Source organism: Cheilinus undulatus, linkage group 3 (genome assembly GCF_018320785.1).
Source record: "Cheilinus undulatus linkage group 3, ASM1832078v1, whole genome shotgun sequence".
NCBI classification, from domain to species: Eukaryota; Metazoa; Chordata; class Actinopteri; order Labriformes; family Labridae; genus Cheilinus; species Cheilinus undulatus.
The window spans coordinates 54,945,112-55,069,155 of NC_054867.1; the positions used below are offsets into that span (position 1 = coordinate 54,945,112).

Below are 124,044 nucleotides of genomic sequence, written 5' to 3' on the forward strand. Positions count from 1 at the left end.
GACGTAGTAAACGAGTGAACTAACCTGACCTCAGCAGGCAGCCATGTGGATAAACTAAACTCCAATGATGAATGCTCCATCAGTCCCACCCACTTTTCCAAAGATTGCCAGCTATGACTGAATATTTGGCTCCCAACATCCCCAGCTTCACTAGCGTTCCATCCTCCGCCTTTGATGATGTCACCCATTCAAGCTTAAAGAACATTCCATCATCTTTGAAGTAAGTGTATACACATTCCCTCCATGCCTTGGAAGATGATGTCATCAAAGCTTATAAAACATTCCCGTCTTGCCCTTAAAAGAGGATATCTTCCATGAAAGTAAATGAAAAAGTCCCATCCTCTGCCTTTGAAAGAAATCAATCTTTAAAGCTTGTAAAACATTCCATCATCTGCCTTTGAAAGATCATGCCATCCATTAAAGCTTATAAAACATTCCACCCTTGCCTTTGACAGTTATCAATTTAAGTAAAAATATTCTGTCCTCTGCCTTAGTTAAGCCATTCTTTAAAGTGTTAAAAACATTGCCTCCTTGTGTTTGAAAGATGGCATCATAAAAGGTTCTAAGAATATCTTCCCTAAGTGTCTACAAAATGTACTATCCTTGCCTATGAGGATATCCATAAATGTCTTTCAAATGTTCCATCCTTGCCTTTGAAGAATGTCATCGTTAAGTGTCTATAAAACATTCCCCCTTGCCTTAAATGATCATGCCATCCATTAAAGCTTATAAAACATTCCCCCCTTGCCTTGATAAAGTCAGACATCACTGCTGCTTCATACTATACACCCCTGCCCCCCACGTGGTCTGGTTCAGGTTTTTGGACACTTTAAAGTGAAATGTTTGTGACAGAGGAGCAGTGAGAAAATGTTCTGATGTGAAAGAAGTGGCTGAAGTCCTTGAGTGCTCTCCTCTTCTTCATCCTGGACTCTCTTTTATGAACCATGATGCTCTCTGGTAATAATCACTCTCTTTTAAACCTGTCACAGTGATGACGCAGAGCTCTTTAGGTGACTCTTCTTTCATCTACAAACCTCGTGGTGTGTTTTTAACCCTCGTCGTCATGTCTGTGAGGATCTTTATTAAACTTTGATATTCTCCCTGAAAGCTTTTACACCCCCACGCTCAACCTTGTTCATTTTTCATCCTTAAAGCAGATCTTTATAGTCTATTGATTTATCTCCTCAGATATAAAGTCACATAAACCAAGCTCCTCTTACTCAGGATTCATAAAACACTGATGCTTAATCTAAGAGTGTGTGATGAAGAGGAGGGGGTGGTCGCTGTGCTGACCCCTCCAGACTAGAAATTATTAATGTTTAAAAGCCCCCTCCAATAAGCAGGTAAAATCCATTAGTAACCTGATCCAGGAAAGACGCCTCTGAGGACCAGCCCAGGGTGATTACATCTTCATCGTATTAAACACTCAGCTTCATCAGGACAGGAATGAACATTCATCTTTGGGTGTTTAAGTGAAATATTCATCCCTGCCCTGTGGTTGCTGTTACTATGTTAGACAAAACCTCTGTCTCCAGACTCCTTCCCATTAAAACACCTAAAAAAAACTCAGATTTGAATTTAAGTGGTAGAGTCAAGACAAAGATACAAATAGAAATGCAGCGATCATTCTGGAAAGGGGACCCCAGCAAACCAGTTTGAGAGCCATTATCCACAAATGGAGAAAACTGTAACAGTGGTGAACCTTCTGAGGAGTGGCCGGACGAACAAATGACTCCAAGAGAACATGGACCACTCATCCAGGAGTTCCCACAAGAACCCAGAACAACATCTAAACATCTTAAAAGGCAAGGGTGCAACTTTTCTAAGACTGGTTGAGACCTTCTTAAAGGCAAGGATGGAATGTTTGAAAGCTTTGGTTACATCAACATGACAATCAAAATCTGGGTGGAACTGTTTTTTTCCCTCCATTTTTGCCAAAAAGTAGGGCATCGCTGTCAACTTTTGGAAATGTGGATGGAATTTGCACCGCAGCTCTAGCGCCATCTTTTCTTTAGAAGATGATGTCATCCTTAAGTGTCTATAAACATTCCATCCTTGCTTTTGAAGATGAAATCATCCTTAAATGTCTATGGAATGTACCATTCTTGCCTTTGAAGATGATGTTGTCATTTAGTTTCTATAAAACATTCCATCCTTGCTGTTTAAGGTTATGTTATCCTTAAGTGTATAGTGTTTGATCCTTGCCTCTGAAGTTTATGTAATCCTTAAGTGTCTATAAAATATTCTGTCCTTTGAAGATGACATCATCCTTTAGTGTCTACACAGCGTTCCATTCCTGCTTTTGAAAATGATGTTATTTAGTTTCTATAAAACATTCCATCCTTGCCGATTATGATGATGCTATCCTTAATTATCTTTACAGTGTTCCATCCTTGCCTTTAACCAATATGTCAACCTTGAGTGTCCAAAACATATTCCATCCTTGCCTTTGAAGATATCCATAAATGTCTTTCAGAAGCTCCTTCCTTGGCTTTGAAGAATGTCATCCTTAAGCATCTATAAAACTTTCCATCCTTGCCTATGAAGAATGTCATCCTTAAGCATCTATAAAACATTCCATCCTTGCCTATGAAGAATGTCATCCTTAAATGTCTATAATCCATTCCATCCTTGCCTTTGAAGAACAGCATCCTTAAGCATCTATAAAACATTCCATCCTTGCCTTTGAAGAACAGCATCCTTAAGCATCTATAAAACTTTCCATCCTTGCCTATGAAGAATGTCATCCTTAAGTGTCTATAAAACATTCCATCCTTGCCTTTGAAGAATGTCATCCTTAAGCATCTATAAAACATTCCATCCTTGCCTATGAAGAATGTCATCCTTAAGTGTCTATAAAACATTCCATCCTTGCCTATGAAGAATGTCATCCTTAAGCATCTATAAAACATTCCATCCTTGCCTATGAAGAATGTCATCCTTAAGTGTCTATAAAACATTCCATCCTTGCCTTTGAAGAATGTCATCCTTGAGCATCTATAAAACATTCCATCCATGCCTATGAAGAATGTCATCCTTAAGCATCTATAAAACATTCCATCCTTGCCTATGAAGAATGTCATCCTTAAGCATCTATAAAACATTCCATCCTTGCCTATGAAGAATTTCATCCTTAAGTGTCTATAAAATGTTCCATCCCTGCCTTTGAAGATTGTTCACTATAGTGTGAACGGGGTGATTTCAGACACGGTCTTGGTTTGTGAACATGAGTTCAGCGTTGTTACGACCCGGCTCATGGGGAAAAAGGGAAGTAACAAAACCAGATGGAATTGGTTAAACCAAAAGTTAATTAATTACAAAAGAGGTCAAATTGTTTTACAAAATGTGGAAAACAAGAGGTTACTGAAAGGACCGGTGGATGCTGATCCTACCTGTAAAAGAATATAAAGAGGGACTAAAACTAAGGTTTAGCAGCTAGCTGACTAGTTTGTGAAAATCAGTAAAAATAAACCTAACTGCCTACTCTATAACATCAAAAAGGAACAGCACCCCTAATTCCTAGTGAGATTAAACAATAAAAGCAACCTAATGTGTGTGTGTGTGAATTAAATTAAACTAAAATTCTGGCCCAATCTTAAGTGAACGAGTGCCTCATAAACAATAACAAGTTCATATCAAGAACAATTTACAAAGACAACCAGTTGCTGTCAACAAAACAAACACTAAGTTCTAGTTAGAACAATTCAAAGTTAACCTCAAGGGCTCTCTGAATGAGAGGCACAGGGGCAAGCTGATTATGAACCAAGCTGCCACGGACTGGTGTTTCAGGGAGCTTTGGTAGGTGCAGGTCCCCTCTGATTGGCTGATTGCTTCAGCTCAGCTGCACCCCAATCAAGCTTCACAGCTGGCAGCACAGGTGGATGACATTACCTGAAGATCACAGCACACTCACACAAACACACACACACACAGAACACAGAGGTTAATCTCACACATAGGAGAGGGGAACAAGCGTGTCCTTTACAAGCATGTTTACGACCAAATGACGGAGATAAGCTGTTAAAGAGGTACCACTAGCCTCTTAGCTCAGTCTTCTTCCAGACCAGTGGTTCTAAACCTTGGGGTCAGGACCCCCTTGAGGGGCGTGAGACACTGAGAGGGGGTCTCCAGATGCCCTAAAAAAACCTAATAATTTTTACTAGATTACACTGTTGCCACTTTAAGCCAATTCTGTCAAAAGTTTTACTCCTTTTCATCCTTTTTTCCAACCAATATTAACAATTTTTTAACATTTAACACCTATTTTTGTCTGTTTTAAACTCTTTCCACTTATTTTCTGCCTGTTCTGTTCTGTTAGGCTTAATGTTGCCTCTGTTGGCCCATTATTGCTACTATTAACCCCTTTTAACCACTTTTTACACCCAGTTTTCCCATTTTAACCACATTTCCCCATTTGATATGCCCATTTTTGCTGCTTTAACCTATTCCTGCAAGTATCTGCCCATTTATATTTCCCAGTTAACCCATTTCTGCCAATTTTGGACAATTTTTGGCTTTTTGACCATTTTTATCTAATTTTTGCCACTTCTAAACCATTTCTACTACTTTTAAAATCCAACTTCATCACCTTTTCCACCATTTTTTGCTATTATTAACCCATTGTAGCATTTTTTAAATCATTTTAATTCTTTTTTTAACAAAGGGGATTTACATTTTTTAGAAAGCTAATTACTACACGAATGATTAAAGAAGATTGTTTCTTTAATAGAGTGGTTATTTTTTCAGGTTAAATATAAAAAATGGATTTCACAGCTTAACTTTACAGTGGACGATGGTTTTGCTGTCCTCCATGGGCCCCTCCTGTTTATTCCCCCTTATGGGGAACATGCATGGCTGTTCAACCACCTTCAGGTAAAGTGGGGTCCCCGGTCTCTGGCACCTTTATTTCCGGGGTGGCGGGCTGAAATGGATGAGAACCTCTGCTCTAGACTCTTGTCTGCTTTCAGTTCCTTACTCTGATATGTCGACAGTCTCTCCCTCGTGTTGATTGGCCTAATATTCAGCAAAAATGGAGGGAAAGACACACTCTGTCCTCTGCCCTTAAAGAGGATGATGAAGGTGTGGTTTTAGCATTGTTGCTCTTTTTAAAGTTTATCCTGTTATGGTGACAACTGTGACAGAGAGAGAGAGGGGAGCCTGGAGGGAGGATGGAGGGGAGATGGGTGAGTCGAAGCTTTCAGACTTGACATTGTAGAGCAGAAGGGTGTGGTGGGGGGGGGGGGTGATGGCACAGTCCAATATATCAGTTTCCTCCTCCCCTTACATTCAGACTTCATTAAGAATTAAAGCTGCTGCCAAAGAGCATAAAAATACATCCTGCTCATTCTGTTCTGAATAAAGAGGGAGGAAAAGCAGGGGAGACATAAGAACAAAACTTTGATACAAAAAAAACCCTAACTTTGTTTTTTTAGGATTATTTGTTGAGCTTCTTTGTCTTTACTCATATTTTACAGTATTTTAGCAGTAAAGACGTGGTTTTGGTGAGATTTAAATTCTAAAATTCCAAGTATTTATGGAAGGGGATGAGGGACACTTCTTTTGGTCATGTTTGAGATCCAAGGACATTTTTCCAGTTCTGAGGAGAAAAGTCGGAACTCCAAGATTAATTCAGAATTCCAACTTGTTTTCAGGACTGGGGAAAAACGTTGGATCTCAAATAACAAAACAAAATAACAAAAACCAGTGGCGCTTAACCTCTGAAATTAAGTTTATGATAAGGGTTAAAGAATTGTTTTATGTTTTGTTCATCAAAACTGTTCTTTCCTTTCATCTAAAGTAAGAAGATCAAAGTCAGAATAATACGAATAAAGTCAGAATTATGAGATCAAAGTCAGAATAATGAGATCAAAGTCAGAATTCTGAGATCAAAGTCAGAGTTCTGAGATCAAAGTCATTCTAAGTTTAAAGTCAGAATTCTGTGGTTAAAGTCATTTTAGAATCAAAGTCAGAATTATACGATCAAAGTCAGAATTATACAGTCAAAGTCAGAATTATACAGTCAAAGTCAGAATTATACAATCAAAGTCAGAATTATACAGTCAAAGTCAGAATTATACAATCAAAGTCAGAATTATAAGGTCAAAGTCAGAATTATAAGGTCGAAGTCAGAACTGTAAGATCAATGTCAGAATTTTGAGATCAATGTCAGAATAACATGATCAAAGTCAGAATTCTGAGATTGTGGTCATTCTAAGTTTAAAGTCAGAATTCTGTAGTTAAGGTCATTTTACAATCAAAGTCAGAATTATACGATCAAAGTCAGAATTATATGATCAAAGTCAGAATTTTAAGTTTAAAGAAAGAATTAAAAGATCATCGTCAGACTTCAAGTTAAAAGAATTTTAAGCTCAGAATCAGAATTGTATGATCTAAGTCTGATTTCTGAGCTCAAAGTTATTCTAAGTTTAAAGGCAGAATTCTGAGATCAGAGTCATTTTAGAATCAAAGTCAGAATTATGAGATCAAAGTCAAAATTCTCAGAAAACGTCCATTTAAGATCAATCAAAATTCTGAGATTAGAGTCAGGATTGAATAATCAAAGTCAGAATTATCAGACCAAAGTCAGAATATTGAGCTCAAAGTCAGAATTATAATATCAAAGTCAGAATTATAAGATCAAAGTCAGAATTATGAGATTGAAGTCAGAATTATAAGATCAAAATTATAAGTTCAGTCAGTGAAAAAATCAGTGACCAAAATTGTCTTCTGTAATCAAATGCTCCATTAAAGTTAAAAGTATGACTAAAGATTTGTGGAGTTTTTTTTAAATCGATATCTCAGCATCAGTAAACAATCACTTTAATCAGATAATGTTCATTTCTCCTCTGCTTGGATCCAAAGGCTCTGACTCACCATCCTGCAGGCTTGGATATTACTGCCACCCAGTGGACAAAGGTTGTTATTACAACATAATCTTTAGACACTTGATGACTTTTTTCATCAGATACTTTATTAAACAGTCTAAACCCATTATCAGTAAAAGACAACATGATATTACCCATTTTCTTCCACAGTACTCTCTCATCTGGCCATTTATCTGAAGCAATGATCTTTTTTTAGAGATCCAGATCATCTAGTACTAGTCTTTAAATGTGGATTAGATAAGGACAAAGAATGGAGGAGAGGAAGCTGGCAGTCAAACAGGAGCTAGCTACAGTGGCTCACATTAAAGAGCCGTTTAGCAGAACAGACTCGTTCATCATTACTCCGTCTGTCACCCTGCAAGGTTTATTTTGACAGTACATCACAGTTTACATTACAGCATGTTTGAGACTAAATGAGGAATTTTATACGTTAGTGTAGAGATTGTACTCTCGAATGTGGAAGTGTTCTGAAGATCTCATTATTCTGGATTACAAAGATAGTTTTCTAAACAGATTATAGATTAGACGCCCCCTTTTAGAGGGTAAAGACGACCTTCTTCTCCTGTGTGTGCAGGTAACCCATTTATATTTCCTGTAAAACCAAACCTCTCGATACCTGACACCGCAGTTCCTGCCTCTCCTCCTCTCCAGACATCACCTGGGTGGGGGGCAGGGAGCTTAAAAGACAGAGGGACACCTGAGACTCCTCACTGTGCTCCGTCACCTCAAACTTCACTGTCCTCTAATCGACTCTGCCGTCTGTTCTCTGCCTCATCCACCTCCTCGTCTCCACCTGTCCACCTCTTCGTCTTCATCCGTCCACCTCCTCGTCTTCACCATGAGTCTGAGCCGTTCAAAGAGAATCAGCTCCAGTAACTCGGTCCGGAGCAGCGGCGGATCCAGGAGGCTGAGTGGCTTTGGTCCGGTTCAGGGGGGTTTCAGCGGGATCTCTCTGAGCAGCAGCTCTCTGTATGCAGGTACTAACGGCCATCACCATGGGCTGGCCGCCCCGCTGGCGTCCCTGTCCGTCAACAAGAGCCTGCTGGCCCCCCTCAACCTGGAGATAGACCCCAACCTGTCCATGAGCCGGGCCCACGAGAAGGAGCAGATCAAGAGCCTCAACAACCGCTTCGCCAGCTTCATCGACAAGGTAAACCACCTTCAGGTGATCTCAAAGATTAACACGAAACTACTCTGATAAATGTCTGAGTGTACAGTTAACGCTTTACTTTGGCATCCAGTGAGTCGGCCATTAATGTGTCATTAATGTTTGTTGATCTGATGAATATATTCGTCCACTATTCTCTCCTGTTTTAGCTCCGTGTTTGGTCTCCTCCACCTCCTGTCTCACTAGCTCCTAAATGCTCCACCTTATTCTAAAAAGCAGCATCTAAAGCTGCTGTAGAGAAGAGCTTAGCCTCCTGTTGCTCACACTCATATAACCGGGAAAATATTTGTGCGTTTGTTTAACACAGCTGAGTATCTAAGCACAAACTCCATCATGGTGCTGGTAGCTGCAGAATCTGAATGAACGCCCTGTCAGCTCTTTAAAATGATTCTTTTTCTTTTAATGCTTTTTAATGCTGAGGTAACTATTATGATGCAGATTTTAAAAAAGAGCTTTAATCAGGGTTTTCTGTTTCACAGCAGGCACATATCTTTAATAGTTCTATTTCCAGTACTAGATCAATAAGGTCAAAGGTCAAAGGTTTGTAGGATAAGCCATCACATAGACTCATCTTCTTAGTGATTAAACTTGCATTTTCAAATCCGCCTCACCTCCAGTCTATTTGCAGATTGCATTAGTTTAGCAAGCTACCATGTTGTAAGCAAGATTCATGGGCGTGGGGGGGGGGGCTGATTAGTAGGGAGGGGCCCTTGAGAAGCTTGCAATTTAAAAAAAAATGTTTTTTTCTTAGTAGTTAGTGTCATTAAGGAATATAAATAAAATGAAATAAAAACAATAAAATTCTTTAATTAAAAGAAATCAAAAACAAGTTTCAAATTTTTTTACAACTCAACTTTATTTGTATAGCACATTTCATACAGGTGTGAACTCAATGTGCTTTACAGAGATTACAAACAGAAAAGCTATCAACTATTCAAGCAAATTGGGCAACACCCCGTAGACGGTACGTGGTGTGGTATGTTTTGTGTTGGTCTGGACATCCTACATACAGTCCTCAACAAATGTATCAGACCACCTGTCATATCTGTCTCAGAGACCATCCAGCATCATGAAGTGCTTTAATGCAGACTCTTTCATTTTCAGTCAGCTCTCCACGTTTTACCATTTTGAACAGGAATGAGGGATTTCAAACTGAATTCACCCAAATGTGAGCCGGCTCACTGGGCTTCTCTGAGATGTCAGAAATGAATCAAGCATAACATTCAACCACTAAAACTCATTTTTCTGTTCAGGAATGACAGTAAATAACTATAATTTGACATATTAATCAAGAAATAATAACCTGCTTTACTATTTTTTACGTTTTTTTGTAAATCAGTAAATTTAAAAATTCATGGATAACAATAATAATTCTATTTTAGCATTAAGAATATCATTTGGGTTAAAGAGCTTCTACATATTGGTGTATTAACCATTGCAGAAACATAAAAATGATTTTGGTAATTACCAATGCTGTTAATTTAGGGCAGCTGTGGCATAAAGCTTACTTTGGTGGTGGTCTAATAAATTTAAGCACTGTACCACACATCATATATTGCCGGAAAACACAGATTCTCAGCTCTCTGTCCGTGCCCCCACGGTTTCCGGTGGTACTGCTCCGTTTGGCTCGTATCCGTAAGCTTTATGGAAACGTGCAGAAATACGGACGAAATGAATGCAGAGCACAGACAGAAGGCTCCGTCCGTATCTGGATTCGTATTTAACGTTGAGCTTAAATGGGCCTTTATGGTAATAATACTCCGGACATATAAAACACAGCGCCGGGTCAGTGGGTAAAGGGTTAATTAATCTTGTTAGTTTTCTTAGACATTGAATCAGAAATAATCAGACCAAGCTCCCATTCAAAAAAAACCTTCAAGGTCTTCATAGTAGAGATGGATTAGAGCTGCACCTCTGGGCTCTGGTTCCTCAGACTGCATGAATTAAAGGTTCAGTGGATGGTCTGCTCTGTCCATACTTCCACATATTCTCATTCTGCAAAGTTGTTTTAGCTCAACTTCCTTTGAAAGGATGCTGAAGTAACTTTTATATAGGGGGCATTGAGTGAACCAGAGGGCCGAATGTGGCCCCCGGGCCGCCAGTTGCCCACCCGATGGTCAGGTCTCTGTTTTTATCAAATGTTTAGGCAAACTCACACCAGATCAACTGTTCCACCTACACATAACACGGGAATCAACCTGGTCAACACCCCGTAGATGGTATGTGGTGTGGTATGTTTTGTGTTTGTCTGGACATCCTACATATATGTACTAACTTTTATGCGTCTAGCTCAAACTCTGTTGTTGTAGACATGAAGGATGTTTGTGACAGACATGCACAAGAATACATGCTTTTACAGCTGGATCCAAGTATCTGCGAATTTTGTTGAGTTTTCAGGCTTGTTGATTCCTCTAAATTAGTGAGTAATTTGTCAGAACAATGATAAAAGAAGAGGAATTCCTTCAGTTTTACTCTGGTCCTCTCTCCTAGGTCTGAGCTCAGGCCCTCACCATGGACAAACCCTTAAAGGGTAGTGAAGTATTAGAGAAGTACATGTTTACATGTGGAAGTGAATCTGATTGGTAGCGTGTTGATATTCCGGTTCTCTCATTTCCCACAGGAACAGAGAACAGCTCTGTGATAATGTCCGACATCGATACGGTACTTAGGGAACATCTCTGCTTTCTCACGGCGTCCGTAACACGCCATCACAAAAGAAGCTTTGTTTCCAGAGTCACTTCAGGGAACAGAGACACATTCAGGTCTGGACGTCCAAATGTTCAGGAACACACCAAAGAACACCAGCTAGGAGAGAAGATCATGGGGAACCTTCTAGAAAATTCAGATCCTCAGTTCCTCTGGCTGCAGACTGGTGATTGGTTATCTTTCTTATTTCAGAGACACAGTGCTGGGCCACATTCTGAAAGGGTCACAAAAGCATGGTTTCACAGTGAAAGAAGGCGGAGCTAGACTGGCCTGAATGTCAAAGGAAAGGATGGGACGTTTGATAGGCTTTAAGGATTAGCATCATCTTCATAGGCAAGGGTGGAATGTTTTATAGGCTTTAAATGATGATCATCATCGTCAACAGCAAGGATAGAATGTTTTATATGCTTTAAAGGTTGGCATCATCTTCATAGGCAAGGGTGGAATATTTTATATGCTTTAAATGATGATCATCATCGTCAACAGCAAGGATAGAATGTTTTATATGCTTTAAAGGTTGGCATCATCTTCATAGGCAAGGGTGGAATGTTTTATAGGCTTTAAATGATGATCATCATCATCAACAGCAAGGATGGAATGTTTTATAGGCTTTAAAAGTTGGCATCATCTGCATAGGCAAGGGTGGAATGTTTTATAGGCTTTAAATGACGATAATCATCGTCAACAGCAAGGATAGAATGTTTTATAGGCTTTAAAGTTTGGGATCATCTTCAAAGGCAATGATGGAATGTTTTATAGGCTTTAAAGGTTGGGATCATCTTTATAGGCAAGGGTGGAATGTTTTATAGGCTTTAAAGGTTGGCATCATCTTCATAGGCAAGATTGGAATGTTTTATAGGCTTTAAATGATGATGATCATCGTCAACAGCAAGGATAGAATGTTTTATAGGCTTTAAAAGATGATCATCATCTTCATAGGCAAGGGTGGAATGTTTTATAGGCTTTTAATGATGATCATCATCGTCAACAGCAAGGATAAAATGTTTTATAGGCTTTAAAGGTTGGCATCATCTGCATAGGAAAGGGTGGAATGTTTAATAGGCTTTAAATGATCATCATCATCGTCAACAGCAAGGATAGAATGTTTTATAGGCTTTAAAGGTTGGGATCATCTTCAAAGGCAATGATGGAATGTTTCATCTGATTAATATAATGAGTTCATCTTCAAAGGCAATGATGGAATGTTTCATCTGATTAATATAATGAGTTCATCTTCAAAGGCAATGATGGAATGTTTTATCTGATTAATATAATGAGTTCATCTTCAAAGGCAATGATGGAATGTTTTATCTGATTAATATAATGAGTTCATCTTCAAAGGCAAGGATGGACTCTTTATAGGCTTTGAAGATTGGTATCATCTTTAAAGGCAAGGGTGGGATGTTTTAAAAGCTTTAGTCCAAGGATGGACTGTTTATAAGCTTTGAATTATACATTTGATTATATGATGATATCATCTTCAAAGGCAAGAGTGGAGTGTATTATAAGCTTTATATAATGGCATTATTTTCATGGGGGAGGGTGGAATGTTTATGGGCTTTAAAGATTGACACCATCTTCAAAGGCAAGGATTGACTGTTCATAGTCTTTAAATATTGCCATCATCTGTAAAGGGCAAGGATAGAATGTTTTATATGCTTTAAAGGTTGGGATCATCTTCATAGGCAAGGGTGGGATGTTTTAAAAGCTTTAGTCCAAGGGTGGAATGTTTATAGGCTTTAAAGACTAGCATCATCTAAGGCAGAGGATGGAATGTTGACTTGATCTTCATGCTAGCATGCTGAGATTCTTAATTAGCCTCTTTAGTAGCGTACATGGTAGTGTTGTGTTCACTGGTGTCCTATCATCCATGCAAGCCTAACTTGTGGACGTGCATCCCATCCTGCCGTCTCTCCCCTCCTACAGCCCACTAGGACGCTCTAATAATGGCTTCCATTGTCATTGTGAAAGCTAGAGGGGAAATATTGAACCCTGCCATAACACCTTCCTCTGGTCTTTGCCAGCCTGTTGTGAGATTTGTGCACGACGACACATCCTAACACCTCTGAAGTCTGTTTTTACTAAATGTACCACTACCTCTGCACGTTAAAGAAATCAAACACACTCCAGATAAGACCATGGATCCAGATGCGTTTGCCAGATCTAAAAGTAGGACATGTAAATCCCTATTCTCTACCTTCAGCTGATTGAATCTGATGTCAAATCATGCTTGTGTGTTTTATGCAACCTTTAAAACCTGGGATCCCTGCTTTTCATACTGTTATGTCTATTGATCTATTCATTTCTAAATAATTGGATAACCTCTTCCCCTCCACACTCAGGAGTGGGATAGTATGAAACTGGCTCAGATCAGAGGACTCCTTCTCCTTAGGAATCGGGATTCCCACTGCTCTACACAGGCTTTTGGAATAGACTGTTTCTCCTAAACTACTCTTAATGACAAACCTTTACTAATACTTGTTTGGAGCATTTTAGCACTGAGGCCTCCTCATTTCATCCATGGGTGAGCAAACAGGAAAACTGCTCAGAGATAGAGCTCTCTGATGAATGACTGGACCCCTCACTACTCCATGAAACCTGACCACAAAGCTCTGAAACTTTAAAGAGCATCTCCCCTCATGCAGAGAAGTAATCAGCCAGATGCATCCAGGACACAGCGTTAGGTCTGTTTTAGAATGATGACCCAGTTCCATCTATACCAGGGGTCAATATCACCAGATTACAGAGAAACCAGATCCTGTTTGTTGGTGCTTTTTCTGCAGGAATAATCCCTGAAGAGTTCACTAAAGGACGGAGATGTAAAACCTTAAAAAGAGACAAAAAGTCAACAAATCATCTGGGATTTAAACCCCCATTTAAACCTGCATTCTTTTCTTTTGGAGTCGGATATTTTAGCTCTTTGTCCCACTTTGCTCCGCTGAGTTTGGTTGTAACCTGATAAGGCGGGTCAGACACAGCGTGGTCCAGTCTCTCAGGTAGATTATTCTGTTTGAACAGAAGACAGGCTTTGTGTTCAGAGGTGGAGGGATGAAAGGTAGAGGATAGATTCACCCGCTGCAGGCCGGTAACACGAGAGGAGTACATCTAGCCCAGAGTAGACTTTCACATCCAGCTGATTATCTGCAGGAATGACAAGGTTACAGTAACCTCCTATCATCCATGCACGGACATCCTTATACGTCCATGCATGAATATTTTTATACGTCCATGCATGGACATTTTTATATGTCCATGCATGGACATTTTTATACATCCATACACTGGCCTCCATATACAGTCATGGACTTAAGTATTGGCACCCCTGGAATTTTTCCAGAAAATACACCATTTCTCCCAGAAATTGTTGCAATCACAAATGCTTTTGGTATACTCATGTTTATATCCTTTATGTGCATTGGAACAACACAAAAAACCTGAAAAAAGCCAAAATTGACATAATTTTACACAAAACTCAAAAAATTATTGGCACCCTCAACTTAATATCTGGTTTCACACCCTCAGAAAAAAATAACTGAAACCAATCTCTGCCTATAACCATCAACAAGCTTCTTACTCCTCTCAGCTGGAATTTTGGACCACTCTTCTTTTGCAAACTGCTCCAGGTCTCTCAGATTTGAAGGGTGCTTCTTCAACAGCAGTTTTGAGATCTCTCCATAGGTGTTCAATGGGATTTAGATCTGGACTCATTGCTGGCCACTTCAGAACTCTCCAGCTTTGTCTCCAACCATTTCTTGGTGCTTTTTGAGGTATGTTTGGGGTCATTGTCCTGCTGGAACATCCATGACCTCTGACCCAGACCCAGCTTTCTGACACTAGGCCCTACATTGTGGCCCAAAACTCCAGACTCCAGTCTGGCTTTTTTATGTCTCTTTGTCAGCAGTGGGGTTCTCCTCAGTCTCCTGCCATAGCGCTTCATCTCATTCAGATGACCACGTATGGTCCCAGCTGACACTTTTGCACCTTGAGTCTGCAGGACAGCCTGAATTTGTGTGGAAGTTGACTGAGGATGTTTATCCACCATTCCAACTATCCTGTGTTGCATTCTTTTGTCAGTTTTTCTCTTCTGTCCACGTCCAGGGAGATTAGCCACAGCTCCATGGTTATAAACTTCTTGATTATATTACACACAGTGGACAAAGGATTTCAGGATCTCTGGAGATGGTCTTTAACCTTGAGATTGTTCATATTTTCCACAATTTTGCTTCTTAAGTCCTCAGACAATTCTGGGCTCTTCTTTCTCTCCTCCATGCTTGGTGTGACACACACAGACACACAACACAAATGCTGAGTCAACTTTTAGACATTCTAACTGGCTTCAGGTGTGATTTCTAGATTGCCAGCACCTGTTACTGCCACAGGTGAGTTTAAATGAGCATCACAGGCTGGAAATAAAATGATTTACCCACAGTTTTAAAAGGGGGACAAAAATTTTGTCCGGCCTATTTTTTGAGTTTTGTGTAAAATTATGTCAGTTTTGTCTTTTTTCTTCCGATTTTTTGTGTTGTTCCAGTGCACATAAAGGAAATAAACACATGTATACCAAAAACATTTGTAATTGCAACAATTTCTGGGAGAAATGGTGTATTTTCTGGAAAAAATCAAGGGGTGCCAATACTTTCGTCCATGACTGTACATAAAATAAAGCAAAATCAAATAAAGAGACTTGCACGCACTTGTGCAACCGCAAACATTTGATCATGCACCAGACCTGACACCATCAAGAATCTGCCTTCATTCATCATTTATTGAAGCTGATGCTTAATGGTTTACTGTGGTACACAATGATGCAGGCAAGGCTGGATTTCATAACCTCGACCATCCCTCTGTCCTTCTCCATGACCGACCACTGAACCTGTCACTGTCCAGCCAGTAGGTCTAACTTTGTAAATATCTCTCTGTATGCCATTTTTTTTTACATCTTCTTCTTCTTCATCCTGTTTTTTCTGCAGGTGCGTTATCTTGAGCAGCAGAATAAGATGCTTGAGACCAAGTACGAGCTGCTGCAGGGTCAGGGCGTGGGCCGCTCCAACGTGGAGCCACTGTTTGAAGCCTACATGGCAGGCCTGCGGCGTCAGATGGACCTGGTCAACAACGACAAGATTAAACTGGACGGAGAGCTGAGGAACATGCAGGGGCTGGTGGAGGACTACAAACACAAGTGAGTACATGACTCACCATGATTTATAGAAAGAATGACGGGAACAATGGTAGCTGGAACCATCGTGATAGGAGGACGATGAATTTTGATTTGAATTTCTTCAGAATTTAATATCCATGCATGTAGATCACAATGGCAACAGAAATAGAAGCTGCAAACAACAGTGGTCAATTTTTTATTACCAAAAATAACAAAATGGAAGAAAAAAGTTGTGCTGTTCAAGATCAGCAACATTTCCTTATGCATGCTGTCTTACTTCCTCAAAAACTTTGGATATGTTTCCTCCTAAACGTCAACTAAAATGCACACATACACTATATTGCCAAAAGTATTGACTCACCCATCCAAATAATGTAAATCAGGTGTTCCAATCACTTCCATGTCCACAGGTGTATAAAATCATCACCTAGGCATGCAGACTGTTTCTACAAACATTAGTGAAAGAATGGCTCGCTCTCAGGAGCTCAGTGAATTCCAGCGTGGTACTGTGATAGGATTCAGTCCAGTGGTGAAATTTCCTGGCTCCTTGTCATTCCTGCAGATAATCAGCTGGATGTGACAGTCAACTGTCAGTGGTATTATAACAAAGTGGAAGCCATTGGGAACGACAGCAACCCAGCCACCAAGTGGTAGGCCACGTAAAATGACGGAGTGGGGTCAGCAGATGCTGAGGTCATAGTGCGAAGAGACCGCCAACTTCCTGCAGAGTCAATGGCTACAGACCTCCAAACTTCATGTGGCCTTCAGATTAGCTCAAGAACAGTGGTAGAGAGCTTCATGGAATGGGTTTCCATGGTAACAGCTGCATCCAAGCCATACATCACCAAGTGCAATGCAAAGCATCGTCACTGGACTCTAGAGCAGTGGAGACGCCTTCTCTGGAGTGACCAATCGCGCTTCTCCATCTGGCAATCTGATGGACCAGTCTGGGTTTGGTGGTTACCAGGAGAACGGTTCTTGTCTGACTGCATTGTGCCAAGTGTAAAGTTTTGTGGAGGGGGGATTATGGTGTGGGCTTGTTCTTCAGGGGCTGGGCTTGGCCCCTTAGTTCCAGTCAAAGGAACTCTGAATGCTTCAGCATACCAAGAGATTTTGGACAATTCCATGCTCCCAACTTTGTGGGAACAGTTTGGGGATGGCCCCTTCCTGTTCCAACATGACTGTGCACCAGAGCACAAAGCAAGGTCCATAAAGACATGGAGGAGAGAGTTTGGTGTGGATCAACTTGACTGGCCTGCACAGAGTCCTGACCTCAACCCCATAGAACACCTTTGGGATGAATTAGAGCAGAGACTGAGAGCCAGGCCTTCTGGTCCAACATCAGTGTGTGACCTCACAAATGTGCTTCTGGAAGAATGGTCAAAAATTCCCATAAACACACTCCTAAACCTTGTGGAAAGCCTTCCCAGAAGAGTTGAAGCTGTTATAGCTGCAAAAGGTGGACCCACGTCATATTAAACCCTATGGATTAAGAATGGGATGTCACTGAAGTTCATATGCTAGTCAAGGCGGGTGAGTGAATACTTTTGGCAATATGGTGTATATTGGCAACAGTTCCATGTGGAATTGGAAATTAAACCCTGAATTCTGTCTATACCGCACACAAATATTGGCAACACTTCTACCCAGAATTCACAAAAAACTTTACATGCTTTCTATGTTTTTTTAAATTCACAGGTAAAACTCCAGCTCCCTGAGTTTATTACACACAAGCACTGGAAACATTTCCTCATGAACTCTTTCTTAGTTGCACTCAGATATTATCAACAGTTCTTCATGGAAATGTTGCCTGTTTTCTGATGGTTTAGGTCAGTTTGATCAGGTTTCTGGTGGTTCATTCCTCTCTCGCCTGTTTGCTGACACAGACGTGCTTTATTAAATGTTTTCGTACTTTTTCAGGCTATTGACCATTAAAATAATGGACTGAAGTGTTTTAAAACCCAAGTTATCTAAAACTGCCACAGAATTATAGAACAGAGGGGGGATTTGATCACTGAACAAACTTTCCCACTTAAAAATAGACATCTCATAAATCATTTTGTAGTTTTGATTTATAACAGGAAGTCATGAAAAAATGAACAGAAATTCAGCTTTTTGAATTGTCGCATCATCTCTGATGCCTTATAGCAGTGGTTCTCCACCTTGGAGTCGGGATCCCCTTCAGGGGCACGAGACACTTAGAGGGGGTCTCCAGATGCCCTAAAAAGCTAATAATATTCTTTTTAATTGCACTGTTGCCACTTGACACCAGTTTTGTCAAATTTTAACCCCTTTTCATTTTTTCCCCACCAATTTAAACACATTTTTTGCCATTTAACAACAATTTTTGTCAGTTTTGAACTCAGCCCACCACTTTTCTGCCTGTTCTTGCCACTTAAGCTTAAACCCCTTAACGCCTGTTGTCGCATATTTGATACATACTTTTAAACTGCCTCTATCTCATCAGTATGCTCAATTAATTACTCAAAAAAACTTTTGAATACAATCTGAAAAATGATAAAAATGCTCTCAAGTGGATTATCATTTACCAAAAACACCTAATGAATGAGATGAGATTCTAAAAATAAATTTGTGAAATTTTATGTAAATCTGGATTTTTTCAAAAATTTCAGTAGAAAGTTAGATGAACATTTCAGTTCCAAAAAATGAGAATTTTCTGGCCATTATTTGTGTTTTCAGGCTTTAAGGGGTTAATGTTGCCTCTGTTGACCCATTATTGCCACTTTTAACCTCTTTTTACCACTTTTTATGTCGTTTTTTAACCCCATTTCATTTGCCCATTTCTGCTAGTTTAACTAATTTCTTCCAATATAAGCCTATTTTTAATTTTTTTCAGTTAACCCTTTTTGCCAGGTTTCTAGCTATTTTTCATCTCATTTCACCAAATTTCCACCCAATTTGCCAATTTAAAGCCATTTCAGCATTTTAACTCCCTTTTACCTCTATCTATGCCCATTTCTGTATCTTTAACCCATTTTTGCCATCTTTTTATGCTATTTTTGTCTCATTTTTGGCACTTCTAACCCATTTCAGCTACTTTTAAAATCCTTTTCCACCATTTTTGGCCATAATTAACCCACTGTAGCCATTTTAAAACCAATTTAAATTCTTTGTTTTTTAACAAAGGGGTTTACATTTTTAAGAAGGCTATTTAATACACGAATGACTAAAAAAAGATATTTGTTTCTTTGATAAGAGTGGTTATTATTTAGGTTAGATATAAAATATAGATATCACAGCTTAACTTTACACTAGACCATGGTTTTGTTGACTTCCATGAGCCCCCAGTTTGGCCAGCCCCAGAAAGCTCTCCCCTTTATCCCCCTAATGAGCGGCCTTGTCTCCACATGACTGTTCCTGAATGTTCATGGCTGTTCAGCCACCTTCAGGTTCAGTGGGGGTCCCCGGTCTCTGCCACCTTTATTCTGGGGGTCACGGGCTGAAAAGGTTGAAAACCCCCGCTTTATAAGACATAAAAAATGTTTTTTCTCATGTAGGTACGAGGACGAGATCAACAAGAGGAACAACCTGGAGAACGACTTTGTCATCCTGAAGAAGGTCAGTGCTCTCACATTCATACCCACGGGTGTGGCGAGTAAAACGAACCGCGGTATTATCTCCTTCCTTTGTCCTCGTTGTCTCCATGCTCTAGATTCCCACATTATCCAAACACCATGAATGCATCGGCCGCTTCACTTTGAAATGTTTTCAAAAAATAGACAACGTACCGAACAAGATCACAAAAATAAAACCAAGAAAATAATCACCTCTCAGCATCCTAATATGTTTGAAGAGAGTTCAGATTTCCTGCGGTATTCCTGGAGTTGAATCCTTAGAGATCAGGGATCATCAAGTACATGCATGAGGGCCAGATTTAGTCTTGATAGAGACTGTGGTGGCCGGACTTTCAAATAAACAAAAACTGTATGAATGTTTTGGCCTAGAAAGCACATGATTGGACAAGTATTTTCTTTAACAGTGAGATCTGTCCCCATCACTGGACCCCTGAAAACCCCAGAGAACGGGCACTCCCCAGTCATGATTCAGCATCAATATGAACCCATTTTTAACACTTTTTAACTCTTTTTCAGTATTTGATTTGGCCATTTCTTCAACATTTTTGCCACTCGTAACCCATTTTTGATCACTTTTGCCACTTTTAAATCAATTTTGCCACTAATGGCCCAAATGCCATTTAGCACCACTCTTTAACCCCATTTCACTCCTTTACCAGGCCATGTCTGCAATATTTTTGCTACTCGGAACCATTTTAAATACTTTCTGCCACTTCTACCCATTTTTGCCACTCTCACCTCTTCTCACCACTCTATCCTGCCATTTTAGCATCGGTCTTAATCTATTTTTTATATTTTTTGTGCCACTTTAAACCCTTTTTGATACTTTTTGCCCACCTTTTGCCACTTTTTAACCTCTATTCACCACTTTTCCTGCCATTTTTGTCCCTTTCTGCCACTCTACAACCAATTTTGACACTTATCACCCATTTTTGCCTCTCTAACCCCTTTTTTCACCACTTAATCTGACTATTTTTGCAACATTTCTGCCAGTCTTTATATTTTTATATTTTTATTTACTAATAATGACTGGCGAGTGGATTTCTGTAAAAACAGATCAAATCTTAAGTCATTCTAGTTAAAAATGTTTTAATATCCGTCATTTTGGGGGATGGACTTACATCTGCAGATATTTAAAGTCCAAAGATAAAGCCACAACATTCTTTTCCTCCTCACATTTTCTGAATTTAAGGACCTTCTGGGGGCCGGATAGGAAGCTTTGGGGGGCCTGATATGGCCAGTTAATGATCAATGTTATAGATCATGTTAGAAATTTGCAACTCTGAGTTTGATTGTTTCTAATGTAAATCTTTAGCAGGCTAACATCCTGTTTAGTGCGTAACAAGGTGAGAATTTTCACTGTGAACATGTCACTAATAATCCACGCCGGACATTTTCAAGTTAAATGTTAACTGTTTCTAATAGAAAACACTGGCGGGCTAACATCCTGTTTAGTGGCGTAGCATGGTGAGAATCGTCACATCGTAGCTTTTTTCAGCCTCACTGAGCCTGTGTGTATGTTCTTGTTCCTCTGATTTAAGGATGTAGACTCTGCCTACCTGGTGAAGGCCGACCTGGAGGATAAAGTCGGAGCCCTGACGGATGAGATCAACTTCCTGCGGAACATTTATGAAGAGGTATTGACCCTTTCATCACTGCAGAGTAAAAATAATGCCAAAAGTATGGATTTGTAGATTTGTGTCTGAATGATTAATTGTGTCAAATATTTATTCTCTAGGATATTCACCTGCATCATTCTCAGTAACCTGATCCTCTCTGGCCTTTGCTCACTTTTTAATTTACTGCTATTGATCAGACCGTCTGGCGTTGACTTTGAAGACCTCGCTTCTGTCTGTTGTATTCCAAGTTTTAACTTTCCAACTAAACAGACTAAATTAAGTCAAACGTGTGCTGCAGGAGCTGCGTGAGCTGCAGGCGAGCATCAAAGACACGTCGGTGGTGGTTCAGATGGACAACAGCCGTAGCCTGAACATGGAGCAGATCGTGGTCGAGGTCAAAGCTCAGTACGAAGAGATCGCCGCCCGCAGCCGAGAGGAGGCCGAAGCCTGGTACAAGTGCAAAGTAAGGCCGGAGAAACAGGGCTTTAGGATGTCGTATATGAAGGGCTTACCTGCAGATATCATTGTCTTTTATATCAGCCTAAAGCAGCGTTACTCAACCAAAGAGCCAAATTGTTGAAAAATACCTTTGCAAGAGCCACAGTCTAAGAGCTGAAAAGTGGCAAAAATTGAGTTAAGCTCTTTAGGAGGTATTAATGACACTAACACGACCGTTTCTACTCCATCTGCAGTTCGACCAGATGTCGGATCAGGCCACTCGCTTTGGAGACGAGCTCCGCCTCGTGAAGGGCGAGGTGGCCGAGGTCAACAGGCTGATCAGCCGTCTGCAGAGTGAGATCGAGGCCGTCAAAGCTCAGCGCAGCGGCCTGGAGAACCAGCTGGCCGAGGCCGAGGAACGAGGAGAGCTCGCCGTGAAAGAGGCCAAAGCTCGGACCAGAGACCTGGAGGACGCCCTGCAGAGAGCCAAACAGGACATGGCCCGCCAGCTCCGAGAGTACCAGGTGAGTAACACTACTACACAAAACTAGAGCGGTGAATTAAATACTCCACATGTGACTGTCTTCTTCTCCTCCAGGACCTGATGAACCTCAAACTGGCTCTGGACATCGAGATCGCCACGTACAGGAAGTTGCTGGAAGGGGAGGAGGACAGGTGAGGGGAAGAGGAAGAGGTGGAGGGGTCCTGGTGTTTCAGAAAACTAACTGACATGTTTTCATCTCTGCAGACTCGGTCAACAGTCCATCCTTAACATCCAGGCCGTCTCCAACTACAGTGAGTAAAATAAGGAATGTTTGGAATACACGACTCCGTACAATCCTGCCGTCCAACAGTTAGAGACTTCAGGGAGGACGTGGTCTTAGTTCATCCTTAGCCTTGTTGTCTTTCCCACCCTGACCATAAAACTTCAGCACTTTAAACCCACAGAACATGAAAACTAACGCACCCTCCTCTCTCGGTCTGCAGGTCCAAAGAGTACTAACGGGTTTCACAGTAGCAGCAGCAGCTCTCCGGCTCCTAAACTGCTGATAAAGACGACTGAGACCAGAGACAGCAGCAGATACAGCACTCACTGAGAGCCTCAGACATGCACCATACTCACCATTCTTTCACTACATCGCTGCCTGACTTATTATAATCTGATGATGTGAAATATGAGACTAAAATACCGCGGGGGAACTTTTCTGGGGCCCTGCAGGGACATGGACTGAAAATCATGGGTTTGACGTTGGAAACAGAAACTAACCCTCAGGTCTCAGGTGTGCATCAGAAGGATAAATATCAGTTGTTTTTCGGTCCATGTCCTCTCAGGGCCTCCGTACTTTTTTTTTGGTTCATTTTCTTCACTTGATTTTCCAGCTCATTATTTAGCTAATGATATAAAACATACTTAAAGCATCACTCTGTCTGGGTTAGGAGTGTTTTATAGCATGGTTTTAGAACTATTACTCATGTAAAGGATTTTAATGCTGACATGCTAAATCATACCTCTGTTATAAACAATAAATCTTCACATAAAAATAAAAATCACTTAGATTTGTAGTACTAAAAGTGTCCTTAAATCTGTAAGGGTGCAGGTGGATCATTTTAACATTTACTAACAGTGGGATAATAAAATAAGAATCATGTAAATTTAACATTTAGACCAGAGGTGTCAAACTCAGTCACAGCAGGGGCCGGATTCTGAACCTGGGTCTAACCTGAGGGCCTACCAGGGTCAATATTTAACCATAAAACACCAACCTTATTTTCACCAGAAATACATTATGGGGGTAGAAAACACCTAAAAGGTGAACATGATAAGTTAAAAATTCAAAAGCTGAGACAAAAACTCAAACTTATAAATTTAAAAGGTAAAAACATGATATTTAAATTTAAAATAATGTTTTTAAAAGGCAAAAATATGAGATAGAACTCTGAAACCATGAATTTTAAAAGTAAAATTCTGAGATAAAAATTAAAAATCATGATTTTTAACAGTGAAATATGAGGTAAACATCGAAATCATGAGTTTTAAATGTCAAAATATGAAATAGAATTAATCATGAGTTTTTAAGGTTAAACAATGACATAAAAATGAAAGTTAGGAGTTGAAAAAGGTCAAAATGTGAGATAAAAGTCAAAATCATGACTTTAAAAGGTCAAAAAGGATTTCAGATTTCCAATTATGAATCCAAAAGGTAAGAATGTGAGATAAAAGGTCAAAGTTCTGAGATGTAAAGGTTAAAATATGAAATAAAAAGTCAAAACCACTTTTGGTCATAACTGTGAGATGCAAAATTGTAAATATGGAGAAAAAACTTGCTTTTTCTATTTTTGTTACTCAACAAGGATGTTATAAATCATCAGTGTTAAGTTTTTATTTTTGTACTGGAGGAAATCTGCAGACCTCATACTGGTGGACCAGTTATAATAAAAATGTCATGTGATCTGGTGGGCCGGGTATAACTGGACCACGGGCCGGATTTGGCCCCCGGGCCTTGAGTTTGACACCCCTGATATAGAGGAACTAATGCCGGGTTTCACTTCCTATTATATCTGCTTTAGATTCAGATTTGGGTGTTTTTGGAGTCTTTAACCTCGATTCTTTCTAACCAAAAACCTTTTAGGTATTTTCTTTATTTGTTTACTCCACTGGTAGAAAATTAAAGTATAAAAATATTAAACTCTCAGAAATGATTCTTGGTATTTTCAGGTCGAGGTGTCCTCATCTGTTTTTATCCAACACTAGGTTTTCTTCGTTTACTTCTGACTCCTCTATTTTTTTATTGTTATGGGTTTTTTGAATGAATTGCATGATATAATCACACACTGGTCATATTTACCTACATGTGCTTCACTGGTTTGAGTCTGTGCTGTTGCTTTCACTAGTAAATTAAAGAGGAACAAAAAAAAGGCTCCACGGTGTGTTTTTCTAATCTTCTGCTTTTTAAACTCTTCTCAAAAGATGTTATTAAATACACAACATGATAGAATAAGCTTTGAATTCATACGGCTACGTTAAAACATAAAGACCGTTTGACCTGGTGAGCCGCAGTAGCCCATGGCCTTGACCTTTTTAACACACCTGCATGTGTTCTGGTGTTGTTCTAAGGAGTCATGGCTGAACACTGCCCTCTGGTGGTCATTCCATCGAAGCACATTTCACAGAGAGGAAAGGAAACGGTGGTTAAAAACTTCACAGACTATTAAAATTCTTCTAGACAGAAAAAAAGTGAAGGCAGCTGAAAAAATAGTAAAAAAAAAAAAAAAAAAAAGCAGAATTCTGAGATTTATTTTCTGTACTTCTGTTACAATGAATTCTCTTTGAAAATTTCAAGGTAGAAATTATATGAAAACATATATTTCCCGGTGATTATGCCTGTTTTAATATCTTTATTTTGTTTTAAAATTTTTACTTCAATAGTTTTACAATCATGCAATATTTGAGTATTGTAGGTTAATTCATAGGCAAAAAATAAACAATTTCAATGTTTGTATTTTTTAATGCAATAATTCAGTGGTTTGAATTGGCATAAAACTAAATTGACTGTCTCAAGCAAACATTTTCAGTGCTTTAAATTAAATAGCATCTAATTGTTAAATACTGAGATTAAACTCAGAATTCTGACTTTTTCTCACAAGTAAAAAAAAAAAATTGCGTCTCAAAATTTTTTTGTCAGTGGCCCTCATCTTCTTCCGTAGTTGTGAATTTAAACAGAGATTAAGATAAAAATGAAAAAGTGTATCTTTAAAAAAGTCTTTAGTATAGCTACCAGTCTACAGCAGTGTTACTCAACCCTGCTCAACCAAAGAGCCAAAATGTTGAAAAATACGTTCGTTAGAGCCACAATCTGAGTGGTGAGAAGTGGCAATAAAAATAAGATAAAGGTGGCAAAAATGATCCAAAAGTGACACAAAAGGAAGAAAGGGATTAAAACGGGCAAATACTGTCACAAGTGGCTAAATAGGGCAAAGAAATAGGAAACAAGTGGTGTTCAATGACAAAAGGCAGCGTAAAGGAAAAACTGGGGAAAAATGGTGAAAAGGGGCAAAAATAGTCCAAAAGTGGGAAAACATGGCAAAAAAAGAGAGAAAAAAAGACTAAAATGGGGAAAAATCAGTCAAGAGTGGCAAAATAGGGCAAAAAAAGGAAAAAAGTGGTATTTAATGCCAAAGGTAGCTTAAATGGGCAAAATGTTTTGAAAAAGGGCAAAAATGGGATAAAAGTGGCTAAAAGAAGTTGCATAAAAGGACGAAAAAAAGTGGAAACAAGTGGTATTTAATGGCAAAAGGTAGCTTAAATGGGCAAAAGTGGTGAAGAAATGGTGAAAAGGGGCGAAAAAATGGGTTAAAAGGGACAATTTAGTTTGGCACTTAAAGCCTTCTGTATAATTCTGGGAAATACTGATTAATATGAATAATTTCCTTTTTTAAGGTTTCCTGGGAGATAATATTTCTCATGAAGACATAAAAGAGCCACATGTTGAGTATGACCGGTCTACAGCACCGACAGTGACGTCAGGGACCAAAAGGCTGGCAGCACGAGCGCTGAAGGGGGTTGGGCGGACACTGGGCGGACAGCGCTCGAGAACGACTCCCCCCTCTCCTCTGATTGGTCGCTGACCTGCAGTTTTCCCGCCAACGCGCTGCATTGTGGGGCTCGTGAGCGGAAGTGCTCCGGTCGTGGGGAGGCTGTTGTTGTTGTTCGGATGCGGTCGCGGGGGGCGTCGAGTTCTATTTTCCAGAAATTTCACCGGTAGAGGGGTCGTTACCGGGCGTTACCGGGAGAGTTTACCGATGAGGGGTGAGGAGTCTTCGGATTCAGAGTCCGGGAGGATGGAGGAGAGCTCGGTCCGGAGGAGTTTGGAGAGTCTGTGTCAGGAGCTGAACATGGACGGAGAGACGGCGGAGGAAGCCATGGACAACTTTAGCACGATCTGTAACACCTATACTTTAGAGGTATTTATCAATATAATCAATATTATTAACTAGTATTAGTTATAGGCGGTGGACACAACTTTAGAAAGATTTAAAACACCTATACTTTAGAGGTATTTATCAATATAATCAATATTATTAACTAGTATTAGTTATAGACAGTGGACACAACTTTAGAAAGATTTAAAACACCTATACTTTAGAGGTATTTATCAATATAATCAATATTATTAACTAGTATTAGTTATAGACAGTGGACACAACTTTAGAAAGATTTAAAACACCTATACTTTAGTGGTATTTATCAATATTTGTAACTATTATTTTGTTTTTGAGTCATAAGCAAATATCTATTTCTTTTTTAGAAATAACACAATAAATTAAAAGAGAATACATTGGTTTAAATTACATTGTGTTTTTATCTCTGAAAATTTGTGAACTATGATTTTTTTTTTTATCTTTGAATGTTTTATGTATACTGATGGACCTAGGGGTCTGAACAAAAAATCTAAAGAAAGTAAAGCAATAGAACACTAGTATGAAACATCCCACCTTCTATGGGCTAGGACCAGATGTTGTCTGACAGTTTTTGCTGCATGCTTGTTCTCTGATTCATCAAGATTTATTCACTCTGATTACAGATTTATTCTGTAGCAGCTCTTAGTTATCTGACATGTCAGGACATGATAAAAGATCCTCCTTTCAGCCCGGAAACAGACCTGACAGCCCTGCATGATTACATTATCGTCATCCTTTTATAGTGATCGTCATGATCAGGATCCCCATCATGATTATCTTCGTCTTAAGTATGGATCAGAGGACGTTTAAAGCCTTCATCATCATGACTTCCTCAGTAAAGGACATGTATGGTTGTGGCAGCAGGGATATTCTGTTTAAATGGTCCTTAAGGCTGTTTAGGTCTTAGATTTTCCATCAGCTGTTGTTGACTTGAGTCTGGTTTATCCATCTTCACTGAATCCAGGTCATAGCCAGGTTGTAGTATCCTACGCCGTCACTGAGCACTGCATTCTTGTGTGTCCACGTTGTTCTGCTGCGCCCAAACCCAACACAACAGTGTGGTCTTTGTACCAGTTCTGGTTCCTTCACCATATTTTCTTCTTATTTGTGTCCAGAAACCCAATGTGACCAGAACCAAGGGTATTGTGTTGGAGTTTTAGCTGATTCCTATTATAAGCTGTAGGAATGCATATATATTCTAGGCATGACATCAATAAGCACAGATAAAAGATTAAAGTTGAATATCAGTATATGATATGAAGATTTTGCACCATATCTTAGTCTTGAATATTGGTGGTTTGTGTATTAAGATGATCTTTAATGTTTATCTTGTGTTTTTGTGTCTGTACAGGGAGAGGTTGTGCATTGGCTGGCCTGCTCTCTTTATGCAGCCTGCAGAAAAGGATCCACTCCCACTGTGGGTAAAGGCTTCATGGAAGGAAACTGCGTCTCCCTCACTAGGATCCTCCGCACCTCCAAACTGAGGTCAGTCACCATCAACTCTGCAGCACTCAATGTTGTCTAGACCTTAAAAAACAAAACTATAGGAAGAAAGATGTCCGTTAAGATGTTATATTTATATTTAAATTCATGTCTCCTCGTCCTTCAGTCTGATCCAGTTCTTCTCGAAGATGAGGAAATGGGCCGACATGTCCAACCTCTCTCAGGACTTCAGGCTGCGGATGGAGCGGCTTGAGCGGAACTTTGAGGTCTCCACCGTCATTTTCCGAAAGTTTGAGCCCATCTTCATGGACATGTTTCAGAACCCGCAGGGGGGCGAGCCGCCACGTCAACCACGCAGCAGGAAACACAGGTACGACACGCCATTTGCCATTTCCTTTAAGAGCTGTTTGTTCAGTCAGACACCAGGAAGTAATGCCACTTTAGTCCAACCAGTGACAACCCAAAATCAGAACACACTGTTCCTCCTCTGATTCTAACAACAACCCATACATCGTTTCGGTGGCCCTCTTACCGTAGCTTGCTGATAGGAATGAATGTGGGCCAATAAGCCACCAGCTAAGCGGCTAGCGGTGGCTCTTTAACAGTTTTTCTCCCTGAACACGAAAGGACATGCAAATATACTGTTTAGTAAATAAACTTTGTGGGGTACTGGTTAGACTGGTCTGCATGCAAAGGGCACGGACAGAATGTTTTATAAGCTGTGTTGGCATCATCTTCAAAGGCAAGGATGGAATGTTTTATAAGCTGTGTTGGCATCATCTTCAAAGGCAAGGATGGAATGTTTTATAAGCTGTGTTGGCATCATCTTCAAAGGCAAGGACAGAATGTTTTTTAAGCTGTGTTGGCATCATCTTCAAAGGCAAGGATGGAATGTTTTATAAGCTGTGTTGGCATCATCTTCAAAGGCAAGGATGGAATGTTTTATAAGCTGTGTTGGCATCATCTTCAAAGGCAAGGATGGAATGTTTTATAAGCTGTGTTGGCATCATCTTCAAAGGCAAGGATGGAATGTTTTCAAGGTTTTGACATCATTGTTCTATTAAAGGCTTTAAAGGATGACATCCTCAAAGGCAGGAGACAGAATGCTGGTGAAGTTTGGGGTTTTTTCCCTCCTTTTTTGCCAAATAGTAAAAGTAAATGTATGATTGAACCCAGGAAGAACAACAGATGCTTTTGCTATTGCTATTGGGGATCCTAATTAAGAAAGAAGGAAAGATGAAGAGTTTGGAGGAAGTCCTGACTTGTCATTAATTGATGAGACTGTTCTAAGAGGTGGCTCCGTTTTATGAATGACTGGACCCAGCTCTTGTTGGAGACGCTGTTTGCTTTTTTTCATTTTTGTTGTTGTTTTGAAGAAATAAAAAAAGCCAAACTGGTATCACACGAAGAGCCATTGGAGGGTAGAAAGAACAGCTCCTCTTACTGAGCTGAGACAAATAATCCAGGTCTTTTAAAAGAGCCACAACTCCCATCACCCTTGGTAAGGCTGAATGGACATAAATTAAGCCAAAGTGTTTTGTTTACTGGCAGAATACAGCAGATCGTGTTGGTCATTGCCATCTTTAATGTGTTTGCGAGTCCAGTCCAGATGAAGACATCCCAGACCTCCTCTGTATCTGAGCTATCAGATATCAAACAGTTTTCAGTACACTTTAAGCTGTGTTCACACACAGCATTGAGGATTACCGCTTGGTATCTGGATGCCCAAAGCAATGTTAATGTAAGTTATAAACAGTCTTATTAACGGGTCTGACCATGTCTGTATCCTCTCCTTGGTTCTGCAGGCGTCTGCCGTGTCACATCAGTGATGTGTTCAAGTTCTGCTGGACTCTGTTTGTCTACACCAAAGGTAAAACAACCACCATCATCACACTGAGGCCAAATAACAGCTGTATTACACATACTAAGGTGTCTGCTGCTGATTTCTAACTTTTTAAGCCATTTTATAAAGCCAGAAGTTTGTTCAAGGAGTTAGATTTGTCTGATTTACAACTAATGACCTTATTTAGAGTAATGTTTTAAAAAATATTAGTTACTATTGCATATACAGTAGATTGGCAGATATTTAACAATCAAGCAGAATGAAATTTAAATATGATAGTGCGTCTTTTATTAAAATGAGCAAAACCATCATCAGGCAGAGTTGACGGAATATCTGACGGAGTTGACAAATGTCTGACGGAGTTGACAAATGTCTGACGGAGTTGACAAACGTCTGACGGAGTTGACAGACATCTGACGGAGTTGACAGACATCTGACGGAGTTGACAGACATCTGACGGAGTTGACAAACGTCTGACGGAGTTGACAAACGTCTGACGGAGTTGACAAACGTCTGACGGAGTTGACAAACGTCTGACTGAGCTGACAAACGTCTGACGGAGTTGACAAATGTCTGACGGAGTTGACAAATGTCTGACGGAGTTGACAAATGTCTGACGGAGTTGACAAATGTCTGACGGAGTTGACAAACGTCTGACGGAGTTGACAAACGTCTGACGGAGTTGACAAATGTCTGACGGAGTTGACAAATGTCTGACTGAGCTGACAAACGTCTGACGGAGTTGACAAACTTCTAACTAAACGGGGCTGTGATTTCAATTCCAAATGTCTCCTGTCTCTTTAACCACGTATCTGTGCAGCCTGGGCCCATTTTATCCTCTGAGCCGTTGTTAGATGCAAGGAGGTAGCAGGAAGAGGGAAGTTTTTGGCGCTTCCAAAATTAGAAAAAAAATAAACATGTATTGTCATCAATTTACTGTTGAAACTGTTGGGATGCAGATTACCTGAGTGACATCAGCAGTTTTTATTTATTTAATCTTTATTTTACCGGGTCCCCATTGAGAACAATGATCTCTTTTTCAAGAGAGACCGATAAACTGTCTGTTGAAGTGTTTTTTTTTTGTTTGTTTGTTTTTCAGGAAACTTCCGTATGATTGGAGATGACCTGGTGAACTCGTACCACCTGCTGCTCTGCTGTCTGGACCTGGTGTTTGGGAACGCTCTGCTGTGTTCCAACAGAAAGGAGCTCATCAACCCCACCTTCAGAGGTCTGTGCATGCCTGGTATATCGTTTTAAAAGAAGTACTCAATTAACTATTTCCTCACTCCTCATGTTTGAGTGAATTTTCTCTTTGGGACTGTTAACTAGTGTTTAATCAGACCGTACAGTGGATCTCTAACAGCACCTGATTGTTAAATTTATGATAAAAGGAGAGCAAATACTTACCCTGTACCACAAGACTGTTGTGTAAATTTGCTGCTTGAACACAATCTACAAACATTCAGAGGTCTTGACATACATCATAGTCATATAAAGATGCACTGATTTGAGTTCTATCATCAACTCTAATTCCAGATTTTTCCTGGTTTGTCCTGCCAACACTGGTTGTCTTTCTTTAAAAAGAATAATTGATGACAGACAACATAGTTATAATATATGATTACTGAATATGTTTGTTTGCAGGTCTCCCTCCTTTGTACCGTGCTGACGGCCATGTTTCAGCAGACAAGCCTCCTCCGTGTGTGTTGGAGCGTCTGTGTGAGCTTCATGATGGACTGGTGGTTGAAGCCAAGGGCATCAAGCAGCACTACTTCAAACCGTACATCCAGAAACTCTTTCACAGACAGGTAAGCATGCCTAAAAACACATAAAGAGCTGTATTTATTCACTCAGGGACATGTCGTGTATTTCTATTAACTTGACTCTCTTTTTTTTAATTTCTTCATTACACTGACCTTATTTAACTAAGAAGAGGATTTTTTTCTCTGTGTCCAATTATTTTTTTGTCCAAATTCTGTCTTTGATCTCAAAATACTGACTTTGATCTGAAAATTCTGTATTTGATGTAGAACTTTTACATTGATCTCAGTTTTCTGATTTAATCTTAAAATTCTAACTTTGATCTCAAAATTCTGAATTCGATCTCAAAATTCTGTCTTTGATCTTAAAATTCTGACTCTGATCTCAGAGTTCTTTGATCTCTGAACACTGACTGATCTCAGAATTCTGACTTTGATCTCAGAATTCTGACTTTGATCTCAGAATTCTTCCCTCAGAATTCTGACTGCGATCTAGAATTACTGACTTTAATCTCAAAGTTTAGACTTTGATCTGAAAATTCTGTATTTGATGTAGAATTTTCACATTGATCTCAAAGTTCTTTAATCTCAGAATACTGACTGATTTCAGAATTCTAACTTTGATCTCAAAATTCTGACTTTTTTTTTTTTTTTTTTTTTTTAAGATTTATTTTTGGCCTTTTTGCCTTTATTGGATAGGACAGTGGATAGAGTCGGAAACAGGGAAGAGAGCGGGGAGAGACATGCAGGAAATAGTTCCACGGGCTGGATTCAGACCTGGGTCGCCTGCGTATATGGCGCGCGCTTTAACCACTTGACTACCGGTTCACCAAAATTCTGACTTGACTCAAAATTCTGACTCTGATCTCAAAGTTCTTTGATCTCAGAACACTGATGGAACTCAGAATTCTAACTTTGATCTCAGAATTCTTAGAATTCTTAGAATTCTTACCTTGATCTAGAATTATGACTTTGATCTCAGAAATCTGACTTTGATTTTAAAATTCTGATTTTGGTCTCAGAATAAATACTTTATTCCAGAATTTGAAGAGAAAATCCTCTAAAAATAATCTGGCATTTCACAGGTTCTAATCCTCTTTCTTAGTCTAGAGACACAAACATTTACTTCTCTTTATACCTTCATGCTGGCTATCAGACCTGGAGGCATAATGTTGTTAGATTGTCTATCTGGGTGTACATCCATACAAACATCAGAATGTTTATCGTATTTTGCCACGCAGAATCCGTTCTCGCTTTCTCTTTTCCTTCAGTGCCTTTTTGTTTTAGGAGCAAAAACAAAATCCCCAATTTTATACAGAAATAGTCTCAAACAGAAAAGTTAATCATATGCCTTCTACATAAGGAATCTTCCTACCTCTTTTTAGGGCAAATATCATACCTTAAGTTTTTGACCTTTGTAAATTCAGGTTTGTCCTTTTTTTCCCTTCAATCAGATCCTGAAAGGCAATGAAGACAATCTGACAGAACTGCTGGATCCTCAGAACTTCATCGACAACAAGTAAGCCAATCAGAGTCAAGAACCCTGTCATCTTTTTGTGCACAGTTGTCAGTTTTTTTCCTTTGCCTTCTTCATGTGTTTTAAGTACATCTTACGAAGTTGAAATGCCCGGCATTAGTGGTACCTGTATAGAAACAGCGTTCCATCCGGGACATTATGGACACCAAGAGATCCCTGGTTCTCCCCCTCACTTTGATTTGCTCGCCTTTAATTGCCCCACATGAATGATGAATTTTTCCAACTCAAGCAAATGTCATGCTTCTATTACATTTTTTCTATATATAAATAGTTAACAAAGGTGGACCTAAAACTGAACCTGGCTGTACACCAAAGGAAATACAAGAGATGGAAGATGAGTTACCCATGGTGACTGCAAAGGTTCTGTCTAAAAACCAAATAGGTGCAGTGATCCTGACACCAATCCAGGCCTGGTGATGTTCTATGAAAATGGCATGATCCACTGTGTCACATGAGCTAAATACCCCTGTCAGCAGACAAAAAGGGCTTGTTTGTTTCTTTGAGAAGGGTGGCTTGTATCTATTCTTGTCTTTGTTATATCTGAGGGGGTCATTTCTGAGCACTCTACAAATGTACCGCTGTGTTAAAGTTATGTTTTTGGTGCATATGTTTGCAGTAAAGCCATAAACCGAGAGTACGAGGAGTATGTGCTGACAGTGGGAGATTTTGACGAGCGGGTGTTTCTGGGAGCCGATGCTGATGAGGAAATCGGGACTCCGAGGAAGATCGTTCAAGAGCCGTCGGCAAGCCTGACGAACACGCATAACTCTCTGCAACAGCATGTGGAGAAGGTACGCAGCCACGGATCCACCTAGAACAGCTTTGACATGAGATAAAGTTATGTTTATGGTTCAAGGAGTATTAATCTCCTCTCTCTCCTCCAGTCGGGCTCTCTTGCCCCCTCCACCCCTCTAACAGGTCGAGTCTACCTCAAAGAGAAGGACCTCCTCGTCACACCGGTCTCTTCGGCGACACAGAGCGTCAGTCGTCTGCAGAGCATGGTGGCCGGGCTGAGGACGGCACCCAGCGAAAACCTGATGCAGATCTTCAAGTCAGTGCCTCTGCTTATGTCTGACTCAGTAGATTTTATTTTATTTTAGCTCAAAGATTAATTTTCTGAGAGTTATAATGTTGATACTGGTGAATATATCATCAACACTTTCAGCCAGGGTTTTAATTCTGTTGTTTGTTAAAGGTCGTGCTCCAGAGATCCCACCGACTCCATCCTGAGCAGGGTGAAGACTCTTGGACAAACATTTAAAGAACATTACACCAACGACTCTGAGGACATGCCTGGCTCCCATATAGGTACTAAACTTTTTATACAACACATTAACATCTGATTGGATATTCAGATACCAAGTAGCAATCTTTAAAGCTGTATGTACTGGAAGAAGTCCACATACAAAGGGGTTCTGGGATGTCCTTATCCAGACTGGATTGGTTGTATAGCTGCAACAAGTTCTGGTAAACATTAAAGATGGCCCCGACTGATATGATCTGTGGTGTTTTGTAAACAAAAGAATGGCTTTATGGTCATCCAACCTTGCTCAGAGTGAAGGGATTGTGGCTCTTTTCAGAGATCTTTCAACTCCCAAACAGCTCTTCTTTAAGTTCCAGTTTGGCTTTTTATCTCCTTAAAAGAACAAAAATGGAAACAAAGGAAACTGTCCTTCAAATAGGAGCTGGCTCCCATCAATCAGAAAACAGAGCCAGCTCTTAGAACAGTGGCATATCATAATTCTCTCCTAACTGCTCATCTTAATTGAGCAGTCATATGTCTTTAAAACAACAACAAAAAGTAACTAAAGGAAGCCGCCTCTAGAATGGAAGCTGGCGCCAATCGTTCAAAAGAAGGAGCCAGCTCTTAAAACTGAATGACTCAGCATAGCTCAGTCTCATTCACATATATACCAACAAGCTTTCCCTTAATTGATTGATTGTCCTATGTGTCCAACTTTGGCCTATTTAACAACAATAGAGAGAAAAGGCCCCCAACATCCCCAGCTTCACCAACATTCCATCCTCTGCATTTGATGATGGCATCTGTTGTAGTCTTAAATGGCTTGAGAAAGATGATGTCATTCTCTGAAGTTTATACAACATTGCCTTTAAAGGTGATGTCATTAAAGCGTATAAATCATTTCATCCTTGCCTTTGAAGATGATGTCATCATTTGAAGCTTATAAAACATTGTGTCCTCTGCTTTTATGTCATCCTTAAAAGCCTTTAACAGGTTTTAGAAAGATGATGTCATTCTCTGAAGTTTATACAACATTGCCTTTAAAGGTGATGTCATCCTTTAAAGCATCTAAAACATTCCATCCTTGCCTTTAGGGTGAAGTCCAGTCACTGAAGATGAATTGTCAATGCAGAGTTTGAATGTATGGACTAAAGCGAAGTCACTTGGTATCTGAATGACCAAAGCGGATGTCTCACCGGGATAGTGTGTTGTCTTAACGGCACTATCGAGTTAAAACACAAGTTCTAGTCACTGACTCCTCCAGCTACTACATAGTTACTACATCCATTTTCCCATCTTTTCAGACTTCATGTATATTGCACGTGCGATAGTTTGTACTATAACATGTATTTTTAAAAATGTTCTTGCTCTTTGTGTCTCAGACTTTGCAGAGAACCGTCTGAAGCTGGCAGAGATACTGTACTATAAGATCCTGGAGAATGTGATGGTTCAGGAGACCAAACGGCTGCAGGGAAAAGACATGAGTGTAAGATTAGCTACAGCCTATTTAAGGTCTTCATCTGTCTGAACAGGATTTTGTTCTTGAATTTCAGACAGATAAACAGACTACTGATGTCTTCTTACACCTGTCTCAGACTGGGAGCATGTTTTGCTGCTTGCGTGTGCCACGTGTGTCAGCTCCGGCTCCTGCCGGTGCGGCTTTCACACAGGGCGCAAGTTTGCTGCATCAGCCGCATTTTCCTGCTCTCAAAGCCCCGTCCTTCTTCACGAGTTTTACCTGAATAAACCCCCCAACAAGCTTATTTATTTATTGTTTAGAGGAAGTATGTCGGGAACTATTCAAAATAAAAGCATTCTGTACAAGTAAAAGGAGTTTCTCCACAGAAATACAAAACCGGGCTTTTAATTTGAAAAGCACAAACCAGAAAAACATTCATACGGTGTTTATCTTTCCTGTGACATATTCTACAAGTTTGGAGACACAAAGCTTCGCTAATAGTTGATCTTTAGAGAACAACTTTTTAAAACAGGTGCATTTAAGCTTGTGGCCTTTCTCAGGGTTATCAAGAAACACATTGTAAACATATTCTATGTGCATATTTGCCACAACGATGTAAAAAATTGCTCTCCATTTATCATTTTCCTGTATAATATGGTCCATAGCCACACGCGGTGCGCAGAAAAAATAGGCGAGACTTCGAATCTCTGAACCCTGCGCCAGAACCAGGCGTATCAGCCGCGCGAGACGCGGCGCTCATGTAGGCAGTCTGAAAGCCCTGACTTGTTAACATGCAATCAAACCGAAAATCCACGCGTGTCGCGGTCGAGACGCGCGCGTCACGCTCCCAGTCTGAAATGGGCTTTAGACATAACCTTTGTCAATATGTTTAAGACTTCAGCACCAATATGAGAACTCAATAGCACCATCGCAGTTGGTAAAACTATATGAAATCTGTTTTATGGTAATCAGATGATCCTCAGCCCTCTTAACAATCTACTTTAGCTTCAGGATGATAATGGTATCAGTCATGTTGTTATCAGGACTGAGGCTCAGTATTAGCACTGATAATCAATACTAGTATCAGTGTGAGAATATCCCAGATCGGAGAATCTAACTCTGTGTGTTTTGTGTGTTGTAGGTGTTGTTGGAGCAGGATATCTTCCATTGTTCTCTGATGGCGTGCTGTCTGGAAGTCATTTTGTTCTCCTACAGCTCACAGAGAACCTTCCCCTGGATCATCAGGATCTTCAAACTCACACCGTTCTACTTCTTCAAGGTAACTCATGTCCACGTTTTCTATGGAATTTGGGGAAATTTGTTAATAATTTTGGGGAATTTTCCTAAAATTTTGGGGATCCTTTTTTTCTTGGTAGGTTGGTTGGGTGATTATTATGCTTTGAAATTTCAAAAATTTTTTGGTACTTACATGCTCATGCCGAAATTTGTTGGATGTTTCAAAAGTTTTGGGAACTTGATTGGAAATTTGGGTGGGGAATTCTCTTTGAAGCTTGCATTGAATTTTTGGGATGTTTGAGCACATTTGTTTGGAAATTTCACATAATTTTCTATGGAATTTGAATTGATTTATACCTTTTTTTTGGAATATGCTGAGAAATTTTGGTTGGAATTTGCTAAGAATATTTTTAATCATTTGCCTGAAATTTTCTTGAAAAAAAAAAAGTTATTTTCCCGAAGTTTAAAAAAAATAGTAATTAAAAAAATGTAAAATGCTTTGGTATTTCATTGGGGGATTTGTTCCTTAAGTTATGAGGATTTGATCGGAAATTTGGGTGGGGAATTTTCTTTAAACCTTCATGGAATTTTTTTAGAGAATTTGGTTGAATGTTTGGGGGAATTTGTTTGGCAGTTTTCCCTAATTTTCCATGAAATTCTGGGGGAATTTGACAGAAAATATTCAGGATTTTTTCATGGAATTTTTGGTGACTTTTTTTGTAATTCTTTTGGCATTTTAAGAAAAGTTTCTGAAATATTTCGGGAATAAATGAGATCATTTTAAAGGGATTACTGGAATTTGAAATATATTTTTGGTAATGTCCCGTAAATTTGGGGGTTTTTATGTTTTGGAAAACTTTGATAATTTTCAAGAGAATTTTCCAAGAATTTTTAAGTTTTTTGATTTAGTTTTTACCTGACCTTACTGACTTAAATACACTCAAAAAAATCTTTTTTTTTTTTTTGTTGAAAACTACTTCCTGTTCAAAGTCAGGGTTTAAGTTTTGAAATGATCAGGTCAAAGTTATCCTAAATAAGACAGAGGAAGTTAAAATGCCTCCCAAACAAAAAGCTGAGGTCTGATAACAGCCAGTGGTAGTGAGAGGAGGCAGAAATATATGATGTGTGTAGATTATAAAATCCAAACTGCTGTCTTATGCATTCCTGTGTGGTTCGGCATGTTCTGGTGTTAAATAGTTCACAGAGGTGTCTGCATCAGTCTTCAGTTAAACCTGTGTTTGTGCTCAGGTGATCGAGGTGTTCATCCGCTCAGAGGAGGGTCTGTCCAGAGACATGGTCAAACACCTGAACTCCATCGAGGAGCAGGTCCTGGAGAGCCTAGCGTGGAGCGCTGACTCTGCCCTGTGGAGCGCTTTACAGGCTGCAGGGAACAAAGTCCCCACAGTGGAGGAGGTCAGCATGAACCCTAAAATGTTTGGTCCAAATAATGATTATGATTATTACTGATTTTCAAATAAGTGCAGGAGTCCTATGTCTTATTTCTCTCCTTCTCCCTCTTCAGGTGAATTTCTCTTCTAGTCTAGACTCTGGTTCTGGTTCCAGTTCTGTATCAGGGTCTTCCAGTGGGGGCCAGCCTCACCTGCCTCTGGTGGCCCTGTCCCCCATCATCCACCCTCGAATCAGAGAGTTCAGATCAGGCCTGGGCAGCGCTCGTAAAGGTGGGTGTGGTCTGTGTGTTTGGTTAATTCTGGTTCGAAACGGCCTCCTCTGACCCCAGCCTCCTCTCTCCAGATGTTCCTCCCTCTCCGCTCTCGGTCCACGACAGATACAGCTCTCCAGCAGCCGGCAGTGCTAAACGCCGTCTGTTCGGTGACGACCCCCCTGCCCCGTCATCTGGAGGGACCCCCGCAGCGAGCCTGATGCCATCGCCTGCCAAAAGGTTAACGTTCGGCTCGAGCAGCACGCTGAGGATCGGAACTCAAAGTGGGCCAGCCACCGTCCTCAGCATCCCTCTGCAAGGTAGAAACATCGCACATAAACACACAGAAAACAACATTTAAAATATCGGATTAATTTTCTGAAGTTCCTTTTTGTCTACTATGGTTGTCAAGTTTCAAAACTGTTGATATCATGTGATTTAAAAACACGAAATATTTGGCGGTGGTAAAAGGTACAAAAGCTTTAAAAAAGAAAGGTCATATTTTTATCAACCAGGCCAAAAACACAAATATGTTGTAACCTTCTCTGCTAAAACATTTCCAACAAATCTGTGCAATTTGGACAATGTACAGATGTTTTCTAACAATTTTGATGGTTGAAAAGATGAATTTTCCCAAATAAGGTGTCTAGAACTGCTGTTGTTATGGTATCTTCATTTCCATGGAAAAAACAGACACTAATATTGACTGTTTTACTCTAGATTTACATCTGAATATTAGAGCAACTGCTACTGGTGACGTTAACCGTCATTGAAACGTGGGCGTTAACTGTTGAGCTGTGTGATCAGGACAGATGGCGCCACATCTATGACAGAGCAGCAGATCAGCCTGGAGAATCAAATGATTCAGTTGCAGTAGACGGTTCAAACCTGTAGAGGGCAGTCACTTCCCACAACTTAACACAGAATGAAGGATTCAAATACTTTGTTGTAAAATGTGAAGATATGGCCCAAATACACAGATACATAGGTTTATATCTGAATGAGGGGCTCTGAGTGACTCTTTAATTCTGGTATCATAACGTTTGTGTCTCTCTGCAGGTGTGAGTAATGATCGCACCATCACCCTGATCCCCGTTCAGCCATGTGACTCCTCTGGTCCAGTCACAGCTCAGTTCCTGCTCACCGCCTCACCGACACGCCTCGTCTCCCCAAGTCGGGTTGCGACTGCACCCGTGGCCCCTGACGCCCAAACTGGAAGTGGACGACCGCGACGCACCGGATCGCTGGCTCTGTTCTTCAGGAAGGTGAGAGGAAGAGGAGAGTCTGCTGACGTGAATAATTTTACAGTCAAACTTAATCCGTCTCTGTTCAAACACCCTAAAAATTCTTGAACTCTATCTTGTTGTCGCGTGCTCAGGTGTATCACCTGGCGAGCGTTCGTCTCAGGGATCTCTGTGTGAAGCTGGATATCTCCTCAGAGCTTCGAAGGAAGATCTGGACGTGTTTCGAACACGCTCTGGTTCACTGCAGCGACCTGATGAGGGACAGACACCTGGACCAGCTGCTGCTGTGCAGTGTCTACATCATCTCTAAGGTGAGGAGATCCACCTGTGCTGCAGATGATTCACCAAGGTTCATATTTTAATGAGTCTTATGAGGTTTGATGAGGTGGTTCAAACATTTGATGAGGATTCCTCCTGGTCGCCTCCCTGTGGAGGGCTCCTGGGCACATCCAACTGGGAGGAGCGGTATATAGGAGGGGTTATATATCTCATCTGGCCTGGGAACGCCTCCAAATCTCTCAGGACGAGCTAGAAAATGTCGCCAGGGAGAGAGATGTCTGGGCCGACCGGGACAAAAAGGGATGGAGGCCTTGATAACAAAAAGTCTCTTATGCACTGTTCAGTGACAAAAATGTCCACACAGAAAAACTGCCATAAAATTCATATAAATTAGTATTTTTTCTGCTTTTAAAGATGCTGATCATTTCATCAGCTTTACTCCCGTTCCAAAAAAAATATTTATAATCATTTTATTTTTTTTATTCCACCTGTATGTCATACTTTTAAATATTGCTCCCCCAGAAAACCTTAAAAAATTGAAACATTTTTGACATTTAAGCGATCTTTTGCCATTAAAACATCACTTTTTCCTATTTTTTGGCCATTTTGCAACTTTTTTGCCACTTTTTCCCACTTTTATTCCATTCTTGCCCTTTTTAACCATTTTTTGCCACTTTTTGCCCATTAAACCTACCTCTTGCCATTAAATACCTCTTTTTTTCCTATTTTCCACCCATTTTTGCAACTTCTTTTTGCCACTTTTTGCCCATTCTTTGCCTTTTTTGTCCAAATAAGCTACCTTGTGCTATTAAATACCACTTATTTCTTTTTTTTTTTTCTAAATTTTTGCCTCTTCATTTTGGAACTTTTTTTCCCCCATTTTTGCTCCTTTTCAAAATTATGGTAACAAAAAGTCTCTTATGCACTGTTCAGTGACAAAAATGTCCACACAGTAAAACTGCCATAAAATTCATATGAATTTTTTTTTCTGCTTTAAAAGATTCTGATCTTTTCATCAGCTTTACTCCTGTTCATAAAAATGTATTTTTAATTTATATATTTTTTTTATTCCACCTTTAAATGCCAGTTTGCAGGCAAAATCCAACAGATTTTATTTTTAAAAACCAAGCTCACCCATACTTTATGCTAGATGACATTTAATTTTATTGATGGACACAGTATTACATTATACATTGTTTTCTGTTTTTTGGCCATTTTCCCACATTTTTCCCATTTTAGTCAATGTTACACTCATTTTTGCTGTTTTTTTTTACCATTTTCCCACGTTTTTGTCCAGTTTAGTCACTTTAACACTCATTTTTTTTTTGCTATGTTTTTTTCTGTTTTTGTCCATTTTCCCACATTTTTCTACATTTTAGTCACTTTTACACTCATTTTTGCAGTTTTTGACCATTTTCCCACATTTTTGCCCATGATAGTCACTTTTACACCTATTTTTGCTGGGGTTTTTTTCTGTTTTTGACCATTTACACTCAATTTTTGCCATGTTTTTCTCTGGGTTTTGACCATTTTCCCACATTTTTGCCTATTGTAGTCACTTTTACACTCATTTTCGCAGTTTTAGGACATGTTTTGCCACCTTTAACTCATTTTTTGGTCACCTCTCACCCAGTTTTGCTACTTACTGCACTATTCTGGCACTTTTTCTCCCTGTTTTTCCACTTTTCCCTCGCTTTTTGCCATTTTAGGCCTACTTTGCCCCTTTTCGCTGCTGTTTGACCATGTTTTTCCACCTTGTACTTGTTTTTATAGCCACTTTAATCATATTTTGCCACTTTTCACCATTTACATTGTGGCTCTTGCAAAGGCATTTTTCAACAATTTGGCTCTTTGGGGGATCAGGATTGAGTAACATTGATTTAGAAACTGCATTTTGTATTTACCTGGGTTGTCTTTATGAAGTTTATAAATTGGCCTGATGATCCAAAACATTTAAGTGGGATAAATATGCAAAAGAAAACAGGAATCGGAAAGGGGCAAATACTTTTTCACAGCACTGTACATGATCCAGGTCTAGGTACTCACAAGTCCAAAGTTATTCAAGTTTAACTGGATTGATTTCAAATCAAAATCCATGTATCACCACCAGCCCATCAGAGATAAGAATCCAAACTTGTCTGCTTTACTATTTTAATCATATTAATGTTGTTTTCATTTGTAGATCACCAAAGAGACGCACACCTTCCATGACATCATGAAGTGTTACCGCAGCCAACCACAGGCCCACAGCCATGTAAGAGACCTCATTATTGTGAATGTGATTATACGATGTACGGGGTTTAGACTCAGCTTTTCTTTTATTTAAATGTTTAAACCAGTGTAGGAACGGGTCCTCTGGTTATAACACCTTACAGCTGTACTTTGTGAGACTGTAAACCAGTGATACTCAACATGTGGCTCTGGAGCCACATGTGGCTCTTTTGTGATTATTTGTGGCTCTTTATGTCTTACTTTTAAATATTATTCCCCCAGAAAACCTTAAAAAAATATAAACTTTTTTACAATTTTAAACACATTTGCCGCTTGTCACCCTAATAAGCTATTTTTTGCCATTAAACACCCCTTTTTCCTTTTTTTTGGCCATTTTGCAACTTCCTTTTTACTCTTTGATCCCATTTTTTCCACTTTGATCCCATTTTTGCCCTTTTTCACAATTTTTTGCCACTTTTTGCCCATTTAAGCAACCTTTTCCCATTAATTACCCATTTTTCCTATTTTTGCACCTCCTTTTTGCCACTTTTTGGCCTTTTTTTGTCTAAATAAGCTACCTTGTGCCATTAAATACCACTTGTTTCCTTTTTTCCCCAAATTTTAGCCTCTTCATTTTTTTTCAGATTTTTGCCTCTTTTCACTACTTTTTCCCACTTTTTGACCATTTTTTCCACTTTTCACCATTTTTTGCCATTTTTTTTTTCATTTAAGCTACCTTTTGCCATTAAATATCCCCTTTTACCTATTTTTTGCCCATTTTTGCAACTTCTTTTAGCCACTTTTTGCCCATTCTTTGCCATTTTTGTCGAAATAGGCTATTTTGTGCCATTAAATGTTACTTGTTTCCATTTTTCCTAAATTTTTGTCTCCACTTTTTTTTCCCAATTTTTGCCCTTTTTCACTATTTTTCCCCACTTTAAGCTACCTTTTTCCATTACATACCACTTTTTTTCTATTTTGCCACTCTTGACTGCTTTTTGCCCTTTTTAATCTCTTTTCACTCATTTTTTTTTAATGATTTTGCCACTTTTTGACCATTTTTTCCACCTGTAACTCATTCTTTTTGTCACCTCTTACCCGTTTTTACTACTTTTTGACTATTTTTCCACTTTTCTCCCCATTTTCGCCTCTCTTCATCCATTTTTGCTGCTGTTTGACCATTTTTGCCACCTTTAACTTATTTGTATTGCTACTTCAAGCCATTTGCCACCTTTCACCACTTAGATTGTGGCTCTTGCAAAGGTACTTTTCAACAGTTTGGCTCTTTGGTTAAGCAGGGTTGAGTGACACTGCTGTAAACACTTCACTAACAATGTTAATGTCTGCAAAATTCTGTTTCTGAAATGAAAATATCCTGATTAACACTGAGTCTCATGTTTGATTATTTTGGCGAGATTTTTTAACTGTGAGGTTCTGAAGTTTGACAAACGCTGCTTAACAGAAATATTTCAGTAGTTAGTTTGGTCTTTTTGTGTGATTGTGTGTGATTTTTGTTCAGGTTTACCGCAGCGTGCTGCTGCGTCGAACTCCCAAAGAGACGGTGACGGATGAGAACATGGAGGTGGATCCTGTGTCAGGAGGAGAGTGTAAGAAAGCACAGCTGACGCATACAAACACAACCTGGTATCAGAACTCTCTGTCCCTCCTCTGATTCTAACAGCAGCCTGTCCATCATGTCTGTGGCTCTCTGGGATGAACATTTATTCCAGCTACGGTCAGGGGAGCAGAGAACTCCTCTTGGGGGGCAAGTAGTGATTTCTGCATAGAGGAACTCGATCAAAAGGCCACGATTGAGCTGTTTATGACCCTGTCAAGCATATAAAGGGTGGGAATGTTAAAAATCTTCTTTCTAAAGCTGCTGTTATGTCCGGGAAGTATTCAAGAAATGACCAAAAAGTAAAAAAAACACAGCAACAGCAGCAGAAAGGAATTAAAAACCCTTAATCTAAATCCTGGATGGTTTGGTTCAGTCCAGTTCTGTCAGTATTTAGCTCATAAGCTCTGATCTTACCCATGTTTGCTCAGCTGACAGGAAACCCGTCTCTTTTTAGAGCTCTGGATCATGTGGCTGTAGAGCTGGTTGCTCTTCATTTGGCTTTTTAAATTCGAGGATGTTGTTGTTTGTGCCACTTGCTCCGTTTCAGAGTCAGGGTCAGCGAGTAACACAACAGGAAATATTCAACAAAACTGATTGCATGTTTGTTGCCTCAGCTGCAGAGAAAACCAATCAGCCTCCAGGAGCGGAGAGCTCTGACCAATCAGGAGAGGAGGAGCGTGGCGACCTCATCCAGTTCTACAATAGCATCTTTGTGCTGAAGATCAAGGGCTTCGCGCTGAGATACGCCTCCCACGATAACAGGGTACAGTTACATCGACGTGTGACGGGCATGAGACGTGTTCAAGCCTTTAATAACCTGTGATCTATCTCATGCATGTGTTTGATTTCTCCTTCAGGCCGACGCCCCTCCTCTCTCGCCGTTCCCTTCAGTGCGAGCTCAGCCTCTCTCTCCGCGGCGAGTTTCTCAGAGACACTCGCTCTACGTCTCCCCTCATAAAAACGCTGCAGGCTGCCTCACGCCCAACTCCACCTACACCTACAGGATCAACAGCAGCCCCTCCAAGGTACGCTCACTAAAGACATGCATGATTATTCCAAGACAGGACAGAATGTTGGTGAAGCCAGGGACGTTTGGGGCTTTTTTCCTTTAAATGCACGTGTTCTAATAAAAGTAGAGAGAGGGATAGAAATTCAAGAACAACTGTTTATGAAAATAAAAAAACTACTGGGTAAATTTTCCCGTCTCCGTTCAGGAATTATCGGACATAAACCGGATGATCCGTCAGGGCGCTGTCAGCAGGAAGAGAGCCTTCACCATGGAGGGCGACGTCATGATGTCATCATGTGACTCTCCTAGCAAGAGGGCGTGTCCAGAGAACGGCAGCAGCCCCGACGTGCTCCTGAAGCGTCTGCAGGACGTGGTGTCAGAGCGGCAGAGTCACTGATGGTCGGACAACAACTGGATCATAAAACGACTGTTTTTATCTTTGTTTTATATTTAGGTCATCAGAGTGTTTGACAGCCTGTTTGTTATTTCAATTATCAGAGCAGGGTGGGCAACTGGAGGCTCAGGGGCCACATGTGGCCCTCCTACTCACTCAGTGTAGCCCACAAGTCAATTTAAAAATCAAGAGACTGTAAAGGTGAAGAAAATCTGATCAAATCTGTCATGAAAACAGTAAAAATTAGCTGTTGTAACCTCGGTCAGGCTAAGAGTGGAGGTGTGGCCTGCCAACCAGCGACTTTATTTATAAGGACCTCATTCAATAAACGCTGCCTCCTCCATAGAATGCTTTTACTCAGCAGTAAACCACCTTTTGATCGTAGATGAGGGAGAAAAACTGTGAAAAAGTGGCAACGCCTGTCTGTTTTACACTTGAAGCTACTCCCAAAGCATTCTGGGAACATAAGCAGCTGGAAGCAGGAAGGTAGTGCCACGCTCAGTGGGAGCAGGTGTTACGTAATGTAGAAGTACGTAATAGCCCTTTAATCCAAACTTAAATCTTCTATTAGGTCAGAAAAATGATGAAAAAAAGGCTTCCAACAGTTTCAGATTTAGACATTCTTTAAGATTTTTTCATCTTTTAGGTGTTTGAATGTTTCTGTGATCCCAGTGGAGACGCCATGTTGAATTCAAACAGACTTTTATAAATACATTTTAACGTCACAAAGGTCAGAAAACAAACCAAAGTTGAAGGTTTAAACCAAGGGTGTCAAACTCAGTCTTAGCAGGGGCCGGATTCTGAATTCTGGTCTAATTTGAGAGCCTGACAGGGTCAGCATTTAACCACAAACTGTCAACCTTACTTTCACCAGCGGTGAATTATGTGGGGGAATTAGCACTGATGATAAATAATTTTGAGATTAAAAGAAGTCAAAATGATAAGTTTAAAGACTCAAAATCAGAGATGAATAGTCAAACTTATTAGTTCAAAAGGTCAAAACATAAAATTGTCAATATAATGTTTTAAAAAAGGAAAATATCAAAAAAAGAGAATTATGTTTTAAAGGTCAAAATATTAGATGAAATTTTAAATTGTGAGGCTTAAAGGTCAAAATATGGAATTAAAAGTCCAAGTGAGGAGTTGAAAAGGTCAAAACATGACAGAAAATTAAAAAAATAACAAGTAAAAAAACTTTAAATGACTTAAAGTTTAAAATTGTGACCTAAAAGGTAAAAAAAATTACTTAAGTCAAATCTATGAATTTGAAAAGGCAAAATATGAGAACTCAAATGAAAATACTAAGTTTAAGTTAATATTGTGAGTTGTAAAATTGAAAAAAAAAGAAATGAATAGACAATTTCTTTACCACATCCTGACTTTATACAGAATTCTTTTTAGCCTTTGTTTTTTCGTTTTATTTATGACTTGAGGATTTTTTTAAAATCATTATGGTTAATTTTACATTTTTGTACTGGAAAATTGCAGACCTTAGTGGGCCACGTATAATAAAATATTATCTTGCGGGCCGTATTTGTGCCCCAGGCCTAGAGTTTTACACCCCTGGTCTAAACCGTGGTTGGTTGAAGATAAAAGCCTGGAGGATTTCCCTCCTCATTCTCCTCTTTCAGTTTCAGATTAAATCTAAATCAGGATTACTGAACTCTGAGACGGTTGGCTTCAAGTTTCCTTCACATAAATTTCACTCTGATTATTAAAAACATCTGCTGGCATCTGTACTGTGTGTAAAAATTGTATTGTCCATTTTTCCTTTTTTATTTGTAAACTATTAAATGTTGTAAACTTGTGTGATAAATAAGAGGGTTTAATGAGGCGGCTTGTGTGTAGTATCTACACTTCAACTTTTATTCAGTTTTATATTTTAGGATCAATCTTTAACGTTTATTAACGTTGAAATAAAAACACACCAGCAAAAGAGACGTTCAATCAAACCCAGCAATCTTTGTAAAAATCAATTTAAATGTGTTTGAGCTTTTGGAATCAATCTGTATTTTCTACATGCAGCAATTTTGTAAAATAAAATGGACTTAAAGCAAACTGTGTTTTTATTCTTTCAGACCTACAGCTCATTTAGGAAGTATTCAGACCTCCTTCACCATTTACAGTCAACTAAAATCATTTTATTCTCATTAATCTACACCCAGAACCCATCATGACAAAGAAGAAACAGAATGTTACAATGTTTTTGTGTATTTATCAAAAATAACACTAAAATATCACACTGACATCAGTATTGCCGCTGTCTTACCCTTCCTATCAAACCTGTGGGGGTCTAGGAAAAAAGCACCTAAAAAGATCATTTACAACCCGTCAATGAAACAATACTTAGAAGTGCTAAATCAGGGGTGTCCAACTCAGTCTCAGCAGGGGCCGGATTCTGAGTTTAATCTGAGTTAAAATCTGAGATAAAAAGTCAAACTTACTGGTTCAAATCGTCGAAATATGAAATTAAAAATCAACATCATGTTTTTAAAAAACAAAATAATGAGGAAAAACTTTGAAATTGTTTTTAATTATGAGTTTAAAGGTAAAAATATAAGATAAAATTTGAAATCATAAATTTAAAATGTTAAAATGATGTGATTATATTCGAAATCATGAGTTTTAAAGGTCAAATTATGAGATAAAATTGAAATCCATGACTTACAAGGTCAAAATTATACAACATTATAATTTAATGGGCTTAAAAGTTCAAAATATGAAATAAAATTTAGACGTTTAAAGGTCAAAACACGAGATAAAATTTGAAATAATGAGTTAAAAATGTCAAGACATGAGTTAAAATTTAAAACTGAATATAAAAGGTCAAAATATGACATAAAAAGTCAAAATCATAACTTAAAGTTGTAACTTTGCAAAATTGGAAATATTAAATGAAAAAAAAAATTGGTCCATCAGATGGCAGAATTTGTTTTGCCATCCTCTGGGACCTGATTACCAGGACCTCAGCTTTAGAGGGGTTCAACTGCACTCTTTTATCATCAGTCATTAAAGCACAACTCTCCAGGCTCAGCGGCAGGTACAGTAGAGTGTCGTCAGCATACAGATGAAATAAAACACAGTGTCTGTGTTATGAAAGCAGGGTGCATCGTACCTAACGGGCACTAAGGCCATTCTCCGCGCTTGCTCAGTTTGACCCGACAACCATCTCTAGAAGAGTCCTGGTCGGTCCAAACTTCATGTGAGAATTCTGGAGGTCACTGTTCTCTCAGGAACCTTCAGAGCAGCAGAAATGTTTTTGTAGTCTTCCCCAGATCTGTGACTGTCAACAATCCTCTCTCTGAGCTCTGCAGCTCCTTTGACCTTTGACCCCTAGTTTCTGCTCTGATATCACTGTCAGCTGTGAGGCCTTCTGTAGAGAGGTGTGAGCCTTTAGCATCATGTCCAATCAGGTTAATTTAGCACAGGTGGACTCCAGTCAAGGTGTAGGAACATCTCAGCACAGATCAGAGAAATGGGAGGAGCCTGAGCTACATTTACAAAGCTGATGCACGGCTCTGAATCCTGATGTCAGTGTGATATTTCAGTTTTTATTTTATTTTCATTTCAGATTGTATAATAACATTTCTATACCGTTACAGCTCTCTGGGGCTTTAAAGTGGGGTGTCAAACTCAAGGCCCGGGGGCCAAATCCGGCCCGTGGTGCTGTTATACCCGGCCCGGATATTTTTATTAGAACTGGTCCAGCAGTATGAGGTCTGCAGATTTCCTCCAGTATAAAAATGAAAACTTAACTATGATGGTTTAGAACATCCTTGTTGAGTCATAAAAATTAGAAAAAGTAAACAGTAAACGTAAGGAATGTGGGAAAATTCATTTTTTCTCTATATTTTCAATTTTGCATCTCACAGTTAAGACCAAAAGTTATGGTTCTGACTTTTTATTTCATATTTCAACCTTTACATCTCATAACTTTTACTTCTTTTTTTTAAAGATTTATTTTTGGCCTTTATTTGTCAGGACAGTGGACAGAGTCGGAAACAGGGAAGAGAGCGGGTAGAGACATGCAGGAAGTAGTGCCACGGGCCGGATTCGAACCCGGGTTGCCTGCGCATGGTGTGCGCCTTAACCACTCGACCACCGGCGCGCTGATAACTTTTACTTTTTAAATCCTATTTTGACCTTTTAAAGTCATGATTTTGACTTATATCTCACATTTTGACCTTTTTCAACTCCTAACTTTCACTTTTATGTCATTTTTTGACCTTAAAAACTCATGATTATTAATTTTATTTCATATTTTGACACTTGAAATTCATTATTTCGATGTTTGCCTCATATTTTGACTGTAAAAAAAAATAATTTTGAATATTTTCTCAGTTTTTGCCTTTTCAGCTTCATGGTGTCAGTGTTCTGTCTCATATTTTGCTTTTTAAAAACATTTTTTGACTTTAAATGCCATGTTTTTAACTTTTAAACATATAAGTTTGGCTTTTTATCTCAGATTTTGAGTTTTTAACTTATTATTTTCACCTTCTAATTGCTAAATTATTTATCATCAGTTTTTTACCCCATAATTCATTTCTGGTGAAAATAAGGTTGGCATTTTATGGTTAAATCTTGACCCTGTTAGGCTCTCAGGTTAGACCCAAGTTCAGAATCTGGCCCCTGCTGGGACTGAGTTTGACACCCCTGTTTTAAATCAACTCAAGGAAAATGGACCAAGATTTGACAAACCTTTCTGTCACTGCAGAAGTTTCATTTCCTGCTGATGTGTGTCTGTGTGCGTGCGTGCTGATTTTGTACAGTGTGTGTGTGCATGTGTGTGTGTGTGTGTGTGAAGGAAAAAATCGGAGGATAACAAGAAGTCTTAATTTGTTCACCAAAAGAGGAAACCCCGTCCTCTGCTGTGCAGCTCCAAATCTCTGCTGGTGAGACTGAGAGGACTGGTGAGTAAAACATTTAGTCTCATATTAACCTGGAACAACATTACCGTATGTTCAGGGAGAAACTTTTGGATATATGTGAATGAATTTTGTGTATTGTGTTTGATTGAGCTGTGCAAAAATACCAAAACAGCATACTCTAGATTTCCTCTTATGAACACAAATAATTCAGGTCTGAACTCGTCACACTCTGCCTTGGTATTCCTCCTGCAGAACGACGCTTACTTCTGTTTGTTTCTGTTTATTTCTGTTTATTTCAAACGTGTGGAGCATTGAATCATTCTGCTACATGACTTTAACTTTAGCTGCTAACATCAGCTATCTTATTTATTTGCATTTAATTTTTTTTTTGACTGGTGTTTTTCTGTAACATGCACTTAAAAATAAAGCTTCCTTTAAAAAGCCAGCATAAACTTTTCATGTCCACATTTTAGAATAATTTCTGAGTCTGTATTTTAGTTTTTATCAATATAAAGGCATTATGTCCTGCAGCTATCAGACCTCTCAGGGGGATAAAGGGGGAAGCTTTCAGGGGCCCATGGAGGTCAGAGAATCATGGTCCCCTGAAAGTTAAGCTGTGAAAACTGTATATACTGTATGATTTTATCTGAATAACACTCAAAACTCCAAATATATTTTTATGTCTTTATGCTTAAGTATATAGCTTTCTTAATAGTGTAAAAGACTTCTTTAAACAGAATTAAATGGGTTCAAAGTGGAAATAAAGGGATTAACAGAGGAAAGAAATAAGCCTTAAAACTAAGGTCTCAGTGGGAATTTAAAACCTCTTTAAGGTGTTATTTTAATATTTCTAATAATTTTCTGTCTTATCGTCATGACGACCTTCTTTCTCTCCTTAAATATCAGTGACAGTGTTTCAGACCATGGGAGTTTATTATGGGATGTTGGTTCTGGTGGGCGTGGCCTCACTTCTGACCTCTGTCCAATGTGACGTGAGCTGCAGAGGAACTGACGGACACGTAGGAGTTAACGGAGCCCCAGGCAGAAATGGATTACCTGGAGCGAAGGGAGAGAAAGGAGAGCCAGGTAAGCACTTTCTAAACACACAGACATGAATGTTGTTCGCCCCCTAGTGGACAAAAATATTACTCACCAGATATTTTCCTCCCAGCTGCGATGGTGGAAGGATTAGATCCGGACAACCTCCTTAGGTTGAAGGGGGAGGCTGGGAGTCAAGGTCCGCAAGGTCCTACAGGTCCTAAAGGTTACCGTGGAGTTCTGGGAGAAGCTGGTCGCCCAGGAAACCCTGGTCGTCCCGGGCCAAACGGAAGAAACATTGGCCAAGGTAAAGAGTCAACTTTTCAGACTACATACAGTATATCATGCGTAACTCGCTTATAAAATAAATATTTATTATTTATTTGACCACAGGAAAAGGAACTTGTTATTGGTTGAAAAGGAAATAAGGGAAACTCCTGACTGAATCTATTAATGCCATCAGCTATTTAGTTTATACCTACATGACTGAAACCAAGACAGAAACCCTCGTTCCAGACGCCTCCCTGATCAGACGTCTGTTCTGATGAATGACTCATTATTTAGTATGTAAAGTAAATAAACAGCATAGTTTCTGTCTGTTCTCTTTTAGGGGGACGACGCCTCCAGCAGCAGACGCATTCAGCTTTCTCAGTGAAGAGGACAGAAAGAACATATCCTCCCTACAACCAGGTTCAGTTTAACTCTCTCTGAATCCTGACATACACCATTTATCCATCCAAACATCCTTCCATCCATCCAAACATCCATCCATCCATCCAAACATTTATCCATCCATTCATCCATCCATCCAAACATCCATCCATCCATCCAAACATTTATCCATCCATTCATCCATCCAAACATCCATCCATCCATCCATCCAAACATCCATCCATCCATTCATCCATCCATCCATCTATTATCCATCCATCATACATCCATCCATTATACATCCTTCCATCTATTATCTATCCATTCATCCATTCATGTATTCATCCATCCATCAATCCATCATCCATCCATCCATCCATCTGAACATCCATATAAGCATCCATCACCCATAATCCATCCAAACATCCATCCATCCATCATCCATCCATCCATCAGAAGGTATAAAAGTGCACAGTAAAGTGAGACTTTATGACTGAGTAAAACTGCAGGTTACCTTTGTTTAAAAATCTACTAATCTAATCGTGGTTTACGTTGATGTTTTAGATTGTCAACCAGTGGACCACCGTGGTCAATAATCCCGGGGACTTTGACACAACCACGGGTCAGTTCACATGCAGAATACCTGGAGTTTACTACTTCAACTTCCACTCTACTGCAAAGGTAACACAGCTCTTTTTTCACTCTATTATATGATCATCAAACCTGTTTTTTTTTTTTTTAGAAATGAATACACTGTATAAGTTTAGATTTTGGAATGTGTTGTATGTCTGAGTTACTTTAAGGTTTCAGTTTCATCAGATAAATGTCCATTTATTGGTGGTCTGGCACAAGATAAAACAAAATTTATAATTTTGCTGATGAATCATCACATACATGAGTTTACATCATAACTGTAACTTCATTATTGTCCTTTATGTGTCTTTTAGGCCAGCATCTGTCTGAATATTGTCAGTCAGGCTCTGCCAAACAAGCTGGGATTCTGTGATTACAACAAGAACCAGGATCAGGTCAGTGCTGAGGGTTAAAGAGTCTGAAGATTCATTCACATTCTCTCTGGTTACCTCCAGAAACAAGACAAATCAACAAGAAGAGGATGCATCCACTGAGATTTATACAGCTATTGTTCTGCCAGATAAACTTCTGCTCGTCATCATCTTGTTTGTTTTAGTTCAGATATATTTTATGGCTTTCTGCCGTTATTTCATGTACAGTGACAGGAATAGATTCAGAACATGTGGAGAGAGAGTGGGAATGACATGCAGGAAAGGAGTCACAGGTCAGATTTGACCCGGCTTTAAGGTCAAAAGATCCTGTAGGTAACCAGTAAAGCACAGTTGTTCAGGTTTTTTTCCTGATAACTTTATTCCCGGTGAGGCCGGCTGCAGTTGGTAGAGAGAACAGCTGTTTGGTCCCTCTCAGCTTCCTCAGACCTGGAAATTTTTTTTCCTGAGACCTGACACCTCTTTTTCCTGATGCCAGTTATTCATGAGATCTGACACCTTTTTTCCTGAGACCTGACACCTTTTTTCCTGACACCCCTTTCTGAGACCTTTTTTCCTGACACCTACTATTCCTAAGACCTGTCACCTTTTTTCCTGACGCCAATTATTCCTGAGATCTGACACTTTTTTTCCTGAGACCTGACACCTTTTTTCCTGACACCCTTTCCTGAGACCTGACACCTCTTTTTCCTGATGCCTTTTTTCCTGACACCTACTATTCCTAAGACCTGTCACCTTTTTTTCCTGACGCCAATTATTCCTGAGACCTGACACCTTTTTTCTTGATGCCTATTATTCCTGAGATCTGACAGCTTTTTTCTCACGACCTGACGGCTTTTTCATGTGACACCTTACTCCTTACTCTTTACCTGCGGGTGTTCTAAAATGTACACTGTACACAGGTCAGATTTGAACCTGGGACACTCTGGGTCATGGGGTGCATCATAACTGCTTGGTCATGTGTTTGTGTAAAGTTAGGAGAAAATCCTCCAGAGTAACGGCTCTAGCTATCACCAACTTAATCAGCTGCCATAGTAGCAGTTCTGTTTGAGAGAGCAGAAACAGAAGTTTAGCGCCATCTTTTATTGGGTGTGTAGAAAAAGAGAGAGGCCTTGGCTGCTGGTTAAACACCACTGCTCCTGTCGTTTTTTTCACTTGCCCTGAGCGGGCTTTCAGCACACCTGGCCCAGCATTGGATAAGGGGAGTTTTACCATCGACATCCTGCTGTCAGTGTGTAGAAGGGATGGAAACAAGGACACGTCATATGATAGAACAGTTCAGCCTGGTGTGTTTTTGGCTTGACTCCTCAGAAGGAGTTTTCTTTTTTCTTCTGTTGTTGTTTTTATATTTATTTATTGTTCAGAGGGAGAACCGCTATAGCATCAGCAAACATCAGCATTTAGAAGCTGTGCAGGTTTCTCCTTAGATTTGTAGACTGTTTCTTCCTCATTGTCTGGGATTTTCTGTCATGTTTCAGACTCTGTCGGGCGGCGTGGTGTTGGAGCTGGCGGTGGATCAGCAGGTTTGGCTCGAGTCGTTCAGGGACCAGCAGACGGCCGCTGATGCAGCAGACAATAGAGATAAAATGATCATCTTTAACGGCTTCCTGCTCTTCTACAACACAGAATAAAGTTCTGTCATCCTGCAGATGTTTCAGAGCAGGATCTTCATCATAACTCAGTGTTACTGTTTGACACCTTCTTTTTGAAATGTGGCTCACATATCCACTTTTTAAACTCATGAAATGCTCCTTTAATGTTGTCTGAATGCTTGACCACCTAAACTTTGTAGACATGCTTTGGTGTTGTTTATAAGCTCTGATATTAAAACTCCTTTTTAATGTCATCTTCATTCATTAAACTTTAATCAAATAAATGAAGATAAAACTTGTCGTCCATTTCTATCATGAAGTCGTGTTTAATGCACAGTTATTCAAAGATCGACTAAAACTGTTCTACTGCAGAAATAAACAACTATGGGAGATACATAAATAAAATTTATAACAGTTTAACATCTGCAAGATGATTTCAGTTCCACTTTAATAGATTTACATTTTCCACAGTCAGCAGAGTTAAAAATGCCTCATAGGCATTCTGCTGTTTGTCTTTTTATGTTGACATTCATCCAGACTGGTGGTTCCATTCCTTTCCTCCTTTGAGTCCCCCTGGACTTGTATCATAGCAGAGCTGGGGCCCCCAGCACCCACACAGACAATGGTTTACACATACAGTACATGTGAGAAATTATCATGAGTAATCGTTGTCATTGTTCATTATAAACAAAATTACCCAGAGACCTTTGCATGAGCTCGAGCTAGAACTAGTGTATTTATTACCAACAGAGTTGGAGTAAAAACACGGATGAAATTCTGTGGGAGTAAAACTTTGAACACACCCACTTAAGTTTTAATTTAGCTGCCATCACTCATGGACGGTAACCGCTGCAGCTCGTTAGCTGTCCTTGCTGCAGCTTGTTAGATGTCCTAGCTGTAACTCATTAGCTGTCCTAGCTGTAGCTCGTTAGCTGTCCTAGCTGCAGCTTGTTAGATGTCCTAGCTGTAACTCATTAGCTGTCCTAGCTGTAGCTCGTTAGCTGTCCTAGCTGCAGCTTGTTAGATGTACTAGCTGTAGCTCGTTAGCTGTCCTAGCTGCAGCTTGTTAGATGTCCTAGCTGTAGCTTGTTAGCTGTCCAAGCTGTTGCTTGTTAGCTGTCCTAGCTGTAGCTCATTAGCTGTCCTAGCTGTAGCTTGTTAGCTGTCCTAGCTGTAGCTCATTAGCTGTCCTAGCTGTAGCTCGTTAGCTGTCCTAGCTGCAGCTTGTTAGCTGTCCTAGCTGTAGCTCATTAGCTGTCCTAGCTGTAGCTTGTTAGCTGTCCTAGCTGTAACTCGTTAGCTGTCCTAGCTGTAGCTTGTTAGCTGTCCTAGCTGTAGCTCATTAGCTGTCCTAGCTGAAGCTTGTTAGCTTTCCAAGTTGTTGCTTGTTAGCTGTCCTAGCTGTAGCTCATTAGCTGTCCTAGCTGTAGCTTGTTAGCTGTCCTAGCTGTAGCTTGTTAGCTGTCCTAGCTGTAACTCGTTAGCTGTCCTAGCTGTAGCTTGTTAGCTGTCCTAGCTGTAGCTCATTAGCTGTCCTAGCTGTAGCTTGTTAGATGTCCTAGCTGTAGCTTGTTAGCTGTCCTAGCTGTAGATCGTTAGCTGTCCCAGCACCTTTTTTCCTGAGACCTGACACCTTTTTCCTGAAGCCTTTTTTCCTCAGAACTGACACCTTTTTTCCCTACACTTTTTTCCTGACGCCTATTGTTCCTGAGATCTGACATCTTTTTCCAGAAACCTGACACCTCTTTTTCCTTTCGCCTTTTTTCCTCAGACTTGACACCTTTTTTCCTGAAACCTGACATATTTTTTCCTAAGACCTGACACCATTTTCCTGGCGCCTTTTTCCTGAAACCTGACACCTCTTTTTCCTGACGCCTTTTTTCCTCAGACCTGACACTTGTTTTCCCCAACACTTATTTCCTGACGCCTATTATTCCTGAGACCTGACACCTTTTTTTCTTGAAACCTGACACCTTTTCTCCTGATGCCTTTTTCCTGAGACCTGACACCTCTTTTCTTGAAACCTGTAACCTTTTTCCCTGAGACCTGATGCTTTTTCATATGTCCCCTGACTCCTCACTCCGAGACCTGCGAATGTTCTAAAATATACACCGTACACAGGCCAGATTTGACCCTGGGACACCACGGGTCATGGGGTGCATCATAACTGCTTGGTCATGTGTTTGTGTAAAGTTAGGAGAAAATCCTCCAGAGTAACGGCTCTAGCTATCACCAGCTTTGAGAATAAACAGTACTCAGAAAGTCTGCAGCAGTGCTGAGATAATTTAGGACGTTAAAGGTGTGTCCATGTTTCTCTGGCCCTCTCAGAGGGTAATCAATATGGAAGTGAAACATTTGTGTTTTTATGAACTTCTTCTTTCTTGCCAACTTCTGTCACTTTCTTCACATCCTCAGCTGAACTCTTCCTTTAGTTTTTCTGTTTTTATATGTTTGATTGGGAAATCTTTCTCTAGAAAAATGCTAGTCAAAGGTTGAAGGGGTCAGAGCAGAGGTTTCATTCTCTCCCCCCAGCCCTCGACCCGACCCCGCAGTCAGGTCACTGAGCTCCCTCCGCAAAAGACGCCCAGCTTTTACCCAACATTTTTTAAGTGTGGTCTTTTTTCTTCTCAGTAATGTCTGACAGTGCAGGCTGTTACTCCTTTGTATAAAAACAGAGGAAAATCACAAACATCACAGGTTAAGGGTCTTACTCCATTCACTAACTCGATCAAAAAGTCAGAAAAAATGCAAATTTATAAGATCAGCAGCATCCTTAGTGTCAGAGTGTTTATACCAGGGTGGGACGTCAGCATATCTGGGTCTTTTCAACCTACCGGCCACTGGTAAAGAAGAAACAGAACAAATGTCCAAATAGTGCAGTCCAGCGCTCAAAATAATGCAAGTAAACTCAGTTTAACCATAGTAAAAATATTGTTCATACATGGGGATATTATGGATCAAAAACACATTAAAATGCATGGATATTTGTAAAAAGTGATGCAACATTTGTTACTTTGCTAGTTGGTTAAAGGGGGGCCCCTGGTAATATTCTTTCTGAAGGCCCCTAAAGCCCTAGCTACACCCCTGCATACCCAGGGATCAAACTTTATTTCAATCAGTGTCTTAAAATATGTAATCTATGTAGATGATACACATTTATTTTACTCCAGTAAGAATTTAAAGGAACTTTAGTCTAATGTAGAAAGAGAGCTGGGAAATCGCAAAACTTGGTTCGATGGCATAATTTATTTCTAAATATTAAGAAAAATAAATTTATGGGTTTTTAGGAATGAAAAGGAAACTGCTGGTGATTTTGAATTAAAAACTAGTTAGGCTGGCACTGGAAGAGATTTTGAGACCAAATTCCTATATATGTATTTAAGTATATATATATAAACTCAGCACATAAAGTAAGGAAATGCGTTTGGTACATTATTTCTTTGTTGTAACAATGGTTCTTGGTAATAAATCTTATACCGTTGGAAAGCCTGTTTATTACCCTTTTAAATGATGACACATTTGTAAGGATCATGCATTTGTGGGATGAGCAGCAGAGCTTAGTATGTGGATTTCAGTCCATGAAAAATTTGCCAAATGTTCTCGGCCAAATGCCAAACAGCTGATTCTGCCATTGACTCTTGTTGACTCTTGAAGTTTGAAGAAACAAGACATATTGGCGTTTAACAGTTAATTCATTTAACAAACAGGAGCCTCAGTAGTGTGTGGAAGCACCATACACAGCCACAACAGCCTGGCTCCTCCTCCTCATGCTGGTCACCAGCCTGGTCACACACTGCTGTGGAATTGCATCCCATTCTTCCACCAGCATTAATCTCCAGTAAGCCAATGTGGTTGTGTTGGTCACTCTGGCACGAACAGCACGCCCAAGCTGATCCCACAAGAGTTCAATGGGGTTGAGGTCAGGACTGCTGGCAAGACATTCCATCCTCTCCATTCCCAAATTCTGGAGGTAGTCTCTGATAAACCCCGCTCTGTGGAGGCGAGTGTTGTCATCTTGGAGGATAGAGTTCAGTCCCAGACTGTGGAGATATGGGATTGCCACTGGTTGCAGAATCTCATCTTGATATCTCTCTGCATTGAGATTTCCTCCAGTGATGATAAGCCTTGTTTTTACAGTGAGGAAGATGCCACCCCACACCGTCACACTGCCTCCACCTAAAGATGTTACTCTATCGGTGCAGCAATCAGCGTAGCGTTCCAACTGCTGTAGGCAGAATCTTGACTCATCGCTGAACAGAACGTTCCCCCACATGTTCAGGTTCCAGTGCACGTGTTGCCGACACCAGCGCAAACGGGCCTGATGGCAAAGGGCAGTCACGGTAGGCCTCCTGGCAGCCCTATGAGACCGGAGATTGGCTGAGTGTGGTCTGTTCCGGATTGTCTTGGCAGAGAGCTGTCGGCCACATCGTCCTGCGAACCTTGACTGCAAATCTGTAGAAGACAGCCTATGGTACCCAAGTGCTGACAGAGTGAGGAAACAGTCTTCTTGGGGTGTTGTCTTCTTGGGACACCCACTTCCCGGCCTGTCTCTGACATTCCCCGTTATATGGAACTTGGCCTTCAGTTTGGAGATGGTACCAGGGTTCACTCCAAACAATGTCTCAACTTGGTTTTGTGGAACACCAGCTTGAAGTTGCCCTACCGACGGGCCCTATCCAGATCAGTCAAACATGCCATTTCATGGATGCAGACATCTACTGACCACTGTAGCAGGTCCCATGCTCACAGGTGCGGCCAATCGGGCACCTGATTGGCCGCACCTGGGGGTACCAGAAGCTCAAAACAAGAGTCAATAGCAACAGCAAATTAAGCTGTTTGGCACTGGCAGAGAAGATTTGGCACATTTTTCATGGACGCAACCCACATGCTAAGCTCAGCTGCTCATCCCACAAATGCATGTTCCTTACAAATGTGGCATCAATTAAAAGGGTAATAAACAGGCTTTCCAACAGTGTAAGATTTATTACCAAGAAGCATTGTTACGACAAAGAAATAATGTACCAACACAAATTTTCTTAGATTTTGTGCTGAGTTTATATGTATATATGTATATACAGTCATGGACGAAAGTATTGGCACCCCTGGAATTTTTCCAGAAAATACACCATTCCTCCCAGAAATTGTTGCAATCAACAAATGTTTTTGATATACCTGTGTTTATTTTCTTTATGTGCATTGGAACAACACAAAAAATCTGAAGAAAAAAGCCAAAATTGACACAATTTTACACAAAACTCAAAAACTTGGCCGGACAAAATGATTGGCATCATTAACTTGATATTTGGTTGCACACCCTCGGAAAAAAATAACTGAAACCAATCTCTGCCTATAACCATCAACAAGCTTCTTACTCCTCTCAGCTGGAATTTTGGACCACTCTTCTTTTGCAAACTGCTCCAGGTCTCTCAGATTTGAAGGGTGCTTCTTCAACAGCAGTTTTGAGATCTCTCCATAGGTGTTCAATGGGATTTAGATCTGGACTCATTGCTGGCCACTTCAGAGCTCTCCAGCTTTGTCTCCAACCATTTCTTGGTGCATCTTGCGGTATGTTTGGGGGCATTGTCCTGCTGGAACACCCATGACCTCTGACCCAGACCCAACTCTCCGACACTAGGCCCTACATTGTGGCCCAAAATCTTTTGATAGTCTCCAGATTTCATGATTCCTTGCACACAATCAAGGCATCCAGTGCCAGAGGCAGCAAAATAACCCCAAAACATCCTTGAAGCTCCACCATGTTTGACTGTAGGTACTGTGTTCTTTTCTTTGTAGGCCTCATTCTGTTTTCTGTAAACAGTAGAATGACTTGCTTTTCCAAAAAGCTCTACCGTAGTCTCATCTGTCCACTAAATGTTCTCCCAGAAGGATTGAGGCTTACTCAGGTACATTTTTGCAAACTCCAGTCTGGCTTTTTTATGTCTCTTTGTCAGCAGTGGGGTTCTCGGTCTCCTGCCATAGCACTTCATCTCATTCAGATGACCACGTATGGTCCCAGCTGACACTTTTGCACCCTGAGTCTGCAGGACAGCCTGAATTTGTGTGGAAGTTGACTGAGGATGTTTATCCACCATTCCAACTATCCTGCGTTGCAATTTTTTGTCAGTTTTTCTCTTCTGTCCACGTCCAGGGAGATTAGCCACAGCTCCATGGTTATAAACTTCTTGATTATATTACACACAGTGGACAAAGGGACTTCAGGATCTCTGGAGATGGTCTTTAACCTTGAGATTGTTCATATTTTTCTACAGTTTTGCTTCTTAAGTCCTCAGACAATTCTGGGTTCTTCTTTCTCTCCTCCATGCTTGGTGTGACACACACAGACACACAACACAAAGGCTGAGTCAACTTTTAGACATTCTAACTGGCTTCAGGTGTGATTTCTAGATTGCCAGCACCTGTTACTGCCACAGGTGAGTTTAAATGAGCATCACATGCTGGAAATAAAATGATTTACCCACAGTTTTAAAAGGGTGACAATCATTTTGTCCAGCCTATTTTTTGAGTTTTGTGTAAAATTATGCCAGTTTTGGCTTTTTTCTTCAGATTTTTTGTGTTGTTCCAATGAACATAAAGGAAATAAACACATGTATACCAAAAACATTTGTAATTGCAACAATTTCTGGGAGAAATGGTGTATTTTCTGGAAAAAATCCAGGGGTACCAATACTTTCATCCATGCCTGTATATATATTTATTATTTTTAACCCCCGCCTTTCACATCGAGCTCCTAAAATGCAGAAGTTGTCTCATCAAGCTGTAGAAAAAAACCTCCTTTGTAGAAGCTGCTCCATCTCTGGTTTGTGTCGGCTTCCTCTTTCTGTCACTGCCTGACTCGGAGCTTTTCTTCAGTTTTTTGTGACAGTCATATCCCTCTCTGCTCCTCTACGGTGAGTTTAAACATTTTCATATTTATTCTTCACGTCTGTTACAGCTCATTATTTAAAGCCAGTGATAATTACTTGTAGAATCTGATTTTGTCAACATGAACTTTTCCTCTGGTCTCAGAGCTTTTTCTTCTTCTTGAAGGACTTTTGTATTTATCAGAGTGATCCGCTCTCTTATTCCTGGAGAACTGCAGACGATGATGCATGGAGTCAGAATATATTCATGAAGATTTGCAGTAATGTTCTGTTTGCATGAAGAATTTTTGTTGTAGAAATATTTCTACAGCTCCAAAGCTGTGTAGGATTTCAACCAAACTGTCTGCATTGTTTTCTCTTCCTTTATTCTTCCTTTCTGTAATTTCTACATTTGTCTTCTCTGTCTTTACTTAGTTTGCGCTCTTATCCACCTCTTTCTCCTCTAATCTCTCCTTGTTTCCCGTCAGATCATCCATCATGCACCATCAAGGTGTTCTCCTAATCGCCGCCCTGCTCCTGCTGGCCACACCCCTTATGGTTTCCTCGCAGAGCTGCCCAGCAATGCCAGGAATGCCAGGTAAGTGTAATGCATGATATATACATGTGCAGTTTGTGTGAATACGTGTGCCGTTGTTTTCTTGTTTACATGTCTCCAAACCTTCTTCAGGTATTCCAGGGATGCCGGGCAGAGACGGTCGAGATGGAGAGAAGGGAGAGAAAGGACAGTCAGGTATCTCACACTGACACTGAGCAGGACAGAGCTGGAGAGATCTAAAAGATGGGACAGAAGAAAATCTCAGCTCTGCATGCACACTTTACTAAAACGCTCCACACCCAAAACTAAATCTCTGATTTTTAACCATCATATCTCACTCAGCCAGGCATTCTCTGGGTTTTTCAGGGTCCAGTCTCTGGGTTTATCAGGGCCCAGTCTCTGGGTTTATCAGGGTCCATTCTCTAGGTTTATCAGGGTCCAGTCTCTCGGTTTATCAGGGTCCATTCTCTAGGTTTAACAGGGTCCAGTCTCTGGGTTTATCAGGGTCCATTCTCTGGGTTTATCAGGGTCCATTCTCTGGGTTTATCAGGGTCCATTCTCTGGGTTTATCAGGGTCCATTCTCTGGGTTTTTCAGGGTCCAGTCTCTGGGTTTATCAGGTTACATTCTCTGGGTTTAACAGGGGCCCAGCCAAATCTGTGGACAGGCCTATATGTAGACTTTCTTGACTTTGATTTCAGCATAAATATCACCAAATGACCTTTTTTTTTCTTTTTTACATGAAACTAATTTTATGCATATATGTCTAGAAAATGCTAAAATATATCACCAAACTTCAAAGACACTGAAATATCTCTTTAAAAAGATGGCGCTCGTTTCCAGATTTTTAGGCTCCTAAAATGCCATTCTCATGTAGACAGATCGCCAAAACACAACAAAAGTTTGTGTCTTCTCCTCAAAATATTGTCGTATAAACACGGCCAAAAAACGAAATTAAACATGAAACCTGAAAAGGGAAAAGTTTGGGTGTTTTTAAACCACCAGCCTGTTGTTTGTCGTAGGGGCGGTCTGGAAAGGCGGCAACGCTCCACAGAAGGGAGAGAAGGGGGACCCAGGGTCCATGGGATACGCCGGTAAACGAGGTCCAAGTGGAGAATCAGGGGAGGCTGGAATCCCTGGTGTACCTGGACCTCCCGGACTACCCGGAGAAGCAGGGTAACTTCTTTACCCCGTAGTCTCTTTTACTTTTTAAGACTTTGAAAAATTCAGAGAAATTTAAAGAACGCCTACTTCTACAGAAAGAATTTGATTTACTATCTACACAAAAAGCTGAAAATCTTTTAATTAGATCTTGTCATACGTATTATGAACATGGTGAGAAAACAGGAAGGCTTCTTGCACACCAGCTTCATCAAAAAGCAACAAGCCAGGCAATACCAGAGATTCGAGATGAGTCGGATGGGATCTGTGTAGATCATTCTGCTATCAATTCATGCTTTATGAGATTCTACCGTAACCTATATACATCTGAATCGCTGAGGGATGACAACTTAATTAGATAATTTTTCCAAAATATTGAGATCCCTCATATAGACCCTGCATCAGCAGCTGAGCTAGAGTCTCCATTTTCTGTCAGAGAAATAGAATTGGCCATTAAAAGTATGCAAAATGGAAAATCTCCCGGCCCTGACGGGTTTACAACTGAATTCTTTAAAATGTTTTCAAACAAATTGGCTCCTATTTTAAATTCCGTGTACGCTGAATCCCTTTCAGCTGACTCACTGCCCGAAACTTAACGACAAGCTACCATATCACTTATCTTAAAAAAAGGGAAAAATAAACAAGAATGTGGTTCCTATCGTCCTATTTCTTTGCTCAACGTGGATAGTAAAATTCTTGCAAAAATGATAGCATGTCGCCTTGAAACAGTCCTCCCAACCGTAATCTCACCAGACCAGACGGGCTTTATAAAAAAAAACGTCAATCCACCTCCAATATCAGACGTTTGTACAACATAATTTATGGTCCCTCTCCGCCCGACACATCAGAAGTGGTCATATCACTAGATACTGAAAAGGCCTTCGATCGGGTGGAGTGGGACTTTTTATTTCATACCCTTGAAAAATTTGGTTTTGGGCCCAATTTTTTGTCGTGGATTAAAATTTTATATAGTTCTCCAGTGGCAGCAGTTCGGACTAATAATAATATTTCATCTTATTTTGCACTAACACAAGGGACAAGGCAGGGATGTCCACTTTCCCCCCTCCTAGATAATAGCCTGATAATAGCTTTACGTAGCAGCAAGAACATTAAAAGTATTACAAGGGCAGGGTTGGAAAATAAATTCTCGTTGTACGCAGATGATATGTTGCTTTACCTGTCTGACATTTCCTCATCTCTTCCTGCTGTCTTAAATCTTTTAAATGAATTCGAAAAGATTTCTGGCTATAAAATAAATACACAAAAAAGTGAACTGATGCCGGTAAATCTAACAACAAGAGAATCGTCACTTGTGCATACATTACCCTTTAAAATGTGTAAGGATAAAATAAAATATCTTGGTGTCTGGGTCACACACAAATTTAAAGACCTTTTTGCAGCAAATTTTCCGCCTTTTCTGTCCTCTCTTAAGGAGGATATAGATCGTTGGGATCTGTTACCGCTATCTCTGGCAGGCAGAATTAATACCATTAAGATGAATCTCTTGCCCAGACTTCTATATATGTTTCAGTGTATCCCAGTTTATCTAACTAAAACTTTTTTCATTTCTCTAGACAAGAAGCTTTCGTCTTTTATTTGGAATAAAAAAAAAACCTGAATATGTAGAGCCACATTAAAGAGACCTCGTCAGCAGGGAGGACTTGGCTTACCAAATTTTCAGTTTTACTATTGGGCAGCAAATATTAAAATGATTTCCTATTGGTTGGAAAACGAGGAAACAGCTGGCGCTCCTGATTGGCTGGTTCTAGAGAGATTCTCCTGTAATAACACCTCACTATGCACCTTATTATACTCTAGCATTTCATATTCAGAGACTTTATCTGAATATACTTCTAATCCTGTTGTTGTTCATTCTTTAAAAATATGGAAACAGTTTAGACAATACTTTAAAATTTGTCAATTCTCATTACTTTCCCCCATCGTGAGAAACCATGTATTTACACCATCCTTGACAGACCCTTTATTTGGTGCCTGGCCTCAACATGGTGTCTGTTCTTTTAATGACATGTTTATTAATGGACTGTTTGTCTCCTTTGAGCAGATTGTGCAGAGGTTCGGTCTTTCCAGGTCTCACTTCTTCAAATATTTACAAATTCGTAGCTTCATATCCTCTAATTTCATTCATTTCCCTTTACAGCCCCCAGACACACTTCTAGTTTCAATTAATAATTTCAAATCATCCCAAAAGAGAAAGATAGGTGATATATAATCCCTGTTAGCAGAAGAAAATTTTACAAATCTCAACTCCCTTAAAAACCAGTGGGAGGGGGATCTTGGTATGGAAATCTCTGAGACCTTATGGGCAGAGATGATGAGGAGAATATATACATCTTCAATATGTATGAAACATACTGTTATGCAGTTCAATAATTTCCACCGACTGCACTGGACCAAAGCTAAACTGTTTCAATTTGTACCAAACATAAACCCCATATGTGATCGCTGTAAACAATCCCAAGCCACTTTGATTCACATGTTCTGGGAATGTCCCAAGTTATCTAATTATTGGTTGCTGATATTTAAGATTCTTTCCAAATCTATAGGCAGAGTATTAGAGCTCTCTGCATTCCCAGCTTTATTTGGTGTGGTCACACAAAATCTAGGTGTGAGTAAATACTCACAAAATCTCCTGTCCTTTGCCACACTTATAGCCAGACGACAGATTTTGATTAGACGGAAAGACTGTAACCCTCCAACATCCTGACAGTGGATCAGAGACATGCTTCATTTTATTAAATTAGAGAAGATTAGGTACACGGTCAGGGGGTCATCTGACAAATTCTTAATGATATGGCAGTCTTTTCTGAGTAATGTCGTTGTTTTAAGCTCTGATAACTTTGTGGATGAATAACCTTTAGTGTCCATGTATGTAATAAGAAGCTCTGAAAGAAATGACTGGAGGGATCCCTGAATGTTGCTCTAGTCCTTAGTCCTTATGTCATTGCTCCTTTCTCTTGTGTATTTAAATGCTGTTTCTGCCCTGGCGTGTGAGATGTGCTGCTGTAGACCCCTAAGCACTTGTTACTACAGATATTTTACTTTATCTATGTCTTTTTTATGTGTTCTTATTCATTTATGTACCCTTTTTTTAATTTATTTAAGATAACTCATCCTTGTATCTTTTAACATCAAGCTATATTCTTTCTTTTCTTTCTGGATGCTATCAGGGTTGGGGGTGGGGAATTTTTTCACTTAACACTACTGTGATACCATTATAAACTGTTGGAAATGTACTGAAAAATTCAAAAATAAACTTTGTTAAAAAAAAAAAAAAATCAAAGAAAACTGACTGAGACAGATGGTAAAGTTAAAATTTTGTGGCTTTTATAATCAGAATAATCCAAACTGTTAGAATAACATTTAAAACCATACCTACAAGGTGAATGTAGTGAACCTCTGCCCCTCTTTTTGCTCCAGGGCCCGTTTCCAGGTGTGTTTTTGAGTTGATTTCTGTGCTTGCAGGAGTGTTGGAGTCAGGCAGAAAGCAGCCTTCAGTGTAGCCAGAGGGACCAATGATTACCCCAGCAGAGCGAGCGTCATCCGCTTCACCACCGTCATCACCAACATCAACGACGACTATGACACAGAGACAGGACGCTTCAGGTGTTTGAGCTTGAACCGCTCTAAAATGATCCTGAAAGTCACTCAAAACTCACAGCAATCGCTAACGGTCTAACAGTGATCAATAACTGTGAGAAGAGGTGCCAACATCTCTGTACCAGCTACCGGTTATAGTAATAATATTTAACACTTTAATCTAAGACTGCTCTCTCTGTGCCACATGTATGGAGCAGATATTGTTGATGTTTTGGTCCAGCACATCCCTGAGTAGCTCTGGTTCTGTTGATTTGTGGTTAATTAGTCTTCTTAGCTGCAGTGTTGATCCACCATTAGCATTGTAATATCCTTAAGATGAAAAAGTTCTTGGTTCAAATGTTCCACTCTGTTAGGATAGTAGTAAAAAAACTTTCTGTAGCTTAATAATGTTGTTTTTCACAGATGCCGGGTCCCAGGAACGTACTACTTCGTGTTCCATGCCTCCATAGACGACCGACTGTGTGTGGTGATGAAACTGGATAACAAGCAGCTCTCAACGTTCTGTGACCATCGCCGCATCAGGAGACAGGTACAGTCATCAGTCATTCCTTAATATAGTGGCTCTAGTTTAGTGGTTCCCAACCTGGGGTCCGGGGACCCTGAAGGGGGCACCAAAGATCTCGGGTGGGGCCCTGTCTGCTCTGACGTTGTCAAAATTAGATGTTCATATTTAAAAAAAAAAAAAGAAAAAAAGATATGATATGGCATGACATATGATATATGACATGATATGACATAACAAGACATGATATGACAAGACATGATGTGGCATGACATGATATGACATGGCATGATATGGCATGATATGACATAACAAGACATGATATGATATGACATGATATGACAAGACATGATATGGCATGACATGATATGACATGATATGACATGACATGATGTGGCATGACATGATATGACATGACATGATATGGCATGACATGATATGACATGACATGATGTGGCATGACATGATATGACATGACATGATGTGGCATGACATGATATGGCATGACATGATATGGCATGATATGACATAACAAGACATGATATATGATATGACATGATATGAAATGAAATGACATGACATGACATGATATGACATGAAATGACATATGACATGATATGACATTGCATGATATGAAATGACATGAAATGATGTATGGCATAATATGATACGACATGACATAATATAAAAAGACATCATATGACATGATATTTGACATGACATGACATGATATGGCATGACATGACATGATATGGCATGACATATGATATATGACATGATATGAAATGACAAGATATGACATGACATGATATGACATGACATATCATATATGACATGATATGAAATGACAAGATATGACATGACATGATATGACATGATATGAAATGACATGATATGATATGGCATGACATATGATATATGACATGACATGACATGATATGAAATGACATATGACATGACATGATATGAAATGACATGATATGATATGGCATGACATATGATATATGACATGACATGACATGATATGAAATGACATATGACATGACATGATATGAAATGACATGATATGACATGATGATACATGATATGATATGAACTAGCATATCCAGTTAACTCAGATACTCCTCTTATCAGAGATGTTTTGAAGCTCGTCTTGGAGGATCACAAGGTGTCAGAGGAAATGTTGTTTAGACTTTGGTGCTGTTCACATTCAGTTGTCTCCATCGAACATTCAATCAGACAGACCCTTCAGACCTTCAGACATACCCACCTTATCACTGAGTTTCTGGTGTTAGCCTGAGTGAAACAATTCTCATTTGATCTGCTCCTGATTTCAGGTGACTTCAGGTGGTCTGGCGGTCTACGTGGCGAGGGATCAGGAAGTCTGGCTGGAGACTAAAGACAACAGAGGGATGAGAGGGAAACCGGCTGGTTACAGCATCTTCTCTGGTTTCCTGCTGCATTCTCGCTGACCTGGGACACAGAAAAACAGCCTTTAATCACATTATTACTGAACAGTTTTACAGTTTAACCTCACTGAAACTGAGCTTATTCATCTCTTTTTCACTTTATCTTCTTCTGTTTTAACCTGCTAATGTCTCATTTAAAACTGGGTGTAATCTCTGTTAGATAAGGACTACACAATAAAAATATCTTTGAAAAAATCTGACTTAGAATGATGTTTTCTCTTTCTGTGAATTATACATGAAACCAGCTAATGCTCGTATGGTCTGTTTTTTTATTCTGCTTCAAAATTACATACAATTTTCCAAATTATTGAACGTGTAATATTTTTGACTTTAAACCAGAGCAACTCTGATTGTCTTCTGAGCATCAGGAGAGTAAACTCACTCTTTAACAAGAGGAAATTCTGTCAAGAACATCTCTAGAGCTCAGACAAACAGACCTGTGCTGACTTTGGAAGAAGAGGAGAATGTGAATATCTTTGAGTGTTTACCCAACCAGAGTTAAATCAGTCTTGGTCCTTTAGCCTTAAATCTATAGCTGTTAGCATTCTTGTTTTTATTTTTCTACATCAAGTTAATCACCTGTTGTTTTCTTCAGATTGTTGTTGAACTCGTCTAAGTCTCTCCTGATTGAAATATGGTTGTACAAACTAAACTCCATTATAAATGGGACAAAAAATTGATAAGAATTTAACCTCGACATTCTTATGTTAATTTTCTTTTACATTTGGTTAAATTTGAACAAATATTTAATCAATATGTAAATCAGCTGGAATACGAATGAAGTTTTTCTCCTTTCTTCACTTTTCCATTTCTTTCTTTGTTTTTAATGTATTCAAGCTTGTGCTTATGAAAAAATGTTAATTTTCCTATTAAAATGAAATTTAAAAAGTATTAAATAAATAAAATATCCAGTACAACATTAAAGGCTCCTATTTTTCTTCAGAAACTTTAAAAAATTATGTGAGCGGTGGAGGTAACACTGAACCCTACAGATGTTTAAAACAGGGACAAACTAAACGTTTAAAGAGGAAGTGGGACCAAAATGTCCCATTTCAGAGGATGTATGATAAAAAATAAAACCGCTCTGTGTTTATAGAGACTGTTGATGGGATGAAATATTTTGTGGAACAGATACTTGCGTGGAAACTCGGTTAGGAAACAGTGTGTGCTAACAGAGAGGAAGTTCAGGGAATAACAGAACAAATAGTTACTTTTGAAGAAAGATTCTGATTTTTAAGAAACATTTAATGATGCTGCATCATCAGTTTTTATTCAGGTGGAGTCGCCTCCACTTCTTCTTCCAACACTTTCACTTCCTCTGATGGGAGATCTGCTGTGTCAGATAAATTTAATAAAACATTAACAGGAAAAGAAATCAAACCAACAAAGACTAAAATGGTGAGAGATGAACTGGGAAGGTTTACAAGAAAACATTACTAAAGATCCACTTTTAACTCGCATGCCCAACGTCATAAGTCTTTACTCCTGTGTTTATATCTTAGAGAATATGTATGTATGAAATAGGAAATGTATTATTATTATTATTATTATTATTGTTTTTATTATTATTATCATTATTTTCATCATCATCATTATTATTATAGTTATTTTCATCATCATTATTATTTATATTTTATTATTTTTATTTTATTATTTTCATCATCATCATCATCATTATTATTATTAATACTATTATGATTATTATTATTTTAATTATTATTATTATTATTTAATTATTTTATTATGATTATTATTATTTTATTATCATTTTCATCATCATTATTATTAATAGTATTATTATATAACTGAAATAAACAGAGGGAACACATAGAAAAGAATGAGGCTGTGATTATCATGCAGAAAATTCAGACTTCACACAGTATCTTCACAAGCACAGTAACAGCATTACTACTGTTCTTGTAGCAGTATCCAGGGCCTGAAGTATTCAGCACTAAAACCTCTTCAGAGTCAAAGTGAAAACAGATTTCTACAAAGTTATGTTAATTAACTAAAAATCTGTAATGTTAAATAAGTATCTGCATAAATATTACCATGTTTTTGTCAAAAAAGCCAAATTATGTTGACCATTATTGATTTATAAAATAAATTTTTAAAAAAAGTTGCACATTCAGTAAAACAGTAAGTCACTTGATAACTTTTAAAAACATCTCTGCTGGCAGGTTCCTTTAGGTCCCTGCTTCAGTCAGCATCATATAATGATTTTGATTTTACCAGCAGAGCGGTGGAGCGACCAGAATGTCTTGAGGCACGGCACTTCCTGCTTTTTTTTATGACTGAGCTGCTGTTACTGCTGTGAAGCAGAACAACTCCTCGTCTGAGCTCTGAATTTATTTTTCCCTCCATCGCAGCATTATCGACAACACTGCCTGCAAATGGTGAGACTTTTATATCCTATCAAGCTGAACAGGCAGAGACACGTAAGCTTTTATATGGACTGAGAGAGGATTCTAGCTGAAGCAATAGTGGAATATTTAACATTATGTTTATTTTCCTTAAATATGCAGCCAGTCAGTTTATTTTTGTCCAACTGTTAGACTCAGGAAGATATTTGGGGTATATTGTGTTTTGCATCTCTTTCTCAGGTTTAAAATACCAACTTATACACAAAAAAAAAAACATTAATGAAAATTAAATGAGTCTGAAAAGCAAGTTTATGATACCATCAATTCTATGTTAAAGCATTTAGATAATCCAAAGAGTTAAATTCTTCTTATTAAATCTGGTTATTGTATGCTGAACAACTTCACCTGAGTTGACTGTTAATTTTGCTTTTCTGTGGTTGTCTCAGCTTCTTATAATTATTATTGAAGCATCTATTGAAACCCACAGAGATGTAGGGCTTTAATAGAGGCAGCGTGATAATGGTAGAATCCCTCTGGTTGAATGAGTTAATGATGATTTTGTGATATTGAGCCAGCATGCAGGTTTATCATCCATCATGCAAAGACCAGGACATTAAAATAAAAATAAAGTAAGGGAATTTTAGCCAAAAAAGTTGGTATTTAGATGTAACATGTTCTTGTTTTTGTTTTTGTTCATGTTGAGATGAAAAAAACCTGTTATGTCCTCCTAAACCACAAAACCCCATTCATGTATAACTCTCTGTGTTGACTCAGGCCCTCTGGTGGCTGAGCTGCAGTACTGCAGCGTTTCTCCTTCTGGCTCACATTGACCTGGTTTTCACCCAGTGCTGCAGCAGTGGGACTCCAGGGGTTCCTGGGATACCTGGCACACATGGTCCCAATGGATTAGACGGCCAAAAGGGAGAGAGGGGAGACCCCGGTGAGCTCATGTCATGTTTTATTATTGTTTTATTTCAGTTTTTCTTAAATTTAAACTTGTACAGGTTCTTCCCAGCACCAAGCGGCAGCTGGTAACTCTATTAAGGGGGGGAGCAGTTTTTTTTTTTTTTTTTTTTAATTTGTTTATTTATAACAAGAGACAATGCACAGTAATGAACATAAACATGTTAATGTGCCAGATTGTAGCCATAGGCTAATTTCCATCTGTAGTCCCCAGCAGGTTGACGGTATGTACAACAAAAAGTACATTAAAAATCTACATAAAAATCAGACAACACCAAAACCAGACAGTTTGGACAGTACAATAAAATACAAAGACCCAAATATAACTATACCTAGCTTAGGACAGACCAGAAATAAAGTGACCATTGCAGTTAAAGTGCATAAGGCAGATAATAAAGTGCTTCAGTGCTAAAGTACAAGTGTGCTGGTATATTGCACATGATCATGAGTGTGCTTAAAAAGGCACTTGCACATCACCCTTGGCCTCGTTAGTTAAAGTGCCAACATTACTGCACATAGTCCTATTGCACATAGTTAGCATTAACAGATGTCTTTATGCATATATTATTGCACCCAAAAAGAAAAAACAAAAAGAAAAACATACAGAAGTGTATCTATGTATGTAATATTGCACAAAATATGCATACATAGCTGTATGTAAGTATGTATGTATAGAGATACTGAAATGGTTAAACATGGTCGCAATTCTTGTTTGTCCTGAGCCACGCTTTCAGATTACCCTTGAAACTTGCAAAGCTGGAGCCCTGGAGGGTTAATTTTGGCAGCTAGTTTTAATTTCAATTTTAGTCTTTAAATGAAATGCATTTAAGTTGTAGTCACATTTTAGTCATTTCTATCCTTTTTTGTTTTAGTCTAGTTTTAGTCCATAAGAAGTCCTCACAGTTTAGTCTTTACTTTTAGTCCAAGCACTTATTTTCTTGCCTAAATCTGGTGCCAAATCATGGTAGTGTGTTCTCTGTCAAACCTGGGGTCCCTGCTTTCTACTGCTGAGAGGCAGAATAGATACAGATGCATTGTTTTTGACAGATGTAGATCTATTTTTGTTGTCTTAGTCTAGTTTTTGTCATGGAAAAAAGGCTGTTAACGAATATTTTTAGTCGTAGTTTTAGTCAACAATATTAACACTGGTAGGTGATTTCTACAAAGAGAAGCACTACCAAAAAGGTGATGTTTGTATCTGTTAATGACCATGCTGAGCATTCAAAGTACAAAATAAAGAAACTCTTTATTTTTAAGATACTTCTGTGTCCAAAAAATTGTGAAATATTTAGGCAAGAATAAAAAGGTTTAATAACCCTTGGAGAAAAAGGCAGCAAACTAGAATTAAAAAAGTCTCCATTTAAAGCCTGCATGAGTGTATGATCCATATACACAACAAGAATGGTCCTGCTCTGGAGACGCCTCCGAGCGCCCCGCAGTGACATCACAATCCCTCTGGAAGGTCTAGTTTTATCCCTGCCTCTGCTCGGACTGACTGCATCCTACTCTTTAACATTACAATAATTATGCACAGCCTGAGTTCTCACAGTGACGACAGTGTTTGAAATATTTAACCCATGATAGAGACCATCTTTCTTAACAACTATTAATTTATTAACTGGCGCTAGTAAAGCTAACAGTTCTTACTGCCCAACTAAAAAATGATTGTTCATTTTCTGCTATCCTAAAGACCCATAAATAAGGCCATCTTAATGAGATCCCGTCATTGAAATAAACTTTATTTATCATTAGCTCATCTACGTTCACACAAACATCCTGTGACCTGTACTGAATGTTTCTCTGTGTGAGCAGGAGAGGCAAGTCAGCTGCTTAGGGGCCTGAAAGGGGCACAAGGTCAGAGGGGCCCTCCTGGAAGGCCTGGACTAAAGGGAGACGCGGGTATGATGGGACCTCCTGGTAATCCGGGCCGACCTGGGGAGAAGGGACGACCCTTCAATCCTTCTAACGAGCAGAAAATGTTTTTTTCCTGCAAACTGGATGCATCAGATCCACCACAGCTCAACGCAGCCATCAACTTCAACGGGTCAGTGGTCCGAGTTTTTCTTCTCAGATTCAGCTGCTGATGACTTCTAAAACTCCCCATACTGTAAACCAGGGGTGTCAAACTCAAACACAGCAGGGGCCAGATTCTGAACTTGGGTCGAACCTGAGGGCCTACCAGGGTCAGTATTTAACCATAAACTCAACCTTATTTTCACCAGAAATTAATTATGGGGGTAAAAAACTTGGCACTGATGATAAATGATTTTGTGATTAAAAGGTGAACATGATAAGTTAAAAATTCAAAACCTGTGATAAAAAAATCAACTTATAAGTTTAAAATGTAAAATCATGACATTTAAAGTCAGAATAATGTTTTTAAAAGGCAAAAATATGAGATAGAATAATGAAATCATGAATTTAAAAAGTCAAAAACAGAGATGAAATTCAAAATCATGGTTTTTAACAGTCAAACATGAGGTAAACATCGAAATCATGGGTTCAAATGTCAAAATATGAAATAAAATTAATAATCATGAGTATTTAAGGTTAAAAAATGAGATAAAAGTGAAAGTAGTTTAAAAAGGTCAAAACGTGAGATAAAAGTCAAAATCATGATTTTAAAAGGTCTAAGAAGATTAGATATAAGTCAAAGTTAGGAGTTGGAAAAGGTCAAAACATGAAATAAAAGTCAAAATCATGACTTTTAAAGGTCAAAATAGGATTTAAAATTTAAAATTATGAATCCAACAGGTAAAAATCTGAGGTAAAAGTCAAAGTTATGAGATGTAAAGTTTAAGATATGAAATAAAAAGTCAAAACAATAACTTTTGATCATAACTGTGAGATGCAAAATTGAAAATATAGAGAAAACATGAATTTCTTTCCCATATTTTGTGATTAAAAGGTGAACATGATAAGTTAAAAATTCAAAACCTGAGATAAAAAGTCAAACTAATAAGTTTAAAAGGTAAAAACATGACATTTAAAGTCAAAACAATGTTTTTAAAAGGCAAAATATGAGATAGAACACTGAAACCATTCAATTTAAAAGTCAAAAACTGAGATGAAATTCAAAATCATGATGTTTTTTAAAGTCAAAATATGAGGTAAACATCGAAATCATGAGTTTCAAATGTCAGAATATGAAATAAAATTAATCATGAGTATTTAAGGTTAAAAAATGAGATAAAAGTGAAAGTTAGGAGTTGAAAAAGGTCAAAATGTTAGATAAAAGTCAAAAACTGAGATAAAATTCAAAATTATGACTTTTAACAGTCAAAATATAAGGTAAACATCGAAATCATGAGATTCAAATGTCAGAATATGAAATAAAATTAATAATCATGAGTTTTTAAGGTTAAAAAATGACATAAAAGTGAAGGTAAAGCCTGATTTATGCTTCTGCGTTGTGTCGACACCGTACCTACAATTTCGACTCGACGCTGTCGTTGACACTTCAAATTTCTGCGTCAAGGGAACGCGTCGCTCTGCAATTCACTGCCAGGCCGCTGGGGGGTGTGGCTGTGTGTGTATTTGGTTTTAGAGGTGTCACATCCAAATCCTTGTTTATCTTCTGGACATGGCGACCGAGGTGAAGCGGGTGTGTTTGGAGTTGGAGCTCATCGAAACTGACAAAAAAATTCTCTTGTTGCAAATGTTGAAGCGCAGGCAACAGAGAGGACGTTTGTGGAGGTGGTCTGTACGACCACTAAACGAGTCAAGGCTGAGAACGGGTGAATTTACCACACTGGTTCACTGGTTCGAACCCGGGCCGCCCGCGTACATGGGGAGCACCTTTAACCACTAGGCCACCTGCTCCCCGAGAAATTACCTTTTGATGTGATTTTTTGGAGGTGCACGTCAGGCTACAGCATTAGGGTCCGCTTCGACGCAAAGGGCTATGCATACCTACACCGTGAGTGCGACGGAGAAGCATGAATCAGGCTTAGGGAGTTTGAAAAAGGTCAAAATGAGAAATAAAAGTCAAAATCATGATTTTTAACAGTCAGAATATGAGGTAAACATCGAAATTATCTATTTCTAGTTCTAATTGTCTTAATATGAAATAAAATTGATAATCATGTGTTTTAAGGTTAAAAAATGACAAAAGTGAAAAATAGGAGTTGAAAATGGTCAAAACGTGAAATAAAAGTTAAAATCATGACTTTAAAAGGTCAAAATAGGATTTAAATTTTTTAATTATGAATCCAAAAGAGAAAAATGAGAGAAAATGTCAAAACCATAACTTTTGGTCATAACTGTCAGATGCAAAATTGAAATATAGAGAAAGATTAATTTCTTTCCCACATTGCTGACTTTTTATCAAATTATTTTTACTGTTTACTCTCTCATTTTTGTGACTCAACAAGGATGTTATAAATCATCAAGGTTAAGTTTACATTTTTATACTGGAGGAAATCTGCAGACCTCAGACTGGTAGACCAGTTCTGATAAAAATATCATATGATCTGGTGGACCACTGGACCACAGGCCAGATATGGCCCCCCAAGCCTTGAGTTTGACACCTCTGCTGTAAAATAAAGCTGGACTAAACTAGAAAGACATGGTGTTTAAATCAAACTCAATGCTGGTGGGATGGATTAGATCAGTGTAAATATAATAACTATAACAACGTGTTGTTCTGAAGGTTATAATCTAACATGTTTTATGTTTTTACTCCCCACAGGAAGATCCTGGAAGATCTGGAGCCACAGTATCAGGGAGAATCTCTGACCAATGGGACATACACCAGCACCGTCGGAGGCGTTTACTTCTTCAGTTACCACGTCTCAGCCAAGAGCAGAGTGAGTATGAAGAGTTCAACAACCAGACGCTGAATTTAGAACACATCTCTTACTGATGCTGACAGATCTTTGTATGTTTATAAAGGAGAATGAATCTTTTTCTTCCTGTGTCTGCGTCATCCCGTCCAGGCGTGCCTGAAGCTGATGAAGGGCAGCGAGGTTCACACCACGCTGTGCGACACCGTCGACGGGTACGTGGTCTCCTCCGGCTCGGCAGTGCTGCAGCTGGAGGTCGGAGACACGGTGTCATTGGAGCCCACCAGGTACAACCACATTGCCACGAGCACCAGCCACACCTTCACCGGTTTCCTCATCTTCCCCATGTGATCCATGAAGTATCTCCTGACCACCATTACAGACTTTCTGACAGCATCGCAACACAAACATGGGAGCAACAGGGGCACCATTTTCAAGTATCAGTGTTTCTGTATATGAATAACGTCAAATATTCAGCAGATTTTTCTATTTCTGAAGAAAGAAAAAATTCAGCAGCTTTACTGTTTTTCATCACTTTAACTTTTTAAACAGAGTCACTCTTCCATTAAACTTTTACCTGAGTTCTGTTTCCTGACTCCTGAGATTTATTCAAACGTCCTGAAGATCATTGGTCCTCAACCTTTCAGCCCACGACCCCCAAAATAAAGGTGCCAGAGACCGGGACCTGTAATGGAGTATTAGGGCCACACAGAGAGAAAATAAAGGAAAAAAAAAAAAAAAATATATATATATATATATATATATATATATATATATATATATATATAAATAAAGAGAATAAAGTCATAATATTACGAGAATAAAGTAGTAATATTACGAGAAAAAAACTCCTAATATTATGAGAAAAAATTCATAATATGATAAGAATAAAGTCATAATATGATGAGAATAAAGTCATAATATTATGAGAAATAAAGTCGTAATATTACAAGAAAAAAGTCGTAACATTACGAGAAAAAAGTTGTAATATTACAAGAAAAAAAGTCGCAATATTATGAGAATAAAGTCATAATATTACAAGAAATAAGTCCTAACATTACAAGAAAAAAAGTTGTTATATTACGAGAAAAAAACTCATAAAATTACGAGAAAAAAGTGGTCATACTTTGAGAAAAAAAGTCGTAATATTACAAGAACAAAGTCGCAATATTATGTGAATAGTCGTAATATTGCGAGAAAAAAGTTGTAATATTATGAGGAAAAAAAATAACAACATTACAAGAATAAAGTTGTAATATTATGAGAAAAAAGCCATAATATTACGAGAAAAAAAGTCAAAATATTACAAGGATAAAGTTGTAATATTACTGGGAAAAAAGTCAAAATATTACGAGAATAAAGTCGCAATATTACAAGAAAAAAAGTCACAATATTACAAGAATAAAGTCGTAATATTACGAGAAAAAAAAATCATAAAATTATGAGAAAAAAGTCGGAATATGACAAGAATAAAGTTGCAATATTACAAGAATAAGGTCGTAATATTACAAGAAAAAAGTCGTAATATCACGAGAAAAAAAGTCACAATATTACGAGAATAAAGTCACAATATTACAAGAAAAAAGCCATAATATTACGAGAAAAAAAGTAAAAAAAAAGGTAGCAGAGACCAGGGACCTGAAGTTGGTTGAACACAGCCATGAACACTGTAGCATAGTCATGTGGAGACAAGGCCGCCCATAAAGAGGGATAAAGGGAAAGGTTTCTGGGACCCAGCCAAACTGGGGGTCCATGGAGGTCAGGAAAATCCTGGTCCATTGTGAAGTTAAACTGTAAAAACCATATTTCATATTTGACCTAAATAATGACCACTCTTATCAAGAAAAATCAAATATCTCTATCTATTCATGTGTAGTAAATAGCCTTCTTAAAATGAAAAGAACTTTTGTTAAAAAACATATTTAAAATGGGTGAAAAATTAATTAAATTAGATAATAATGGCAAGAAATGGTAAAAAGGTGTTGAAATTGTATCTTTAAAGAACATAAATGGGATAAAAGTGTCATAAAATAACCAAAAATTGATTAAATTGGCAAAAAAAGGGCACAAAAAGTGGTAAAAGGGGATTAAAAAAGGGCTGAAATGGCTTTTCAGTGCAAAAAAGTGGGGGAAATTAGGTGGATTGGGATGAGAAATTGAATTAAACTGGCAAAATTGGAATGACTGTGGTAAACTGGGCAAAAAGGCATATAAAATGTGGTTAATAGTGGCAATAATGAAGCAACAATAGGCAGAAAATGGCAAGAATTGGTTTAGAAGTGACAAAAACAGGCAGGAAAAAAAGTGGTGGAAAGTGTATGAAATTGACACAAGTGGTTTTTAAGTGGCAAAAATGTGCTAAAATTGGCAAAATGTGTGTTATAAAGTGATGAAAAGAGATTAAAATTTGATAAAAATGGTGTAAAGTAGCAACAGTGTAATTTAAAAAAAATCAAAAACAAAAAATTTCTAAAGGCAACTGGTGACCCCATCTTAGTGTCCCGCAACCCCAAATGGGGTCGACCCCAAGGTTGAGAACAACTGCGTTCAGATCAAGGAAAACAGCCACATTTGGACAAGTTATTACGTTATCTCAACATGTGATCCGTGTGTGTAAGGGTCACTGATGACCAACAACGAGTATCACAATGATCATCATGAAATATGAGTGTGGGAGAGCATGGACAGAAAATGGCTGAAGAAACTTGTTGAAATGAAAAGAAGCTCCAGTTTGAACACAAGACAGCACACCTCAATGAATGAGCTTACTGAGGAGACACACCACCAGCAGACTTCCTCTGCACTCTTACACACATTCCTCTGTTGAACACACAGACGATAAAAATACACGGATTAAAAGGAAATAAAATTTTTCATTTACATTTGGCACTAAAGAGCCAGAGGTGACTGGAGAGCCATGGGCTGACCATCTCTGCTCTATACATTAATCAGAAAGTAACATAACGCTGTGGTGCATTCCTTCATTAATTGTATGACGTGTTTTTACTGTGATTATTGTTAGAGCGGCTGAGGAACATTTTAGGGTGAGACGTAAATAAAGCAAAAGTTTTAGAAGTAATGAAGACGCTGTGGAATTCTAAGGCAAAGACATTTATAACTTAATGAAGAAGTATAGCTCTGTATTGGTTGCACCCCTGACTCACCTTGTTAGTTTATCAATTAGAGAAAATAAATGTCCAAATAAGTAGAAGTCATCAAAGCAGTCCTAAAAGCAGGTGACTGTGATTTTAGTGCCACATACGGGTCCAGGCATGAGAGAATGTGGCGTTCTCATCCTGGGACACTGGTCAGCTGATAAATGAGCCAACAGAATCCACCGGTTGGTTGGAAGTGAGGGCAGCAGCTTCACTGGTGGTTGGGACTCAGTGAAAGGGACAGTTTTTGACTGCCAGTTCACTTCATGGCCTTTGAATTTCCTCGTCCATGACCTTCAGCTGAATGGTTTTCAGGAGTCCTTGCATGGTTACCTGCCCCACCACGCCCACATGCTTGACTCCGCCTCCTGTGTGTCCAATAATGATGACAAGAATCATTAGAATTTCATGACTGTTTATAACATTTATCATCTTTTTTAGCATCATTACCATGAGTAATACTGTGCATTTTTAAATTTTAGCATGTATAGCATTTTTTAATTTTAGCATGTATAACATTTTTTTAATTTAAGCATGTATAACATTTTTTAATTTTATCATGTATATTATTTTTAATTTTAGCATGTATAACATTTTTGAATTTAAGCATGTATATTATTTTTAATTTTAGCAAGTATAACATTTTTTAATTTTAGCATGTATAATATTTTTTAATTTTTAACATGTATAACATGTTTTAATTTTAGCACGTATAACATTTTTTAATTTTAGCATGTATAACTTTTTTTATTTTAGCATGTATAACATTTTTTAATTTTGACATGTATAACATTTTTTTATTTTAGCAAGTATAACATTTTTTAATTTTAGCATGTATAATATTTTTTAATTTTAGCATGTATAACATTTTTTTATTTTAGCATGTATAACATTTTTATTTTTAACATGTATAACAAATTTTTTATTTTAGCAAGTATAACATTTTTTAATTTTAGCAAATATAATATTTTTTTATTTTAGCAAGTAGAACATTTTCTAATTTTAGCAAGTATAATATTTTTTAATTTTAGCAAGTATAACATTTTTTAATTTTAGCATGTATAATACTTTTTAATTTTAGCAAGTATAACATTTTTTAATTTTAGCATGTATACAATTTTTAATTTTAGCAAGTATAACATTTTTTAATTTTAGCATGTATACAATTTTTAATTTTAGCAAGTATAACATTTTTTAATTTTAGCATGTATAATATTTTTTAATTTTAGCATGTATAATATTTTTCAATTTTAGCATGTATAATATTTTTTAATTTTAGCATGTATAATATTTTTTAATTTTAGCATGTATAACATCCATGGGTATAGCACAGGGGGTTAAAGGGTACTGACTACCCAGGGCCACAGTAGGGAGGGGTCTTTGGGAAGCATTTTGATTTATATTTTCTTAGTAATGAGTGTCATTATTAAATCAACAGTGACTAAAGCAGTGATCCCCCATGCCCCTTTTGAGCTGCCTTGTGCAGTTAAATGCCACTTATTTCCCATTTTACCACTCTTTGATGATTTATGCCCATTTAAGTCACTTCTCACTCATTTTATGCCACATTTTGCCACTTTGAGACCATTTTTGCCACCGTTAACTCATTTTTTGGTCACTTCCCACCCATTATCGCCACTTTCTGCCCTTTTTTGCCACTTTTCTCTCAGTGTTTGCACTTTTAGCCAATTTTTGACACTTCTTTTTGTTACTTTTCACCCATTTTTGACACTTTTATCCTGCTTTTTGCCTTTTTTGCCACTTCTCGCCTATTAAAGCTGCCTTTTGGAATTAAATGCCATTTTTTGCCCCTTTTCCCACCTTTTTTCTGATTTTTGCCCAGTTTAGTCACTTTTCACTTATTTTGGCCATGTTTTTGCCACCTTTTTTCCCATTTTTGCCACTTTTTCTCTCAGTGTTTGCTGCTTTTAGCCCATCTTTGCTACATTTAACCTATCTTAATTGCCACTTTTCACCACTAGATTGAGGCTCTTGCAAATACATTTTTCAACAGTTTGGCTCTTTGGTTGAGTAACACTAGACTTAACGAATCGGTAAACAGACTGAAATCCACATAAAATAAAGTAAAATACAATACTGCTCCTCCCTTAAAAATGTCCAAATGGTATAGTCCACCACTGCGAAATACTGCAAGTAAATTTAATTTAACCATAGTATAAATGTTGTTCACACATGGGGAAATTATGTTCCAAAAACATAATTTCTCAGTGCAAACGTGATAAACCGCATCTCGTTGCCATCACAATCTCAGACCACAAGATAGAGGATCAGCATCAAAGTGCCACTGAAGTTAAGGTTTTTGGCTCAGAATATGAGAAAAATATAACAGCCTTTTTACCATCTTTACCAAGAGTGTCTCTCCGTTAATTTGGTGCTACAGTACTTACATTGACTCATTCAGCATAACATTTGCCAACCTTTGTTATCTTGGCTTTTACAGATAAGTTATTGAAGCTAAGCTCTAGAAGTTAAAGGGATACTTCAACATTTTGGCAAATTCGCCCATTGCCATAATTCCTAGTCTTAGTAATAGGTCTGTTTCCGTTAGTTGTCGGTGCAAGCTGTTTCTAGATCTGGGGTGACCATTAAACCAGCTGCACCGCGAACGCTATTTTAGCAGACGGAATTTTTTGCTTTCCCTCATCAAACTCATCAAACACACAATCCAACAACTCCAAAACGCTCTCGTGGACAAGTTGTGACCGGCACATTCACCACCCAGACTCTCAGGATACCTTGTGTTGGAGTCGCATGTACCCCATGAACACCATTTGACCATTTTTATACTTAAAATCTCAAAAAAAAAAAAGAAAAAAACTCATAAAACAGGACAAAAACTGACTTTCTCCTATACATTTCAATGGACGTCCAGGCAGCAGATGTCCGAGAGTATTGGAATGGCTATACGCACTGTGATTGGCTCATCGCGTTTGAGGGCGGGACTTAGCCATAGGTCAGTTGAGATTTAGCATCAATATTAACCCGTTTTTGACAATTTTAACCCTTTTTTGCCCCCTTTTGCCTCATTAACCCAATTTCTGAAAGATTTTAACCACCGTTAAACCACTTTTCCTGCATGATTTATCCCCTTTGTGCCACTCTTTTATCAATTTTTGCCACTTCTTAACCGCATTTCATTACTTTCTTGCACAATTTTTTTGTCATTTGTAACCAATTTTTATATCTTTTGAGCCTCTTTTACCTGTTTTTGCCACATTTTAACCTTTTTTCACCACTTTCTCTGGTCTTTTTTGCAGCACTTCTCCCAACCTAAACTCATTTTTAACTAGAATGGCGGTCTGAGGCAGCAGACCCACGCCAAAGCAGTGCCACCGAGGAAGTCATGCTCCCATTGATTACTATGGTGTTCAAAATTCGACGTCCAAGAAACACCGAACGGGTGCGCGGATCATCACTGAAATCTAATCGATTCTTCCCTGCCACTATCCCAACATTCCCTGAAAGTTTGGTGAAGATCCGACTTTCCGTTGTTGAGTTATCTTGTACTCAGACAAACAAAGAAAGATAGAAAGATACGGAACCCTTTACATAACCCCCTGCCGATTTCATCGGCGCGGGTAAATATGGACGAATTATGACAATTAATCTCTGTAAAAACAGATCAAATGGTAAGTCGTTCTAAAATTACTTCAATGTTAACTTTTTGTGGGTTGGATTTAACAGCTGCAAACATTTAAAGCCAAAAGATTCTCTTAAAATCTTCTTTTCCACCTTTTCTCAATTGAATGATCTTTCAGGGGCCGGACAGGAAGCTTTGGGGCGCCTGATGTGGCCCCTGGGCCGCCAGTTGATCACTGTTTTAGAACAGTGATACTCAACATGTGGCTCTTGAGCCATATGTGGCTCTTTTATGTCTTAATTTAAAGTATTATTCACACAGAAAACCTTAAACAAGGGAAACTTTTTTGCCCTTTTTTCACCATTTTTTGCAGCTTTTCACCTATTTAAGCAACCTTTTGCCATTAAATACCACTTTTTCCCACTTTGTTGCCCATTTTGATACTTGTTTTGCAACTTTTTTCCATTTTTTGCCACTTTTCACCCATTTAAGCTACGTTTTGTCAATAAATACCACTTTTTTCCTAGTTTTTGCCCATTTTAGCCACTTCTTTTTGCCACTTTAATCCAGTTCTTGCCCTTTTCACCACTTTTTGCCCTTTTTAACACATTTAAGCTACCTTTTGCCATTAAATACCACTTGTTTCCTCTTTTTTTGCCCATTTTTGCCACTTCTTTTTGCCACTTTTATCCCATTTTTGCCCCTTTTAACCATTTTTCACCCATTTCAGCTATCCTTTCCACTAAATACCACTTGTTTCCTTTTTTTGCCCATTTTTGTCAATTTCACTTTTTTTGGCCACATTTGGACCATTTTATGTCACCCATTTTTTGTTGCATTTTGACCATTTTTGCCACCTATACCTTATTGTTATTGCTACTTCAAGCTGTTTTTGCTTCACCGCTTAGATTGTGGCTCTTGCAAAGGTATTTTTCAACAATTGGGCTCTCTGGGTGAGCAGGGTTGAGTAAAGCTGTTTTAGAAGATCTAAAACCAACAACAGATCAGAGACCTAACCAGCCTAGGCCTGCTTAAAGTGTCGCCTCTTACCTGTCGCTCCTCTGGCAGGTGGGGTGGGTGATGAAAATGTTGCTTTTTGTGCGAGGGATCAACATCAGCTTCATACTCTACTTTCCAAAGACCTGACAATTACATTTAGCAAATTTCAGTAACAATACAAAATCATTTCAAAACAAATCTCTCCGACATCGAAACAAATTCCATAAAGTTACACATTCCCCAAATTGACTCTAAAATGCCTGAAATCCAACATACAAATCCCTCAAAGCATCCAAACATATTTGGCAAGTTCCTATGACAATAATCAAACTATTTCAAAGCAAACTTCCCCTAAAACTTCTAGTGACACTCTCCAAAATATAAAAAATATACCTTCCATCAAAATAATTTTACATTTCAAAGCAAAGTCCCCGAAATATCCCAACTTTTCAAGTAAATTAAAACTTGAATGGACAATCTGACCTAATTTTGGACAGCATATCAGCTCCAAACTGATGTGGGGTTATTAAGCTCCTTTAAATGGACTCTGAATGTATTTATAGAGTAGTTAAGAGACGGAAGGCCGCTCCTAAATCTCTAGTTTCTTTATCAAAGTCAAACTACCTTTGTTGCACACCTGTGTGGTTCAGCTGGCTGCGCGGGAAAGTGCACACCTGCACAGATTGGCGCCAAACGTTTCCCTGCTCCCCGTTATTTTACATCTGATAAAAGTCGCCATCATCTTTCTCTCCTTGTCCGTTTTAGAAGCTAAGAACAAAGTTGCACCAGTCGAAGCTCTGTTTTGGTACCTGGAGGTGCCGCATTTCCAGCCCGCTTGAGCCTTCAGCAGGACAATCTGGGAAACCCGAGGCAACGCTTTTCCGCATTGTAAATAGGCAGGAAGGCGCCAAATGATGGCTTCCGGTTTGAAAAGAAAATGCTGGTTTGTTTGTTTCATGCGTTTTTCTTCTCAAGTATGAATTTGTTGTTGCCTTGAAGGATAAAAAAGGTGTGAAATTACGCTGCAGAAATCGCGGAGTTTAAACTGTGTTTAAACAATGAGAAAATCCGTTTTTTGACGAAAATGCAACTAGAAACTTCCGGGGGGAGGAGCAACAGGATATAAAAGAGCGCCGCGGTGGTCTGCCAAGGTAAACTGTCTGGAGCTGGAAGCAACAGCCCACGTGCACGTAGCTTGCACCAAAAACTCAGAGGAGAGGGAAACAACGATGAGTGAGGAGGAAGAGCAGAGAGGAAGGAGGGAGGAAGGGAGCTGTTCTGGGACTGCTGGACGACAGAATATCAGCTCATGTCTGCTGTACTGCAGGTAACTGCTCCTATTTTCACACCTGGTGTTCTTGTCCGTTTTTATGGTTGGTTTTCGTGAGAAACAGCTGCAATCAGATTAGGCTTCAGAGCTTTGGCTTCCTTTCCCTTACCTGTGTGTTTAAATTCTTACCTGCCTGTTTAAATTCTTACCTGCCTGTTTAAATTCTTACCTGTGTGTTTAAATTCTTACCTGTGTGTTTAAATTCTTACCTGCCTGTTTAAATTCTTACCTGCCTGTTTAAATTCTTACCTGTGTGTTTAAATTCTTACCTGCCTGTTTAAATTCTTACCTGCCTGTTTAAATTCTTACCTGCCTGTTTAAATTCTTACCTGCCTGTTTAAATTCTTACCTGTGTTTAAATTCTTACCTGTGTTTAAATTCTTACCTGTGTTTAAATTCTTGCCTGTTTAAATTCTTGCCTGTTTAAATTCTTGCCTGTTTAAATTCTTACCTGCCTGTTTAAATTCTTACCTGTGTTTAAATTCTTACCTGCCTGTTTAAATTCTTACCTGTGTGTTTAAATTCTTACCTGTGTGTTTAAATTCTTACCTGCCTGTTTAAATTCTTACCTGCCTGTTTAAATTCTTACCTGCCTGTTTAAATTCTTACCTGCCTGTTTAAATTCTTACCTGTGTGTTTAAATTCTTACCTGTGTGTTTAAATTCTTACCTGTGTGTTTAAATTCTTACCTGCCTGTTTAAATTCTTACCTGTGTGTTTAAATTCTTACGTGTGTTTAAATTCTTACGTGTGTTTAAATTCTTACCTGTGTGTTTAAATTCTTACCTGTGTGTTTAAATTCTTACCTGTGTGTTTAAATTCTTACCTGTGTGTTTAAATTCTTACCTGCCTGTTTAAATTCTTACCTGCCTGTTTAAATTCTTACCTGTGTGTTTAAATTCTTACCTGCCTGTTTAAATTCTTACCTGCCTGTTTAAATTCTTACCTGTGTGTTTAAATTCTTACCTGTGTGTTTAAATTCTTACCTGTGTGTTTAAATTCTTACCTGTGTGTTTAAATTCCTACCTGCCTGTTTAAATTCTTACGTGTGTTTAAATTCTTACCTGTGTGTTTAAATTCTTACCTGTGTGTTTAAATTCTTACCTGTGTGTTTAAATTCTTACCTGTGTGTTTAAATTCTTACCTGCCTGTTTAAATTCTTACCTGCCTGTTTAAATTCTTACCTGCCTGTTTAAATTCTTACCTGCCTGTTTAAATTCTTACCTGCCTGTTTAAATTCTTACCTGCCTGTTTAAATTCTTACCTGCCTGTTTAAATTCTTACCTGTGTGTTTAAATTCTTACCTGCCTGTTTAAATTCTTACCTGTGTGTTTAAATTCTTACCTGCCTGTTTAAATTCTTACCTGCCTGTTTAAATTCTTACCTGCCTGTTTAAATTCTTACCTGCCTGTTTAAATTCTTACCTGCCTGTTTAAATTCTTACCTGCCTGTTTAAATTCTCACCTGCCTGTTTAAATTCTTACCTGCCTGTTTAAATTCTTACCTGCCTGTTTAAATTCTTACCTGCCTGTTTAAATTCTTACCTGCCTGTTTAAATTCTTACCTGTGTACGGTGGCGTATGGCATTCACTTAAAAAAAATCCTCCTGTTTTTATGACATAACTGTCTCATAAAAACAGGATTTTTATATTTATTTTTGAATTTCCTGTTTTGAGACAATATCTTGTATAAACAGAAAAGTCAAAAATAAATAAATTCCTGTTTTTACGAGATAGTTATGTCGTAAAATCAGGAGGATTTTTTTATTTTCATGTGAATGCGACAGGCCACTGTACCTGTGTTTAAATTCTTTAAACAGAAGTTTCTCCTGTTTCGTGAGGACTGTCTAGCTTTAGGACTTTGTTTTATCTTGAAAATGTAAAACTTTTGAGCTTTAACATCACTGACGTATGATGGCACAGTGAACTCAAAAAAACGTTTTATACTAACTTGCAAAAGCACAGTGTTAAATTTGTCGACTAAAACTATCCATTGACTGCCTTTTTTCCAATGACAAAAACTAGACTTAAACTAACAAAAATAGATGTGTGATGACTAAAACTGACATACACTAAGTTTATATTTGTCAAGATGACTAAAACTAGACTAAAATGTAATGTAGTTTTTGTCGGACATTCAAAAGCCGTGATATTTCTCCACTGTGGGTAAATCTGTCAAAAGCAATGCATCTGTGTCTATTCCTCCTCTCAGCTGTAGGAAGCAGGGACCCCAGGTTTATCAGCGTGTGTGGAACACACTACTCTGATTTGGTACCAGACTTAGGCAAGAGAATAAATGCTTCGACTAAAAGTAAAAACTAAAATATGAGGACTTTTTATGGACTAAAACTAGACTAAAATGTTTGAGTTTTCGTCGAGTAAAACGAGGCTAAAACTGAAAAGGAAATTACTAAAATGGGACTAAAACTAAAATGCATTTTGTTTAAAAACTAAGATTAAAAATGGCTGCCAAAATAAACACAGCAAAGGCACAAATAAAACAAAACACCAGCATGCAACAAAACAGAACCAATGATAAATTCAGCAAATACTGTAAACCTAAGAACATACCATTGATTATTATTTAATTTTACTACATTTGATAGAAATTGTAGAATTTCTGCTAGAAAAAAATGCATTCAAACCTTTTTAAAATGCTTTTCCAGATGAGAGGTTTGACCCCCTTGGAGGTTGACATGTATGTGGGGGCACAATCATTCGAGGGAATATAGAGGATGAAGGATGAAAATAAGCTCAACTAATGATACTGGTTATATCAAAATTCATTCATAATTTTTCTATGCCAATCTTCCAGTTAAAAGAAGATCAAGGTGTCCCATAATAAGGGGGGGTAAAGGGGAAAGCTATCTGGTCTGAGGCCCAGCCATATGAGGGACCAATGTTAAAGTTAATCTGTAATAAATATATTTAATTCTTAACCTGAATAATAACTGCTCTTAAAAATGATTTATTCATGTATGCTGCAGTACAGTAGCACTGTTTTCAACATGTAAAGCCCCTTTCTTTAAAAAGTGACTTAAGATAAGCATGATCCACATAAACATCAGCAGGGGTTCTCAACCTTTTCAACCCCCGACCCCCAAAATAAAGGTGCCAGAGACCGGGGACCCCCACTGGATCTGAAGGTGGCTGAACGCAGCCATGAACATTCTAGGATAGTCATGTGGAGACAAGGCCGTCCATGAGGGGGGGAAATGGCCCAGCCAAACTGGGGGCCAGCAAAATCCTGGTCCATTGTAAAGTTACGCTGTGGTATTATATATTTAACCTGAATAATAACCACTCTTATCAAAGAAACAAATCTTTTAATTCATTTGTGTAGTAAGTAGCCCTCTTAAAAATGTAAATCCATTTGTTTAAAACAGAATTAAAATACTTTTAAAATGGCAAAAATTGGTTAATAATGGCAAAAAAATGCTGGGAAAGTTGGTGAAATTGGAGTTTAGGAGTAGCAGAAATGGGCTAGAAGTAGGGCTGGACAGTTGATTGAATTTGACCGTGATTTCAATTTTGGCTTCTCATGATCATAAAAACATTATAATCGAAGAAAAACGATTAATGTGTGCTTCAAAGAGTATTTTTGGGTTGTGTTTTTGGCTGTGTTATTAGTGTTTTTTGCATGCTGCAAATTTTGCAAGTTTTACAGGAGTGCATGTAGATTGGATATTTTTTATTTATTGTTTTTTAATGCTATTTTATATAATTATTTTACTTGTTCCAAATTTATTTTTGATTGTTCTTTTAAGTTGTGGTTCAATAAATACTCAAATTTTGAAATCAATGAATAATTGTGTTTATTAATCATGATTTCAATATCAATCAAAATAATTGTGATTATTTTTGCCATAATCGTCCAGCCCTAGTGAGAAGTGCTAAAAATTGGATAAAAGTGGCTAAAAACATAACCAAAAATGGCAAAAAATTGGTCAAAGAGGCAAAAACAAGTGGCATAAAGGAATTAAAAAGGGGCTGAAATGGCATTAAAATAGCTAAAATAGGTGGGATTTTGGTGAAATGGTATGGAAAATTAATATTAACTGGCAAAAAATGGTTAGTTGAGGCAGAAATGGTCGGAAATGGGTTAAACTGGCAAAAATGGGCACATTAGATTGTGATATGTGGTGTAAAAAGTGGCAATAATAGGTCAAGAGCCAACAATAGGCAGAGAGTGGAAAGAAGTGGCAAAAACGGGCAGGAAAAAGGTGGCGCTAAGGGTTTAAAACTGACAAAAAATGGGTTCTAAGAGGCAAAAATGTGTTTTAGTTGGCAAAATTGGTGTAAAGTGGCAACAGTGTAGATTAAAAAATATTGCTAGTTTTTTTAACGGCATCTGGTGACCCCTCTTAGTGTCTCGCGACCCCCAGTGGGGTCCCAACCCCAATGTTGAGAACCACTGCCCTAGAGAATAAAATGGAGGCAACTGAAATAACCATAAGGGAAAACTGATTTAATTGCAAAAAGAGGCAGAAAACTGTTGAAATGGGCAGGCTAAAACTGTGGAAAGCAGTTCAGGGTGTCAAAAATGGTTCACAACCGCTGAAAATAAGTGAAAAATATCAAAATAGGTTAGAGGCAAAATAGGCCAAAAGCTGCAAAAATGGGTTGCAAGTGGCTCAAATATGATCAAGGGTTGTTAGGGTGGCAAAAAATGGTTAAGACAAAAATCATTTAACAGAAACTCTGCTAAGAAAGGCAGCATGGGGCAAAAATGGGTGAAAGATTGGCATAAATGGGCAGTGGGTTAAAAGACAATTCTTTTCAACCCATCAATGTGAATTTGACTCACATTTAATATGAATTGTAGAATTCCTGCCAGATTGAATCTGATTACACAACTTTGAGGTTAAATGGTTTTTCCTGGAAGCCGGAGAAATTGTCAGTCAGAAAATGAGCCATTCTGGAAATAAAGTTTTCAGAATTAAAATCTGTAGATACCATGATAGCTCACCAAGATGAATCAGTGCATTTTTACGGTAGAGGCTCCAGTCATTCCCTGAATAAGTAGTCAGAGTTGAATGTGTTAATTTTTGATGAAGGCTTGTAAAAACAGAACTGTTGATGCATAGACTACACGTGCAGCTTGAGTTAAATGCAGAATTCTGCGACTTTATTGCAGACTGGTACAGTAAGGTGGTGTTCAAATGCTCCACTTTAAACTGGCTGCAGTAACTTCAGGATACCAGAAGATGTCACTGTTTATCCCCAACTCTATCCCCTAAAGCTGAGAATCTTTTTCCAGCACAAATAGAAAGAAAGCCCCAATACTTGAAGAGGTTTCATCCAGCCATCTTTACTTTAGCACCTTTAAAATAATATTTCTAAATAATGATTGACTTGGTATCTGTAGGTCGGTAGGACCTCAGAAGGTCACCATGTGCAGGTGTTGAGATTCACAGCCTCTCATTCTGTTTTCATCCGCTTCAGTGTTTCTCCTACCATTCTATTGGGACGGCGCCCCACCTTGCCAACGGCAGCCCTCGCCCCCCTGAACATCGAGTCAATTTTATTTGTTTTTTTCTATATAGCGCCAGATCACAACAGAAGTAATTTAGGAAATACCTTTCCTATAGAGCAGGTTTTTACTTGGTCCTTTTATTAAACAAACCAAACATCCCAAAGTTATTTATCCTGTTAATATTAATGTATTTAGTTCTAAGTCCTGGTTTTCAATGAAGCAGATGCCATTTCCTGTATTCTAGTGCATTTTAACACCATATTAGCACCAGATAATCCAAACTGGTTAAGTGTTTTTTTTTTTTTTTTTCATCCAGGAGGGCAGGGTACTTAAACACACCTTTTTGCCACCCAAGTGGGCAGTTTATCGTGTTTTAACCAGCCAAGGGGGCAGTTTATCGTGTTTTAACCAGCCAAGGGGGCAGTTTATCGTGTTTTAACCAGCCAAGGGGGCAGTTTATCGTGCTTTAACCAGCCAAGGGGGCAGTTTATCGTGCTTTAACCAGCCAAGGGGGCAGTTTATCGTGCTTTAACCATACAAGGGTGCATTTTATCGTTCTTTAAGCAGCGCAGGGTGCTGTTTATCGTGTTTTAACCAGCCAAGGGGGCAGTTTATCGTGCTTTAACCAGCCAAGGGGGCAGTTTATCGTGTTTTAACCAGCCAAGGGGGCAGTTTATCGTGCTTTAACCAGCCAAGGGGGCAGTTTATCGTGTTTTAACCAGCCAAGGGGGCAGTTTATCGTGCTTTAACCAGCCAAGGGGGCAGTTTATCGTGCTTTAACCAGCCAAGGGGGCAGTTTAGTGTGTTTTGCCAACCAGGAGGGCACTTTAGCATGCGTTTTTCAATTGGGCCACGCGGGGGACCCCCCCCCCCCCCCCCCACCCACACCCACACACACACACCACTGTTATGATCATTAACGATCATAAATATTTATGCTAGTATATAAACCTCAACGTGCGGATAATGACAGAAATGCTTCAACCTTTATAAACGTAGGAGTGTTGACAAAAGATCACACAGGCATAGAGACAAAAGGAGAAGACAGAGGCATGCATTTGTGTGGATAATAATATGGAAGAGAGAAAATGAGTAGATGAAGTCAGTGGAGAACAATCAATCATCATTAAGAACATTTACTAAAGTGCATCATCTAACCTATTATAAATATGTTACAATAAACTGTTTCCTAAAAAATTTGTTTTGGTTGTTAGTTAAATCTTTCAGATGTCAGGCTCATTTGCATGTAGGGATGCCTTTTTGACAGCGTAGGTAAACTTTACAAACTTTACACTAATATTGGTCTGATACAGTCCTAAAATTACTCCTGATGTGGCCAAAAACTTAATTTCCAGATAGATAAAATGTTATATTGACGAATCACATCAACACCATGATTCCTGTAAGTGTTTGTGTTGATGTTCAGCTACCCCCCCTTGACTTTTTTTTTTTTTTTTTTTTTTTTTTTTGTCTTCATTGAGGTAACGGCCCAAAAGCAGGTCTCACACTGGTAGGACATTGCAAAAGGAAAGCATGTGGTCAAGGCTTTCAAGCCTAGCGGTGGATGCTGTGCTAATTTTCCAATGAACTGCAATTACATTGTTGAATCTGAGGTAACATCAATAAACTGCTCTTCTTCTGTAGTGCTGAAGTTATCAGCTAGTGTTGCTTAGCCTTGATGTGCCCCCCCCAGGGGGCCCCGCAGCCCTTTTTAGGAACCACTGGCCTAGCCACTTCATTCTATACAGGTGCATCTCAAACAATTAGAATATCATGAAAAAGTTCAATATCTTTTGTCACTCTTTTCTGAAAGTGAAACCCATACATTATATAGACTTGTTATACATAGAATGAAATATTTCAAGCCTTTATTTCTTGAAATGTTGATGATTATGGCTTACAGATAAGAAAACCCAAAATTCAATGTCTCAAAAAATTAGAATATTCCATAAGATCAATAAAAAAAAAGGATATTTTAAACAGAAATGTCAGGCTTCTGAAAAGTGTTCATTTCTATGCACTCAGTACTCTGTTGAGCTTCCTTTTGCATGAATTACTGCATCCGGTCTGGGTCTGTTGCCTCTCATTTTCCTCTTGACAATCCCCCACAGATTCTCTATGGGGAGTCAGAATCAAGCACAGTACCACCATGGTCATTGAACCAGATTTTGGTACCTTTAGCAGTGTGGGCAGGTGCCAAGTCCTGCTGGAAAATGGAATCAGCATCTCCATGAAGCTTGTCAGCAGAAGGAAGCATGAAGGTCTCTAAAATGTCCTGGTAGATGGCTGTGTTGACTGGACTTCAGAAAACACAGTGGACCAACACCAACAGATGCCATGGCAGCCCAGATCATCACTGATTGTGGAAACTTCACACTGGACTTCAAGCAACGTGGATTCTGTGCCTCTCCACTCTTCCTCCAGACTCTGGGACCTTGAAGAGTGGAGAGGCACAGAATCCACGTTGCTTGAAGTCCAGTGTGAAGTTTCCACAATCAGTGATGATCTGGGCTGCCATGGCATCTGTTGGTGTTGGTCCACTGTGTTTTCTGAAGTCCAGTCAACACAGCCATCTACCAGGACATTTTAGAGACCTTCATGCTTCCTTCTGCTGACGAGCTTCATGGAGATGCTGATTCCATTTTCCAGCAGGACTTGGCACCTGCCCACACTGCTAAAGGTACCAAAATCTGGTTCAATGACCATGGTGGTACTGTGCTTGATTCTGACCTGAACCCCAGAGAGAATCTGTGGGGGATTGTCAAGAGGAAGATGAGACACCAGACCGAACAATGCAGATGACCTGAAGGCCGCTATCAAAGCAACCTGGGCTTCCATTACACCTGAGCAGTGCCACAGGCTGATCGCCTCCATGCCACGCTGCACTGATGCAGTAATTCATGCAAAAGGAAGCTCAACAGAGTACTGAGTGCATAGAAATAAACATACTTTTCAGAAGCCTGACAGTTCTGTTTAAAGCAACCATTTTTATTGATCTTATGTAATATTCTAATTTTTTTGAGACACTGAATTTTGGGTTTTCTTATCTGTAAGCCATAATTATCAACATTTCAAGAAATAAAGGCTTGAAATATTTCACTCTGTGTAACAGTCTATATAATATATGGGTTTACCTTTCAGAAAAGTGACAAAAGATATTGAACTTTTTCATGATATTCTAATTGTTTGAGATGCACCTGTATACATTCATTTCTGATGTTTTTCTTTTGGTCTTATTTGCATAGTTTTAAAACAACATACAAAGTTTCAACTGAAATTCAATGGGATATTTGTGGCAAATGTCAGAGAAAAACCTTTGCACACTGAGACTGAACAAAGTGCATCCATCTTTCCAACATGCTTTTTAGTACTTGGCACTGTGCCTTGATGCACAAGCTACATCTTAGCAAATGCTGCAAATGTTAGCAATAAATAGAAACTGAATGGAATGGATATCAGCGTTTTTGTTTGTTTGGTTGTTTTTTTTTTTTACTTTTTATGGATTGTGGATCTAAAATAATTTTTTTTTTTTTTTTTTTTACCTTTACTCACAGACTCCAGTCATCAGAGGCAAAGCGTCGGTCCTCAGAGTTATTCCTGACTCCCATCAAATTCAGCCTGAACATGGACAGAGACTTCATCTCCAGGAAGGTATCCTCAGCTACACCAGGATTCAAAGGTAGGCCACAGCCCTCTTCATGAGTGTCCTGACCAGCCTCAGGTAAGTCCTGCTTTTTTATTGGCTACAGGGAAAGCTTAGGAGGTAAAACAAAGAAGCAAAAACTAAAACAATTCTAGAACAATAAAACGCTGCTAAAACGGTGCTGGACAAAAAAGAAAACAACAAGAAAACCAAAACTCCCCAGAGTAAACTGTACCCAACTGCCTCAGCCCAGTAAATAAAACATCATCAGTACAACATCAATTACATATAAAACAACTTTAAAGAAGCGTTCATCGCATCATAAACATTTTTTAACATTTACGGGATCAAATACGTTAAATTTCTGCTGGTTTAAAGAAGAAGTGGACAACATTTGCATTTCTAAGGACGCAGTGATGATCCAAGGCCACACCTGGACCTGACCGTGAACCCTGATATGGCAAAGACCAGGTAATGGTAGGTTGGTGATTTTTACTGTTACCTTTTGAACATCGTTTTTAAGTTTGGACTGCTTTTATCTTTAGTTTTGCTAATGATAAAAATATTAGCACATCTTCTGGCTATGTGCCTTTTATTTCACTGTGCTAATGGTAAAACAACACTGAATTTTCATGTTTGAAAGAGGGCTTTTTATTTTCATTTCCTTACTGGTTAATCAAACTAGTATTAGTGCTAAAAATGTGCCTGTATTTCAAACTGCTAATGGTAATACAAAATAAATTTTCATGCCGGCAATGGCCTATTTTTATTTGACATTGCTAATGGTAAAACAAACATTTGTGCTGAAGGCAAGCCTTTTTTCATTTCATGTGCTGGAAATAGGCCTTATTTTTCAAAATGCTAATGGTAATACAAAACATGCATTCATGCTGGCATTGGGCCTTTTATTTCACACAGCTAATGGTAAATTAAACAAGCATTCATGCTGGAAATGGGCCTTATATTTCACACAGCTAATGTTAAATAAAACAAGCATTCATGCTGCCAACAGGCCTTATTTTTCACACAGCTAATAGTAAATAAAACAAGCATTCATGCTGGAAATACCCTTTTTTTTTAAATGCTAATGGTAATACAAAGAAAGCATTCATGCTGGAAATAGTCTTTTTTGGTTCTCACAACTAATGGTAAAATAAAACAAGCATAGTTGCTGAAAGTGTGCATTTTTTTTTTTGTTTTTTTAAACAGCTATTGGCAAATAAAACAAGCATTCATGCAGCCAATTGGCCTTATACTTCACACAGTTAATGGTAATACAAAACTAGCATTCACGCTTACAATAGGCCTTTTATTTTGCTTAGTTTAATGTTAAATAAAACAAACATTCATGCTGGAAATGAGCCTTATATTTCACACAGCTAATGGTAAACAAAACAAGCATTCATGCTGGGAAAGGGCCTCATATTTTTGACAAAGCTAATGGTAAATAAAACTAGTATCCATGCTGGGAATTGGCCTTATGGTTGTCAAAGCTAATGGTAAAATCAAACAAGCATTCATGCTGCCAACAGGCCTTATATTTTTCATTGCTAATGGTAAATTAAACAGGCATTCATGCTGGAAATAGGCCTTATGTTTGACAAAGCTAATGGTAAATAAAACAAGCATTCGTGCCACAAATCAGCCGTATATTTGACAAAGCTAATGGTAAAATGAAACAAGCATTCATGCTGGAAATGAGCATTATATTTTTGACACAGCTAATGGTAATACAAAACAAGCACTAATGCTGGAAATAGGCCTTTTTGTTTCACACAGCTGATGGTAAATAAAACAAGCATTCATGCTGGAAATGGGCCTTATATTTCACACAGCTAATGGTAATACAAAACAAGCACTAATGCTGGAAATAGGCCTTTTTGTTTCACACAGCTGATGGTAAATAAAACAAGCATTCATGCTGGAAAAGGGCCTTATATTTCACACAGCTAATGGTAAACAAAACAAGCATTTATGCAGGAAATGAGCCTTATATTTCACACAGCTAATGGTAAACAAAACAAGCATTCATGCTGGAAATAGGCCTTATGTTTGACAAAGCTAATGGTAAAATGAAACAAGAATTCATGCTGGAAATGAGCCTGATAATTCACACAGCTAATGCTAAATAAAACAAGCATTCAAGCTGGAAATAGGCCTTATATTTTTGACAAAGCTAATGGTAAAATCAAACAAGCATTCATGCTTGAAATGGGCCTTATATTTTTGACACAGCTAATGGTAAATAAAACAAGCATTCATGCTGGAAATTGGACTTAGATTTGACAAAGCTAATGGTAAATAAACCAAGCCTTCATGCGACAAATGAGCCGTATATTTGACAAAGCTAATGGTAAAATCAAACAAGCATTCATGCTGGAAATGAGCCTTATATTTTTGACACAGCTAATGGTAAAATAAAACAAGCATTCACACTGGAAATGGGCCTTATATTTCACGCAGCTAATGGTAATACAAAACAAGCATTCATGCTTGAAATAGGCCTTATGTTTGACAAAGCTGATGGTAAACAAAACAAGCATTCATGCTTGAAATGGGCCTTATATTTCACACAGCTAATGGTAAATAAAACAAGCTTTCATGCTGGGAATGAGCCTTATTTTTTCACAGCTAATGGTAAATAAAACAAGCATTCATGCTGGAAATAGGCCTTATGTTTGACAAAGCTAATGGTAAAATGAAACAAGAATTCATGCTGGAAATGAGCCTTATATTTCACACAGCTAAAGCTAAATAAAACAAGCATTTATGCTGGAAATGGCCTTATATTTCACACAGCTAATGATAAATTAAACAAGCATTCATGCTTGAAATTGGCCTTATATTTTTGACAAAGCTAATGGTAAATAAAACACGAATTCATGCTGGAAATGAGCCTTACATTTTTGACAAAGCTAATGGTAAAATAAAACAAGCATTCATGCTGGAAACGGGCCTTATATTTCACACAGCTAATGGTAAATACAAAACAAGCACTAATGCTGGAAATAGGCCTTTTTGTTTCACACAGCTGATGGTAAATAAAGCAAGCATTCATGCTGGAAATGGGCCTTATATTTCTCACAGCTAATGGTTAATAAAACAAGCATACGTGCGGCAAATGAGCCTTATATTTCACACAGCTAATGGTAAATAAAGCAAGCATTCATACTGGAAATGGGCCTTATATTTCACACAGCTAATGGTAAACAAAACAAGCATTCATGCTTGAAATGGGCCTTATATTTCTCACAGCTAATGGTAAATAAAACAAGCTTTCATGCTGGGAATAGGCCTTATGTTTGACAAAGCTAATGGTAAAATGAAACAAGAATTCATGCTGGAAATGAGCCTGATATTTGACAAAGCTAATGCTAAATAAAACAAGCTATCCATGCTGGAAATGGCCTTATATTTCACACAGCTAATGATAAATCAACAAGCATTCATGCTTGAAATTGGCCTTATATTTTTGACAAAGCTTATGGTAAAATCAAACAAGCATTCATGCTGGAAATGAGCATTATATTTTTGACAAAGCTAATGGTAAATAAAACAAGCATTCATGCTGGAAATGAGCCTTATTTTTTGACAGAGCTAATGGTAAATAAAACAAGCATTCATGCTGGAAATGAGCCTTATTTTTTGACAGAGCTAATGGTAAACAAAACAAGCATTCATGCTGGAAATTGGCCTTATGTTTGACAAAGCTAATGATAAATAAAACAAGCATTCATGGTTGAAATGGGCCTTATATTTCTCACAGCTAATGGTAAATCAAACAAGCATTCATGCTGGAAATGAGCCTTGCGTTTCACACAGCTAATGGTAAACAAAACAAGCATTCATGCTGGAAATGGACCTGATATTTTTGACAAAGCTAATGGTAAAATCAAACAAGCATTCATGCTTGAAATTGGCCTTATATTTTTGACACAGCTAATGGTAAATAAAACAAGCATTCATGCTGGAAATGAGCCTTATATTTGACAAAGCTAATGATAAATAAAACAAGCATTCATGCTGGAAATGGGCCCTATATTTCTCACAGCTAATGGTAAATAAAACAAGCATTCATGGTTGAAATGGGCCTTATATTTCTCACAGCTAATGATAAATAAATCAAGCATTCATGCGACAAATGAGCCGTATATTTGACAAAGCTAATGGTAAAATCAAACAAGCATTCATGCTGGAAATGAGCCTTATATTTTTGACACAGCTAATGGTAATACAAAACATGCATTCATGCTTGAAATGGGCCTTATGTTTGACAAAGCTGATGGTAAACAAAACAAGCATTCATGCTTGAAATGGGCCTTATATTTCACACAGCTAATGGTAAATAAAACAAGCTTTCATGCTGGGAATGAGCCTTATTTTTTCACAGCTAATGGTAAATAAAACAAGCATTCATGCTGGAAATAGGCCTTATGTTTGACAAAGCTAATGGTAAAATGAAACAAGAATTCATGCTGGAAATGAGCCTTATATTTCACACAGCTAAAGCTAAATAAAACAAGCATTCATGCTGGAAATGGCCTTATATTTCACACAGCTAATGATAAATTAAACAAGCATTCATGCTTGAAATTGGCCTTATATTTTTGACAAAGCTAATGGTAAATAAAACAAGAATTCATGCTGGAAATGAGCCTTACATTTTTGACAAAGCTAATGGTAAAATAAAACAAGCATTCATGCTGGAAACGGGCCTTATATTTCACACAGCTAATGGTAAATACAAAACAAGCACTAATGCTGGAAATAGGCCTTTTTGTTTCACACAGCTGATGGTAAATAAAGCAAGCATTCATGCTGGAAATGGGCCTTATATTTCTCACAGCTAATGGTTATTAAACAAGCATACGTGCGGCAAATGAGCCTTATATTTCACACAGCTAATGGTAAATAAAGCAAGCATTCATACTGGAAATGGGCCTTATATTTCACACAGCTAATGGTAAACAAAACAAGCATTCATGCTTGAAATGGGCCTTATATTTCTCACAGCTAATGGTAAATAAAACAAGCTTTCATGCTGGAAATAGGCCTTATGTTTGACAAAGCTAATGGTAAAATGAAACAAGAATTCATGCTGGAAATGAGCCTGATATTTCACACAGCTAATGCTAAATAAAACAAGCTATCCATGCTGGAAATGGCCTTATATTTCACACAGCTAATGATAAATCAACAAGCATTCATGCTTGAAATTGGCCTTATATTTTTGACAAAGCTTATGGTAAAATCAAACAAGCATTCATGCTGGAAATGAGCCTTATTTTTTTGACAGAGCTAATGGTAAATAAAACAAGCATTCATGCTGGAAATTGGCCTTATGTTTGACAAAGCTAATGATAAATAAAACAAGCATTCATGCTGGAAATGGGCCTTATATTTCTCACAGCTAATGGTAAATCAAACAAGCATTCATGCTGGAAATGAGCCTTGCGTTTCACACAGCTAATGGTAAACAAAACAAGCATTCATGCTGGAAATGGACCTTATATTTCACACAGCTAATGGTAAATTAAACAAGCATTCATGCTGGAAATGGGCCTTATATTTCTCACAGCTAATGGTAAATTAAACAAGCATTCATGCTTGAAATGGGCCTTATATTTCACACAGCTAATGTTAAAATAAAACAAGCATTCATGCTGGAAATGAGCCTTATATTTCACACAGCTATTGATAAACAAAACAACAAGATTCATGCTGGAAATGAGCCTTATATTTCACACAGCTAATGGTAAATAAAGCAAGCAATCATTTTTGAAATGGCCTTAAATTTAACTCACTAACAGTAAATCCTAACATGAGTTCCTTCGGCCTCCGGGTCCGCCTCCACCTTACAAAAGGTTCCTCCGGGCTCTCCTCCGCCCTAGAAAGGGTTGCCTCCGGCCTCCGGGTCCTCCTCCACCCTAGAAAGGGTTCTTCCGGCCTCTAGGTCCTCCTTCTACCTTACAGAAGCTTCCTCTGGCCTCCGGGCTCTCCTCCACCCTAGAAAGGGTTGTTCTGGCCTCCGGGTCCTCCTCTGCCCAAAAGGGTTCCTCCAGCCTCCGGGCTCTCCTCCACCCTAGAAAGAGTTGCCTCCGGCCTCAGGGCCCCCTCCCCCCACCCACCGAAGAAGGGTTGCTCCGGCCTCTGGGTCCTACTCCACCCTAGAAAGGGTTCTTCCGGCCTCTGGGTCCTCCTTCTACCTTACAGAAGCTTCCTCCGGGCTCTCCTCCACCCTAGACAAGGTTGCTTCTGGCCTCCGGGCTCACCTCCACCCTAGAAAGGGTTGCTTCTGGCCTCCGGGCTCACCTCCACCCAAGAAGGGTAGCTTCCGGCCTCCGGGCTCTCCTCAACCCTAGAAAGGGTTCTTCCGGCCTCTGGGTCCTCCTTCTACCTTACAGAAGCTTCCTCCAGCCTCAGGGCTCTCCTCCACCCAATAAGGGTAGCTTCCGGCCTCCGGGCTCTCCTCAACCCTAGAAAGGGTTCTTCCGGCCTCTGGGTCCTCCTTCTACCTTACAGAAGCTTTCTCCAGCCTCCGGGCTCTCCTCCACCCAAGAAAGGGTTGCTTCAGGCCTCCGGGCTCTCCTCCGCCCCAGCAAGGGTCGCTTCAGGCCTCCGGGCTCTCCTCCGCCCCAGCAAGGGTCGCTTCAGGCCTCCGGGCTCTCCTCCGCCCCAGAAAGGGTCGCTTCCGGCCTCCGGGCTCTCCTCCGCCCCAGAAAGGGTCGCTTCCGGCCTCCGGGCTCTCCTCCGCCCCAGAAAGGGTCGCTTCCGGCCTCCGGGCTCTCCTCCGCCCCAGAAAGGGTCGCTTCCGGCCTCCGGGCTCTCCTCCGCCCCAGAAAGGGTCGCTTCCGGCCTCCGGGCTCTCCTCCGCCCCAGAAAGGGTTGCTTCCGGCCTCTGGGCTCTCCTCCACCCTAGAAAAGGTTGACTCTGGCCTCCGGGTCCTCCTCCACCCAAAAAGTGTTCCTTCGGCCTCCGGGTCCTCCTCCACTTTACAAAAGCTTCCTCTGGCCTGTGGTGTGTTCAATATCAATGAAAAACACTGTCTTTCATATTACCAAAAAATCAATACAAAACAACAAAATACAGAATATAAAATGTGTTCAACACAATTATAGAAAGAATCAAAGCGATAACAATGTTCTTCCAAGGGAAACGAACAACTGAACAACAAATTTCAAAGTGCTCTGACATCAATTATGTGGGTAAAATACTTTTAAGGAAACAATGAAACAGCAAAAAGATATTCTCAAAGAGCTTTCAAGGAAATATGGACCAACTGTGGAACAACAACAACAAAAACAATATTGTAAAAGAGCTTTCAAGGAAATATGGCCCAACTATGGAACAACAACAACAAAATTTTCTCAAGGAGCTTTCAAGGAAATATGGATCAACAATGGAAGAACAAAATTCAAATTGCTCTTAGGAAAAAATCACATCATTAGCAGGTTTTTCAAGGAAACTATAGAACAGCAACGACAACATTCACAAGGTGCTCTGTAAGAACTACAGCCCAACACTGAGGAAGAAATGTGACAACCAGCGAGGCGTCAGACCTCGTTTTTATCACTCCTGCAGTCACCCAACAATATGAAGATAACAAAATGATGATGAAGACGACAGTAAGACCCAGAAGTCATGGCCTATACTGATAATTTGTCTTGTTTATGTGTGTACTGTAGTGGTCGTGTTTGCAGTCTTCTGTGTATTTGTATATCTCCCTGCTGGTCTTAAGAAGTTGCCAAAATACCCAATGCTGCAGAATTGGGCATTTTGGCAAAAATTTCAGGGACGAGCTGCTGCTGCTGTTTTACATCATGGCGTCGACAAGGAGATGGTCTTTGGTTCCTCCGGCCATGTGAGAAGTTCAGCCAGGCATCCTTGTGCTGGGGACCATAGCCGAAGGTAAGAGAAAATTGGGACTCGACACACTCATGTCATGTTTCACTCAAATGATTTCTAACTTAAGCCCAACTTTGGATGGGTTGGGACCATGGTGTACAGATGCTGTTATGATGCACTTTTGAAAAATTTTTGGTCCAATCTAAGGTCAAGATTACATCTGCAAGTCAGTCTTGGTGACTCTGGACTTGTTTCTGGCCTTTGGCTGCAGGAAGGTATGATCCCTTGCCTAAAACTGAACCTATTTCTTCTCCTCTAGTGTTCATCCTATAAGAAGACCCCGATGCCCTCCATCTCTGATGGGATGCTGAACCAGGATTCAGACTGGGTCGTCAACTAACCACCGGATACCTGAAGCCATCGGAGGCCAGAGCTGCTCTAACGTAGATCCGACAGCAACAAGTGCGTGCAGGTGAGCATCGCATTCTGCTTTTTAAGTTTTATTTTTAGGTCTCGACTTTAACACCATATTCTTAATGTGATGTTGCACTCTTGGTGGGAAACTTAGTCATACTGCTTTTTTTTTTTTGCTGCTATTTTTGAGATTTTAGCTAAATCTTTAGAAATATGAGTGTTATTTTTCATTAGTTTACCCCCAAAAACTACTTAAAATGTTTTAACCTTCCCTATTAATCATTTTAATCTTTTTTGGAATTATTAATTTCAATCATTGCTTGGGAAACTGTAAATATTAAATGGAAAGGGATCCATAAATCTACAATCTACATTCTTTTACAGGTCCTGCCAGTATCAGCCTTGACTCCTGAAGGACTATGCAAACTGCAAGAGGCTTCTAGTCATCTTCAACCTGAGCCAGAGTCTGGAGGGGATCCCAACTTTGTGGAAGACTTCCTGCATGGTTCCAGTCCTGAAGGCGTGTCACCTCAGGGAGCTGAACCACTTCAGACCCTCGCCTTTCATCTGATGAAGTCCATGGAGGAGATCAACCTTGGCACACCTGTCCCCCAGTGAGCTCGAGCCTGGACCCCCTGCAGCTCACCTACCTGCCAGACATCAGGGTGGACAATGCCGCCATGTACCTGCTGCACAGGTCCCTGGTTCATCTAGAGAACCCCAGCAGTGCTCTGAGGGTCATGTTCTTTGACTTCACCAGTGGAGTACAGGCAGATCATTGTTGGCAGAGACTGGTCAGGAGGGGCAGGTCTGTCCTGGACTGTTCCCTGGACTCTGAGGAGGATGCTGGCTAAGCTGGCATCCATCATGGACAACCCCTCTCACCCTCTGCATAAACACTGTCAGGGTCTGAGCAGCCCCTTCAGCCAAAGACTGTTACACCGTCCCTTTAAGGAGTGCCAGATCATTCAAGCCAGGGCCAGGCAACTTTGGTTACCAAGGGGGCCACATAAATTCTGGTTTTTCCTTCCTGAGGGCAACGTTGTTTTAAACTGTCAGATAGGACTGTTGTAATAACTTATAACTGGGGCTTTCTAGGTTAATTGCGATTATGGTGCATAATTAGTGCATTATTATTTTAAATCTGAGTAATCTCACACTTAATTGTCTCTTTCAACACACTTTGGTTCAGCTGCTTCAACATCTCCCTACAGCCACAGTCATGAAAAAGAAGTCTATCACTGAACCTCATTTTTTTACTTCCCTTTTAAAAACTCAGACAGCTCAGTGCACAAGTCAAAAGTCATCTGCACCTTAGGTTATCAATGATAACTTTACCTTCACCTGGAATTTAAATTAAGATTAATGTGATTAAACTTGATGTCATTAATTGCAATTAACTGCAGGGATTCTGAGATTAATCCCGAATAAAAATGTTGATCATTTGACAGCCCTCCTTACAAATATTTCATCAAATTTAATGAACCAGCATTTATGTTTTGAATGCAAATAGAAAATCTTAATGAGTTAACATGAAATAAAATAAGATTTCAGCTTCTTCTTAAATGGCATGACCAGTTTTTGTGGCCAAAGTGTCTTTTACTTGCATCTCCTTTTGAATGAATGAATGAGCTTTTCTTGTCATTATACACAAGTACAATGAAACTCTGTGTGGCTTTCTCTTTGATTAAAAACAAAAAAGTAGACAAGAATAAATATAATAACATAAAAACAAAAACAGTGCAGAATATTTACATTAAAGCTTGGTAAGTTAAGAAAAAAACGGCTAAAACCAAAAATAGCTAAAAAGCAGCACCTTGCATGCATGTTTTTAGAGCAGTATTTTGAAACGGATAAAGTGACTGAAGTGGACATAAATTGACTGAGGCATATGAGCAGATTTTTCCAATTCCAATTGTTCCCCCAAATGCATCTATGAATGCTTCTTAAAAGGGTTCTACTTCAGAAAAACACAGCAGGTGGATTAATTATCGCTATTATTCACACCAACGTCTAATAAATTCTTCCACTGAATCCTTTGAAGCTGTTGAACATAATGAAGACATTATGTTGGCTGATAGAGGGGGATTATGTGCTTTTATAAATGCAGATGAAGGATGGACTAATGTGAAAAAATTCTGATATGCCTAATATCACTAGGGCTATCCAAGAAATCAAAGACCTCAGGCAGGAGTTTATCGACATTAATGCTCAGCTGAATCAGGACTGGTTTAATAGATAGATGCGCAGTACTTTTGGTCCTTTTTCTAGTATAATTACATCTATTTTCCTCCCTGCTGCATGTTATTATTTTGATATTGCTCACTTGTATGTGTATACCATGCATTATGGGTTGTGTACAGCAGCGACTTACAAAGTTAATGCTTGTGCGTACCCCGGACCTTTATCCTGTACCAGATTTGGAGAAGCCAGACTGGAGGACATCATCTGAGTCCTCAGATGACGAGGAGGAAGAGAGTAGGATTGTTTGCTCTTAATCTGTAGCAGCTTTCAAGAAAATTGCATGTACATATTTTGATTTATCCATCCTTTCCATCCTGATTTCTCCACTATAGATTATAAGTTGATTAGGGACCTGGGTTCTGAGCAGGTTCGGGTGACGGCCGTCAGGTCCATCAACGACTGTGAGGTTCCCTGGGTTTGTAAAGTTAAAATGTCATTTCTTTTATGATTCTAGAAGAATCAAAAGGGTGGAATGGTATAAGGTAGACATTGTTTCCGACATTATTTCTGATTAGTCTGCATGACTTTACAATTTGTAATTAGTTGTATAATTCAGGGAGTTTTTGTGTAATGAGCAACGGGTAACTCAAACCTAGGCTGTGTCCAAAATCACTCCCTATTCACTATATAGTGCACTATGTAGTGAATACGCCATTTTGTAGTGGTGTCCGAATTCTGAGTGAGCATTGTTATTCACTATATAGTGCACTCATTCTATCCCACAATGCATTGTGAAAAGTAGTGAACAACCGATGGTCACTAGCCCAGCAATATTTACCATAATGCATCGTAGTTGCTGCTCTCAAACATGACGGAAGAACAAGAGGAGCACAGGAACATACATAAAAACTTTTTAAAATGCCTTTTTGTTTATTGGTTTTACCAAATCTGTAAGAAAATATTAAGGATTCAAAATGGAGTAACTTTTTCCCCCTATGATGATTACAAGACAAGAAACCATCATCTTTATGCAAAAATAAGTGATAATACACACAAAAAATGTATATTATTTTGTCACTATAGAGACAACTTTTATCTATTAGTATATTTATTTTTGTGTGAAAATACGTTACATTTTGTATCAGTTTTCATTGAAATTCTACCATTAATTTCGATCCTCAGCTGTTGTCAAGGAAATTTACGAGCCGTTGCTGCTCAACGTTTTAATTGTGAGATGGCGATGACGTCATCACCCATGGCCAGAATAGTGTCCGAAATCATTTTAGTGTTTTGCTGTTGAGTTAACTATATAGTCCACTATGTGCTGCTCACTATATAGTGGATAAGAAGTAGGGAATGAGTGTGTGGTTTCAGACACAGCACTAATGAGATCATGTGTCCGGTAACATCTTTTTTTGCCTGGTCTGGACAGCGTACCCTGCTACGTGTAAAACTTGCCTTTATTTGTCACACTGTATATTTCTCTGGGATATGTCTGTCTATGGTGAGTGGGCATCTGAATTGCTGGATTTACTTAAAGAATGTGGATACAAGGAAAACTATTTAAGTATAACCAATGTGAATTTAGACGAATTTAGGTCAGAAATAAGGGATAGGTGGACCAAATCATGGGCAAATCAAATTCTGCTGAAGCCAAAATTTCAAACTTACTGCTTGTCTAAGAGAAATTATGAATGTAAAAAATATGTTGAATATAACTGGCCAAAAAGCCGCAGATCCCTGGTGTGGTATATTGCCACTAAACATCGAAACTGGTAGATATAGAGGGGTGGGCGAGGATGAAAGAATCTGTGAATGCTGCGAACTACATGAGGTGGAAAATGAAATTCATTTTATTCTGTACTGTCCATTGTATCATGATCTACGGGAAACTTTGTTTAGTAAAGTCCAGGATCCTGGTCTTGATGACAGTACTTTAATGAAATATCTTTTTGATAATGTCTTTGCTTTGTCAGACTGTCTCTTTAAAGCATGGGGAAGGAGAAGAAGAATTACTTACAACAGATAAATGTATCAGACTATTAAGAGCCTTATAAATTTCTTTTGAATATATATTTTATTTTGTTTGGAACTATGCCACTTTGTTTGGGGGGCTGTGTTGGTTTATAGTTTTGGATTATAGTATTGCTAGCATGATTCTGGAATATTTACTTTTTTGTCAGTTAATGTGTCTGAATAATTCCATATGGGATGGGTGATGTAAATGACGGGACACGTAAATAAAATATTCATTCATTTACTGTATGTAAACTCACGTCATCCTGCAATAAATTGGAGAGAATCATGGAAACACTTGTTTGTCAGTCCTCCTTCTCTTCCCTCTGAATCAGGGGGAGGGGCCAAGGGCGTCAGCAGCATTTTGAATGTGGGGGTGGGGGGGTGGGGCATATTTTGGCAGGGGTTTGAAAGAAGTAGATGCAATTTCCCACATTCTGGTGCATTTTATCATGTTTTTAGATTGAAAATTACCTCCCTCTTTCATTGTTTTTCCTACGAGCCGACATGGTCTGCAATTACTGACAATTACTGAGGCACTGGGCATTAGAAGATTTTGAAAATACTAAACTTCCCAATAAGCCATGTGACATTTTCCTTAACTGCCTGTCACCTTTCAGCTCTCACCTCAGCAACAGAGCTGTCTCCACTGCCCCTGACCCATGCTGCCCCTGCCTCTGACTCACTCTCAATCTCAACCACCTCTATCAGGAGACATGGAGATGCATTGAGAGCTCTTTCATACTGATAATTAAAATAAGCTTAATGTAGATTGATCATATGAAGATTTCTGTGATGTAGCTCAGTCCTGTTATCAGCATATCAGATACACAGGTAGTATAGCGGCCTAATAATTATGTAGGCTACATTAGAAATGGGCCACCTCCCTAAAACATGACTGAGCAGTTTCTCAGTTCAGAAACTGTCAAATGTGTGTTCAGACCTGGAGTCTGTTTTTAATGGACGCTGTCAGAGAGAGGAATAACGTCATGAGAGAGAAAAAAGTGAGTAGAAAAGACCCTAAATATGTTTAGAACTACAAATGAACTTCCTTCTGTCGATTCTTGTTTTTATAACGTCACAGTTCCAACCCTCATCCTTTATCTGGGCTTAGGACCGGCATAAATGACTCAAGAGAGATACTCTGGCAGTTACTTCAAATTGTATTTTTAGTTGTTTTTTTAAATTCTGTTTTTCATAAGTTTAGTTTTCTTAACTTTGGTTTAGTTTTGAAACTTATGGTCCATTTAAGAGCCTACAACAAATCACAGAGAGACATGAACATTTTTAACCATTTGATTCATAATATGTTTTTTCTTTTTTTTTTTGCTCCTAAATGAACCAAAAAGAGACAATAGAAAAACTGTCAAAGCGCCTTCACAGCGCAGTTAACATGCAGTCTGGACATGGAGGGGTGAACATCTGCTCTGAATGCAGCTGACAGGGACTGCTGAAGACAGGACTACTGGTGTGAGAGCTTTGAGACAGGGAGGGGCTGAGAGGAGCAGCAACAATACGTGCTTTCACGCCAGAGTCTCCTAAAGTCTCCAATAACACCAGAAAAGAAAAGTCGGTAGATTGGCAACACTGCTCCCGCACAAGGTGCCTGATGAGACCTACACCAGCCTGCTCGGGGTGCTAGCCTGCTAACATTCTTATCAGTAAAGCTGGCTGTGTTTCGCCATGGAAGAACGCGATTTAGCTGTTTGGTCACTAAAGGGAAAACTCGGGCAACTTACAGAACTACAAACTTACTTTCCTTTTCTTCGAAAAAAAAACTCCTTAGGTCCATCTCTCATCTGCTGAACAGTCAAAGAAAGTATTTCAGCAATTATGACTTTATTCTCATAATATTACGACTTTTTTCTCGTAATATTACAACTTTATTCTCATGATATTACTACTTTTATCTCGTAATATTACGTCTTTATTCTTGTAATATTACGACATTATTCTTGTAATATTACAACTTTATCTTTTTCCCAGTTTGTTGCCACTTTGAATTAGTTTTTACTGCTTTAAGCCCAATTCTGCCTCTTCTTTTTGCCCCTTTTTTGCCCTTTGTTTCCCTTTTTCACCATTTTTTGCCACATTTTGCCCATTTAGGCTACCTTTTTCTATTAAATACCACTTGTTTACCATTTTTGCAATTTTTACCACTCTTAACTGCCTTTTACCCATTTAAGTCACTTTTCACTCATTTTTTTGCCACTTTTGGACCATTGTTTGCCACCTGGAACTCATTTTTTTGTCATTTTTCACCCATGTTTACTACTTTTTGACCATTTTTCCACTTTTTCTCCCTATTTTCACCCCTTTTTGTTGCACTTTGACCATTTTTGCCATTTTTCACCCATTTAAGCTAAATGGGTAAAACTATTACTATTTCTTGTCCATTTTGCAACTTCTTTTTGACACTTTTCCCCCCATTTTGCCATTTTATCCCATTTTGTCTCTTTTACACCATTTCTTTGCCACTTTTTGCTAATTTTAGCTACCTTTGCTATTAAATACCCCTTTTTCCCCCCCTTTTTTTTGGCCTTTTTGGCAACTTTTTTTTTACACTTTTCACTATATTTCCACTTGTATTTAATTTTTGCCCTTTTATTTTTTTTTACAAATTTTTTGCAAATTACTGTCCAAATAAGCTACCTTTTGCCATTAAATACCACTTCTTTCCTTTTTTCACACATTGTGCCTCTTCTTTTCCCCCTTTTTTAGCCATTTTATCCCATTTTGGCCCTTTTTCACTCATTTTTGCCACTCTTGGACCATTGTTTGCCACCTGGAACTCATTTTTTTGTCATTTCTCACCCATATTTGCTACTTTCTGACCATTTTTCCACTTTTTCTGCCTATTTTCACCCCTTTTTGCTGCATTTTGACCATTTTTGTCACCTGTGACTTTTTGTGTGTGACTTTTCACCACTTATAGTGTGGCTCTTGTAAAAGTATTTTTCATTATTTGGCTCTTTGGTTGAGTAACACTGATTTAGAGAATATTTTAATTTACCCAAATAATGAAAAATAATATATGGCTGCATGTCCAACAAGGTATTTAATACTTTGTAGACTTTTGCCACCATTAGACCCACAATCATGACCCACTTTAGGGTCCTGACCCACCAGTTGAGAACCATTGATCTATAGAGTATAAGGCTCAAAGTGTAAGTATAAATATGTAACACTTTTATCAATACTGAACAAAAACACAGGTTTATTTAAGAAGAAATTAAAAATTAAGCAGTGCTGTGTAACATTTCCTACAGTGGCCAACTATTTAAAACTCTGAGGTATCGGGTGAACAACTTTCTGAATGAGGTTCATTAATAATCAATTACACAATATCAGGTTGTTAGACACTTAACCTTACTCCTGTGTGTGTGGCGGACAGACAGGAAGTAGAGGACTGAAACCCACACCAAACAGAATTGGAGGAAAAATATTTTAGCCAGGATAAGAGTCCAAAAGTACAAGATTTACCATTCTGCTGAGAAATTTGCAGTTAGTCATGATCTTTTTAAAATTTTCCCCTTATCCTCCAAAGCTGTGAACTGCTGATTTACATTATCAGCTCTATATTCTATAAAACAGGATTATATGTGCTACTCTAAACCCTCATAAGGAGCGATCCGCATGTCTGATTTCAGCCCAGAGTGTCGGTGGCTGAAGGGTCGCTGAACACGCCGTTCCTGGCGTAAAACGTGTTCTTCACCACTGAGGATTTGGCGCGGGACGGCGTTCTGTAATCCAGAGTGTAGTCACCTGAGGATCATGACAGAAAAGGTCAATCTGGAGGGAAAGAACTGGAGAGTATTTTTACCAGCTGAGACAAACAGCAAGTACATATCCAGTCTGGAAGCTAGTCAGGGTCTTGATCCTACCCAGCCTCCATCCATACTCCCAGGACGAGAGCACGGGAAAGTCGAACTTGTCCTCAGGTCTGATTCGTCCTCGTCTCTGCAGGTACAGGCTGCGCCCTTTACCCTGAAGAACACGCTTCATTAGAATAACTAAAAGAGGATTAAAATACGTCATGTTTCAACATTTGGCAGAAATGAAGAAGAAATGACTGACTGCTGTCTACATGTGTTGGTGTAAAAGTCAGCTAGTTTACAATCATGCCACTATAATTTGCATCGTGTCTGTCTGTGTTGATTTTCACGCCACATCGTTGCTCCAATTGTCCTTGTTCTCTCTCAGTAGACTTCTTAGGTATACTGGTTCGAAACTGGTGCCATGGAAAAACCATAAATATGAAAAGATTGTGTGCCAAGTCATGATTCAGGGACTTCTGTTGAGCTCCATTTAAGTCAGAAGTCGGATGTCCGAGCTGGGAATGACGTCGCATCCGAGTCTAATGTGTTTGATTCGCTATGAGCTCTAAAGAGTCGGCCACAGAGTCAGTGTTTTGTGCTGCCTACTAAGACGTGATTCTTTGCCTTTGTGCACATTACAGGAATGGATTTAGAGAGGGTTAGGATATCATTAGCAGAAATAGTCAGAACAAAGTAAGATATCTTTTAAGCTCTTCTCCCTCCTCATAATTAACAAGATGACACGTGTGTGTAATTTACTGGGGAATCACAGTTTAGTTGTTGGTTTGAATGTGGGTCTGTCTCCGTGTTGCACCACAGGTGGGCCGTGTGATTCTTTGTTAAAGCTCCATAAAAAAGCGTGTGCACTTAAACTTAGTAAATAAGTCAAAAGGCACAGCTTTAACACTAAGACTAAGACTGAGAGGTCTGAAATGTAAACTGAAAACTGCAGACTGGTGCTAAAGGAGCAGTTCTCATCTTTGATTACAGAGAGGACAGTGGAGGCTGAACAGCAGTGGTTCATACATGGTGAGAGGATTCCTGATAGAGAGCCATTCTGGTCTGTGGAGACACGGGTCTCATCAGGGGGGCGACACTGAGCTGTCCTTCTTCTGAGGAGGCGACAGAAGGAGGAGGATGAAGGAGGTCACTCTTCTTCTCTGGTGTGCTGGTAACGGTAGGAGGCACAGCCCTGGGTGGGGCAACGAGATAAAACAATTCAAAGGTCACATATTATGGAAAAGTCACTTTTCAGGCTATTCTAGCAAAATATATATGTACCCCTGGTCTGTCCACAATCCCCCCAAGAATCTGGCAGGCAGCTCATTAACATTAAAAGCTACAGACACAGAAACAGCTCGTTCTGAGCAGGGCTGAAACAGAGGGGGTTTTTAGACATACAAACATCCAATACTGAAATGTTTTTACAGCAATAAACTTCAGAGGCATGTTTTGGGGACCTCTGAGACAGATCTAAAATTGTCTTAAAGGGGTCAAATATGTGACCTTTTTTTTTTTTGCAATCAAATTTTTATTAACATTTTCAAAGAAAAATATATAATATAATAATATAATATAAAATATGTGACCTTTAATGTTTAGACAAAAACATTTACACAAAAAAGTCTGAAAATGAGATAAAAACTAACATTTTGGTAATACAAAGAAAAGAAGAAAAATAAGAATTCTCGAGGAAGATACTGGAATTTACTCTTTATAAAAGAAAACCTTAAAAAATGTGTTTTATTATACTGTTTGTCCTCTTAGAGCAGTAGTTCTCAACTAGTCAGGCATCAGGACCCACCAAGTCCTCCTCAAGAGAAATCACGACCCAAAAAAAGAAAAAAAAAAAAAAGAAAGAATTGCATGAATGCATAAATTAGTCGTCACTGGTTAGTCAGTATTCCTGGCTACGATTACACCATGAAGACATAAGAGCATGCCAAAAAATGTTGATGTTTGGGTTCTAAATAGAAAAACTTATTTCACTTTGGGCGCTTTCACATTAGGCCCAGTTGTTTCGAACCGTGCCGCGGCGTGATTCGAGACCACCTCCCCAAGTGGGCCCAAGCCCGGTGCCTGGGAGCGGTTCATTTGCATTCACACTACCCAAATGAACCGGACTTTGGGCTCAAGTGCACTGGGATCCGGGACCGGGCCCCTAGTGTGAAAGCCACCTAAGAGACAGGACTAACAAACACATTAGAAAAGCACATAATTACTAAAGGATTTGCATGCATACATCTTATTTTACTCCATTTTCCAGAGATAGCATAGAAGTTTGGTAATTTCTCTAAAAATTCCCTTGTTATCTTGGGTAAACTAGCTTTATCTCCCAACAAAAGGGAGATAAATAAGTAGAAATCTTGAGAAAAATACAGAATTTTACTCATGATCATAGGTAAACCTAAAAAAAATACATGTATGAAATTACTGTATGTCCACTTAGGGCTTCTGTAGAGTTTAGAGTTTTGTCGCATTTTTTTTCCCTAGTGTACTTTTGCAACCCACAAGCTACAATTTACTCAGCTACTAGAACTGCAGACAGAGCTACTGCAGACAGAGCTACAGTTTACTGTAGACAGAACTAGACAATTTCCACGAACGGAAATCGTAAGAGGGGCTCGGGGGGCGTGCGGGTTTCATCGCAAGGTCATTCCTGACAATAGACCTGACTTGTCATTACAAGGTCATGTCCAAGTCCAGGCTGAAGCAGCATGTAGCTGACCAATGACACGGTGAAATGGTTGAGAAACACTGTACATGACAGGAGGCTTCATTCATGTGTTTTAGTCATGTATGGCCTGAATAGCTGATGCTGATCACCTGGCACCTGAGCTTCAGCTGTCTTCTTGATATACCTGGTGGTGTTGGCCCTCCCTGTGAAATAGAGTCCTTTAATTGGATTCTATACAGACATGCAGTTCCTGTCAAGGTCTTGATGAGAGCAGGAGCAGAAGAGATGAATTTTATCATTTCCAGCTCCATTTGAACACATGAAAAACTTTTATTGAGAAAGGATTGTGGGTTCTTATTTTGATTGATGTCACCAAAGTCAAGACAACACACACGCATGCGCGCTTCGTGTGCTAACACACACAAATGCACAATCTCTCCCATTCACTTCATATGGGATATATGTGTGGCTGTCTTTGGCGACTGACGTCGCCAAAGACTTTATGGGGGACTGTATGTGGATGAGAAGTCACCCACAGTCCCACCATCATGTTAAAGCAGTGTTTAAATGGGGTGCTTTATTGGAACAGCTCCATGTGTGTGCGTGATCAAAGCTCATTGAGGGCTGTATGTGTGTTAATCAGCAATGACATCATCATCAGTGATCACAGAGAGCAGTTACACCTGTGAGAGAAGAGAGCAGTTTTGGGTGATTTTGCTTGTGAACACAGTCTCTTTCTCCTCTCTTTGTGTGAACACTGTACATGCTATCATCGAACGGATTTCAGCGTGAGCATCTGCAGGCCTTGAACTATCAGTGATGTTATTTTGGTGTTGATTGTGCAAGAAATGAGGCCAGGGGGCGAGCTAAAAACGGGCATCTTTCTGACTCTGATGACAAAATTATCAGATTCTGTAACATTGCAGCAGACGAGAGAGGTGTCAGCGTACTTGGGACAGTTGGTCCTCTCACGCCAAAACTGCACATGATATGGCTTTGGTTCTTGGTTTGACAGTAGCGGTACAGATTTCCTCCATTTTGATATATATTTTATGTGTGTGGTGTTAGATTTATGGCTGTAGTCACTAGTTGTTTGCAAAATTCCCAGTTGATGTGTCAGCTCTACCAGCCTCTGGGGTGAGGACATCACCCACTCTAGCAGGGCGATTTTTAAGCATTTTCGCTAAATGCACAGGAGTTGGAAGACTCATCTATCGAAAACCATAAACCCCATCATCATAACAAAGACATTCCTGAAGACAGGACAAAAATACCTGCGTTTAGAGTTTGAATGATCCGTGTAGGTGAAAGTATGGCAAAGCAGTAGGGGTGGTAAAAACCCTATTTTTGTGGTTTCATCGTCCCTCTAAAAAAAAGCTGCAAATCTCTTCGAAAAATCATAGCACACAGATCGGGAACAAACCACACGTTTTGATGTATAATTTGTAGGGGTTTTCTAAAAAGCCCTAGGAGGAGTAGCACATGAATTTTTGTCCACAAGATGGAGAAAAGAAAACAGAAATGCACGGAAGAACAATAGTGACTCGTGGCTCGTGTCGTTGCCCCGAGCCCCTAACTACAGTTTACTCAGATACTAGAACTGCAGACAGAGCTACAGTTTACTCAGATACTAGAACTGCAGACAGAGCTACAGTTTACTCAGATACTAGAACTGCAGACAGAGCTACAGTTTACTCAGACACTAGAACTGCAGACAGAGCTACAGTTTACTCAGATACTAGAACTGCAGACAGAGCTACAGTTTACTCAGATACTAGAACTGCAGACAGAGCTACAGTTTACTCAGATACTAGAACTGCAGACAGAGCTACAGTTTACTCAGATACTAGAACTGCAGACAGAGCTACAGTTTACTCAGACTCTAGAACTGCAGACAGAGCTACAGTTTACTCAGATACTAGAACTGCAGACAGAGCTACAGTTTACTCAGACACTAGAACTGCAGACAGAGCTACAGTTTACTCAGACACTAGAACTTCAGACAGAGCTACAGTTTACTCAGACGCTAGAACTGCAGACAGAGCTACAGTTTACTCAGACACTAGAACTGCAGACAGAGCTACAGTTTACTCAGACGCTAGAACTGCAGACAGAGCTACAGTTTACTCAGACTCTAGAACTGCAGACAGAGCTACAGTTTACTCAGACTCTAGAACTGCAGACAGAGCTACAGTTTACTCAGACGCTAGAACTGCAGACAGAGCTACAGTTTACTCAGACACTAGAACTGCAGACAGAGCTACAGTTTACTCAGATACTAGAACTGCAGACAGAGCTACAGTTTACTCAGATACTAGAACTGCAGACAGAGCTACAGTTTACTCAGATACTAGAACTGCAGACAGAGCTACAGTTTACTCAGACACTAGAACTGCAGACAGAGCTACAGTTCACTCAAACACTAGAACTGCAGACAGAGCTACAGTTTACTCAGATACTAGAACTGCAGACAGAGCTACAGTTTACTCAGATACTAGAACTGCAGACAGAGCTACAGTTTACTCAGACTCTAGAACTGCAGACAGAGCTACAGTTTACTCAGATACTAGAACTGCAGACAGAGCTACAGTTTACTCAGACACTAGAACTGCAGACAGAGCTACAGTTTACTCAGACACTAGAACTTCAGACAGAGCTACAGTTTACTCAGATGCTAGAACTGCAGACAGAGCTACAGTTTACTCAGATACTAGAACTGCAGACAGAGCTACAGTTTACTCAGATACTAGAACTGCAGACAGAGCTACAGTTTACTCAGACTCTAGAACTGCAGACAGAGCTACAGTTCACTCAAACACTAGAACTGCAGACAGAGCTACAGTTTACTCAGATACTAGAACTGCAGACAGAGCTACAGTTTACTCAGATACTAGAACTGCAGACAGAGCTACAGTTTACTCAGACTCTAGAACTGCAGACAGAGCTACAGTTTACTCAGATACTAGAACTGCAGACAGAGCTACAGTTTACTTAGACACTAGAACTGCAGACAGAGCTACAGTTTACTCAGACACTAGAACTTCAGACAGAGCTACAGTTTACTCAGACACTAGAACTGCAGACAGAGCTACAGTTTACTCAGACACTAGAACTGCAGACAGAGCTACAGTTAACTCAGACACTAGAACTGCAGACAGAGCTACAGTTTACTCAGACACTAGAACTGCAGACAGAGCTACAGTTTACTCAGACGCTAGAACTGCAGACAGAGCTACAGTTTACTCAGACACTAGAACTGCAGACAGAGCTACAGTTTACTCAGACGCTAGAACTGCAGACAGAGCTACAGTTTACTCAGACACTAGAACTTCAGACAGAGCTACAGTTTACTCAGATACTAGAACTGCAGACAGAGCTACAGTTTACTCAGATACTAGAACTGCAGACAGAGCTACAGTTTACTCAGATACTAGAACTGCAGACAGCGCTACAGTTTACTCAGACTCTAGAACTGCAGACAGAGCTACAGTTCACTCAAACACTAGAACTGCAGACAGAGCTACAGTTTACTCAGATACTAGAACTGCAGACAGAGCTACAGTTTACTCAGACACTAGAACTTCAGACAGAGCTACAGTTTACTCAGACACTAGAACAGCAGACAGAGCTACAGTTTACTCAGACTCTAGAACTGCAGACAGAGCTACAGTTTACTCAGACACTAGAACTTCAGACAGAGCTACAGTTTACTCAGACACTAGAACTGCAGACAGAGCTACAGTTTACTCAGACACTAGAACTTCAGACAGAGCTACAGTTTACTCAGACACTAGAACTGCAGACAGGGCTACAGTTTACTCAGACACTAGAACTGTAGACAGAGCTACAGTTTACTCAGATACTAGAACTGCAGACAGAGCTACAGTTTACTCAGACACTAGAACAGCAGACAGAGCTACAGTTTACTCAGACACTAGAACTTCAGACAGAGCTACAGTTTACTCAGACACTAGAACTGCAGACAGAGCTACAGTTTACTCAGACACCAGAACTGCAGACAGAACTACAGTTTACTCAGACACTAGAACTGCAGACAGAGCTACAGTTTACTCAGACACTAGAACAGCAGACAGAGCTACAGTTTACTCAGACACTAGAACTGCAGACAGAGCTACAGTTTACTCAGATGCTAGAACTGCAGACAGAGCTACGTTAACTCAGATACTAGAACTGCAGACAGAGCTACAGTTTACTTAGATGCTGGAACTTCAGACAGAGCTACGTTAACTCAGATACTAGAACTGCAGACAGAGCTACAGTTTACTCAGATACTAGAACTGCAGACAGAGCTACAGTTTACTCAGATACTAGAACTGCAGACAGAGCTACAGTTTACTCAGATACTAGAACTGCAGACAGAGCTACAGTTTACTCAGATACTAGAACTGCAGACAGAGCTACAGTTTACTCAGATACTAGAATTGCAGACAGAGCTACAGTTTACTCAGATACTAGAACTGCAGACAGAGCTACAGTTTACATGAAACTCCATCCAAATGCAGCTCAAACGTGCATCAGCTCACCGGGGGTCTGCAGGTAGATGGGGTTGCTGGGGTGTTTTTGTGTTGATGTTTCCAGGATTGTAGCAGGAGGGGTAAAGCTCAGCATAGCGTCTCCTCCAGGCCAACCGGGTCAACATCTCCTTTTGGATCTGCTCTCTGTAGCAGTTCTGGCTCTGGGTCGTCAGCAGGCTCTGCATCTCCTGCCACAGACGAGCGTTTAGCAACCATTCTAACACATTACTATTGCTATCGAACACAGGTGTCAAACTCAAGGCCCGGGGGCCAAATCCGGTCCATGGAACAGTTAAATCTGGCCTGTAAGATGATCTGATATTTCTGTTCCAACTGTCCCATCAGTCTGAGTTCTGCAGATTTCCTCAAGTATAAACATGTGAACTTATCCTGATGATTTAAGATATCCTTGTTAAGTCATAAAATCTTAAAAAAGTTAGGGGTAAAAATATTTAGATAAGAAGTCAGGAATGTGAGAAAAGAAATTAATTTTTGTTTTAATTTCACATTTTCAATATAGCATCTCACAATCAGGACTCAAACTTAGGATTTTGACTTTTAATTTCATACTTTGAGCATTTCAACTCATAATTTTGACTTCTCATATCATATTTTGAGCTTTAAGATTCATAATTCTAATTTTTAAGTGATATTTTGACCTTTTTAACCAATTATTTGTATTTCATCTCATATTTTCAACTTCATAATCCTGTAGTTTGACCTTTTAGACTCACAATTTTAAATTTTAAATCATATTTTGCCTTTTAATTTCATGATTACAATTTTATTTCTTATTTTGACCTTTTAAACTCATAATTTTGACTTTCTTTCTAATATATTTGCTATTAAAAACATTATTTTTCAATGTCATTTTCATATTTTGACCTTTCTGAACTAATACATTTACTTTTCTCAGACTGTGAGCCTTTAAACTTATCTTTTTAACTTTTTAAATGTCAAAATCATTTATCATCAGTGCTAAGTTTTTTATATATATATATATTTTATTTCGGTGAAATGAGGTTGACAGTTTCTGGTTAAAAAGCTGACCCTGTTAGGCCCTCGTGTTAGTCCTGAATCCAGAATCCGGCCCCTGCTGTGACTGAGTTTGACCCCCCCTTCTATAGAATGACTGTAGGGCAGGGCAGCTGCAGGACTGCCACAGGTGGACGGGGCTCAGGTAACCGTGTGTCTGGCTGCAGGTGTGCTGCTGTGATGGAGAAGCTCTGAGTCTGCTGGGAGGATTCCTCATGGTGGCTGCTGGGAATTCTGAGGCGCACAGATGAAGCGGTAGGAATGAATTCTAGGAATGGATAATGTGCTGGGGAATGAGAGCTGTGTAGGTTGATCACATGTTATTTATACTAGGCTGAGAGGGGGCGGGGCCAGCTGAAATCTTCTGAGTCATAGGTGGATCATATGTGAAATCTGAATCTCAGTTTTCTATGAGTTGGCTTCTGTGATTATTGAGCGTCCCTTTGTCTGTGAGAGATTAGCGTGGATGCTGCTAAAGCGCCAGTTTTATCAGAACTTGACGACATTTCTTCGTTAAAAGAAGAACAAAGAACAGCAGTGAGTTGTTTTCTTTTCAAAAACAACAAAAGTCGAGTACTGACATGTCTACAGTCATGATGGTTACCGTTATGCAGTTCTCTATGGAGTTTATTCCTCGGTAGCGGCGACAACATCATGTTTTTTGTTGCTCTGATTGGCCCATAAAGATGTGACGGACAGAACGTTCATCCAATCACCCTCTGAGTTTTTTTTTTCAGAGCCTCTGCCCCAAACACTGTCTATGGGAGGTTTACCAGATGGACCAAATCCATCTGTCAGGTTCCCAAAGAGGCACATTGTTCCGGCTTGTTGGATATTCTCAGTTTAATCACTTTGCTCACCAATAATTCAGTAAAAGGAAGAGCTGTTTTAATGCTCATTTATTATAACAAGATTAATGTTTCTAAACTCTAGTGCAATAGAAAATGTACCTTTAATGAGACAAACTGATTTATATCAGTTTAAAGCTGCTTTTTCAGTGACTGTTACTTCTTATTTTACTTCATTTTTTACAAACACATTTAGTGATGCATAGAAAAAAGTTTGACAGAAATGTGTTCAGCCAATTAAATGTACCAAAAACAGGAAAAAAGAGCAAAAAATAAAAAAAAATGGAAGAAATAAAAATTGAACATGAAAAATCAAATTAATGCCATTAAAAAAAAGGTGAAAATAATAAATTAACATTTAATCAACTCAAAAAACTAAAATAGTTATGTTAAAACTGAATAAAAAAAATACAATTTAAATTAATTAAAAAAAACTCAAATTAAACATTCAAATATAATTGATAGAAATTAAATAGCATAAAAGGAGTTAAGAAGTAATTCAAGAAAATTCTATTATCAAATAAAGTAAAAAACAAAAATTATTAAATTTGAATAAATCAGAATAATAAATTGTAATGAATTAAAATAAAACATAAATGTTCAAATACAATTAGAAAGAAAATTAGAAATAAAATAAAATAAAAATGAGATTCAAACTGTTGAGACTTAATCACAAACTAAAAATAAATAATAGAAAATTAAAACTACCATAGTCACAAATTATTTTAATAAAGAAAAAAAAAATGAAAATAATTACATTGAAACAAACAGAAGAAAAAAAATAAAACTGAATAAAAATAAAACATTCACATAAAAATAAACAATACAATACAATACAGAGAAATTCACTAGAAGGACTTTTGAATTATTTTTTAAAATAATCTCAATTAAAGAACAAATTGTGTACCAGCAGTGAAAGATCATGACAGAATTGTTCTTGTTTTCATGCTTTCGTGGCAGATTTGTCCTGTTTTCTTAACGTTTATAATTTATCAGTATTTAAAATCAACTTGAGGGCCGCTTTGAGTGAATTGGAGGGCCACATTTGGCCCCCGGGCCACCAGTTGGCTGTCGTTAATGTTAACGGTTGTAAGGATTATTCTATAAAAACTGTCAGCTGTAACTTTTAAGATGAACTTCCTCCAATCAGAGTTTAAGTTTTTAATGTGAATCCTTGTTAAAAAGGTTTAAAAATCTTGAATAACGGGGAGCAGGTAGCCTAGTGGTTGAAGGCGCTCCCCACGTACGCGGGCGGCTGGGGTTCGAATCCAGCCTGAGGCCCTTTACTGCATGTCTCTCCCTCACTCTTGACCCTGTTTCTGACTCTATCCACTGTCCTCCTTTATCTAACAAAGGCACAAAAATGCCCAAAAATAAATCTTAAAAAAAAAATCTTGAATAACACTGAAAACTAACATCAGCTAGAAGAGAACAGTAACGCAGCGTTAAAGGAGATCTGGGTTTTATGTAGAAAAGAATAAAGTGTCATAAAAATTGATTTAGCCGAGCTGCAGAATTACTTTTTTAAATGTCATGTGGAGAAGAAGAAACTGAACTAAGAGGTCTGATAAGTTTTTCAGTGCTTTTCAACACACCAAATATCATTTAACACGGTTCAGTTTAAACTTATTTTAGCAGCTAGTTACTCTTATTCACAGGTTTAACCCTGCACATCAGTTTAAATACACTCTAAGATGATAACAGTTCTTTATTTACCTGTGGTGTTCCTGATGGAGAGTCGTGAAGATCAGCTTCTCTTCTGTGAAATGAGACGAGGATCAGATATCCCTCTGTGACACTGAGAAACATGAGACACATGAACACGCTTTCGAGTCTGAGAGCATAAACAGGACGTCCTGTTCAGATGTAATGCCTCTCACCTCTGCTGAGACTAAAAACTCAAATCCAGTAAGAGGAGAAACAAAAACGTCACTAACATTTCTGTGTCTGAGACTAAATCTGGCCTTTGTGCAAATATGTTGGATGACCCCTGGTGTTGGTGATAAAATCTCCTGTGAATTTAAAAATGATGTGATAAAAATGCATTTATTATCATTTTTAAATTCAAATGCATCACCTTCACTTTGCTTTCTGTTACTTGATCGTTCCCATGTGTGCACGGCGTGCTGCTGTAATGATGCTGAATTCTCCCACTGTGGGATAAATAAAAGACCTTTTCTTTTCTTATCTAGCATTTTTTTCTTAGCCTAAATAAAGGACCTACTGTTTTATTCTGGGCTGTTTTTACTGACCCCTATATAACTAGACCCAAAAAATCAACACCCAGAGATTTATTCTAAATCTTCACAAATAAACATCAACTTTGAAGGTCCAGTGTTGCTGACATCAGTGTTTCTGGGTAGAGTCTGGCTTCTACTAAGTCACCGAGCCACACCTGTGGCTCCTTTCCTTTTCTCCCTCCACTCTCCTCCATGTTTCCAGCTCTTTCCATGGTCCTCCTCTCTGAATAAAGCCATAAAAACCCAAATAGCTCAAAAATGCTTTAATGGCATGAATGGTGAAGACCTCTGCTGCCAAGGCAGAAAACATCAAAACAAAAATAATGATCAAAAATGCTAAAAAACACAAAGATATTGACTGTTATGGAACAATTTAATATCCTCAAGTACACTCAACCCTGTACCTCTGCACCGTCCCAAAATCAAAAGCAAAACAAACAAACATAAAAATATTGGAATGAAATCCTTCTAGAAATATCTTCAGAAACTAAACGTGCAGCTCTGTGTTTACGATGTCAATCTTTAGTGAGACACAAAATATAAAAAATCTAAAACAAATGCAAACATTGAACATAAAAACAGTGATTTCAATGAAATCAGAGACCACTTTCTTATTAAAGGTCTGTTGGTCCAACTGAAAACTCCACAAACTTAATAGTTCATACAGCTCATTTTTACAGCAGTTAACGTACATTTTTGTGCAAGGGTAGGTTTTAATTCAAGGTAGGTTTTAATTCAAGGCAGATTTTTATAAAAGGCAGATTTTAATTAAAAGCAGGTTTTAATTAAAGGTAGATTTTAATTAAAGGCAGGTTTTAATTAAGGTAGATTTTATTTAAAGGCAGGTTTTAATTAAAGGTAGATTTTATTTAAAGGCAGATTTTAATTAAAGGTAGATTTTAATTAAAGGCAGGTTTTAATTAAAAGTAGATTTTAATTAAAGGCAGGTTTTCATTAAGGTAGATTTTATTTAAAGGCAGATTTTAATTAAAGGTAGCTTTTAATTAAAGGTAGATTTTAATTAAAGGCAGGTTTTAATTAAAAGTAGATTTTAATTAAAGGCAGGTTTTAATTAAAGGTAGATTTTAATTAAAGGCAAGTTTTAATTAAAGGTAGATTTTAATTAAAGGCAGGTTTTAATTAAAGGTAGATTTTAATTTAAGGCAGGTTTTAATTAAAGGTAGGTTTTAATTAAAGGCAGCTTTTAATTAAAGGAAGATTTTATTTAAAGGCAGATTTTAATTAAAGGCAGCTTTTAATTAAAGGCAGGTTTTAATTAAAAGTAGATTTTAATTAAAGGCAGGTTTTAATTAAAGGCA

General features: G+C 38.8%; 6 protein-coding genes and 1 long non-coding RNA gene across 7 annotated transcripts; 6 read left to right on the forward strand and 1 right to left on the reverse strand.

The window, feature by feature from the left end:
• The first annotated feature begins 7,722 nt into the window (after window positions 1-7,722).
• si:dkey-222f2.1 (intermediate filament protein ON3) lies at window positions 7,723-22,666 on the forward strand. Its single transcript, XM_041782985.1, has 9 exons — window positions 7,723-8,034; window positions 15,729-15,937; window positions 19,435-19,495; window positions 21,054-21,149; window positions 21,430-21,594; window positions 21,824-22,093; window positions 22,168-22,244; window positions 22,318-22,364; window positions 22,557-22,666. Exons 1-9 carry the CDS (start codon window positions 7,723-7,725, stop codon window positions 22,664-22,666), a joined length of 1,347 nt encoding a protein of 448 aa, XP_041638919.1.
• A 3,587-nt stretch (window positions 22,667-26,253) lies between these two features.
• rbl1 (retinoblastoma-like 1 (p107)) lies at window positions 26,254-46,461 on the forward strand. The gene is made up of 22 exons (XM_041783982.1): window positions 26,254-26,531; window positions 27,880-28,013; window positions 28,138-28,341; window positions 29,777-29,841; window positions 30,914-31,042; window positions 31,459-31,622; window positions 33,029-33,093; window positions 33,728-33,902; window positions 33,996-34,162; window positions 34,307-34,419; window positions 35,737-35,840; window positions 36,955-37,092; window positions 38,298-38,462; window positions 38,572-38,728; window positions 38,802-39,029; window positions 39,769-39,974; window positions 40,088-40,264; window positions 42,415-42,486; window positions 43,963-44,050; window positions 44,676-44,824; window positions 44,919-45,086; window positions 45,276-46,461. Exons 1-22 carry the CDS (start codon window positions 26,370-26,372, stop codon window positions 45,465-45,467), a joined length of 3,222 nt encoding a protein of 1,073 aa, XP_041639916.1. The 5' UTR covers window positions 26,254-26,369; the 3' UTR covers window positions 45,468-46,461.
• A 3,808-nt stretch (window positions 46,462-50,269) lies between these two features.
• Window positions 50,270-55,055, forward strand: LOC121504218 (complement C1q subcomponent subunit C-like). Its single transcript, XM_041778903.1, has 7 exons — window positions 50,270-50,374; window positions 51,239-51,418; window positions 51,504-51,677; window positions 51,981-52,060; window positions 52,586-52,702; window positions 52,969-53,049; window positions 54,522-55,055. Exons 2-7 carry the CDS (start codon window positions 51,256-51,258, stop codon window positions 54,672-54,674), a joined length of 768 nt encoding a protein of 255 aa, XP_041634837.1. The 5' UTR covers window positions 50,270-50,374; window positions 51,239-51,255; the 3' UTR covers window positions 54,675-55,055.
• A 6,343-nt stretch (window positions 55,056-61,398) lies between these two features.
• LOC121507229 (complement C1q subcomponent subunit C-like) lies at window positions 61,399-69,000 on the forward strand. Its single transcript, XM_041783451.1, has 7 exons — window positions 61,399-61,543; window positions 61,984-62,093; window positions 62,184-62,246; window positions 63,073-63,226; window positions 66,695-66,835; window positions 67,232-67,358; window positions 68,669-69,000. The coding sequence occupies exons 2-7, from the start codon at window positions 61,994-61,996 to the stop codon at window positions 68,801-68,803; spliced, it is 720 nt and encodes a 239-aa protein (XP_041639385.1). The 5' UTR covers window positions 61,399-61,543; window positions 61,984-61,993; the 3' UTR covers window positions 68,804-69,000.
• A 2,041-nt stretch (window positions 69,001-71,041) lies between these two features.
• On the forward strand, window positions 71,042-77,497 carry c1qb (complement component 1, q subcomponent, B chain). Its single transcript, XM_041817242.1, has 5 exons — window positions 71,042-71,196; window positions 71,938-72,103; window positions 73,939-74,170; window positions 76,817-76,934; window positions 77,064-77,497. The coding sequence occupies exons 1-5, from the start codon at window positions 71,194-71,196 to the stop codon at window positions 77,259-77,261; spliced, it is 717 nt and encodes a 238-aa protein (XP_041673176.1). The 5' UTR covers window positions 71,042-71,193; the 3' UTR covers window positions 77,262-77,497.
• Window positions 77,498-100,839: 23,342 nt separating this feature from the next.
• Window positions 100,840-105,021, forward strand: LOC121504339. The gene is made up of 3 exons (XR_005991450.1): window positions 100,840-103,021; window positions 103,278-103,430; window positions 103,757-105,021. It is a non-coding gene; the product is annotated as an uncharacterized LOC121504339 (long non-coding RNA).
• A 6,197-nt stretch (window positions 105,022-111,218) lies between these two features.
• Window positions 111,219-118,787, reverse strand: LOC121503811 (protein ATP6V1FNB). Its single transcript, XM_041778377.1, has 4 exons — window positions 118,612-118,787; window positions 112,417-112,582; window positions 111,457-111,559; window positions 111,219-111,337 (listed from the first exon to the last, which is right to left on the reverse strand). The coding sequence occupies exons 1-4, from the start codon at window positions 118,785-118,787 to the stop codon at window positions 111,219-111,221; spliced, it is 564 nt and encodes a 187-aa protein (XP_041634311.1).
• Window positions 118,788-124,044: the final 5,257 nt, after the last annotated feature.

What these genes read in the sequence shown, in the direction of transcription:
- si:dkey-222f2.1 (XM_041782985.1), top strand. Translation starts at nt 7,723, where the DNA reads ATGAGTCTGAGCCGTTCAAAGAGAATCAGCTCCAGTAACTCGGTCCGG. An exon ending in AAGCCTGGTACAAGTGCAAA is followed by an intron (nt 21,595 to 21,823) that starts GTAAGGCCGGAG and finishes CTCCATCTGCAG; the next exon opens with TTCGACCAGATGTCGGATCA. An exon ending in CTGGAAGGGGAGGAGGACAG is followed by an intron (nt 22,245 to 22,317) that starts GTGAGGGGAAGA and finishes TCATCTCTGCAG; the next exon opens with ACTCGGTCAACAGTCCATCC.
- rbl1 (XM_041783982.1), top strand. Translation starts at nt 26,370, where the DNA reads ATGAGGGGTGAGGAGTCTTCGGATTCAGAGTCCGGGAGGATGGAGGAG. An exon ending in CCACGCAGCAGGAAACACAG is followed by an intron (nt 28,342 to 29,776) that starts GTACGACACGCC and finishes TTGGTTCTGCAG; the next exon opens with GCGTCTGCCGTGTCACATCA. An exon ending in ACGCCTCCCACGATAACAGG is followed by an intron (nt 44,825 to 44,918) that starts GTACAGTTACAT and finishes TTTCTCCTTCAG; the next exon opens with GCCGACGCCCCTCCTCTCTC.
- LOC121504218 (XM_041778903.1), top strand. Translation starts at nt 51,256, where the DNA reads ATGGGAGTTTATTATGGGATGTTGGTTCTGGTGGGCGTGGCCTCACTT. An exon ending in GGGAGAGAAAGGAGAGCCAG is followed by an intron (nt 51,419 to 51,503) that starts GTAAGCACTTTC and finishes TTTTCCTCCCAG; the next exon opens with CTGCGATGGTGGAAGGATTA. An exon ending in ACAACAAGAACCAGGATCAG is followed by an intron (nt 53,050 to 54,521) that starts GTCAGTGCTGAG and finishes GTCATGTTTCAG; the next exon opens with ACTCTGTCGGGCGGCGTGGT.
- LOC121507229 (XM_041783451.1), top strand. Translation starts at nt 61,994, where the DNA reads ATGCACCATCAAGGTGTTCTCCTAATCGCCGCCCTGCTCCTGCTGGCC. An exon ending in AGCAATGCCAGGAATGCCAG is followed by an intron (nt 62,094 to 62,183) that starts GTAAGTGTAATG and finishes AACCTTCTTCAG; the next exon opens with GTATTCCAGGGATGCCGGGC. An exon ending in ACAGAGACAGGACGCTTCAG is followed by an intron (nt 66,836 to 67,231) that starts GTGTTTGAGCTT and finishes TGTTTTTCACAG; the next exon opens with ATGCCGGGTCCCAGGAACGT.
- c1qb (XM_041817242.1), top strand. An exon ending in GCAGCCATCAACTTCAACGG is followed by an intron (nt 74,171 to 76,816) that starts GTCAGTGGTCCG and finishes TACTCCCCACAG; the next exon opens with GAAGATCCTGGAAGATCTGG. An exon ending in ACGTCTCAGCCAAGAGCAGA is followed by an intron (nt 76,935 to 77,063) that starts GTGAGTATGAAG and finishes CATCCCGTCCAG; the next exon opens with GCGTGCCTGAAGCTGATGAA.
- LOC121503811 (XM_041778377.1), bottom strand. Translation starts at nt 118,787, where the DNA reads ATGCAGAGCCTGCTGACGACCCAGAGCCAGAACTGCTACAGAGAGCAG. An exon ending in CATCTACCTGCAGACCCCCG is followed by an intron (nt 112,583 to 118,611) that starts GTGAGCTGATGC and finishes TGCCCCACCCAG; the next exon opens with GGCTGTGCCTCCTACCGTTA. An exon ending in GGAGTATGGATGGAGGCTGG is followed by an intron (nt 111,338 to 111,456) that starts GTAGGATCAAGA and finishes CATGATCCTCAG; the next exon opens with GTGACTACACTCTGGATTAC.